Raw genomic sequence first — 121,896 nt, forward strand, 5'->3', positions numbered from 1 at the left:
AGGAGAAAAGAGGCTATGACTCTTCCAGATAGTCTGGGACCAGGAGCTGTTTCAGATATTAAGGAAATCATCAACCTCCCTCATCTGCACCCCCGACCACACACACCACTGGAACCTCTGGACCATCAGCTGGAAGTCTAGTTCCAACATTACTGTCAACCTCTGGAAGTGTAGTTCCACACCACTGGAACCTCCAAATCACCAACTGGAAGTCTAATTCCAGTATTACTGTGAACCCACAGGATAACTCTTCAGATGTGGGATCTTATTTCTCTGTTCTAGAGGACAAGCACCATCCCCTCTTTCTTTTTTCCTTGTCAATAAGCCCATGAGAAGACAGCAAATTACAAGAAGACAATAGAACCATAAATAATGGAGCAGTAGGAGATGCCTTGGCCACATAGCGTAAGAACTCTGTGAGTGTCAGGAGGAAGCATGGCTCAGAGTCTCCAGTTTCCATGTAATTTTCACCAAGCTCGCTATAGCTGAATGGTGGCCCCTGTAAGATACGTAAACTCAGTCCCTGTGAATATGACTTTATTTGCCAAAAGAGTCTTTATAGACACATTATGGTTAAGGATGTGAGTGTAAGACCATCCTGGATTAAGACAGTTCTCAATTTCACTGGCAGGTGTCCTTTTGAAAGAAGCAAGGGGCAGGGCTACAGGATATGGACATGTGAAGACGGGGGCAGAGAATGGTGTTATGCTACCACAAATCAAGGCGTTCCTAGAACCACCAGAAGCTGGAAGAAGCAGAGGAAGGAAACCTTGGTTTCAGACTTCTGGCTTCTAGAACTGTAAGACAATATATTTCTGTCATTTTAAACCACTGAGTTTGTGGTCATTCATTATGAAAACCATGGGACACAAATGCACTCATGAGGAAAACATGATCTATTGGTAGCCAATTTCTGTATTACTAAAACACCCCCACTGTTGTCACAGAAAAACAGGTTTCAGAGTCAGAGAGACCTGGGTTTGAACTGCAGCTCTACGATGTTTCAGCGATGGGCAAGCCATATAGCCCTGTGGTCTCCTTTTGCCTAGAGAAAGGAGAGGGTAAAACCATCCTTCCCAGGGTGTTCCGGAGAGCAGATGTGGTAAGGCCCGGAGTCTGGTTTGTGGCAAGCTTTGATGGCATGTTGGTATACAGCAAGCACTGAAGAAATGCTGGCTTTCTTCGCCCTCCCTCTCAACTTCCTCTTGTCTTCCCCCTGCACAAAATGCTCTGGTGGTTCTTCCCAGAGATCTATAAAATCACATCCAAACTTCACAGAAAACGTGGAAGGCCCTTCACATTTTGCCCACCACTCACCCATTTTCCTCTTGAATCAAATTTCCCTTAATTTTTCTCTAAAAACCTGTACTTTAGGACCTTGTCCTAGGACCAGCCTTCTGCATACCTGATCCTAAATCTTCTGCCCTGCTCCCCACCCATCCTTATTCGACCCTACCCTCCACTTCCCCTGGTCATCCTTCCTGCATCACATCTGTTTCTGTCAGGGCACTGAGCCATCCATATTAAGCCACAGAGCACCAGGATTAGGATGATAAAATGATCTGTTTCCAGGGTCCTTGATTCCACTCACTCCTCCTTCTGTCCCCCACTTCATACCCCCTGACTTGCTTTTCCCCAGCGTTAACTAACTCCCATCACTCTCCCTCTCTACTCCCCACAACTCACTAATACTGTGGTGCAGAATAATGGCAACAGCCTAAAATATTGCCTTCCATAGGGGATTCAAAATCCTAAAACCTAAATAATGAATGTAATGCCTCATCAAATGTGGAAACACAGGGTCTTTCCAACAGCACCCCAGCCACTCTGCCATCCAGGTGTGCCTGCTGTTAGGCAGGTGAGGCAGCCCTCCCCTGCCAACCAACCAGCCCCACTATTGCTGCCTGGCTTATCTGCCTGACTCTGAGATTTGAACACCCCTGGGTCTTGTCTCCCGGACTCCTGGTCTCCTTCCCCAGCCAGCCTTCTTCCTCCTCTTTCTTCCTGTTACTTCATGTTCTAATTGCTCTCAGGGGTGGGGAGCCGGGGGTCATCCATCTTGCTCACTGGGTATTCAATTAGAGCCGACTCAGCGCCCATCTTCTCCCCGCTCCCTCCCTCCCCCAGATGTCGCCCTTCAGGAAGCAATATATAACACCCTCCTTCCACGGCAGTCTACTGGCCACCCGCCATTTCCAACCTGAGTCCCCATTAACTACGCCAAGGCAAATGAATAAATAAATCTCTAAGGAGGGGAAGAAAGAGGAAGAAGTGCTGGTTCAGAGCTAATGAAGGTCACCTCCCAGCCAGGCCTCCCATTCCCCCTTCTATGAATTGGAGCCCAGGACTGGGGAGGAAGCTTCCTCCTCAGACAAGAATCCTGCATGCGTCTTGTTTGCCTGTGCATGTGTGCCCTGGGTCCATTCCAGGAACACAGCATATTATCACAGCTTTGCTGTTAACTGCTTAGCTTAATTTGGTCTGCACACATGATGACGGCTTAGGAGCAGAAAGGCACCGTGCTTCCCATTGAGACAGACGATACCTACTCAGATGACCAGTAAAATAATGCACCATGTTGGTGGCACACTGAAGTCAGTGGTCACTGTGGGCTTGATAGATGGGGCAGTATTACCTTCATGTCAGAGATGGGAAAACTGCCTCACCCAAACTCAGAGATGATGGTGGAGCTCTAGCTACTCGTTCCCATTTCAATTTCCATTAATTGAGAATATTTCCCAGAAAAGGGGACACACACCTCTGTGAATGTTTGGCTTTGTGCCAGGAGGTGCATGAAGCCATAGTATAGATGAGCTACTTCCTGGATGGTCCATTGTACTTGATTATAAGTAATTTGAGACAATTTCATATTAAGAGTGGTAATATTATTGCATTAGATTTATATATTACATAATATATTCATACGCACACATATGAAACAGAAAAAAAAATGCTCATGTTAGCTTTTATGATTAAGCAAAAGACATCAAAGTAATTTTCAGCTTGTTTTCTCTTTAACACTGGTTCCTGGGGGACACTCTCACTCTCCCCTGATTTAGTGACGGCTCTTGATAGGTGCCACTTGAGATGCTCTGTCCACAGCATCCCTGGGTGGATCTGGTTAACTGACTCTAACCCCCAAGGATCTGCCACCTCCTGTAGGATTTGCCATTGAGCCCTCGCAACATGTGTGTAGAATGTTCACCTGGAGCAGACCCAGCTTAAATCTGTTGTCCCTTAGCCACTGTACTTGCTAAAATCTTCACTAAGCCCCTTGTTTATCACCTTGATTCATTATTTTTTATTATTACTATTATTATTATTATTTTGAGACAGAGTCTTGCTCTGTCACCCAGGTTGAAGTGCAGTAGCGTAATCTCGGCTCACTGCAACCTCGGCCTCCTGGGTTCAAGCCATTTTCCTGCCTCAGCCTCCTGAGTAGCTGGAATTATAGGTGTGCTCTACCAAACCCAGCTAAACTTTGTATTCTTAGTAGAGATGGGGCTTCACTATGTTGGCCAGGCTGGTCTTGAACTCCCGACCTCAAGTGATCCACCCATCTTGGCATCCCCAAAGAGCTGGGATTGCAGGCAGGAGCCACCACAAGCAGCCCAATTCAGCACTTTAAACTAGTGCAAGCCACCATCATTTATTCTTGAACTACTGTCAACAGATTCCTGACTTTTATTTATTTTTCACCCTTGCATTTCCCTATCTCCTTTCCATACATTAGCAAGAGCGGTCCTACTAAATTATAAATGGGTGGTTTCACTCCTGAAAATGTCCCATTGCTGTGAGGTAAAAATGAAACTCCTTTATACAGCCTCCAGAGCCCTAGGCGGCCTACCTGTGTCTTTCAAACCAGCCTCAGCTCCTCCTGGCTTCCTCAACCCACTAAACACCAGTGAGTCTGCTCTTCTTATGATGCCTTGAACATGCCAATTCCTCCTGCCACAAGACCTTTGCACAGGTGTGCCCTCTGTCTGGAGACCCCCTCCTACACTCTTTTCATGCCTTCTTTTCATAGTTCACATTTCATATAGCACAACTAAGATGCTACTTCTTTTTTAAAAATGTGGTTTTGACATCATTTTAATAGCACTACTTTCAACTCGCTGAGAAGAAATACAATCTGTACTAGCTATGACATCTAAATTATACACAAATTTTAATAAGGCAGATTTAAAAATATTTAGTGTACAAAAATAACCCTAAAAACAGTGGTTGTGAAACTGTTCCCTGGAGCCCTGCTTCTTTTGAAAAGTCTTCGGAGATCACTCAATTTAAAAGAAGTGCCTTTTTCAATTGTTTTCTTAGATGACCTTTTTAGCACTTACCGTAACGTGTAGTTGTGGGATTATTGTTATTATTAGCAGTAGTTGTTGTTGTCGTTAGGTTATTTAATGCCCAACTTTCTCTCTAGTTTATAAGCTCTTTGAACAAAGACCATGTCTGTTCTGTTCAGCACTGAATATGCAATGATTAGCTTAGCACCTGCCACCTAGAAGGTGCCAAATATTGTTTGGCTTTATGAATGAATGAGTAAATGAATGACCTGTCTATAAATGCCACCTTGGATTTCATGGGTTTAGTCAGTGGGACAGCAGTTCTGATACCTTTTCTATATTACGTATATTTAACCGTGGAAGAACAGCAGTCTATGGATATTTTCTTTGTTTGACTGAGTTTTTTAGGTTATCCAAGCCATCCTGTTAAGCAGGAATTATTAGTGTTCAATTCAGATTTTAAATCAGAAGTAAACATAGCATAAAAATTATGATTGTGGGCTTGAGAGTCAGCTAGATTGGAATAGCAGTCTTGATTGTCACTTACTAGCTGTGTGAGCCAAGCCTCAGTTTTCCTATGCGTAAAGCAGGACTAATAATAGTACCTGAGTTACAGGGTTATTTTGAGCATTAAATTAAACGGTATTCCTAAACTGCTTAGCACAGTATTTGGCCTTCAGTCTGTGGTCAATGAAGGTGTACTATTCTTATTTTTCTTATTAGGCTCAGAGCAGTATCTGCTTTTTCAACCACTGTGCTAGAGACTGCTAACTGCTCGCTAGTATTTACGCTTCTTTCTTTCTTTTAGTTTTATTATCAGCAGCACTATCCCACAATCCTCTCTCAATACACACACACAAATTAGCTGGACACATTCCCACATGGTTATAGACCGTATTTCTCAGGATTTTGCAGAGAGACATGGCCTATGACTCAAAGCTCCTGCCAATAGAATGTAAGAACAGGAGAGGTGCAATTTCCATGTCACTTGACGAAAGGCAATTCCTTTTCTTCACTTCTTATTTGGAAGAAAGACTTGCAGAAGTGGACAGTGCTGGAGGGACTGAGGGAGACACAATGTGAAAGAAACCTAGGCCCCTGTACAACCTCAAGAAGCAAAGCTGCCCTGCTCTTCTGAGCTCCTCACCTCTGGACTGCCATGAAGTAGAGAAAACACTGTCTTTTACAAAAGACCATATTTTCAGGTTGCTTTGCCATCACAAATGCTGCAGTTCATATGGCCTTTTCTTGAGAGTCTAAGGAAAAAAACTGACAGCATCAGTGTTAAAATCACAGTCCTCTAGCTCGAATTCTCTCTCTCACACACTGTGGTGCTAAGGAATGTGATGTGAAAAGTAATGGTTGTTCTCTGTGATGTCAGCTTTGGAAACTGAAAATATGCATCTGCTTTAATATCTCATCCTAAACCCATCAGTCAGATGCTCTATCGTAGCAACTACAAGACTTTGGCCAAGTCACTCTAATTTTTGAGTCTCAGTTTCCATGTCTTTAAGAATGGGTAATGTGGGCCGGGTGCGGTGGCTCACGCCTGTAATCCCAGCACTTTGGGAGGCTGAGGTGGGTGGATCACAAGGTCAAGAGATCGAGACCATCCTGGTCAACATGGTGAAACCCTGTCTCTAATAAAAATATAAAAAAATTAGCTGGGCTTGGTGGCGTGTGCCTGTAATCCCAGCTACTCAGGAGGCTGAGGCAGGAGAATTGCCTGAACCCAGGAGGTGGAGGTTGCAGTGAGCCGAGATCACACCGTTGCACTTCAGCCTGGGTAACAAGAGCGAAACTCCATCTCAATAAATAAATAAATAAATAAATAAATAAATAAATAAATAAAAGAATGGGTAATGTTACAGACCTATGAGTATCATATAAAGGAACAGTAAACTGGAATGTGCCATGCACTGAGGAATGCTGCTGATGCTTTTCACCTCATTCCTTGGTCCCAGTCCTCAGCAACTCAGGGAGTGCACTCAGCATGTATCCCAGCAGGGCTGGGGTGGCCTCGGGTTAGAGGAATAGGCAGATATCTGTCCCTCAGTATGGGAGATCATCTGTGCTTTGCACACTTGGCTTTCTTTTTTAAAATTTTTTTATTATACTTTAAGTTCTGGGCTACATGTGGAGAACGTGTGGGTTTGTTACATAGGTATACACGTGCCATGGTGGTTTGCTGCATCCATTGCCCCGTCATCTACATTAGGTATTTGTCCTAATGCTATCCCAAGCTTTTTCTGATTGTGAGCCTGTGAAGTGGCTCCTAGAACATATTTTCCAGCTAAGGTACAAGATGTTTCCTTGGGAGGTCACCAGAACAGAAGAAATAAAGTCATAGATAAAACAGTCCCTGGACCAGGAACCCAGCCCTAGCCCTGACACTGAGTCTCTCTGCTACCATGGACCTGGCACTTGCCCTCTCCAAACCCGTAATCCGGAAAGTTTCCTTTCTAGCTCTAAAAATCTGTGATTCTAGGTACTGTGAAAAAAACAACATAATGAAGTAAGGGTAAAGGAAATGAAGTGGAAGTCTAATAGAAGGGAATTTATTCATTCATTCATTCATTCTTGCTTTGTATCTTTTAGCAAGATGTCATCATGCTTCTACTAAATGAGAGGTACTGTGGGGATGAGAAAGAAGGGCCTGATCGCTCTCCAGACACAGGAGTGGGGAAAAGGGATCACTATTTGCTGGCACCAAGTAAAGCCCAGCGCTGCCCACTGTGCAGTTAATTCAGGCCAGTGCAGGTAGCCAGACATCAGACTGAGTGCTATCCACAGGTTCCATGGACCCATCCCCATCTTCCAGTGTGACCCTGAAGCAACAGTGGCTGAAATAAGAGTAATAGGACAAATCACCTATGTTTAAAAATAAATGAGGAATACAAACTTCACCATATTGGATTCCAAAGACCACAGAATTGCCATGCCAGAACCGAAAAGGTAAGGCAGCCACATGGACAGGATAGAGCAGGCGTCCCCAAACATTTTACACAGGGGGCCAGTTCACTGTCCCTCAGACCGTTGGAGGGCCGCCACATACTGTGCTCCTCTCACTGACCGCCAATGAAAGAGGTGCCCCTTCCTGAAGTGCGGCGGGGGGCCGGATAAATGGCCTCAGGGGACTGCATGCGGCCCGCAGGCCTTAGTTTGGGGACGCCTGGATAGAGCTTGAACTAGAAATAGGTCATCAGCTCTAGCTCTGATCCAGGCACCTTCCACCTATGAGTCTTAGTTTCCTGTTCTTTAAAGTCTGGGTTAAACTGGATTGTCTCCAAGGCCTCTTCCAGATCTGATGTTACATGATCTGCCCCTGATGTTATTCCAGTAAGTAGTATTCCTTTCTAAAAACAGCAAAACAAAAATTCCCCAAAGGCAAATGCAACACCTTTGTTTCCTTTGCATGGCTGATTAAATTAGTGAGAACCAAGCAGGCTTTCACGGGAGAGTCTGGGAAATTGCCGGATATTTGGGGAAGACTACTGAGGTTAGTGCACAGTTGTCCTTGGCTAGCATGTGTGGTCCCTTAGAGTTTTCTTTGTGTTGAGATTAAGCCTGAAATAGAGACATTCAGCTATGTAGACAACAGGCCTGAGTCTCTCCTTAACCGAAAATGCTTCTCAAGAAAGGCTCTTTTATCACTTGGTATGAGGGAGGTATATTTATTCTTTGACTCATTTTATATATCTCCATTTCATTCTTTGTGGTTGCATAAAGCACACACATCTATTTACACTGCTTCAAGGTGAGTGCAATTATCCCTATTTTATGTATGAGGAAAACAGGACTAACAGACATGAGCTAATTGGCCGAAAGCAGAAAGTTGAAATCCAGGTCTTACTGATTCAAAAGACTGAGCTTTTCCACAAAATCAATGGTTCCCAAGTAATCTATTCTACAGCTAATGCTTGGGACACATATGAATTTGGAGGAACCTTAGGAATCCTTGTATTGCAAAGGAATGGCGGGGCTTCCTGGGCCCAAGGAAGAAGGTGACAAAAAATAAAGATGGAATGTAATAACTGTGCTACATCACATATGACATGCTCCAACCTAGGACACTTAAAATTAGGATGCTAATTTTTAGTCTTGCTTTTCTAGCCCCTTATTTCCGAAAATAACAAATGTTTGCTTTTGTATATTTCACAGGATATGGCAGAGTCTCCTTGAGAAAAACAAAGCAATGATGCTTTACAGGTAAATAGATGCTGAATGAATGAATTTCCACAAGTTATTCATTCTATTTTCATTAATTAATGTTGCTTCATTCATCAGCTGCATTGTCCAATTTACTTTAGCAGACCAGCTGTCATCAACTCCAGAGAGCTTATGAAGGGTTGAGATAATTAGTCTCCATACCCTTAAGGAGAAATGGAGGTACAGTCTTGCTCTCTTGAAGAATTGCACACTAAGAAACCACAAACCAGAATATAAATGAGTTATTGACTGAATATGAAATGATCAGATTGATGCACACTTAAATGCAACTGCATAGATCTAGAAGAGAATGTGTTTTTTAAAGTAGATGAGATGTTTCTTTTAGCATGCTAAAGATGCAGGTCTAATCCGTCTTCTCTCTGAATTCTTCGCAAGATGGAAATTCTGCAGCAGGCCGCCTACCACCCAATGTGCCCAGCAGAGTCAGCTTAAATACAGGAAACACCTGTGGTATATTCTAAGAAGGCCCCTTCCCCTTAAAATAATCTCTTCCCCATTAGCCTCTGGCAATACTTGGCATGCTGCCATTCATTTCTTGTGCTGATAATTTTTTTCTGGAATAGGAGCAACTGACATGACAAGAACTGAGATGGGGCAGTTCTGATACAACTGACAAAGAATTAGCAGTACAGAGCATGAGACCCTGCATAAAGACAGATGTAAGTGAAGACACCCTGTCGGACAACTGCAAGTTTGGCAGCCCATCGAGCCTGCTGTGCTGTCAAGGAAAGAGTAAAGAATGAAGAATTACTTGTGTGCACACATGCATGTATGTGCACAGGCAAGGAGGCTATTTGAGAGAAGTTCCCCAGCTAGGCTGCTCAACGGAGCTTGTAGGAGGGCCATTGTTGCCATCTTTTCTCTGGTCTACTCCGCCTCTGTATTTCCTTTTCCCCCAACTGCTTGTAGAATTTCTTGAAAGCATGTTAAATAGATCTCAGAATTACTGAGCAAACCAGCAAAGCAGCCCCCCACAGCAGGCAGCTTCAAATGATGGCTGGGCTGCCAGTGCCCAGAACAGAAGTCAAGAATCTTTGTTTCCATTCTGGCTCTGCCAGTTGTAAGAAATGTCCTTAGCTCCTCTCCAATTCTGTCATTCAGTGTTTGACCCTCTAAATTCCCTGGGGGCATCACAATTCACCATTTTCCCCCGTGTCTTCAAGTTGTAGACTGAACCAAGTGGGCAGGCTTTTGAGCCGCAGCCAACCAAGGATGTGTAGAGAGCTAGTAAAGGGGGTGTGTGTGAGTGTGTGTGTGTGTGTGTGTGTGTGTGTGTGAGAGAGAGAGAGAGAGAGAGAGACAGAGAGCGAGAGGGAGAACAGGGTGGGGGTAGGGAAAAGAAGCTTAATCTTCATCTTTCATTAATACAGAACGCGAACACTTGTAGATCACCTACTGGTGCTCAGATACTAAGTTAGACAGTGATAGTGCTCAGATACTAAGTCTACTCGGCATCAGATACTAAGTTAGACAGTGATACGTTAAAACAAAAGCTCTGTGAATTTATTTTTAAAATACTCAAGAGTATACATTAGAGGAGCTCACAAGATTATGCAAGTGAAAATGGGATAAGGATGTAGGTGAAGGAACATTACAACAGGTGGTGTGAAACAGGAAAGTTAACCCCAGAAGACAATCTGAAAATGTTGTGTTTGAGGAGGAAGAGAGGGAAAAGGTCACTCTGGGCATAGTTTGGCTCCAAGATTAATTTTCCCTCTAGTAGAATTTGGCTAAGAAAAAAGCAGAGTCCTCCCTGTTCCCCTAAAAATGGGCTGGGATCTTTCCCCGAAGCTCTATTGTGCATTTGGACATTCTCTTACTATATTTATATGGGAAAAAGAGAAAACAATTCACAGCCACCCCCAACCCCAGTTCTTTTTCTTGCTGCTATCCATTTGTCTTTGTTGCTGGCATGTTATTTCACTAGAGAGGAATGTTCTATTTTTGAGGGGTAGAAGACAGTATGTGGGTGGAGGTTATACTAATAAATTTGACATGAAAAAAGGAGAGCACCTCTAACTTCTTCATGGTAAAGGAAAACAAAACCAAGACTCTTGAAACTCACTGTCATCTCAAAGTGACAGGGAGAACGTCAGGAGGGAAGAGAGGTCTTCAGAGGGTCTCTGAGCATGTGCCAGGCAGGACGGAATGCAAAGCAATGCCTTGAATCCCCTATGATGTTATTAGTGCCCTACACTCTCGGGAATTTCCTCGATCTCCTCTACGGCTGGATGTCTCCTTTTACTCAGAATGTGGTACCTACCTCCAGTTCCCCTTGGATGATGCCAATCCCAGCTACCCTGTCGTTTCATACACATTTATTGATTATCTTCTTTTCCAAGAAACTCCAAGTGGGAAGGACTTAAAGATGTGCAAGATTTTCCCTCTTGCATTTGCTAGGACTCATTTGCTAGGGCAGCCATAACGAAATACCACAGACTGTGTGACTTAGACGACAGAAATTTATTTCTCACAATTCTGCAGGGAAGAAGTCAAGCGCAGGGCATCAGCAGGCTTGGTCTCTTCTGAGGCCTCTCTCCTTGGCTTACACATGGCCTCCCTCCCGCTGTGTCCTCACGTGGCCTTTTTTTCTCCATGTGTGTGCCTCCCTCGTGTCTCTCTGTGAGTTCAAATTTCCTCTTCTAATAAAGACACTAGTTAGACTGGATTAGGGACCAGTCTAAGGGCTCATTTTAACTTAGTCACCTCTTTAAAGGCACATTCTCCAAATGCAGTCACTTGTTGAACTACTATGGGTTAGGACTTCAACATATAAATTTTGGGGAGACACAATTCAGCCTAGAACAGCAAGTCGCCTCCCTTTACTGATGATAAAACAGGTATCTTAATAAAAACAGGCAACTCACATGAAAAAAAAAAAAAGCCTCAATCTGTATTGAGGTCAGCAAATTGAACCACAGTTGAAGCACTTTTGGTCACACTAGCTGCTTCCTACAAGTCTGATGACCTGACCTTCCCTCAGATGTATAGGGACACCTCTACAATTCCAGGTTCTGTAGAGGTTTAACATGCAAAGAGAATTCTAGGCAAGGGGAGCAGATGAAGCAAAAGCACAGGCATGGGAAGATCCCAGTGAAAACGCTGTGTGTAAAGTGTGAATTATGAGGGAAGGTTTGGAGATAAAACAGAAAAGGTGGGTTGGATCCAGAGGCTAAATGGCTGGACATGTGTGCTAAGGACCTGGATTTCATCCTACAGGCCTCCAGTGAGTGGCAAGTGGACCTTTCTATAAAGGCAAATGACTGTAGGTGTCTGTGTGAAGAACGGGCCAGAGAAGGCAGAGACTCAGACAGAAACCCCACTTAGGAAATGACTACACAAGTTCGGGCCATTGTGGAACAGTGAGGAAGCCACGGGATCGGGGGTAAGAGGCTGCCGTCTCTGCAAGTCATGGGGCATCCCAAAAAGACTCTGGGCAATGCCCTTTTAATCTTTCAGAACAGACAAATGACAATCAAGTCAGGCTCAAGGGAAGGTCATTGGCCAGACCTTTCTGCAAATGCCAGCGCAATGCCGTTGGTTTCTCTTGTACTTGAACTGAAACCATACTGAGGGAAGAAAGGAATGAAATTAGAAGCTCCCAGAAGATATTTGGGGAATCTCTGTGGCCATGTTAGCTGTAGGATAATTAAATTAATTCTTAGAAAAGTGAGCTATAGCTTCTCTTTCTCATTACAATATTCTTGGAAGACAGACATGTGCCTTCTGCTAACTGTCTGGTGTGTCCAATTCTGAAGGTCAAGGCCAAGTCCTGAAAATGGATGCTGGGGACTGCTCGAGAGGTGAGTCAAGGTGGGTCTCACCCACTGGGATCAGAGGGGGCTTCTCCACAAGTGAGCAACCACCTGTCTTCTACAGATGCCAGAGCAGAGAATGTTCCTATTTCACAAGGACTATTTGACTTGATTTTTTTCTTACAGCTTTTCATTCCCTCACTCAGCACTTGTCAAGTACCTTGTATGTGTTAAGCTGATGATAGGCATTGATGGTACAAAGATGGATATGACCCTGTCCAGCAAAATCTCTTGTTGTCTGGTAGGGACCAGGCAAATATAAATGGATGGGTTAAAGTACTGCATCACAGATACTATGAACCAAAGACTCCAGAGAAAGAGCCATACCTGACTGCCTTTCGTCCTCTGACAGAGGATGCCATGTTGCACGTGGTGTGATCATCTAAGATCCTAGGACCAATTATATGACTCATTGACCTGCATGAGTATCTGAAACTTCAGCTCAAACATTTTACAATAACCAAGCATCCAAAAGATATGGAAACACAGAACGGACAGATAATCTGTTAAATCACTCAAACATCTATTAACTACCTGTTGTGTAACATTTGCTGGATTTGAGCACTGTAAGGGTATAGAAGGGCACATGAAGATCAACAAAGGAGAGGAAAGAGAAGAGTCAGAGAGTTAGCATCTATTGACTGCTAGGCATCATGTTAAGTAGTTCATATATATTTAATTCTAAAAGGAAGGGATTACTATCTCTATTGTGTAAGTGAAGAGGCTGAGGTGACATGAGTTGCTCAAGTTCACCAACAGCAAGAGGTGAGCCATTGCAACGCAAAGCCCATGTCCAAATCCTCACTCCTTGCTGCTCTGGAAAGAGTTCGGGGGGTAAGTTTTTCAAGGAGAGAAAGAGAAGACGGAAAAGCCCTGACAGCAAGTGAAGCAAAAGCCTGGATATCTAAGTGGGAGGAGACACCCACTGCAGATCCCACTTGTCCTCATTTTCCCAGAGGCGTGGGAGCAGAGCACACCCCCACTGCATGTCAGCACGCGGAAAGATGTCCACAGACTGCTGCATTTGTATTTTTACTGTGCCAGCACTGAGGAATTCCGTAGACACATGTTTTGTGCATATATGGGCTGACACTTTTTAGGTGGCTATACATGTTAGGATTATCAAAATAAGCATCTTTTTAAAAGAATGATTTGAAGTTGTACCTTTTCATCATCAGGAATATTCTCAGTAAATGGATGTTAGGTCAGTCACTATTCTGTGTAAGGAATGATGACATTTTTGGATCTTGGCATCAAACCAGGAAGCTTATTTTGGAATAGGATACATAGGACAAAAGACTACAGAAGTCTTATGGTTTCCTCTGGCTAATGTCTGTCAAGTTCATATAAAGTGCCAAGACACTGTGGGAAGAACTTTGTACATGGTTTTACTTCAGCTTCACAGCAAACTCTAAAAGTAGGCAACATGGTTTATCCCCATTTTACAGACAAGAAAATCAAAGATCAGAAAGATCAAGTGACTAGATCAAGGCCAGCTGTTTCTAAACACTTTAACATATTGGCTCATTTAATACTCGTAACACCTATATGAGATAGGTACTATTACTGTCAGCATGCTCTCCATTTTACAGATAAGGAAACAGAAGCACAGAGAAGCCCAAGATCACCTGGCTGGTAAGGCCTTGAGCTGCTCTTTGTACCTGTGTTGGACTTGCCTGCAGAGCCCAGCTCATAACTGCCAGCCTCTCTCATCTCTTTGATAAGCCACAACTCTGCCTTCCTTGATGCTCCTTCAGAGAGAGATATGACTTCCCTCCAGAATGCAGCTTCATCCTCTGGGTGTAAAAAGACCCTTGAGCATGTCCCTTGGGTACTAAAGCAGCTTACTTCCACGGCTTTTTTCAGCTGCTGCTAAAATGCTTTGAAAAGGAACTACTCACTAAATTGGGCTAATTTCAGCGGTGTTTATTTATCATTCTAATGGGTTGGTGCTCTGGGTATAATTACGTACAAGATAAACTATCCAGTGGAGAGAAAAGGAAACTCCTTGCACTCAGAGCCAAGACAGGAAGATGAAACTCTGCCCTGAGACTCATGGGGACCATTTCATTCATTGGTTGTGAGAGACTTCAGGCTTTAAAGACCTCTGCCAATTCCGTCTCTCCCTACCTCCAACACATCTGACCAGTGCAGTCCCCCGGGATTCACTTTCTCCAAATGGAATCTAGAGTTCTTTCAGTGCAGTGTCAGGTTGCATTTGCTTCGACCCAGAAGCCTTTCCATCTTGCCTCTGTCCACGTTCCACTGACACTGAACCTCTGCTCACTCCTGCGGAACCGCTCACTATCAAACCCGATCGATCATTGCATTCTTAGTCTGGCAGCATGGTCTTTTGTATCTAAACACAAGACTTGAAGTTTTGGTCTTTTTCTTTCATTTCTTGCCCTCCAGAAAGTCACCTTGGCCCTTCCCACCACAGGATGATGTCATCCGCTTGGTGGATGGTGAATAATTGCACTGTGCCTGACACACAATATACCTTGAGATCACCTCTTCCCTCCTAATCCTTCTACTGAAGCAATTAAATATTAAGACAATGCAGAGCCCATAACTTTGTGGTGCCTATATTGTAGGCACACTACCAAGAGCCTCACAAATTTTATCCTATTTAATCATCACAGCAATTTATTTCACAGATGAGGAAACGTCGGCTCACAGAAGCAATTACATGCTATTAAAGATCTTGCCCAATTTCTCCAGCTAGCAACCGGCTTAAAAAATGTCGAGATTCGCCAGGTGCGGTGGCTCAAGCCTGTAATCCCAGCACTTCGGGAGGCCGAGGCGGGTGGATCATGAGGTCAAGAGATCGAGACCATCCTGGTCAACATGGTGAAACCCCGTCTCTACTAAAAATACAACAATTAGCTGGGCATGGTGGCGCGTGCCTGTAATCCCAGCTACTCAGGAGGCTGAGGCAGGAGAATTGCCTGAACCCAGGAGGCGGAGGTTGCGGTGAGCCGAGATCGCGCCATTGCACTCCAGCCTGGGTAACAAGAGCGAAACTCCGTCTCAAAAAAAAAAAAAAAAAAAAAAAAGTCGAGATTCAAAACAAGTTTGTTTTATTCCACAGCTTTTGTTTTCCTTTTCTTTCATTTAAAAAAAGAAAAAAGAAATCGTTCTCTGTTCTTTCACATCTATTCGCCCATTTTAGGATAGAGGTCATCCAAGAGCGAGTGTGGAAGGTATTTTGAGAGAGCTGGATGGGGGTATGTGCTAAATTCACTAAGCTTTATTGGAAATTGACTGGACTGCAGCCTAGACTTAGAGATGGGAGACACGTAGCATCATTTGAAATATCCCTTGCTACCTAGGACTTTTGCTTGTGAAGTTAGAGAGTTTGGATAAGATACTTTCTAGAGTGTGATATGGACCTAAGGACAACAAACATGTGAGAAGTAGGAGATAACTAGAGTCAGGACAGGCTGTCTTCGTCTCCAGCCTAATTGGACACCAAAAATATGCAGGGAAAAAAAAATGGGCTACGGAGAACATAAGTTGCTGGCAGTTCAATATTTCCGAAACTCAGGTCTTTGGCAAACCACATAGTGATTTTCCCAGATATGCATAGCTCTGGTTTTACTTAATTAAAGGAATATTTTCTTTTTATTAACAAATTATTAAAGTATAATAGTCATGCAAACAAGTGTCCCAATCATAAATATGTAACTTGGTAAATCTTCAAAAAGTAAAATTCCTGTGTAACTATCACCCAGATCAAGAAATGAATACCAATACCCCAGAAGTCCTTATTCTCCCTCCCTCTAAACACCTCTTTTCTCCTCTTCAAAGGTAATCACTGTTATAACTTTAAAAATCACACACTGGTTTGGCGTCTTATAGAAATTTATTAAAAACGAAATTGTATATATGTATCTTTGTGTGCATATATATACACATACATATATATGTATACTTATTTCTGTTTTGAATACATGTGTATATGTATGTGTATATGTGTGTGTTTATATAGATACACACACACGCACACACACACACACACACACATATATATATATAGTACACCATAGCCTCAAAGTCCTGCCCTTGAAAGATCGTCCTACCTCAACTTCCTGAGTAGCTAGGACTACAGGCATGTGCCACCAAACCTGGCTTTTTGATGTTAGATATTATGTAACCTCTTGTGTCTGGCCTTTTTGTTTCAACATATTGGTACTCAGATTTATCTAAGTTTGTTGCATGCAGCAGTAATTCATTAACTTTCATTTGCTGTAGAGTATTCCATTGTATGAATACACTACAATTTATTTATTCATTCTACAGGTGAGAGCATTTAGATTGTTTTTGAAGTGTTGCTACTACAAATAGTTTTTGCATATTTTTTATGTGGAAGTATAACATTTCTGTTGAGTACATATTTCTGAAGGCATTGCTGTGTCAAAGAAAAATGCATGTTCAGCTTTAATAAACACTGATAAAATCGTTTTCTAAAATGTTGTGCCAATTTGTTTTCACACCAGTAGTGCACGAGAGATCCAGTTGCTCTACATCTTTGCCAACACTTGCTATTGTCAGCCTTTTTACTTTTAGCCATTCTGATTCGGGTGCAAGAGTATCACATTGTAGTTTTAATCTGCATTCCCATTTTGACTATTGAGGTAGAGCACCTTCATATTTTGGTAAGTCTATTTAGTGAAGTGCTGGTTCAAGCCTTTTGCCTGCCCCCGCCCCCTTTTTTGTGCCAGGTCATCTTACTTTTTCCTAATGTATTGGTAGTAGTTATTTAAACGCTCTGGACACAAGCCCTTAGTTGATAACATGTATTGCAAATAGCTTCTTTCACTCTGGGAATTACTCTTTCACTTTCTTAAGGGTAGGTACTTTTATATAAATATTTTTAAGTTAATACAGTCCAGTTTGTCAATTTTTTTATGACTAGTGCTTAAGAAACATTTTCCTATCTCAGGGTCATAAATACATTTTCACAATATGTTCTATGTGCTTTATTATTTTACCTTTTACATTTAGGTTTATCATTCACCTGTAGTTATTTTCTGTATATAGGGTGAGGTAGGGGCAACATTCATATTTTTCCATGTGGGATATATATTTTACTCAACCCACTTTAGTTTTAAAAATATATACTTTCCTCTTTCTCTGCAGAGCCATAAGTGCCCCCCTACTATGCGTTTGCTCTGGGTTCCTTACACTGGTTCATTAGTCTATTAGCCTATTCGTGTGCAAATGCCACAGCTTCAATCAATGTAGCTTCATATTGATTCAGAATATCAGGTAGTGTAAGTCACATAACTTTGATGTTTTACAAGATTGACTTAACTTGGTGGTTTTCAGAATAAATTTAAGAATATAAATTTTAGAATCAACTCATCAATTTCATACCTCAATGCACACACACATACAAAAACTTTCCTGTGATTTTGTCTGGCTTTATACTGAATGAATAAATCAGTCTGGGAAGAACTGACATATTTATGATATTAAAGTATTCCAGTTTATGAACATGTTTTATCTCTTATTTGTCTTCTTTGATTTCTTTAAATAATGCTTTGTACTTTTCCAGGTGGAAGTGCTGCACTTCTTTTATTACACCTATTCTTAGACACAAAATGTTTTTATTCTGTTGAAATGGCATCTTTTTAGCTTTAATTTTCTAGTCATTTGCTGCTAATAAATAAAGCTGATTTCTGTGTGATTACTTTGTATGCAGTGATCTTACTAAATTCACTCTCTAAAAACACATTATTAGGAGATCCTTTTGACAGCTTTATTATATACACAATAATGTTATCCATAATGGCAACTTTACTTCTTCCTTTTCAACCAACTTATCCTATACGTTGGTGCAAAAGTAATTGCGGTTTGTCATTATTTTTTAATTACTTTTGCAGTCACCTAGTATTGTATTTATTTTGCCTTTTCATCCTGACCAAGAGCTCTAGGTTAGCAGATGTCGTTGTCTCGTTACTGTTCTCAAGACAAAAGCTCCCAATACTTCATCATTAAATATTTGCTGTAGGTTCGTAGGTGTTGTGTGGGTGTGGGTATGTGTGTGTGTGTAGATACACTTTATCAGATTTGGGAGATTTGTTTTTAATTTGCTGAGTTTGATAGTTTTATCATAAATGAGAATTAAATTTTACCAAATAATTTTTCTGCATCTGTTAAGATGATCATATGCTTGCTTTCTTTTGTGATCTTCATGTACTGAATTAAACTGGTTCTTTCAGTGTTCAACCAAACTTGTGTTTCTGGAATAAACACAAATTGAACATTATTTTATTCTTTTTGTATCTCAGATTTTGCCTACTAATAATTTAAAAATTTTGCATCTGTATTTGTAAGAGAGAATGATGTGTAATTTTTCTCTTTGTGTAGTATCTTTTACAGGTTTCAGCCTCATAAATAATTTGGAATGTATTCCCTCATTTTATTCCTTCATAGACTGTGTGTAAGACTGATGTTATTTCTTCATTAAATACTTATAAGAATTCATTGGGGAAGTTATCTAGGCTAGGGAATTTATTTCAAGAGGGTTTTAGTTACAGACTCTATTTATTTAAAAGTAATTTGTGTCATTTTTAAGAATTAGTGGTTGTTTTCTAGGAATTTGTACACTTTATATAAATTTTTAAATATAATGACATAATTTTGCTCACAGTGTCCTCCTATATATCTTTATTTAAAGTCTTTAGAACCTATGATTCCCTGTTTTATTCCTATTGTTAATTTGTGCCTTCCATATTTTGCTGATTAGCTTTGGCAAGATTTATTATATTTAATATCAGTTATATTAGTCATTTATAAAGACATTTGAAAAATGTTAAAATTTGTGAATTCCTCTATGGTATGTTTGTTTTCTCTTTCATTAATTTCTGCTCTTCTGTGCAGTATTTTCTTACTTTGTTTTCTTTGCATTCAATAAGTTCTTTATTTGCTAACTTTTTTTGTGTGGTGAGAGGAACAGAGTCTTGCTCTACTGACCAAACTGGAATGCAGTGATGTGATCATTGCTCACTGCAACCTTGAACTCCTGAGTCTAAGCTATCGTCTCACTTCAGCCTCCCAAAGTGCTTATATGACACTGTGCCTGGCCAATTTGCTGACTTCTTGAGATGATATTTAGTTAAATAACTTTTACCGTTTATTTTTTTTCTAATATATATATTTAAGGATATATAGTTTTCTGTAATCATGGCTTTAGCTGTATCTCACAAGTTTTTTTATATCATATTTCATTACCACCCAGTTTGAAATATTATTTACCTTGTAACTCTTTAACTTATGCGTTATGTAAAAGTGTGTTGCTTAATATCCAAACATTTAGGAATTTGATTTCTTAGTTTAACCATAGGCAAATTAAATATTTTGTATGATTTTAAACTGTAGAAAAGTTTTGATACTTGTTTTATGAACCAGTGTGTGGTCAATTCTATTAATTGTCACTTGTGCACTTGAAAATAATTGTTAGGTTCTATATTAGTCAGCTTGGGCTGCCTTAACAAAGTACCATAGACTGGGCAGTTTAAGCAACAGAAATTTGTTTTCTCATGGTTCTGGAGTCTCAAGAGTCTCAGATCAGGATGCCAGTGTGGTCAGGTTTCGGTGAGAGGAGTGTTCTTGTTTCCTCACATAGCCAAGGAAGACCGCAAGAGCAAGAGTGAGAGAGAGGGTGTGAGAGAGAGAGAGTGAGAGACAGAGAGAGAGAGAGAGAGAGAGAGAGAGAGTGAGACTGAGAGAGAGGAGTTCAGCATCTCTGCTGTCTCTTCCTACAAGGGCACTCATCCCATCTCAAGGGCTGTACCCTCCTAAGGTCATCTAACCACTTAGTTCACTTGTTGTTGCTAGAAGAAAATATCAGTCTTGGTAATTTATGTAGACCAGAAGTTAATTTGGTTTAAGATTCTGGAATCTGGGAAATCCAAGAGCAGGCACCAGTAACTAGTGAGGATCATCCCATGGCAGAAGGGCAACACTTAGCAAGCAAGCCCAACTTATCTTTTCATCAGAAATGCATTCCTGTGATGACTATTCCACTCCCAAGATAACAGCAGTAATCCATTCCCAAGGGAGGAGCTCTCATGACCTAACCACCTTTTAAAGGACCCACCTCCCAATACTATTACAATTGCAACTGAATTTCAACATGAGTTTTGGTGGGAAAATTCAAACCACAGCACCTAATTAACTCCCGAAGTCTCATCTCCAAATACGATCACATTGGGTGTTAGGGCTTCAACATATGAATTTGAGGGCACCTTAGTTTAGTCCATAGCAGTGGCAATATTTTAAATATTGATTATGTTGTAGGAATATTTTATAACGTTACTAATTTTTTTCTACTTGATCTATCAGTTACAGAGAAATATGTATTAAAATCTTCCACTATGATTTGGGGTTTGTCTATTCTTGACTATGTGTCTGTTACATCATATATGTAAAATATACACATGTTACTAGGTACATGCATATTTAGATTGTAAGTGTATTGAAACTTATTGTTATTAAATAGTCTTCATTTCTAGTAATGAGACTTGTCTTACTATTGATTTTATCTATTATTAGTATAGTTGTACCACCTTTTTAAATTTATGTTTTAATGGTATGTGTTCTACAAACCTCTTGCCTTCAACCTTTCTTTATGTAATTACCATGTAGTGGTTTCATTAAAAATCCAGTTTGTATGCTTTAATTGAGTTATTTAATTACTTTATTTCTTTATGTTTATTCACTAATGTATAAACAACGAATATACTTGGGCTTAATTCTCTACTACTTTACTATTCGTCTTGCATGTGCTTCATCTGTACCAAGTCCTCTTCTCACTCTTTTCTGGCCTTCTGTGGAATTAATTAATATTTTCTCATCTCTCACATTAGCATCTTAAATAAACATTCTTTTACCATTCATTTCTTGGTTATCATAGAGACTACAACATGCTACCTTGAATTTTTTAGTCTACTATACATCAGTAGTTTTATTACTTCCCAAAGAACGAAAGGTCCTTAGACTCCTTTACCTATTTACAAAGCACTGCCTTTTGTGCTATTTCTGTCATTAACTAGTTCTACAATGTATTTTGTGATTTTATAAAGTTAATATTTATGCACATTTGCCTGATATTTAAACTTTATGTTGCTTTCTGTTGCATTCTTTCACATTTCCATATTTTTATACCAAATCATTTTTCTTATGCAGGAATAACTCTGTAATATTTCCTTTAGTGCACATCTTCCAATAAAAGTTACTTTAAATTTTAATAATCTGAAAACAACTTTATTTCAGATATTTTTAAAGGACATTTTACTGGGGATAAAGAATTTGAAACTAACAGTTATTTTCTTTTGCACTTTGATAGTCTCTCATCTTTTGACATCCACAATTTCTGTTAAAAAGTCTTTAGTCTTTAGTCTTGTTGCAATTGAAAGTAATGTGTCTTTTTTTCTCTAGTATTTTTTTGTTTTTATTTTTGTCTTTATTTTCAGCAGATTGATTGTCATTCATCAGATTTAGTGTGGTTTTCTTTCTATTTATCCTGCTTCAGGCACACTGAGCTTCTTGAATATGTGAGTTAGTATCTTTCATCAATTTTCAAAAATTATTCACATTATCTCTTCACCAATTGCTACTCATTATTCCCTCCCTTATTTCCTGGAATGCTAATTAAATATGTTATTATAACTTTTTTATGCATCATGTGTCTCATATTCTTTTATGCATTTTCCTTTATTTATTCACTCCACATTTCTGTCTGGATATTTTCTATGAATCTGTCTTCTGACCCACTAATCTCTTCAGCTGTATTTAATCTGAATTCTTAAGTTTGTTGTAGGTTTTTAGTTCTAACATTTACATTTAAGTCTTAAATACATTCTTATTCTTCCATAAAATTAATCCTTTTGCTATGTATGTATTGAAAATAATAATTTGTAATTTAAAAGTCTGGGTCTAATAACTTCAATATACAGATGCCCTTGGGTTTTTTTTTATTGTCTGATTTTTTTTGTTTCTCAACTATTTGGACATATTTCCTCATAATTTATTAATGAACAATGGAGATACTGTATGGAGCATTGTACAAATAACTTGAAGCATGGTGCACTCTTTCTTCATCTTTCTTTCATCAGTTAGGCCAAGAAAAAATCATCTTAATCCTATTGATTGAGCAGATTGAAAAGTGGTTTTTCAAATTGCAAAAGTGATTCTATTTTTGGTTCTCTCTTACTCCTAAGAAGTAGCCATTTGATTGTTTGCAGCCAAACAATCAAAATCGAAAGCCCTCCTTCTTCAGTGAATCTTGAACTCCAATTTTTGTCTCCAAAGCCTGCAAAGATTATTAAAAGTTCATCTCTGTTTTTTATCTTCTCAGCTACCACTCACAAATCAGCATATGCCTCAAGAGGAACATGGAGCTGAAGATCAGTTTCACTCCTCTGTACTTCCTTTTTCTCTGGGATATTATCCTTCCTTACTCATGTTGCCATGGATGAATTACTTCAAAAGTATATTTTCCTTTTTACTCACCATTTTCAGATATAAAGAATAGGTTAAAGTGTGTTACAGTGAACAGCCAGCGAACAGATCAGATTCTATCATTTAAATTTCACCATGACTGACTTATTATATATCTCTCCCTCTATCTATCCTTCTGTCCATCTATCAATTAATCTTAGTTTTTGATGAATTTCAAAATAAATTAAGGACATCAGGACATTTCCCTTTCAGTCTTTCAGCCTGCATTTTATTAACTAGTGTTCTATATTATTTTACAAATATTTTTCATTAGACACAAAATTTACATAAAACATTTGCATAAATCTTAAATGAACACAGACTGACAAGGGTATACACTGAATAATCCAAGCCTCTATCATTCCAGGAAGTACCATAGTGCCTCTTTCTCACCATTCCTCACTCCCAGCCCTTCCTCACAGAGGCAACAGGTATTATAATTTTTTGTACAATAGGTTAGGTTTCCCTGTTGTAAAACTTCATAAAAATTGAATCATATAAAATGTATAATTTTTTGTAAGTCTTCTTTAACTCAACACAACATTCCTGAAGTTAATCTATAGTACTCTGTGTATCCACACTTTGTTCCTATTTCATGCTAAGGAATATTCTATTATACAAATACATGACAGCTTGTTTACTCATTCTCCTTTGAGGGATACCTGAGACATTTGTATCCTTTTCACTGTTTCTGATCTTAGGGAAAACGAATTCAACATTTCACTGGTAAATAGTAAGTTAGTTTTATGGCTGCTTTTTATCCGATTGCACCTTTTATCAGATTGTGGATGTTCTTTTGATTCCTGCTGTGTGTGTGTGTATGTGTGTGTTTAGTGTGTGTGTGTGTGTTTATCATGAATAGGTACTGAATATTATCAAATGCTTTTCCTGAATCTATTGAAGAGATTCTACAATTTTTCACCTTTATCCTATCAACAGGGTGAACTACATTGATTGAGTTTCAATGTTAACTGCATTGCTGTGATAAACTCAACTCGGTAAATACATATATATTTCTTTAAATTTTATTCATGATATTCATGAATATTTTGTGATATGGTTTGGTTGTATCTCCTCCCAAATCTTATCTTGAATTTAACTCCCATAATCCCCACGTATGGTAGGAACAACCCAGGGGAGGTAATTGAATCATGGGGGTGGGGTTTTCTCACTCTGTTCTCATGATAGTGAGATCTGATGATTGTATAAAGGGGAGTTCTCCTGCACATGCTCTCATGCCTGCTGCCATGTAAGACACAACTATACTCCTCATCTGACTTTCACCATGATTGTGAGGCCTCCCCAGCCATGTGAAACTGTGAGTTAATTAAACCCCTTTCCTTTATAATGTATCCAGTCTCAGGTATGTCTTTATTAGCAGTGTGAGAACAGACATATACATAATTTCAGCATTTATTTATAAAATATATTGGTCTGCAACTTTCTTTTTTATTTATTTTTCTTAGGAATAGTAATGTCTTTGTCTCTTTGTCAGGTTTCGATATTAGGATTATATTGGCCACATATAATAACATGGGAGTTGTTTCAAGATTGAAACTATTTCTTCCTTAAATTTTTGACAGAATTCAACTGTGAAAACATCTTTTTCTACTGTTTAATTGATGGGAAAGTTTTTGATAATAAATTAATTTTTTTCTAATAGATAAAGGCTATTAAAATTTTCTACTTGATCATGCAAAAGTGTTAGTAAGTTGTATTATTCAAATTATGTTTTAATTTCACCTAAGTTGTCAAATTTACTACATGAAATTTTTCATTCAAGTCCCGTTTTCCTTTTAACCTCTGTAGAATCTGAGGTTTTAGACCTTTTATTGCTAATTTTTTTACCTTTCATATTTGTAGACCACCCTTACTAGAAGACTATCAATTTTGTGGCTGTGTCCAAAGAACAAATTTTTGGCTTTTATCTTCTATTTCATAATTTCTTATCTTTGCTATTTCTTTGATCTACTTGCTTTTCATTTGGTCCATTCTTTTCTATTTATAAGCACTGAAAGCTAAAACTTTTCCTATAGGTACTGCTTTGCCTGGATCACCTAGATTTTTCTCTTCTTTTTTGCGGAGACAGGATCTCACTACGTGGCTCAGGCTGGTCTTGAACTCCAACCCCAAGCAGTCATCCCACCGCAACCTCTCAAAGTTCTGGGATTACAGGCATGAGCTACCATACGGATCCCATAGATTATGATATATTATATTTTCATTATCCTAAAGGTCAAGATATTTTCTAATTTCCTATGTGAATTCTCCTTTCACCTATGCAAAGCCTAAATGTGTTGTTTAATTTCCAATTACTTTGGGGTTTCCAGATCTCCTGTTGTCATTGATATTTAATTTAACTCCATTATAGTCAGAGAATATACTCTGTGTGATTTCCTTCTTTCAACATACTGGGACTTGTTTTATGGCCCAGCATATGGTCTATCTTGGTGAATATACCCAGGGTCCTTGATAGTAATGTGTATGCCACATTTAATTACTATTCTACAAATAGTAATTAAGTCAAGGTGGTCAATAGTGTTGTCTTTATCTTAACAGATATTTTGATTATTTTCTCTACTAACTTCCTAAAGAGAGCCATTAAAATGTCAAGCTTTATTGGAAATTGTCTATTTCTCCTTCCATATCTGTAAGTTTTTGTTCTCTCATATGGTACCAACTGTGGCCTGCTCTCAAGATAAAAAATATTTTTGAAACAACAAAATCATCTTCATACTCCTCCCCGTTTTGAAAAGTCAACTCCCCTCCAGAATCTGCCTGTATTTGTTCACTTTTGGTCCCCAGTATATAGTTCTTGTTTGTAGAAGAGTTGGTCTAGAAGAGTTCACTCAGCCATACTGTAAGTGGGAACTTCAGATGGCTTTTTAAAATATTGTTTCCAGGCTGGGCATGATGGCTCACATCTGTAATCCCAGCACCTTGGGAGGCTAAGGTGGGCAGATTACTTGAACACAGGAGTTCAAGATCAAGCTGGGAAACATGGAAATACAAAAAATTAGCTAGATGTGGTGGCACACACCTGGGGTCCCAGCTATTCAGGAGGCTGAGGTGGCAGGATCATTTGAGCCCAGGAGGGTAAGGCTGAGAGAGCCATGATTGTACCACTGCACTCCAGCCTGGGTGACACAGAGAGACGGTGTCTCAAAAAAAATTTTTCCAGCTTTTTAAGGTGTTTTTGATGGAAGAATTGATATACTACAAATTGGCCTGTATAGCCATAAGTGAAAATCCCTAACAAATGTATTTTTAAAGGAATTTTTGTATCTCCATAGATTTGACAAAACAAATTAAATACAACTATTAAAATGTAAAATGTTTATCTATGTACCACCAAAAATAATTTTCAATAATATCTGTGACAGAAGCATTATGCTTTGGGAAAGTATACACACTTGCTAAAGTGACCAGATCATGATATGTGCTGTTTCATGTTTGGAAGGAATCTTGACCACCACCTATCCAAATCTGAAACCCCTACACAATGGTGTTTCAAAGTGGTCTCATGCCTAAGCTCATCCAGTGACAGAGAACAACTCCACCTGTGGAGGCAAAGGATTCTATTTTTGGAAATTCTGTATGTCAGAACCATCAACATTTTCTTGACTTGAAATCTGCACCCCTATAAATTCCACCCATCAATTCTAGCTTTACTTCTTGGAGTCTTTCAGATTAGTCACATTTTCCATTTACTTCATGACCCTATAGATACCTGGATCTTTTCTACTCCCATTTATTGGATGTTTCTAGGCTCCTGGGATCCATAATGCTAATACTAGATATTAGTGTCACTTTGTTTATGAAAAAGTAATTAGCAGGAAGATACAAGAGCTAGAAATTTATCCAAGGATTTCTTGATAGCTTTATCACAGGAAAAATAAAATTAAAAGTTTTAGGGGCCAGGCACAGTGACTCAGGCCTATAATCCCAGCACTTTGGGAGGCTGAGGCAGGCAGATCACTTGAGGCCAGGGATTTGAATCTAGCTTGGCCAACATAGCCAAACCTCATCTCCACTTAAAAACATAAATAAATACAAAAAATTTTTCAGGCATGGTGGTGCATGCCTCTAATCCTAGCTACTCGGGAGGCTCAGGCGTGAGAATCACCTGAACCCAGGAGGTGGAGGTTGCAGTGAACCAAGATTGTGCCACTGCACTCCAGTGTGGGTGACAGAGTGAGACAAAATGCCAGATATAGGTTATTGGGAGGAAGGCAGCAAACCCATGTATCTATGCAACAATCCTGCATGTTCTTCACATGTACCCCAAAACCTAAAACACAATAATATATATATATGTATTTTTAAAAATAGTTATATCAAAGAAACATTTCCTTAGAAAAATAGATCCTTCCCTTATCTTTAATACAAAGCAAAGATTTTTTAAAAAACAAGAAAGATAGGGAGAAAAAAGATTTTCTCATTTGGGAACCTTATAAGGTCATCTATAATAACATTACTGAAAAAGATATAGAGTTCATCTATTTAATCATGTTTCTTCAGAAAAGACCAACCTTATGTCTTCAGAAATAGGAAAGTAGCAATTACACTTTTAAAGCTGTCTTGTAACCTCAGCTGTGATTAAAATTCTTTCCTGGCTCCTACTAAAACCTTGCCTTCTGCATGTTAATTTTCCCTTGTGCGACCTGTAGTTCACAACAGGAACAATACGAAGGAAATAGTAAAATACGCTGAGATAAGAAAGAGAGGAAAGAAGAAATTGAAGAGAGGGATCGTAAGGAAATAAAACGCTTCCAGAAGGAAAGCCTATTTCTTGGGAGCCGTATGAACAGAGTATACAAACAGCGGCATCCTGGGTGTCAGGTGTGTGGGCTCCACACTCTTACTGATGAGTCTGCTTATCTGCGTGGCCTCTGGCAGGTGTGTTCATTTTCCTGGGTTGTAATGACTTCCTCTGTAAAGTGAGGGGCTTGATTAGGGGAATCTCAGTTACCTCCCAATGACTGCGTGTCATTTGTTCATTGAGTGCACCTGGCAGCTAGTCTCTGTTTTCCAACTTGAGATACGGGGTGTGGACCAATGTTCACACTGGGCACCTCCTTCCGGTTGTGACTTCATTCCCAACTTAACCGCAGACTCCCTGCTAACCGTGAGCAAAATACATTCGTTTTAGTTTATTACTTTCTTATGTCTAGAAGGCTATCTCTAACTTTCTTGTGTACCTCTTTTATTTGCTTTATTTTTAAGGTATCCATACAGTCGGTTAGGGGAGATAAATATGGGTGGAGTTGTTTCATTTGTAAAGTTATTCTTTCTACTCACTCCAAAGGAACTAATTTCTAGCTTTTGGGCTCACTGCTGAAAACTTCCGATGAACATTATTTTATGTAGTGGGAAAAGGAACAGTGGAATTTTCTCATCTTTGTTTGGAGGCAAAGAGGCAGATATGCTGGAGAAGTCAAATGCAAATCTGATGCCCGTGGATAGTATCTTGACAGCAGCTCCAGATTTTAAAATTAAATTCAAAGGCAGGTTTTAAACGCTGACTTGACTTTGGAGTCTGAGCTTTAGGTGACATTTAAGTTTATGTCTGTGTTAAAGGAAGATACATTTGCATGAGTAGACATTTGTGCCTGGATGGGATTCAAATGAAGCGTAGGTAACAGAATATCAATTGCTCATAATGTTCTAATCCAACATCCTGTCTTTTCTAAGCAGGCATTTACAGAGTTAATACTTACTAGAGAATCAAGGCTCAACTTTTTTCTTGTATATCTCGATATTGCAAACCCTGGTAGTTTTAATTAGTGGCCTTTTAATCTCTGGAATGAAGCCAATGGCCTGTTCCCTTGGACAAATTTCTTAACAACCTGGCACTGAGTGGCTTTGTCTAGCCTGCTTGTGGGAGCTCTTGTACCCCAGGCTGTCATAAAGAGTTACACAGGTTATGTCTGCACGAAGGAACCAGCTGAAGAGACAGGTGGGCACTGAAATCAGTTCTTCTTCCATATGCCAAATCAGTGTCCTGACGTGAGCTACATTCACCTAGAAAGGGCTTTTCCCCTAGCACACACAAAAGCCCACGGTTTCACCTGATCCTATCCTACCTTCAGTCTCCATTTCCTTCTTTGTCTCATGCCCTAGGACAACCTGGGGCCCAGGAGGGCTGGTTCTGTGGATATTGCAACCTTCCTACTGCAGGTCTTGACACTGGATTAAGTGACAAGAGACCTGGCTCATGTCTGAGCTCCTCTGTGTGATCTCAGGCAAGCTGCTGTCTCCTCCCATGACTCAGTTTCTTCATAGGTATAAAGAGGAAAATGTCACCTTATCAAAGTTAAGGTGGTGCAGAGGTAACAGACAGTTGGGGTTCAAGACTCTGTTTGCCACCCATTCATTACCTATGTATCCTTGCCCAAGTTATATAAACTCTTTATGCCTCAATTTTCTTAATCTGTAAAGTAAAGCTAATAATGGTACCTACCTATATCTCTTTAGTCCTTACCGAAAAGCCTACAAAGTAAGTGCCATTATTTCTTCCACTTGACATATTTAATAAATTGAAGCCTAGGAGGAGACAAGTGCCTAAGATCACACAGAGGAGCTCAGACAAGAACCAGGTTTCTGACTCTTAGTCTAGTGCCAAAACCAGTGCGTGTTTATATAGATAGATACAGATATGCTGGTATGGATAATACAGATATAGGTATAGCTATTGATATCCGTATGTGCACGTGTGTGTGCTGGTTAATATATATATGTGTATATGTATCTGTATGCACACACGTTTGCATGTGTGTGTATATGTACCTTTATATATGCATATACACACATAAGCACACATTGCTTAAAACAGTGCCTAGCCTATAATACTAAGATTATTAAGTACCTGATGCTTGGTAGGTGCTCAATAAATGCTACCTATTGTTATTATCTGTAGAGAAGGTTTCTACCTCTAACAATCCCTTCGGTGCTGGAAGTTTGTGGTTCAAACAGACTAGAGTCCAGTGTGGTCACCCTTGGCTTCTTCAGCATTATTTGCATTCTGAACTGGGGCCTGAGGACAGCCTGCTCTTAGGGCGCAGGCAGGAGCAGAACTGTTAGTGAATTGATTGTTAATATAGCAAAGCATCTGATGGGTTGGCTGCATGGGGCATGTCAGTCTGCATATGTTTGTGTGTGTTGGAGACAGTGGTATGCAAGCTTATTTGAACTGGAACTCATATTTTCTAGCCCTTCCAAGAACTCTTTCTAATGCTTCATGGGAACACTGGATAGAGGATCTTTAAGGTAAAAACACAGTGGCTAACTCCCTTTCTTCAGTTTTTCTGAACCGCTGAGCAGAGACAGGAATATTTTGAAGGAAATGTGGAGATTAGGATGAACCTTTTTTACGCCCGTTCCGCTTTGTACCTATCAGTGGAAGGTGAGGGCTGGTCTTGGGGGCAGGAAGATAAATGAAGTCACATTTGCAGGATCTCCCAGCCTTAGATTCTGAAGGCAGGTGTCTAGGAGGTGAGTACTCAAGGGAGATTTCATCACCTGTTGCTCTTAGGCAGGCGTCCCCAAACTATGGCCCACGGGCCACATGCGGCCCCCTGAGGCCATTTATCCGGCCCCCCACCACACTTCAGGAAGGGGCACCTCTTTCATTGTTGGTCAGTAAGAGGAGCACAGTATGTGGCGGTCCTCCAATGGTCTGAGGGACAGTGAACTGGCCCCCTGTGTAAAAAGTTTGGGGACGCCTGCTCTTAGGCATGGCTATGGCTAGCCTGGATGGGTCCGAATTAGGAGTAAGGAGACCAGGGTTCCCAACCTGCTTAGTCCCAATTCTTGGGAAGGCTGCACCTTGAGTCACTAGGCATTTACTTCCCAGACATTCCCTGCCCCTTACTACCAGTAAAAGTGGTAAATGGAGGGTGTGGCCAGAAGGCTCTTCTAATCCCTAATGCCACTCCAGGTCCCCTAACAGAGTTAAAGCCTAAAATGACTTCTATACCCAACGGAAGAAATTGTGTGATGGAGACAGTTCTAGCTTTCCAGTTGGTTTTCTAGCCGTGAACCTGTGTCCTGTGTCCTTTCTCCAGCAGGTCAGGGAAAGTGCAAAAAGCAGGCTTTACTCTACATTGGCTGCCCAGTGCTAACGGGTGGGAGCACATCAGCCGTGGGACTCGCTGGAAAACTCACCACATTTTGGATTATAGAGGTCACCCGGCTCTGTCTTGTAATCAGTTGAAGACTTCACTCACAGATGTCACTCTAGGGCTACTGTAAGTAGAAGAAATCAAATAATGCAAAATTTCTAACTGTATTCACATGAGTGTGTTCTTTGTTTTCTTATTTATATTCACAGTCATAAAAGAAAATGAGATTAAGTACCTTTACACACAGAAAAACCAAAGAACCAAAAAGTGTAGTTACTTCCCTGAGCTCACAAAACAGTGACAAGACTGGATCTCCTTTCCCCATCTCCCTGTCTCTAACCCAGGGATGATTCTCTGGATTGTATTGCCTGTCAGAATTTCTCTGTTCTTACAGTGTAAATTTCAGCCCTAAGCTCCACCTACAAGTTGCCATATATTCCAAAGCATTCAAGATGTTCTTTAGCATCCAGACCTTCCCCCAAATGAAGGAAGCCACAGTGAAAACACCACTGGGTTGAGGGGTTGCCAAACAAACCTCAATTCCCATAATTCAATTCTCAGGCCCCAGGTTTCTGCTAAGGCTAACAGATCCACTTCAAAGTTTCTTAGAGTCCACAGTGATCAAAACATCTGTATATTCTGAAACATGCAAATCAACCCTGTTTTTCACCCTCATCTCAACGTTTGGTGGAGGGCTCAAGAGTCAGCTGGCTGGTGAGTGGACACAGCTTAGCAGATGAATGGAAGAATTGAATTCCTCTCAAGATTTGTAGAATTTGATCTGAAATATGAAATGCCAGCGTATGTGATGACAGGGATAGCCTATCAGGTATTTTATTGTCCAAAGATGGAATTAATGGCAATGCTGTATCTATGTCAGACCCAGGTAATAAAACTTTATGGGTTCCTCCCTGTGAAATATTTTGTTTATGTCACATGGGTCTCATCGAATGTTTTTTTCTCTTTTCTTCACTTCCCCTCCCCACCCTTTTCCCTGCCCTCTTTGTCTCCTGTGGCCTATTCCCTTTGGAAATGCATTAGTTACCTAGGAAACCTTAATGTCATTTTTTTATGAGTGGAGTTTGGTGCAGCATAAAGTTAATTTATAGGGTGGTTAGGAATTCATATCACAATTGGTGAAATAGGAGGCTTTATTATGATTTCTATATCCACCTGTGTGGTAGGAATACATACTTTCCCTCTATCATTACGGGTAATTTCTTGAAACATAATTATGAATATGTATGCCATGTCACAAAATGAGTTGATTCACTGTTGTTCAATGCAATTCATTATATAGTTCAATGTAAGCCCTTGAACATAATTAGCAATAGCAACAAACCAATAATATACCCAGGCAATCTGTTAAGAGTTGAAGGATATGGTGGAATTTCCTTTTAAATGATGAGGTGGTTCTGGGTGAGAGGCAGAGAATGAATAAGACGACACTTTGAAATTCTTCAATTCTGTCTTTCATGCACGTTGAGGTCCACGTTAGGAAGCTATATAAATTCTAAATATGTCCACTACTTCGTTCTGCTAATTTCTTGCTATATTTGTCCAAGGGGAAAATATACATCCATAAAATTATATTAATGAAATGTGTATGGGTGGCACACAAATAATAGTACACAGGCCATTCAGAGCCAAGCTTCTTTCTAAAGACAGTCATTCCCCTAGTGGTGTGACGGTGTTTTCAGGGTAAGGACTATCAGATTGGGATTGGTACAAACATTGTGCCAGGCACCGTGCTGAGTGTTTTAAATTCATTAGTTCCTTTGGTCTTCATATTAGTTCTATGAGATTGGTGTTTTCACCAACTCAAGATGGTTCTGAGAAGTTAAGAAACCTGTCCAACAACACATGGACACCGGGTGGAGTAGGCAGAGGGGAAACTGCTTTTCTCAGACACCAAAATCTACTCTGGCAGTGAATTCTAGGTCCTGGTCTGTTACTGTGTTTTTCTTTTACGTGATTCCGAGTTTCCTTAGTTATTAAATGTGGAATGAGGATGTAGGATGATAGGAGTTGATCTCCGATGTCTGTGTTCTGTTTAGAGTACTGGTCCTTGGAGCAAAGCTGTGCTTTCTTAAGATGACAGAAATTTGGGGGAAGACCCGGGCTTGCTGAATACATATAAACAAGCCACTCCGTTTCTGTGGACAACTGGATCCAATTTGAAAGAAAAGAATAAGGTCTCACAGATGACTCCAAGGCATCTGAGAAGAATTGCTACGTGGCTTGACAGCCTGTGTAGCTGTTGGTTAATAATGCTGTTGCCAGTAGATGTATAGTAATGGGTGGGCAGCCAGAAATCTTTCAAGTGCAGAGGCGCCAAGGTAGCATGAAGACGCCTTTCCTGACCCTTAAGCTCCAGTCCCTGAGCAAACACCTTTCGCATTCACTTTTATTGTTTGAAAAACGGAGACTTCCAGACTCCAGTCAGCTCTAGCAGCTGTCTGGGTGGATGGGGGTGGGCAGGACCTCCCCACAGCGCCCTCCAGCAGCAGAAGATGCAACTTGCAAATGCTTTAGGATCAGTGAAAAATGTGGCATTTATCAAAAGAGAGAGAAAGAAAAGCAATGGAAGAGGACAAGCATTCAAGGCTAGCTACCCGATCATGGCGGGGAACATCCAAGCTTGTCTTTGACACGGACAGGGTCCTAGGAGGCCATTCGGTCCAATTCTCTCATTTCCTGGGTCAACATGTCACAATGAATTAACCACATACTGCCACTGCACAGGGCCCCCTCCCTCACCACATGCCGAGCCCCCACCACAGCGCACAGTCCACTGAGCTCACACAGAGGACAGAAGCGCTGTTTTTCATGAGGTAAAGGCAAAATTCAATCCCACGTTCCTGTTTCTGTTCAGTGTTCCAACCACAGAGTGGTGCTATTGCAAAAGATAAGGGTAACCAGAAGGCATGCTCTGGAAATTTGCTTTAGGAAAGAGTTTTAAAGGGGGTTTTCAAAAACAAGATCTGGTTCCTGCTCTCAGAAATCACTTTCAGGAGTCAGGGACTTAGGCTCAGAGACAGCAGGGAGAAAAGAAAGTTCAGCAACCTAAAAATATAGTCGACAGATGGACAGCCAAAGTCATGGCCACGAAGTCAACTTGGAGAGGGGCAATTGCCTAGTGAATCCTAAAAGATCTCATCCTGGATGCTTCCTTAACCAGGGCTGTCTATGCGGCACGAGCTCACAGCCTAGCCAGCTAACTTTCCAGTCCTGATCTTTGCTTTTGCTATCCATACTACTACGGTCTTTCTATAGCAAAGAAAAATCTCTATTTAGAAACACGGATTTACTTAGAAGTCACAATATTCTGCAGCTTAAAAATGGCCCTACATTGTATATAATAATCTTTTTATTCTATCTTTTCAAAAATACACCTTTCTAATTCTTTTTTTCTGCCCACCCTGTTCATTTAGCACCTTGCCACTCTCTTGGAAGCCACTACAGAGACCTGGGGGGTGGTGTCACTCCCTAGTCCTCGGAGGCAAGACATCTTCAGGTCTGAAGTCTAAAGGAAAACAGTAAAGGAAAAGGCAGTTGGCGGCGCTCAAGGGAGATTGTGTGAAAGACGCCCAGAAAAGGGCTAAGGCTCTCCCTTTGGGAAACCAATCGTCTGAGGAAAAGTGCATTTTTCACCCTCTGCTCCGTCGGGGTCTCTCCCTCTTCCTCTCTCCTTCCTTCCGTCCCTCCTCCCCTCTCCCCACAAAGACACAGCACATATTTGGCAAGATTAAGGTGTCACCTCTCATATTACAAGGCCTGTTGATTGCAAGCAAAGACGGACCCACCAGCTCAGGACAAAACCCCCTGGAGCTGGAAACAATACAAACTCTTCCTGGGATCCCCGAAAGTCTGGGCAAAGTGAGGCGGCCAGCCAGTGCAAGTCATCTGCAGAAGAAATCCAAGTCCTAAAGGCACTGCTTGCTGCCTTTTCTTCTTCTTCGTTTCTTCTGATTTTTCAAGTTTGTTTGCCCCCCTTCCCCTCCTCCCTCCAGACTGCCAGGGACCTGGGAGCTGCCTGCAGATCAGTCCGCACAAGTATTTAACCCCTTCCCTGCTGCAGCAGGAGCCAACCACCTCTTTCCTTGCAATCTTCAGGTTCCCGGAGGACCTGGAGCTTGAGAAAAGAACTCCACCAGTGGATCTGAAACTGGGGACTGAATCCCCTCCTTTGACCAGGGCGAGAAGCTGGAGGAGGGGGGCAAGTGCGGGAAGTGGGGGAGGGCAGGGAGGCGGGCCAGATGAGAGGGAGAAAAGCAGAACCCGACAGAGCACGCCCAATCCAAACCTTCATGGTGCTGAGTGTCGGGGTGGAGGGAACGAGTCGGCAGCCTCTTCTGGCCCTGAGGAAGACGTCGACATTTTGGCACGAGGGGAGACACTGAAGGAGGACCCTACCCTTGCGAGGAACCGCAGGAGGTGACGCCCCTGGGCCTCAGCGGGCGCTTCCGGCCGTTTTCGATGTGGCAACCCCCATCAGCCAGGATAATGATGAGGCAGGTACAATCTATCTAGTACGCAGCCCCCAGACTCCTCCTCCCTTCCCACCTCCCCATCAAACCCCCCAGCTTCTCCTTGCGGCCGGTTGGTCCTGAACCGGTGGGTGCAGTTCTGCTGTTTGACCAAAATTTCAAACAATTCCAAGGTATTTGGATTTTTTGAACCTGGGCCCTAACCGAAACATGGAGTGGCTTGCTTGTTAGACACCTCGAACGACAGGGAAGGGAGGAAACGGGATACTCGCTCCCCTCCCCACTCGCGCGTGAGTCAAAAGGTCCTGGCAGGAGATGATGTGAGGAGTGGCTGAAGTGGCCGGGAGGAAGGGATGAGGAGCTTGGATAGAAGGTCCACCAAGCAAGGGATCGGGCAGGGGGCAAGAGGGCAAAACTCCGCTCCAGGGGTCTCGATTTCTCGTTGATCCCTAAGTGCTATTCACCCCCCCCCCCCCCCCCCCCGCTTCTCTCGATGGCAAATGGGCGAAAGCAAGATGACTTAACTTGGTAAATTTAGAGAGAACGGCTCGGAGCAAGTGGGGTCTAACGGGCAGCTAAAATTATCTCCAAATAAGAGATGTTGCCCCCTCCCCCTATCCTTTCTTCCAATGAATCCACCGGTGGGGAAGTGAGCGTCATTACTTTCTGGGCGCCACGAAGAGGTTTGTTGCTCGCCTTTCCTGCTTCTCGCGCTGTCCCTGGGTGCAGACTGGTGGGTGCTGGGCGAGTGATTAACTGCAGGGCCCCATCCTAGTTTGGAAGGAAGGGGTTTAGAAGCTGGAGGCTGGGTGAAATGGGAGGCTGTGATCCATCCCCTTCTCCCTTCCACACTCCAGCTCCCGCAAACAAGAGCGCGCGCACACACAGCCCCTCCCTAGTCCCTCGGACCACCCGCCCCCACACCCTCTACCTTGACCTCCCTTGACCGCCGACACAGCGTCCTGGGCGCGGGTCCCCGGGAGCGGCGAGGTCGCCGGGGAGCGATTGTCCTAGGGCGTGTTCGTGTTGTGGGGTGAGGGGAGGAGTGGCGGGTGGGCTTGGTAGGGGGTGGGGAGAGATCAAGAGCTGGAAGGGTCTAAGGTTTGGAGGAGGAGTTTACGCCTCAGACCTGATCCGCCAGAGAAAAGGGGCAGGAAAAGGTCCTAACGCCTTGTAAAGGAAAAAAGATCAAAAAGAAAAATTTCAAGAAAAAGAACAACTAAGAAAGGCTAAAGACACTAACATGTAACCTGTTAGGGTAAATTTAATGTTTCGTTTTTTTCCTGGATCTCTAAAAAAGAACTCAAGGGTGGGGGTTACTGAAGAATACTACTGATCTGGAAGTTTTTGTGGCTGTTGCTGTTTTGTTTTGTTTTGTTTTGTTTTTCAAGAGGGACTAGGAGAAATGACCCCTTCCCCGCCACGGGTCCCGAAGTGAGGTCCGAGGGGCTCTGGGGCACCGGCGTGCGCGGCGCGGAGCGGGCCGGGCGGGGGCGGGCGGCGCGGCGCGGAAGGGGTTAAGGCGCTGAGCGCGGAGCCATCTGGCCGGGTTGGCTGGTTATAACCGCGCAGATTATGTTCACGGGACTCAGAGTTGAAGCTCGTCTCCCTACCGAACAGCTCCGCGCACCGCCCCGCGACACAGCCCGGCGCAACTACTTTCTTCTCTCTCCTTTCTTTCTGCCTCCCCGTTTTCCCCTGCTGGGTAGTGGCTGCGGCGGGGTGGGGGAGACTCTGAATGACCGAGCTCGCGTCCACCTCTCTCTTCATGTCGACGTCCCTGGAAACGGTCACACGGATGCCATGGTTACTTTTGCCACGGTAAGGGGTGCGGCGGGACGTTGGGTGAACAGGTCTGGGGATGGGGGGCCATGTGGGGAGCGATTTTCCAGTGGACCGGCGCGGGCGCCCCAACTCCGCACCCCGCCCCACCCCCATCGCGCCGCGCTCACTTACTTTCCCGGGCTTGTGCCTTCCCCAAAGTTTGCGCTGGTATCTGCCCAGGCCGAGGCACAACCGCAGCCACCCCCTACACACACAGACACACACACACATGCACACACACACACGCAAACACACACGCGCGCACGCACACACACTCGGACACTTCTCCACCTCTTCTACTCCCCTCTTGTCCCTCCGCTCCCCTAGAAGCCTCCCTCAGTCTGGGAAAGCGATCAGGTTTAAGGGACCTGGATTGGAAAGGGTGGGGAGAGGCGAGGGGAAAGGGGGACGGCAGAAAGGCAGGAAAGAGACGCAACAGACTCAACCATCCACCACCCCAACCAACCCGTCAGCTTCTCGGAGAAAGCTCCCCGGGCATCCTATAACAAAAGTGGGCGGCAGACAGGAACCCCGGGCGGGGAGGTGCGGCCGCAGCTCCCCTGCACACGCCCTGCACCCTGCGGGCCACTGCGCCTGATTCTCAGCTCGCCCCTGCACCTCCGGGGCCGGAGCGTGAGCTGGGGGAGGGGACGCGCAGCTCAGGACCCGGAACGTCGCATTCATTCCAGTTTTGGGAGCTGGGACTCACCGCCCCATGCCGCATACCTGCGTCAGAGTCCCCCGAAAGGTTTCTTTCAGAAAAGACCTCGCGCCGCGGGCTCCTCTTGGCCGGCGCCCACCCGGTGGCCACCCCACCTTGGGCCTTTGCGCAGATGTTGGAGCTCCGTGGCATCCCGCACCTTTGGGACCCCTACAGGGAGCTGCGGCCACCGGGGCCCAGCCATCTCTGGGGATCTCCTCGCGGTTTCCTCGAGCCTGTTCTCTGACGTTCAGCTGTGGCGTGGGAGGCTGGGAAACCCGGGCACCCGCGCAGCCAGCCAGGTCGGAGTTTAAATGTCCCACGACGGACCGAACTGCCCCATTGCCCCAGAGCTTTACTCGGTGGTGGATGCTCCTGATGAAATTTGGGACGCTTGGGAGTTGAAGGTTAGGGAGACGAGGCGCGAAGGCCGAGGGGATGGGCTGGGGGAGTAGGATTCTGCTTGTTGCTGTCGGCTGAAGTCGGTGAGCGTCCAGGAGGCGCTGCTTCTTTGCGGGAGTTTGGCTGCTGTGTGCGTTCATTCGCTGTCTGCGCTTCCGATGCACTGCAATGAGACCCCTGCGTCGAACCGTGTGGGGGCTGTGGATCCTTTTTTCTGGAATCGAGGCTCGGGTGGGATTCCCGGTGGGGGAAACACCGAAAAGATAGTCTGGCGTTGGCCTCTGGCGGCGGGCAGCAGGTTCTGAGTCCGAAAGGAGGCCGCTCCCGGGAGCGCCGGGCTCAGAGCTAGAGAGCTCGGGAGACTGTGCGCCTGTGGACTTGTTTATGTGTGTGAAGAGGTGGGGGCGGGGGCCTGCTGAGAGGGGAGGGGAGCCTGGAAGGAGTGGGTGTTTGTCCTGGAGCCTGATGTTTGTAACTCATCTGAGTATGGAGTGTACTGAGGGAACCTGCTTTTTAATAAAGTGATGCCCGCTCCTACCCCGCAAAACAGCGAGAGCGAGGAAAACATGGAAGCGCTCTGTCCTAAACGTCAGGATGGGAGAAAGTTGTAACATAGAGGGGACTTTTCCAGCGGTCCTGTTTCCACAACACTCAGAAGTTCTCCAGCATACTCAGCCTGCCTCCCGCCTGCCCTCAATTCCTTCCTGACACGTCGCACAAAGAAAGCTGAGAGGTAGAATTTAGATAAAATCCAACCGCCTCTGATTTGGGGGCAAACACAGACTTGGGTATGACGTTGGGAGTTAACGGGGTTGGAAAATAAAGCAGGCTCTGTCCGGTAAACAGTGTTGAAGGAAGGTAGGAAGTCTGGGGTGTTTCCCCTAGGGAGTGTGTGGGATTTTGTGTTGGTGAGACTGGAGTGTAACCGGATTTAGAGGATTTGGTTGTGTGTCAATGGGATCTGCTTACCTATGGAGTGAGACTGTGACCATTGAGTGGTCAGGGAGGGATGGGGATGTTTTTCCAAGGTGCGCGTGTGCGTGTGTGTGTGTGTGTGTGTTTGTGTGCACGCGTGCTTGTAGGGGGAGGTGGCAAAAGAGCTGGAGTCTCATCCCTCTCTGATGCCTGGGAGGTGTGTGTTTCTGGGGAGTCTGTCGGATGGGCATCTGTGCGCTTAGCGGGAGACAAGAGCTTGCAGGAACATAGGTGTAGCTAATGCGAAATCTGTGCCTATGAAGGGTGTCAGAGCAGGAGGAGAGGTGCAGCCTGTTGAAGACAGATGGCTTGTGCATGCCTGCACAAACACATGGAGTGGGTGTGGTGTAGGCGGGTGACTGTGTGTGTGAGCGAAAGGTGGATGCATGTGGAAGGTTGGGCTCCTGAGGATTACCAAAGGGATGTGTGTGGGGGGCGGGGAAAGATTATCTGAGGAGCACAGGGTGTGAACTTTATGAGGGTGCACTGGGAAATTTGGCTGGAATGGCACTGGGACATGTGGGGGTAGAAAAGTGTGAGCTCAAATCCTGTTTATGGAAAGACAAAGCGTTTGTATGGAAGGACACCCACCGGGTAGGGATTGGTGTTTACCTCCCCTCTCCTTCCTCCCCAGAGAGGAGAGAATTGGAAGAGGCTTAGAATGAGGGATGTACATTTAAGGGGAAAAGTCCTTGTGCATTGACACTGGGTGAGAATGAGAAGGGATGTGTGCATAAGACTGAAGTAAGTGGAGGAATACACGATTCGTGCCTAGTGTCAGGAATGCATGTTGCATAATGTTTTGTAATGGGTTTCTTATGTAATGGGGGAATTCACTATCACCAGTTCATATTGATAATCAATTAAAGCTAATGGAGTGCCTACTGGATGCTCAGCCCATTGCTGGGTACTGGGACATGGCACACTGCCCTGGAAAAATTCCTTCTCCAGGCTCAGCTAAATACTGCAATTTTGCCAGAAATAGACCTCAATGCTTGTTGAGGTTTCTTCAAGGTCTATAATTCAGTTTCTAGAGATGTTTATGGATCTTAGGGGCCAAAGGGAAGCTGACTTGAAATATATCTCTGGTTTTGCAAAAAGGGGGGGCATAAAGATAAGGAAGATGTAGACTTTTGTGTGTTGGGAAGGGAGCTGGATGCTGTTGCTGTTTCTTGTAGGGGGTGTGGGCTGGAATTTGAGGGTGCTGCCCTTCAGGTCAGAATGTAGGTCCAGATCCCTTTGAGGATTGAGTTTTTGAGAGTGTGCAGGGCCTCCCTCATAGCTGGAATGAGACTTGATATGTGGAGCTGGAGAATGGTAAAGTCGTGATCAGGGAAGAGATGGATTGAGAGTGTTTGTCCATCTTCGATGTTTTCTGGGCTGAGTGTAAAGCTAACCTGAGTGTGTGTGTGTGCGTGTGTGGGCATGCCCACTTTGGCCTGGACTCATGTAACTGGGAGAAAACTAGCCAGGAGGATAGGACGGGTGGACATTCCGGCTCTTGTGAAGGGGGTGCCACTACGTGCCACACAGGAATTCTGTGTATCTGAGGAAGGATAAAAATGGTCTTGGATACTCGGATGTGCATCTTCAGTGAAAAAAGGTGTATGGAAAAGAAGGGCCCTCAACTTTGGGGAATGAGAGAATGGTGTAGCTGGTCCAGTTCATACCCTCAGATGACTAGCGAGGCAACTGGATAGGAAGAGAGTGAAGGGTGTGCTTTTGTGATGCATAAATGTCTGCCTGTCTGGAACATGACGGGAACCCCATTTGATTAGGTTCTGACCAGCGGAGAGCATATGTGTGAGAGGACTTTATTTGTCTTATGACAGTTTTGAATTCATGAAGTTACAGCTGTTCCATTTTAAGGGTCTACCTTCTTTTTGAGGGGAGAACCCATCTGTGTGAGAGAGTTGATATAGTGCTTGACTATTGGTGAGAAGATCGGGGGCAGATATTTCTGAGGGCAGGGTGTTGAAGCGGAAGACTTTGGATAGGGAATGTCTTAATTCTAGTTCAGTTCTACCACTTGGGAAAAGTGTGACTTGGGTCACATTTTTAACCTCTTTAACTCTCTGTTTCTCTTTTAGTAAAGTGGCAATATAATGACTCAGGGAGGAGGAAAGTCAGCTCCTCTTTTCCCCATCAAAACTTGGTGTGTTCAGTTGTATACAGTTGTACAAAGATGAAATTTAATTAAATATAGGTGCTAGCATGTGTGTAGGTCATTGTGAAAATGGGATCTGGACCTTTTTTCTCTTTACAGGGCAACTTAATCAGAAGTTAAGTCATTATGTCCATAGCGTCTCTACTGTTCACTCACTGTGTAAATAAAACTTTTTAAAACTGCCTCAGTTTACTCATCCAGAAGCTGGAGGTACCCAAGCCTAGATTATAGAGGATGGAAATCTTTAAGATCTTTGAGCTATTCAGAGGAAAAGTAGTCTAAGAATCATTGTTTTCAATGATCAGAGACAGACCTTTATTTTTTAACCTCAGCTATGCAGACCGGAGCACCAAAACAAATGTGACTTGGAGAATAGCAAAAATAATAATTGTCCTTAACATATAGGACCATTTGAATGAAAGAAGAGCAAGCCCAGCCTGCCTGGTCAGAGGAAAGCCTGGGCTTTGGGTCTTTGAAATTATTTGTGGCCAGTGCAGCAAGTTGGGTATAGCCACTTTCCCCAGAGATGAAGATGGAGGCACAGGGGGGCACAGAAACCCACTGAAACCTCCCATTCTTCCCAGAAGTTAACACATGCCGTCAACTCCTGGCTCAGAGTCAGGCTCCCATCCTTGAGTTCAGTGGCCATAAATAGTCAGGAGCTAAGCTATTTCCAAGAGGCACTAAACCAATTCTGTTGCTTTTCTTGGCGAGATTGGGCCAATTAAGTTGATTGGAAGAGGTCACTGCTGATGGGTCTCACATTCCCCAGGCGGGACAGGCCAGCAGAGTTTAATTGCATAACATTTCCCATCTCTGCAGTTCCGCTCCCAGATGTATCAGATGCTCAGGCCTCTCCTCTTCCCCTCCATTCAGGATGCCTGATGGAGCAGGCGGCTTCTGCAGCAAACTTCTCCAGACCATTTCCTGAGCAGTTACAGCACTCCCACCCCAACTAGAGGGAATGTAAATCTGTGCATCGCCTGGAAGTGAGAGAGGGGATGGTGGGTTGACAAAGAAGATCTTTAAAGCCCATCGCCCTGCCCCAAGCCTCACCAGCTGCTGTTTTACTCTTTAATGAGGCAGGCAGTTTCTGACGTTGGGGATGTTGAACTAATGACCATTGCTAGGGTTTTAGATTTAGTTTTATTTAAAATTGAGTTTGTTGGAAAAGGACCAACTCTCCTACTGGAGACAAGCCTAAGCCTTGTGTGGTGCTGCTGATAAGGTCTGTGGATGTACTTTGTGCATGGACAGGAGTGAGAGGAGACTATGGGATGTGAGTACGTGTGTGCTGTGGGACACGTGAGCACAGGAGCTGCCCTGGGTAGGCAGGGGGCATTTGTAGATCTTATGCTATGGATGGCAGGTATCTGGATGCTTGGCTCAGATTGGATTGTCATTGGGTTGCTTCTTACAGGTGGGCCAGCTTGAGAAAAAGTTGGGGACGCCTTCTTTCAGAGCATTCTTATATGGGGATGTTGAACTCTGAAGTATGAGGCCAGTGTAGACATCGCTTCATTCTTGCCTGGATGGATTTCTAACAAGATCGAAGCTGGTCCAAAACAGTCTTTCAGAAGATTCATTTTAGAACCTGTGAGTACACATGTAGATGGCCCCAGAGCCTTAAAGTATTTTTTGTTGTTGCTAATAGTTTTCCATAACTCGGTCTTTTATTTTACCTAAAAATACTGAGAGGCTAGAGGTTGCACACACCCCTCCACATAGTCAGGATGCATTTGCTTTTCGTGTCCTCATCTGTACCATGGCCCTTCTCAAACAGGATTAATTGGGAGCAACTAAGGGCTTCCTGTGGCTCTGGGCATCCTCACAGGACAAACCTCTGACTGACCGAGGTTTCATTGAAGCAGAACAGATTTTGGTGCGAAATTTGGTGTGGTCTGTTGTGATTGCTCACTTTTTTTTAGTAATGTCTCCAGAGAAGAAATTCACTGAGCCTATTTTTTTTTTTTTTTTTTTTTTTTTTTTTTGTGGGTTTGTTCAGTTAGGGATTTTCGGAAGATTTAAGTTTCTGGAACATTCAAGGCCAGAGCTGTTGGAGAAAACAGTAGCCAATAATCTCAAGAGTCCAGGCCAGGGTGACTTTCAGTAGCATGCGGCAGCAGGTAGCTGGCTGACTTGGAGGTGTGGGACCAGGTTCAGTGACTGGGCTCTGTCACTAATTAGCTGCTGTTGTGTGACCCTGGATATTCTCTCTAGGACGTGATTTTGCCAGCTGTAAATGAAGGGCTTGAATTAGAAGATCTCACAGTCCCATTCCAGCTCTGCCACCTTAGAATTCCACAGTAGCCACATCCTCCTACCTAATCAGTGCTAATTGCCTCACTTGTAGTACACCCTGGCACACCCTTAATGAGCTCCTGTTTTTATCTTTGGGTAATGGCTGAGTCAAAGGCAGAAAGGCATGCAAAGAATTTGACAGAGTGTTTCACTTTGGCCAAGAATGCTCTAGACGTTGGCTTAGCCTATACAGGGTGTGCAGAGCTGAAAGGGGTGGGGTTTGGCTTTCTGATAGGCCTGGTGCTAATCATTCAGCTTCCACATGAATGTGTTTCAGTGGCAATGTCTCTGACTAAGACAAGCATCCATCTTTAAGATGATGGATGATGATGATGACAGTTAATATTTGAGTACTTACTGGATGCCAGGCATTATTACATATATTACATGGCATTATCTCAATATTCAAAATAATCTCATTTATAGATGGGGGTACTGAGGTTACGTGAGGTTAAGGGGTGTGCTGATGTTCTTGGCTTTCCAGCCTGAAGCCCATGGCATCCCAAGCCCATCACTTGCCAGTCAGATTCTGTTTTCTATGTTCTGTGATGTCGTCCAGATGGAAGCTGAGTCCATCACCTTCTGCAAAGTTGGTCACCCCATAGGGTAACCTGCTCCCCACCCCTGGAAGCTTCCTTTTCATGTGCAAGACAAATGGTTAGGTTTTTCAGCCACCTGCTGGCAAGCATGTGTCAGATTTGTCTCAGCTTCCATTGGCCCTCCCCCTTTACTTCTTGTGCTGTTGACAATGGAATCTGCCCTTACAGAACACGGGTATTGATTTAAGCCCCAGTTGCCTCCTTGTAAACTCTATAAAATTGGATCTGGACATCTGGTTTTGATCCGCACACCCATGAGAGGTGGTAGGTCCTAGTATTCTTGAGTCCTGGAATTGCACAGAATCAAAGTGAAAAATAATATGAATGAAGAGCATGAGGTCTCTTAGAATTTGGAAGATGGCTTTCTTTGATAGGCTAGGGAACTCACACCATTTAGACTGGGGCCAAAGTTAAGATAGACTTCATGCTGGGAAGTTGCAGGGCAGGGGTTGCGGCTAAAGACTGAGGCCCCCAGGCTGTGTTTGTTACAGAGCAGAGCCACTGTAGAGCCCTCCAGCCAAGGATTTGCCATTGCACGCCACTCTGTGGCAGTACCAGAAGTAGAGAAGCCAAACAGGTTCTTGGGGTCAATGTTGCCCTCTTTGAGGGTTGTGACTAAAGGCTCATTCCTTCTTCCTCCTCTCCCAGTGATGGTGGAAGAGATTTCCCCACCATCACTACCACATATGCATCGTCAAGACAGTTAATGAGAGGTGACTTTGTTCTGTTCCTTACAGGTGTTTGCATGTACAAATAAATGTTGACCACTAACCAAATGCCTATTAGACCGTAGGTACTCACAAATCATGTGTTTACTTTGCCTGAAATAACTTTTCATGTGTAGGGTGACAACTTTTTCCTTTACATGGAGTATATAGCGTTTTGAAAACTGATAGCCGGCAAGCCTTGGTGGCTCATGCCTGTAATCCCAGCACTTTGGGAAGCTGAGGCAGGCAGATCACCTGAGGTTGGGAGTTCGAGACCAGCCTGAGCAACATGGAGAAACCCCATCTCTGCTGAAACTAAAAAATTAGCTGGGCGTGATGGCACATGCCTGTAATCCCAGCTACTCGGGAGGCTGAGGCAGGAGAATCACTTGAACCTGGGAGGGACAGGTTGTGGTGAGCCAAGATTGCACCATTGCACTCCAGCCTGGGCAATAAGAGTGAAACTACATATCAGAAAACAAACAAACAAACAAACAAAACTGATAGCCAGGTTCTTGCAATTTACTTCCCCTTTCCTTCTGTTTCTGGATCTAAGACCGCAGCATTTAAATATATCCTCCTTTGGCTCCAAATGATCCCTTAGGGAGTTTGTTTCAAGTTCTCAGCCTGAGATTAGCTCCAACTCATGTCTAGAGGACGTGTTCCTCATAGTTCATAAGGTACTTCCACTGGGTTCAAGAGGAAGACACAGCTCTAGAAATCACCTGCTTTCCTAAAAGGTGTGTCCCATGGTGAGGAAGAAGCCCAGTCCTTCTAACGCCCACCTAGCTACCTTAGATAGCTTGCCACATTCCTCCTGCAGAGAGCCCAGACTAGCTGTGTGACTTTAAGCAAATCACTTTCCCTCCATGGGCCTCCTTTCTTTTCCTGGAAAAGGGAGGAGTTGGACTCACTAGAGGGTTACAAGGACCCGACCAGTGTGGTAGATCACATCTTCCATGATTCTGCTGCTACCTCGGCCTCACACTGTGGCCCATGCCTGGGGTTTTCAGGTATCCCTGATGGGCTGGAGGACTTATGTGGAGAGATGTGGAGGGGTGGAGGAGGAAATTAAGTTATGTGATGCCAGATAAGTCATTGAACATATGGATGAGTGCATGTTTACGAAGCACTGAAGAAGCAAGCTTGCCAGATTAGTGGCGGATCTTGGATTGGAAGTTGGGAGTACGGGAGAGGTTTATGTGGGATTAAAATTGTCTGTGGGCAGCCGAACTCAATAAGCTAAATCAGAGAGATCTCAAACTATGAGCAGAGAGATCAGACTCCACCTCTAACTCCACCAGAGACTGACTACAATTTTGGGATGGTCCTGAACCACGCTAGGTCTCACGTTCTCATCTGTTAAGAGCTACCAGCTTTGATTATCTCTAAGGTCTTTCTTGACTCATCATTAATTAAATTGTGGGAATTGGGGGCTAGTGGAAAAATCCGGACAAATGCATGGATGGAGGAGGGGATACCTCAAAAAGCCTAAATATAGAGGGAAATGTTCTGTACAAGTGATACGTCTATTTTTTGAATTGGAGATAGCATCAGAGGATATATTCTGTACACATTGTGTTTCAAATGCTCACCCCTCCATCATCACCAATGATATTAAAATCATCCTTCACGTATTTGCTTAAGTTGGGAAGCCTCCCTGCATTTCCCCAGAGAGCCTGGGGCTCCCTTCCCAACCTCCCGATGTTATACCACTCAGCAGCCTGTGTTTAACTTGCATTCCTAGAATATGAACTTCGCAGAGAAAGGGATCTGTTGTTTTCATTTTTGTGGCCCCCAACACTTTGAATAGTGACAGCCACAGGAATGTGTTGAGTGAATGAATTGTCTCTGTGACCACTTGTGACACAGCATGACTGGTCATCGTGAGCTCAGGGTTTGCAGTAGCGATGTGGCAGTGCCAGAAACTGGTCTCAGAGAGGCATGTACCTTGCCAGGGCTTCAAAACTGTGTTACCTTTATCTCCCTTTTGGCCTGTCCCAAGGCTAAAGTCATGAATGCTCAGTGCTTGCTGGCCAGAAAAGGCTGTTACTACTCCCTTTTAGAGACCCTTCTTCCTCATGTCTTAACCTGCACAGTTCCTCTGCAAATTGGGGCTCTTGATCACGGGGAATTGGATGTCATTCCATATGCAGTAGAGTAATCCCCCCTTAGACACTTGGAAAACAACTCAGAACACATGTGTAAAGATTACCCATTAAGCATCCTGTTCGTGGCCATGTGCTAGATGTTGGAGAAGATACAGAGGTGAATGTGGTGATGGTGGCCTCGGGGTCTGAAAACTGATGAAGGAGACAGACAGGTACAGTCATAGTGCCCCAGGGAGAACAAGGGAAGCAAGGAAGATGGAATGCAGGGTTCCCACTTCAGGTGTTGTTTTTTAGTACGAGCCATGATAGAGACTCCTGTTGGTTCAGGAGCAAGCTGGAGGGTCCAGGAATGGTCACCACTTCCACATGACAGTGGTTTTCTTGTCCCGGAATTCCAGTGGCTAGGTGATGGATGCTCAGAGACCATTGTAATGTGAGCCCTTGGTTCTTGTGGGGAAAGTCGGGGAAACATGCATGTTGTATGGGTGTTGGAGCTGGGGGGAGGTGAAGGTGTGTGTGCTTATGGGTATACTTCTCAGAAGTATCCCTGCTCGTGGCATGGTGGGAGTGAGTCCACCTCAGTCCCCTAAGCTGTGCTTCTACCTCCTGCCTGATGACACAGCGTGTATTGTCTCTGTGACCACTTCTGACGCAGCAACAGACTGCCATCTACTGTCCACTTCTGTCCTCGGAGTCCCTCCTGCTCAAGGAGGCATTCATTTTTTTCTCATCCAGACACCAGGAGAAACAGACGTGGCGTCCTATTTAGTAATTTATTTTGGAATTTAGAAGGAATCCTTTAGAAAACAACACATCTGTCAGATGGTTTTAGTCTCTGTTTGCAAAGTATTATCATTAAGGGCCCACTCTGCTGCCACTGAGTCTTGCTGGCCGCTGTGCTAGGTGCCGTGTGGAATACCAAGAGATACAAAGCGAAGTCTTACCTTTAACCGCCTTGCAGTCTACTTGGGAATATGGGGTAGATTTGCAGAGAAGCAGACCGCAGAATGTGACAGTAGATATTTGGTAAGAGGCATCGGGGTGGTAGGGACGACAGAGGTTTGGGGAGTTTGGAGGAAGGAGGAGCCCTTGTGAGCTGGGGGATTTGGGAAAGACAAATGTGGGTCTCGTTTTAGCAACCCCAGTGTTTGGGAAGAGGCTTTGAAGAGCTGGACGATGCTGTGAGACAGGCTGTGAACCAGAAACTCAGGAACCTGGAGGGCCTGAGGTCTAGTCCAGCTTCTGTCAGTCCTGCCCTGGGACCCAAGGCCTTGGGTTCTGTATCCTCAAAGTGAGGCTGTTGGTCTTCTTGTCATGTAAGGGCCCTCCTATCTCTGACCCTGGGAGTGTGCCACTCTTGCACGCAGTGAGAAATGGTTTCCTGGTTTCCCACTTGTCAAGAACAGTAGAGTCAATTGGATCCTGTGAGGGAAGGGTACCTGGAGTCAGGACCCTGTGATGATGCCGCACACAGCAGGAGAGGGAGGATTTCCCCAGAGGAATTTTGGGTGCCGTTAAAATACAAAGTGAGGAAATGTTCCATGCATCCTCTGCATGCTACTCCTCTCCAGAGCTTTCCTGGGCTTACCTTCCAAAAATATATGTGCATGGTGCTTTGAGTCTAAGATAGCTCCCCCAAAAGAAATTGCATTAGTATTCTAGCATTGTTCATAGCTCAAATCTAAGATTCCTTCACACCGGAATTCATTTTGCGATTGTTTTTATGGAGGCTTTCTTTGAGATTTGAGACTTTTTGATGACTGTGGATTAATTAAGATGGGGGAAATATTGTTTTCTGTAACTCATTCACTCCTTGTCTCTTTTTCTCTGTCTTTCTTAGCATTTAAACCACCACCAAGGAAATCTCCAGTGTGTTTACTGCATATTCTTGTCTTTTGATGTGTGTGTGTGCATGACAGAGAGAGAGAGAGAAAAAAAAAAAGAGGGAGAGGGGAGAGAAAGAGAGCACAAGAAATAAAGATATTTTAAACTGTGGTCTATAGCAAGTCTAGGAAATCAAGTTGAATTTGGATTGGGTTACAGGTTGAGAGAACTCATCTCATCACTGTAATCCTGACATTTCCCTTTTACTTTTTGGCTCTTGTCTGAATCAAGAATACATCTTCCCATTCCCAGGTTCTGCGTCTACATCTCCTTTTGGGGCAGCTGTATAAAGTTACTGTCTGTCTACAGCAAGTCTCCTTAGTTCTCTGGGGGACTGTTCGACAGAGGCACAGTCAAGGATAGAGCCATTAGAGAAGGTCAGCTTTTGGACAAAGAGAAAAAAAAATACGTTGGGGAACTAGAGAAAGATGCCAATTGTCGATCATGTGTTTTCCTGTGGTATGCTGATGTCTGTGACTATTAACCACAGAGAGAGAACATGAGCAGGGGCTGGGACAGAGATAAAAGGGAGATTCTCCCCAAGCCAACCCATGTGGAAAGAAAGCAGGAGTCCCCAGCAATAGACATGGAGCCAAACAACCCCGGGAAATAACTAGGAAACTTCCTGGTGACCTGTGATGTATTTTGTAATCACCGGTGAAAGTGGGAGGAGATGGGGTAAAGGTACAGGTAGAGGACGTTCCATGGGAAGAGACCGCAAGGTGAGGGAAAGCAGGGGCTTCAAGAACTGAAAGAAGGCCAGGGAGGGGATGAACAGAGAGCAGCATAGGCTAATGTGGACTGTATGGAGGAGCGGTGGGCGGGGGACAACCAGGAGCTTACTTTTTTGTCCCAGGGCCGTGGGAACTATGGAAGACACTGAGGGCACAACTGAGCTTTTGTTTTGTTTTGTTTGTTTGTTTGTTTGTTTGTTTTCTTTTTTTTTTTCCATATCTTTAGTGTTGTTTTTATTTTATTTTTTTTATTACAGATTTACAAGAAAAAAAACATTGAGGAGCTTTTGTTTTAAAAAAGATCCCTCTGGCTGCAATGTGGTACTTAATAAAGAGTTGTTCAGTGAAGAAACAAATGGTTGATGGTTGGATTGATGGAAGAATTAATGAATGAGCAAACAAATGGTTGAGATGCAAAGGGAACCCAGCAAGGCTGATTTGATCTCTGGTTACTTTGACCAGTACTAGTTCCAGAGGCGATTATCTCAGCCTGGCAGGCCAGGGAGCAATGCATTCATTAGAGTGGCTCTGGGTGAGGACACAAGGATTACAGTATCTGATACTTTAGGGTAGTTGGCAGTGCGGAGGACCTCTGAAACTTTTTCCTTCTGTGCATTTCCATCCTAATTTGATTTCATTCAGGATCAAAAAAAGATGGCTTTTGAAACCACATCCCAGAACATTTGAAACTATGGCAATGACTTCCGCCAGAGAGGGCTGCTTGCGTGGAAGACCTTTTCATAGGCTCATCATGGAATAGGACAGATGGTAAAGTTTCTTGAGCCTATGAAGCGGTCTCAGATTTCTAAACATCTGATCCACCCATAGATGATTCCTGTGGATTAAAGAGAGAGAGAGAGAGAGAGAGAGAGAGAGAGAGAGAGAGAGAGAGAGGAGAGTATGTGTGTGGTGTGTTTAAAGTTAAAAGGCTCCTGAAAATTACCAAGTGCTATCAAACTTTTTTTTTTTTTTTTGGTCAGTAATAGATATCTAGAGAATTTCTTGGGAGGTCACATCATTTAGCATGTATAAGGAAAATGTGTGTGGCAGAGACTCAGACTAACACCCGGCGTGCCATCCAGTTGCTTGGGAGGTGGGAATGTTCCTTGGTAAAGCCAAAGGGAGCCAAAGGGGCCCTCTAGTGTCTCTGCTCTCCCATATCCTGACTATTCCAATCTCACCTTGCCTTTTGGGCCCCTTTAACTTTGGCTGACAGTGGTAGTTGCTCAGGATGTCATTCAGGCCAATTAAATTTGAATGTCTGGAGTTGAGACAGAAGCTCACGAGGTGATTGCGGTGTACAGCCATGTTGAAAAGCACTAGCTGACACTACTAACCTACTCTGCTCTCCTTCCTGCCTTTAAGCAGCTTTGCCATGATAACTGCCCCATCACCACCTCAGTGTGCTGATGAAAACTCACTTAGTTAAGGAAGCTCTACTAAGGATGTTCAACTAATTTGGGCTGAGCCCTCCTATCCCTTGCAAATCCAGCATTTGCCTCAGAAATTGGAGGCTAGTAGGACAGGACAGGTTCTTAGCAGATTCTGAAATGCTTACCATCTCTCATCTGTTGACGGTGGCATTATGGATGAATGACAGGGAACAGCGGGGGGAAAGACCAGCAACCATAGGGCAGTAACAATGTGCAGATACCTCTTGATACATGTCATTGTACTTCCCCGACAACTCAGAAGCAGATTTATTATGCCAGGCTTGCATGTGTCATCTCCTTAGTTCCCCCAACAAGTCACAGAGGCAGACATTATACCAGGCTTGAGTACACAGTTTACATAATGCATTCATGATGCAAAGTGGTTTGTAATCTCTGAATGATCAGATTTCCTACACTGATTCTCCCTGATCATTTGCATATCAGCCAGATACCTTCCTCTAGGGTTAGCTCCAGGCTGCTGATTTCTGGCACTGATGGCTCAATGGGAAGGAAAGCACCTATCTCCTCTCTCTGTTCTGCAGGATTCAGCAATCTTGGGCTGGTCCTTCCAGGATGCCCAACCTGAGGACATGTTTTAACCAACAGGCCTTTGTATTGAGAAAATAGTAGTTCTCTTCCTTGCCACTTCTCTGTTAGAAAGCCATGGCTTCCAGGACAGACGTGAAGTAGAGGTTCAGAGAAGGAAGCTAAAAAAACAAGACCTGAAAAAGTTAAGTTTCCAACCATATATTCCCAAATTGTAAAGTGGACCATATGGAATCATTGTAATCCCTGGGTTTCTCATTTACAACTTTTGCAAAAGATATTACCATGTATTCTGTCAGGCATGCTGGAGCCGGATGTCTAGTACCCATTGCTGAGTGCGTGCTTCAGTCAGAGCTTCGGACTTGGGATTCTCCAGACTGCTGAGTGACCTATGGGTAGTTTAGGAACATAATGCTTGGAGTGAGCCATGCGAGCCTGATGTGAAGACCGGATGGTAGCCTGAGAGAGCAGGCTGGGTAGTGATGCAACCATGTTCTGCAGTGGTGGGCAGGAGGTGGGGACAGGCTTCTTCTGCACCAGACACTACTAAGTGAACTGTACATCACAGAGACAAGCCCTGCTGAGAGCAGTGGAAGCAGAAAAACACAGGCCTATCTCTGTGTCTACCGTGTAAGTAAGTCTCTCTTGGCTATGTCTACCTGCCACCAATTCCCCATCCCACCCCAAATATACAGCGTCACCTTCAGCTGTGGCTTTTGTTTTTTTGATCAAGGGACTGTAATGTTTCTAGGAGAGAGAAGAACAATGAACAGAAGCATTTATGTACGGATACTGGGCAATTTATTGTTTTTCAAAGTCTAATCTAGGACATGCTCATAAGAGACCGTGAATTGAGTAAAAAGTTGACTATAATATGAAGGACTACTAGGCACAATGACTGAAAGAGGAGTTAAGAGTGATCCTTCAATAATTCCCCTATGGGATTCCGCACATTTAAGAAAAAATGTTATTCAGGCTATTTCTGCCTTAGAGCTAAGCATCATTAGAGCGAAATAGAGAACTAACCCTTAAGCAGGAGGACCCAAGTTCTCCTTCCATTTCTGTTAGTCACCATAGGCACAACCTCTCAAAGATTTAGCTTCTTCTTTTATAAAGTGGGATAATAAACCTTACCTACTTAACACAGTTAATGTGGGGTTTCAGATGAGATGATGCATGGGGTCACACTTGGCAAGCTGTAAATTACAAATATATGTTATGGTTTCAACTGATACATTCCCATGTGAATAGCACATTCCTCTGTTTGGAAGATGACTCTTCTCCAAATCAGGCTGGTATAAAGTTCCCTGAGGAGAGACACTGCGAGTACCTAGTTGTTGCCAAAGCATTGATTGTTTCTAGGAAGCTTGAGAAAGCTCTATAAGAAATGGGAAGAAACGTTACAGCCAGGCTTGAAAGAATAGCAATGTATCAGTCTACCTATTTCTAATAATGTCATTTTGGGATAAGAGACTCAGGGTAGCTTCCTGAGGGTCATGAGCATGCACTGCACCGTGAAAATGGTGTCCAGGAATCCTGGGTTTATTTCAGTATAAGTTGCCCACCCCTTCTGCCAACCTAGTCACCTACTTCGCCCCCAGCTGCTCTTGATGAAGTCTCTGCACACACTTGCCTCTGTATCTGTGAAACAGAGCTTCTCCTCTTATATGAGAATAGATTTGGTTGCAAATCTGATAGATTCCCCTACCACGATGTCCCCCACCTTTTCTGTTTACTTCATTTATGAAAACACCCTTGAAACGTCCATAGTCCCATTTTGTAGATACGGTGCTTCATGTCTTTGAGGTTATTAAATCCTCACGCTTCTTTCTGGTTGCTCTTTTCACCTCTTCTTTGGGCTTTGGCTTTTCTATTGGTGGAGTTTGCTGTTTCTTTTCATGGTGCAGGCTTTCCTGAGTTGGATGGTTGTGAGTTCTTACTGCCAGTTCATCTTCTGTGGCAGAGTCTCTGACATGCCTCCAACGTGGCTTCCGGGCTTGGCTTTAGCTTTTCACATGGGCTCTCCTGTCCTGAAGGTTTCCCTTCTTTGAAGGATTTCTTTTAGCTTCTAGCCAGTGAAAGTCTCCCTTCTTATTGTCAAGCCTCAACAGTAATTATTGTATTAACATTGTTTGGGAGTAGGGCTGGAAGGACTTGCTGATGAATGAGTGGTGGAGAGCGAGGGCAAGCAAGGTATAATTGAAGAAGGAGCTTCCTTCCCCAGAAGGAAGCTGTCCCATTGTTCTTGGATTCCTAAGGCCTACCAAAAAGAGCTGACTTACTTACTTTACAGTTTCTGAGAGAACTGTGTGTGCTGTTACTAGGAGCACAAGAGAAAGAAAAATAGTCAGAATGTTCAGTATGCTTCATTTATCTAACGTGAAAAACGAACTCTGCCCAGTGACTTAACAGGCATAAACTCTGTTTCTAAAAAAGCCACTTCTGAGTTCTTGATATGGTAAGGTATTGTGTTCTGTGCTGGAGAGGAATACAGAAAAGCATGGTTCCTCACCTCCAAGAACTTATAGTACATGTAGGGAAATAAGACAACCCAGCCTGAATAACACTCAAGATGGAAATGACTAGGACCATGGAATGCAGCACGCAGAGGGCACTTGGAGTTCTCAGACTTCTGATGGGTGATTGAGGAGAGCCCTGGATCAGTGAAGCATATTTTAAGGGGTGGGGATGGCACAGACAGTACAGGGGTGGAAACGTGTGGAGTGTCTGGGGCTTGACCAGTATTCCTGAAAGGGAGGGAGCGTATACAGAGCATTTAAAGGAGCTCTGTCTCAGGGCAGCTTCCCTCAGCCCCTCCCAGGGCATTGAGGTTTTGGGACAAAGAGTCTACTGCACACCCTCATGGCTTTTCTCCTTTTTTTTCTGCTTCCAGTGTGTTCTTTGAACTTTTTAGAAACTTCCCCAGGGGTCTTCTTGTCTGGTCTTTGTTGAACACTGTGCTCCATCTCATGATAGTCTACGTTTGCAGGTTGTAGTGCTTGAGAGCCAGCCTTCCCAAATGATTTCTCTGAATTTAGCATTTGGTGTGCGTTTTGCTATCTTGCTGCCACCCCAGCCCCAGCAGAGAAAGGACTTACCTGGAGTATGCGCAGGGCTTCAGAGAATACCCTAAGCTTTCTGACTCCCGAGTTTACAGAGCTCTGCCAAACCTGGTCTTCAGAGAGTGAGAAATGTGCTAACCAGCCATGCTCTTCGGTGTCAAAAGCAGACAAATCACTTAGCCCCTCTGAGGTCCGCCAACAGAAAGCTACTGGTTTTTGAAACCCCAGGATAATTCATCTGATTTCAATCCTGCATTTAGTCACTTAAAACATTCTCGCACATGCATTGCTGGCTCACGTACGTACAAATATACACACATCTCTCTTTGTGCCCTTTCCTAGACTCTGATGATTTCTCCCCCTCCAGGGGGCAGGAATCCAAGACTTATAAAACATGACTTCTGGAAAGTTTTTTCTCCTGCTCAGCCAGGGTATCATTTTTTTTTCCACCTTTCCCTGGAGAATCATTGGCCCCTGGCCTAGTGGTTGGGGCAAGGATCAGAGGTACCTTGCTTTCTGGGGTTTGTCCTTAGAGGCTGGGTGAGACTCTGCATCAGGTCTGTAGCCTGGCTCCACTCCGGTACATTAACTAATCTTTTGACTCCCAGATGGTCCAAAATGTGTAGATTTAGAGGAGCAACAGACAGCCCTTCCTCTGGGGCTCTCCAAGAACACAGTTTGATGTCTAGACACCCTTAGAGAAACACGACAGAGGAAATAATGATGGAGCAGCATGGGAACAGGTGAAACCCAGACCTTGTGCCTTGTTAAATTCCATCCTGGAGTGGAGGCAGCAGAAGAGCAGGTATTACCTTTATTAAGTGATAGAAATGATTGGGGATTCCTCTGACTTCTTGTAGGGTTGGATAAACCCCAAAGTAAAGAGAGATTTGCTTTTTGTTTAGCCATTAGGAAACTCAAGACCCTACTACAGTGCTACCAGTTTAACTTTTCCCCATCACATTGCCTCTGCAACTTCGGAATGGTTGCAGACATTTCTTAAAATTTCCCTGCATTGTCACTCAGGCAACAAGAATCCATTTCGCCATTTTCCTCTCAAAATAATGGTCGTGAATAATACTTATGGAACTGGGAACCATGCTCAACCCTCTATATGTGATCTCAGGAATCCTCACAGAACTCGATTAAATAGCGATTTTATTATCTCATTTTTGCAGACAAAGCAACTGAAACTTCCACACATTTTTTTTTACATTGCACCTAAGACCATCTGAGGAACTCTGTTTTACTTGTTTCTCTAATAGATGACCTGTTCTTTCTATGATAATGTAAATTCTGTGAGGACAGGGCCTTTTGGATCCTTGCTTTAGTACTGTTATCTCCAGCATCTGGACTACTACATGAAACCTGGTAGTTACTTAGTAACGGTTTGTCAGATGACCAAGTAACTCACCCAAGGTTAAATGTCTAGGAAGTGGTGGCACCGAGCTTAGGATGACTCTTTTCCGATTCCAGAGTTCAGACAGTCCTAACCACTGTCTCACACTACCTTCTTGTTTATTTTTAAACTATGTTCCTTCTTTCAACCCCTCTCCAGTGCCTTACACCTTCCTGCTGTTATTTTAAGCACAGTCGCAGTGAGCTACTGTACCCCTCTTCAGGGTAGGCTCATCCTACTCTGCCTCCTTACCATGGTCCTTAAATCAGCAGCTATGGTTAATATATTTAGTTCTTTTAATCTAATCTGAAAGGCAAAGCATTTGCTTCCTTAATTCAAGATTTTTGGTTTTCCCTGGATTAAGCTTAAAGTCAAAGAAGTACCACAGAACTGATTGGGGCTGCCAGAAGTACCTCTTTCTTGAACCTAGTCAGTAGGAAGTAGAAAGATAACAGCTAGGGCTTTGGGGGTCATTCCAGAAGTTGTTGTGGCATACAGCATTGTTTCGGATTATGAAGGAAATATCTGTTCTCGCACATGTTCAACATAGAGAGTTAAGAAAATGGGAAAAGAATAAAGAGCAAAACCATGACCAGAAATACCATCAATACCCTTTGACATTCTTTCTCTGTGTATGTATGTCTGTCTTTGTTTCTGTGTCTATATATAGGTTTTTCCTTTATTTTTATTTTTAAATTTTTTATTTTTTTATTTTTAGAGACAGGGTCTTACTTTGTCTTCTAAACTTGTGTGTAGTGGCGTGGCAATCATAGCTCACTGCAACCTGCAACTCCTGGGCTCAAGCGATCCTGCCTCAGCCTCCGGTATAGTTAGAACTACAGGCATGCACCACCATGCCCAGCTAGAGATAGGTTCTCACTATGTTACTCAGGGTGGTCTCAAACTCCTGGCCTGAAGCGATTCTGTCACCTCAGCCTCCCAAAGTGCTGGGATTACAGGTATGAGCTGCCATGCCCAGCTCCTTTCTATAAATAAAGGGCTCATCATACTACCTGAACACTTTATCTGGCATTTTCGTCCCTATCGCGTTGTATGTATCTCCACATGCCTTTAATTATTCTTGCATCAGGTGATTTTTTGCTGCATAATATTCCATCATGTACCACACTCTTTCACCGTTTTGCTTCTGTGCACATTTTCATTTTGGTCACACTTTTTACACTACAGTTACCATCCTTTTATATACATTTGAATACACGTATCTCTCTGGTTATTCTCTCAGAATGGATTTCCAGAAGTTACCTTTCCGAGCTTGAAGATGATAACATTTTAAAGAAAGGTGGTTATTCTTGAAAGCCCTGACAGCTGTGAGTGGGGAGCCGGGGCTGATGGTTACCACAGGATAGCAGAAAGGCTCGCTGGCCAGCCCTCATGTACCCACACATCCTCCCACCTGGGTCAGCCCTGGGAAGAGCACCAAGGATTATGGGAAAGACTGTCACCTCCCTTAGCTACATTAGCTGATCTCCCTTAGCTACATTAGCATATGTGTTTTCTTGTTCTAATTTTCAGATTGTCTCCTCCTATCTTCTCTCCTCACTCCCCACCCCGGCCTTATAGCTAAGTGCATATCTCACATAGAGCAGTGGAAACGAACCTTGGGGCAGGAGCCAGGCTGACTTGGCTTCGAATCCCAGCTCATCACTCACTGGCCAGGTGACCAAGTAAGATCCTATATGTATCCGTCATCCTCAAGTTTCTCATCTGTAAAATGGGCATAATAGTGTAAATACCTTATGGGATTGTATGAGGATTATCTAACTGAACACATGTAAAATGCTTAAAACAAAGCCTGGCCTATAGGAAGCATTTAATATATGGCCTATTAAATTAACTCTGAACAGAATAAATTAATAACAATGACGAACATTTCCGATATCTATTTTCCTATTGTTTTGACTCCCAAAGCCTGTTACAAGCATATTGAGCACTGTGGTGTATGTGTGACGTACTGCAAAGACTTTTTGTCCAGTCCCCGATACCAGCTCTCTCTTCACCTTCAGTGTTTCCTATCCTCCTGCCTCCCCTTCCGTAAGAACACTGCTGTTTTACAGAGTGCAGGCTTTCCTCTGGTTTCCACATCTGCCCACATCTTTCCCATCCCTCTTGCACTCTCTCTCCTTATCAGTTTATTTGTCGCAGTTGGGAAGAACTGGAACCTGGTCAGCTTTTCCCGTTGGCTTATCTGTGCACTGCGTTGTAAAACTCTTCTCTCTGTTGCATAGAAATCTCTTTGATCCGTGTTTACCTGTATTCGCTCTCCCAACAGATGTTTTGGGTAGTGAGAGGATTTTCTTCCCCCATCTGCCTAGTCTCATGCCCCTTCACACTTCTCCTGGTTCAGGATCTTTTCCCCAGCTGACCACAGACGGGGGTCATCTGTCGTGAAGGTCTCCCTGGCCCAGAAGACTAGGAGTGGCCCAGCAACCAAGACTTTCTGAATGGCTTGTTGAGGGGGGAGGAGGGAGGAAGATGTTGGGAAACTGTGTAGGCTACAGTTAGAGTTCCCTGGACAGATTCCAGGAGCTCTTTTGATCCAAAGCCTACATGATTTGGCTTTTGCTCTGTGGCAGGCTAACAAAAAAACCACAACCATTCATTGCCTCTTGTAGACAACAGCATGAGGCCCTTGGCCATGGCAGGTAGCCTAAGACTACCTTGAGAGTTGGGAAGTGTATGAGTCTCCTGGAGCTGCCATAACAAAGCACCACAAACTGGGTGACTTAGCACAACAGAAATGTATTGTCTCACAGTTCTGGAAGCCAGAAGTCCAAGATCAAGGTTGTGGTCAGGGCCGTGTTTCATCTGAAGGCCCTGGGAAGCAGCTGCTCCATGCCTTCTCCTAGCCTCTGGTAATCTCTGGCATTTCTTGGCTTACAGATGCAGCTGTCAGACTCTGTGTCTTCATATGGCTTTCTCCTTCGTCTCACACCATCTTCCTTTGGTGCATGTCTGTATTCAGATGTCCCTTTTTAGGAGGACGCCAGCCCTATTGCATTAAGGTCCACCCTAATGATCTCACTTTAACTTGATCACCTCTGTAAATACCTTATTTCCAAATAAGGTCCCGTTCTGAAGTACTAGTGCATTAGGACTCCAGCATATCTTGGTGGTAGACACAATTCAACCCATAATGGGAGGGAAAGATGTTGGGGACCTGTAACTCCTCCACACGCCCACAGAGTACAGGGTGAGCTGTGTGCTAACACATAGTCAGTTCTCTTTGAGCTGGGGAGGGCTGGGGCAGGGCCCCAATGTGGGGTCTCTGTCCACGCCAGCAACAGTTAACAGCCAAGGAAGAAAGCATCGCATTTTCCTTGGCTCACTTCAGCTTTTGATGTTTTGAGCACGATACCTGCCTGGCTCTTCCAACAATTTGGGAGTCTCTGGGAGCAGTGCAGGGAAAGCAAGGAGGACAGCCAGTAGGGAAAAGGGGGAGTAGATGGAGGGAGTTGGAAAGCAGAGGGCCTGGGAGGACAGAGAGGCCCGGAAGGTACAGTGAGCAGAGAGGCGCATTGGTGGGGAGGCGCAGAGCGCTGCTTGGAAGCCCGGAGTGCTTGTCCTGGCCCTGCCACGAGGCTGCTTCCCTGCGGCCTGGGCACTTCACACCTCCAGCCTCAGTTTCTCTGTAGGTGAGACTGGGTGGTGGATGGGTGCTCTCTGGGATCCCTTCCTGGCCAGAACAGCATTCTCAGCTGGAGCCTAATGTGTGGAGCAAATGGGAGCACTGGACTCCAACCTCCTGCCGCGAGCACAGCCCCTCTTCCTGTGGAAACATCTTCCAGTGGGGCTGCCCTGCCCACAGCGTCACGCGGCCTGCATCTGGTGCCTGCCTGTGCTCTTGAAACAGCCTCCACCGCTCCCCTCCCAGCTCCTGTCTCTCTGCACATGCAAGCGTGCTACTCCTTTTCATGATCCCCGTTAGTATTCTTTGACGGCATACATCTGTCTTCGATCGTTGTCAGCTCTGGGAGGCTTATGCCAAGCTTCTTGAGCACAGCCCACGACTGGCTGGGTTAGGTGCTGTGAGCTGGCCAGGAGGCGGCAGGACGACGCATGCAAGTCAGGGCTGGGGGCAGAAGTGCCTGGGCCTGGTCTCCTCTTGGACTGCAGGAGTCCTGTCCTAACAGGGCCCACGACCCTCATCCATGTGGCATCAGTAACCCCCCCAACACACATACAGCTGCTGTGATGGAAGGGGCCCCAAGTCCTGTTCATGGCCTCCGGGATAGCCCACATGCACCCTCGGCAGTGAGAGGTCACTGTCTATTCCCTGTTTAGATGTGTGCTAGGGACAAGGAGGTGTGGCTCAGAGAAGTTCATGTCCTGCTCAGGGCACACAGCAGCTGACCGGGAACATGCTGCGGACTCCAGCTTGCTGCCTTCCAAGGAGCAGGCTTTGTCCTTCTCTTGGCTAAGGTGCCTTTCATGGATGGTGAGGGAGATGCAGGGAGAGGTGTCAGGAGGGAGGGTCAGTGGTTAGACTCAGGCAGCACAGAGTTTGAGAAAGTAGGACATTCTCTGGCAGGCTGGGGGTCATGATTGCCCACCCCAGCCCAGCTAAACCTCACAGCTGTGTGGGACGCTGAAGAAAAAAGAGAACATGTTTGGGGCAGGAGAGGCCAGTGTTTGCTTCTCTGTGACTTCTTCCTGCAAGTGCACCGGGACCTCCAGTGAACGGTGGGCTGTCAGTTCTCAGCTGGGGTTGAGCTTTCCTTAGCAGGGAAACCTGGGAGGGGATGGTTCTTAGTGGTACAGGATGCACTGCAAGCTTTAAATGCCAGTGGCATCATCCCCTTCCAGTCACCATGGCAACCAGAAACACCTTGACACATTTCCGAATGCCCTTTGGTAGGGCAGTGACAGTCGTTTTGAGAATCACATTGATTAATATGTGGAAAAAAAGGGTGGATGGTAGCCTGCTTTTGTGATTTTTGCAGCGGCCTTTAGCTTCCTTTACTCACCCCAGAAATCAGTGAGACCCTGGGAGCTGTGGACCACTCAGCCCCAGGTGGAGCCCAGCCAAGAGTATTTAATCCATCCCTACTTTTGGGACCGACGGCACCTAACCACCTCGGGCAGGGTGGACCTGGCTCCTGAGAGAGCTCTTGGGGCAGAGGGGAGAAAGGCTCTGCATTCTGTTTGCAGCCCTGATTGTGGGCTCTGGGAGCCCACTTCCACCCCCACCCCCAGCCCCTGGAGCAGGCACTAGGGGTCAGAGCAATGCTGAGTGTCTGGCTCCGGGAGGGGAGGTTTGTGTTAAGATTCCCTCCCACAGCTCAGCACAGATGGGATGACGAGGACCAGATTCTGTTTCTGCGCTCTGGTATTTGCCAAGACTTTTACCAGGCTTCCTGAAACAGACAGGGGAGCAGAGCAAGCTCCTGTAGGTCAAGTGTTTTGGGCCCAAGTTGACCCAGAGTCCCTAAATGACTGCTGCGTAGCTACCATGAGTGTGCCAAGTGGCCTGCAGGGGCAGGTATGGGAGAGGTGCTGAGGGAGGGAGGGGGCCCACAGAGTGGCCTCCCACCTCCACTGCCCACGCACAGGTCCACAGGCTCACAGAGCAGATGCGTTCTGTGCCTGGGTTTGCTCACCCGCAAGAGGAAGAACATAACATCTCGCTCCTTTTGCTGTACAGGTATAAAATGAGAAGCAAGAGAAAACAGGAAGTATTTTGCCTTCCAGAAAGAGCAGCAACTGTATAAAGTCATAGCATACTAGGATTTGAGGCATCAGAAGTTAGAAACTAACTGAATCTTGTCATTGCCAGAAAGTTTCAGGCTTCTGTGACTGGTGGCCACTGGTGCTCCTCTGTTCCTCCGTGCCAGCTCCTACCTTGACACTCTGTTCCTCTTCACCCCTAACTTCTTCAGTGGAGGCTGCATGTCCACGTTTCCTGTTCAGTGCTTAACCCCCTTTCAGTCTGGCTTCCACCATCCCCTTACCACAGACCCTTCTCTGGCTTTGTCTTGCCCGGCCCTTCCATGACATCTTCTTTCGTGAAACTCTCTCTGTCCTTGGTAGGATACCACACGACACATTGGTTTTTGTCCTACCTCTGTGGCTGTTTCTGCACACTTTCCTTAGCTGACTTTTGCTTCTTTATCTGATCTGGGCTCTCCTCTCTCCATACACCCTCCATAGCCAATTCCAAGCATCCCAGATCTCTTATATCTCAAATACACAATTACTTTGTGTTAGCTACAGACCTGTATATCCAGCCAGATATAGATATCCCAAATGTGTTTATAGGCTCATGAAACTCAGTGTGTGCCAAGCTGAACAGGGGCTCCTTTTGTGCCCCAGACCTTCCCAACTCCTGTGATTCTTCTCCATTGTTTTTCACCTTAATAAATGGAACCACCTGCGACTCTAGTATGTGATTCAGTGAGAGATGTGGAAGTCACCTCAGCGTCTCTCGCTCTGTCATCTGCAGATCAGGCAGCCTCCCGGTCATCATCCTTCTAACCTCCATAATGCCTCTGGAGTTTATCCAGGTCTCCTCATTCCCCTGCCACCGCGCTAATCAAAACCACCGTCATCTCTTGCCACCCTCCACACTTTGGAAAGCTAATTGGGTCATTTTTCTACTTGAAACCTTCTAATGGCTCTCCAGTGCCTCTGAGTCCTTGGTTTTCAACACTGTTCACACTCTCTTCACCTCTCTCTCACTCATACCTCATGCACCAGCCATCCTGGGTTTTGCACCTTCTGGCCTCTGAGCACCTGGGTATGTGCTCCCACTATTGCAGCTCTCCTCTTTCCTGCCACCACCCCTTTCTTGCCTGACTGTTAGCACCCTGCAGTGGCCACCTGAGCATGACCACCTCTGGGAGGTTGTCCCTAGTCCTCTGTCGTATGCTGGGCCTCCCCGCCAGACACTCTCATTGCATCCTGCAGCGTTCCCAGCACCCAGCATTTTTTAAAATTGTAGCTCCCGGTTCAACACCTTTCTCAAGAGACTCTGGACTTCTTGAGGGCAGGAACAATTCCCACTTGCTCCTAGCAGCGTTCCGAACCACACCTGACGGTGTCTGGCTTATAATAAGCAGCCAATAAAGGGTTGATGAATGAATGAATGAGTGAAAACAAAAGGTGTTTGCCTAGCAGAAATCTGGAATAAGATCAAAGATCAGAGCTGGGATTAAGGAAAAAAACTTCCTTGGGGTGGCACTATGAATTCCCAGAACACGTGACTAATCCTCATTCACTTTGGCAAACGTTTACTCCATGCCACACAATTAGGCAAAGAGTTGAATGAGGTTTAATCCCTTCCCACAAGGAGCTTATTCCTTCTTTGAAAGTCCTTTAAACAAGCTCCGAAATGATTTTGGCAGGTGGACAAACTGGTCCTCGTTTCTCTGTGACCTGTCAGTAGGGAAAGCAAGCACACACACACACACACACACACACGTGCACACACACACACGTGTATACACACATTGACAGACAACCTTGCTCATTCACATGGGCATGCCCAAACGCTTCATCTATTTTACAGGATGGTAACTCACTCTTTAGTTTATACTCCTGACATGCCATGGAAAATTCCACTTGCCTTAGATGTACGATGGGGCAGGTTTGAGTATAACAACAGAGCCTGGAGCTCACTCTTTGCTGACGGGCTTTCCTTTCTGTCTCCGTTTTTCCCTTGGTGAGCGCTGTGGTTGTGTTCCCCTTCCTCCCAAAGGTAATGCCTGGTTTGGCTCGCTAAAACCCGCTATTTCTGTACTTAGAGCTCATCTTCTCTTCCTCTTCCGGATTCTCAGATGGGATGACGTCAGAGGGTGGAGGCCAACCACACCCTTCCTCTTTGACCCTGATAAAGTTTATTGGAAACCCCTGTACCTAGAGGCAGCCAATTCTTGCCAGCTGAAGAGTGTCTGAGAAGAGAGCTTGGGAAGCTCAAGGCTCAGTTAAAGACACATCTGTCCTTCACTTTCAAAGATGCTGCTGTTACTCCCCTGCTAGGGTGTTACACTGCACTGCCTCCTTCCCCTCACGCTCAAGCAAGAGGCTATTTCCCTGGGGTCTTATGAGCAGATTTCATCTTCTCTTGTGCTGTTTTCTTATTTCAGTTATCTTCAGGGAGGAACATGCGTATTGGATCATTGCCTGGCTGTAAAATTTCGTTTCCATTTCTTTACACCTGCAGTTGCAATACAAGAAAGAAAAGGCCAGAGCTCCGGGGATGTCCTAGATGCAGGTTACCAAGGTGCTGTGGCTATTGCTTCCCAGGAAGGGCCTTGGTCCCAGAGCAGATTTTATCAGCAGGACCTTAGAGGAGCTGTGTTCTTTCAGCTGTTTTCTCTCTGAGGTCTCTGGCCTCCAGTTCTTTCTTCTCCAGCATGTGAGATCTGTGCTCTTGGTCCATGCCTTTAAGTCTGACATTGAAAAAGTGTCTGATTTGCCATTCCAGATGCTCATCCTGATTTGCGATTTGCCCTAAAGGGCCAGCTTGTCCTCTTGCCTTTTCCCTTTTCCTGGTCCCACCTCATCACCCTCCCACTGGGGCTTCACAGAGGCAGCACTAATCTTTTATTTTTTAAAATTAACGGCCTTTAATTTTTAGAACAGTTTTAGGTTCACGGAAAAATTAATGAACTATTACAGTATTACCATAAACTCCTCTTCCTCACAGCCCAGTCTCTTTCATTATTAGCATGTTGCGTTAGTGTGATACATTTGTTGCAATTAATGAGCAAATATTGACCCGTCATTAACTCAAGTCTGTAGCCTACATTAAACGTTCTTCTTTTTGTTAACACAGTTTTATGGGTTATGACAAATGCATAATGTTATGCATCCACCATTGTAGCATGCAGAATAGTTTCACTGCCCTAAAACTCTCCTGTGCTCCACCTACCCACCCCTCCTCCCTCCTCTGTCACCAATCCCCAGCAGCCACCAATCTTTTAACTGTCTAGAGTTTCGCCTTTTCCAGAATGTCATAGTAGTTGGAATCATACAGCGTGAAGTCTTTTCAGACTGGCTCTTTTTATTTAGCAATATGCATTTAAGTTTCTTCCATGGAAACTTTGCTTTCATTCTTTTATCACCACAAGGCCAGTCATCCCAGGACTTTCTCCATCTCTGTCTGTTCCTTTCTGATTCTATGTGTGCCATTGCTTGGTGTAGAATAGGTACCCATTTAATGATCATTCCCTTTCCCCACCTGGGTCACCTTCCCAGGGATAACAAAAATAAAATCAGCTAGGTCAATAGCAAAGCCCCCACCCCAGATTTAACCTCATTCTTCCCTCTTTCCACAAGAAACTGGATCAGAACCAGCAGCTCTGTAAGATTGCATTTCTTTGCCTTAATACCAGGCCCCAGAGAGCATTTGATTCCTTGGCAGAGAGGTATAGGCTTAATTAATTTTTCTTCTTTTTTCTTTGAATGTCTTGGAACACACACAAACACACACATTCACATTTATGCACAATTGGGTGTATGAGAATTTTAATGGCAGGTGGTGTTAGCAGTTCTTTTCTTCCTGATGCAGACCAGGGTTTTTCCATCTGGGCCTTTTAGCAGGACCTATGAATATTGACTTTCTAACCACTTGGATTTGGGTGGAGTGTGCAGAGTGGGAATGGGGGGGAAGGTTCAAGAGAGAACTATACTTATGTATAAATCACATGTGAAGGGAGTTTTGAAGTCATTATTGCTTCAGGATGTGCGAACCATAATTATTTTTTAAGGTCTTGATTTGCCCAATGAGTATTTCCCAGGGTTGCTGCTCCAAGGATGACGTCTGTGCTGTCAGGAGGTCCAGCATAGTCTGATACAAGTTTAATCACTTTAAAGGGGGCCCTGGGTAGGATCTGGTCTCTAGGTTCTCAGCTGTGGTCAGTCCTGCATGCAGCAAAACATCCAGATGACTTAGATGATTAAGACAGCAGACTTAAAGTGAAGAAGGGATATTTTCCCCTTAGTCTTTCCTTTTATTATTATTTTTTAATGGTTAGCTATATGGGGTATTGTTCATTCCCGTGTTCTTTGTGCTCTCCTCAGCTCCCTGCTCAAAACAGGCAGCACTATCCTACCTAAGCACTGAAAGCAATTTCTCAGCTGCCTACTTTGCAACCCTCCAAGCCAAGACCCATCTCCTCACCCCCTCCCACCATGTCCTCATACACCTGCCTCTCCTTGACTTCATTCTTTATGCTCCATCAGCAACAGCCCTCAGTCAATAATGATCATCCCAGGAAAGCATATTCAAGGGTCATATAAATCACGCCCCCTCTGTGTGTTGAGAAGGTTTTCTATCCTCAGAGGAGTTGTCTGGATAACAAGGAAGGTTGAACTGGGACAGCCTACAGGAAGAAGCCCTTAGAAGGGAAAGCTGTGGCCATGAACCATGCTGATCCAAGACCCTTATTTTGGAATAACTATTTAAAAAGAAAAGTAAAGAACTCATAAAACTTGGAAAAGAAAACTAGAGAATGTTGAAAATGTCCAAGGGTTATGTGTATGATGTGTATGGGGACATTTTTAAAGGATGTGATAGGAAACTGGATTTTTGGTAAAATGTTGTCACAGGACAACCTGTTCTTTCACTGAAGTATGTCTTAGTGCAGGGACGACACATAAATACATCACCTGTGCTGCCATTCTTATGTCTTTGCCTACAGCAGACATCACTAATCAATTACAACATTATTTTCCACCGTCATGCCTTTGCCCACAGCAGACATCACTGATCAGTCACAGCACTCTTTCTCATTGAGTTTCAAAGGTTTTGTAATCCTCAACATAGGTCTCTAAGTAGCTATATACCAATTAATTTGATTTAGAACTTGGATAGTAACCAATTCACCATCTCTGGTTTAATGGAAAGAACATTAGGATTAGAGTCAGAATACCTGAATTTAAGCTACTGACCTACTACTTATTAATAGCTAATTTTAATAATGATTCTCTAACCTTAGCTTCCTCCTCTATAGTAATAAATAATGCCTATCACAGAGGCTTGAGGTAAGGATTAAGTAAGATAATTTATAACATGTGAGATAATGTATGTGATGGTTCCTAGAATAGTACCTGGTGCATTGTAAGCACCCAACAAGTGACAACCAAGTGCAAACTTGCAGTGGCACTGGCACATCATGTTACACCCCAGGTATAGAACAATGGAGAGGACTTCATTCTTCTTTTAACATCCTCAGTGAAGGCAGTTAGAGAAATGGAGCTGGACCCTCTAATTCTAACTGACATTAACTTCACATTCTTAAGATGCTTATTAAATCTCTCTTTCCTGAAATAATATAATGCTCCCTTGTTACCCTGGAAGGATGGAGTTAATACCCAGGTGTTATGATGTGATGGGCTTTCTTTAAGCACACACTGCATGCTGAGCCGTGTGCCAAGGCCAGGCCTGCCTCAGCTCTTTGGCTCTCCAGAGCAGCTTCACTGTGACTGAAGAGAGCCAGGGAAGGGGTTTTGGTAGAACTCTTTGTGTAATTCTTTTCAGGATGTTTCTCACTAATGGAGATGACAAAACGGGGGTGATTTGCAGTCAGGAGGACAGGCTTCTTTGGAAGAGGTTTCACTGTAGATTACCTCAATCCAGGGTTGGAAGACGAGAGTACTCTGCAGGGCATCCCAGGGGATGCCTTCTTCAAGACAATGTTAGACTAGCATTGGACCCTGCCTCCAGAATGGTAATGGGTTATTTTCAGAGCAGCAACACCAGGGAACACTTTTTGGGCAAATGAAATCCTTAAAATCATGAATTCATACATTCTGAGATATCAGTGACTTCAAAATGCCTTTCTCAATTATACATATAGTACCTTCTGAATCAACTATCTTTTTCCTGTCCAACTGATCTGCACTGAAAGGGGCAACCTGAATAAATCTCCTCCACCTGCCTTTAAATTCTCTTTGAGTTCTTTGTTTATCCTTCCACTCAAACGTGAACACTTCATAGCAAAGGTTAGCCAGGAGTATTACCTCCTTTCCTCTGGAATGAAAGAGACAGGACCCAGATGGTTCCATCAGATCAAGACTCAGTTTACTTAAATCAATGCCTGGCGATCATCTAAGTGTGTGCTACACAATGAGGGGATATTGATAGGTATAAACAAAATCTCTGCCCTCCCACCACATAGAAACTGTCACGAGAGGTAAACAAATATACAACGGGCAAGGTAAAATGGAAGAGCTACAAAAGAGATCATCAGAATATCGTGGGAGTTTGAAGGTGCCCAATAACAAAAGGCTTCATGGAGGAGGCAGCCTTTGTGGCGTTTGAGATCAGTCTAGCAGCAGGGTTAAAGGTGTATAGGCAGAGACGGTGGGGGTTGGGCGTAGGAGGGACAGACAGAAGGATCCGTAAGATTGAGGATGTGTAGACAAACAGCACTGAAGGGGAAGGGTGAAAATTATTAAGGATGGATTTACGTAAAGGATACGGCCTAAGAAGAAGGATTCTTCTTTATAATGAAATTATAATGAGAATGGCAGCACAGGTGATGTATTTATGTGTCATCCCTGCACCAAGACATACTTCAGTGAAAGAACAGGTTATCCTGTGACAACATTTTACCAAAAATCCAGTTTCCTATCACATCCTTTAAAAATGTCCCCATATACATCATACACATAACCCTTGGACATTTTCAACATTCTCTAGTTTTCTTTTCCAAGTCTTATGAGTTCTTTACATTTCTTTATTTATACAGTTATTCCAAAATAAGGGTCTTGGATCAGCATGGTTCATGGCCACAGCTTTCCCTCCTAAGAGCTTCTTCCTGTAGGCTGTCCCAGTTCAACCTTCTGTTTTAGAGGCAGAAGTCTGGCCCTTAGCAGTACTAAAATGACTTCAGTATGGAATCATTTCAGATATGTTTCAGATAACCACATAAATGGTTCAGCCATCTTTCCATTGTACCACGCTACTGGAATATCAATTTGTTGTGTGAACTTAGACAAGCAGCTGCCTCTCTCTGGGCCTCAGTGTTCATATCTATGAAATTAGGAGGTCGAATTATGATGTTGCATCATAAAGAAAAGGTGATAAAGATAAACCATTTATTTATTTTTATTTTTTAATCATGCCTCTTTGAAATGGGAGTGGGAATAAAATGGTATTTGTTTCCACACGAAAATAAAAGCCAGGGGGCCAATTCTGTACGTGCTTTGCCTGTTTTTCTGCACTGGCTCAGTTTGCTTTACACTGCTGTAACTAACTCCCTGGAAAGAAATGTAGGTAGACAGCATGACTGTTCCTTCCTATCTGAGAGACCCCAACAGATTCTATATTGCAGGACCACCAACTTGGAATTTCAGCTCAGTTAGCAAACACTTTTGACTGGTTCCTGTGCTAGGCTTGTGCTGGGCTTATATGGGGTGGAGATGCCTGCCAATCTAAGGCCGGCAGATAGACGTGGAAGGAGCCGTGGTTTCCAGACCTGATGTTTATCAGAGTCACTGTGGAAGAATTTTTTAGGATACACATAGCCCCCGACTTAACCGATTGGACTTTGAATTTTTCAACTTTATAATGGTGCAAAAGTGATGTGCGTTCAATATGCTTCTCAACTTACAATGGGGCTATGTGAAATCAACACGATTGGTTGAAGACACCGTCAATCAAAAATGCACTTTTGACTTACAGTATTTTCAACTTAGGAGGGGTCATAGGTTGAGGAGCATCTGCACAGATTCCTAAGCTCCATCCCTTGATGATGATGCTCCAGTGAGCCTGGGCGTGGCCTGAGAATCTGCATACTAACTGCTGCAGGTGAGTGCGGTACAGGGCCAAGCTTTGGAACCTCTGATCTAGAGAAGATTTTCTGTCATCACTGCTCAGAGTGACTGTGCTCTCTCTTACTTGCACTTACATGAATTAATATGAACTCAGTATGACATGAGTAAATTATGATTATATGAATCTATTGAGTATCCATGTGCTTGATATAGCTGTTTACATCCCAGGATTGGAGGGCAGAGGTGAAGAACATAAGCCAGACTATGTTAAGGTCTTCACTTTTGAGCACCTGAACAACTGGCAGCCTCATTAGGAAGGCAAGTTATTCACATGTGAAATGACATCATCATCTTCTTCATTCTTCTCTTTAGCATTCATTTAACACTCATATTTTATCACTAGAGACTGAAAAGAGCCCCCTAAGACAGACAGGTCAGCTGTTGTTATCTCTTTTTTCCAGATGTGGAGGCTGAGGCTCAGAGAGGTGAATCCATATGTCCAGGCTCATATCTTCCAGCCTCAGTTCAGGCTTCTCCCCACTTTATGAGAGAAGCATCCCCTTCCTCCCCAGAGCAGTGGGTTCTGGAGCTAGGAGAGGCCATTGTGGGCTGGGTTGATGGGGACAGCTTCAGGGAGAGCCAGATTCAAGGTGATAGAGAGCTCTGGCTACAGCCTGTTGCCAAGAATAGGGCAGCTGACACAGCTTTGATCTGGAATGATTCCTGCTGCTGGGAATGAGGTTTTTTATATCTGGATTCTCAGGTAGTAACACCATGACAACGTGTGTTTGTGTTATTTCATCTGCACAGCATTCACATGCAGCAGAGAGAAGGCAGTTTATTCCCCAGAAGTTTACCAGTGGGAAATTGAAGTTAAAGGTACGACTTTCCTAAATGAAGGGAACTACTATTTATTGGATGCCTCCCATCTGCCAAGCAGTATGCACAGCAGGCATATATCATGAAATGCCTCATTTATTCCTCATAACTGTAGCCTGATTTTACATTTGGCAAACCCGAGGCTTACAGAAATCATGTGGCTCTCACTCAGACCGCTGATGGCCACGCAGGCCTTTGAGCTTATCTGATTTCCAGGCCCCCATCCCCACCACACCATGCTGTCAGGCTCACCTGGTAGAACCGGATCCTCTGAGGCCCAGGCCAGGGATCCTCTTGAGCTGCTCCATCAAGGAAACCATAGCAGTAGCAGCTCCACCAAGGACTTGGCATCTATCTTACCCCAGCATCCATGCCTGTCTAATGGAACCACGAACCAGGAGTAGCTACTCAAGAAACATTTCCACCAGAAATTTCTCCTTTTAGCTCCCCATTGAGCCTCGGAGATCTGATAGGAATTGCTCAAGGCCACTCAAGTTGTAAGTGGTAGAGCTGGGACTAAAGGGCCGGTCCCCCAACTTTCAGCCTCCCTGGTGCCCAATGTGTCCCAGCCTCCCTGAAGACTATCCAGACCAAGACGACCAGAAAAGGAACCTGCAAGGGATCTGTGAGGATCGTGCAGCCCATGGCCTGGTCTTCAGGCCGAGCTGCCTCCAGCCTGTCATCTCACCAGAGCTTTAAATCCATCCTTGGGAGTGGCAAGCTCCATGACTGCTCGGTGTCATTTAGGAACTTCTTCCTAAATGGCTAACCCAGGTCTGTCCACTGCATCCTATAGTGAGGAACACAGTGGTGAGTGCAGCTAATGACATTCTGCTTCCCTGCTGTCTCCAGAGGTAAACTGAGTATAAATGGAACTACAGCATGTCCCATTTTGTACAGTTGAGTTCTAAAACCAGCCTGCAAGGATAATGCTGTAAGAATGTCCTGCCAGCCCCAAGGGTGTCTTTTACAACAAGTTCTTGTTCCCTCGTAATTCTTCTGACAAATTCTTCTTTTGATCCAGACTTTTCTAGCCATCATTTCATTCCAGAAGTGGCATGTGTGTGCAAACACTCATGCTTGAGGGGGAGACACGCAAAGGGGTTAAGAGGGGAAATGGGAGCTCGAAATCTGCTGAAATGTGGTAAAGAAATAGATCCAGAAAGGACCGCCTACTCACCAAAATACTATTTGCTTTTTTTAATTCTTTCCTGGGTAGTCTCCTGTTCAAACTTGAAAATGAAAATTCCTCCACTTCAAGATGAACAGGCAAGAAATGCCGTAGGCTGGGTTTTCCCGGGGGGACTGACAGCCATCTGCCCCGAGACTGACTATCACATCTGAACTCTCTGCACTGTTAATTTTGTTTATGGGAGGGGTGAGGGAGGGGAGGAAGCAACAGGGACCTGCTAACCCTACGAATTCTCCTTCATACCCTTAAAAAGTCAGTTGCTTGCCAAGCTCCCTTTTGGGGCAATGGGAGGGAAATTTCAAGAGCTGGTTTCTGTGATCTTTATCAGACTTCTTCCTCTGTCCTGCCCACAGGTCGGTAATGGGAATGATAGCATTGCGTTAAAAGACAAGTGATTCCCCAGATGTGGACATCGTAGTGCCTGGGAGGAAGACGTCTTTGGGGTGTTGGGTGCTCCTCTCCATGTCTGATTTACCTGTTCTTAGGACATATTCCCTTGGGTGTGTTCTATTATTTAGTTGATTGATTGAGGATTACAAAGTTGTTGTTACAAAAGCAGCAGAAATTTTGAAAGATAAAACAGGTAGAAACTTTTATTTAATTGAGGGCACAAAAGCCAGGTCCAGCTTGAGTGTTAACTGGCCTTGTGACCTGGGCAGTTCCCAGGTACTTTTGAACCACAGTTTCTTCAGCTGTAAAGTGAAAGTTGAGGGTCCCTCTGAGTGCTAAAATCCTGCTTGTCTATAATTATTGTTTTTTAAATGCCACTGTCGTTTCAAAACACGTACATGGGGATCCCCCAGGTGATCCCCCTTGTGCCGTATCTGAGACGTTTAGTAATTCCATTCAATCAGGCTCTGCTTCCTACAGCTGCCACTGGCTTTGACTGGCTCAGGAAGGCGGGATTCTGAATGTGCCAGTTTCTCGTGTTTCTTCTCCAAGGGATTGGCCAAATGCCAGATGCTTCCGCCCCCTCCTCTCACCCCTCCTCACCTGGCTGTGTCTAAAGAGATTCTCTTGATGCATCCTGTTGGACCTGTCCATTAATCTCACCTCTTTCAAACTTACACATGATGAACGTCCATCCTTGAATTCTGGCAAAGATGAGGTGTGTTTCACGGTTCAATTTCCAAATCGGAATGAGTGTATTTCCCAGTTCTGCAGCAAAGCCACACACACACCAGCCCTCCTCCGCTGCCTGTCCTGTTCTCCTCCGTCCCATCAGTGTCTCCCCTGGATTTATCGTTCTGTACCCCTCGGACACCCTTGCAAGTGGAGAGAGAATTATTCTCGTTCCTTTTCCGCAAACTCTGTCCTAAAGCATTGTGCTGCCCCGCTCCCCACCTCCCTACCACGCCTGCCCCTCCGCCCCCCACCGCCACATTTTCCCTCTGATGAGATTTCCTCTCTGAGGAAATATTTTGGTCCTATTCTCTGTTCCCAAACAAATTCCCCAGGTCCTTTAAATCTGTTTTCAATCAACGTAATCACAGTCTGTTCAGGGATATCAACTCTGCCTTGATTTGGTTGTGTGATTCATGCTGCGTCCTCCACCGCTCAGGCTGTCTTACATATACACACTTAAGTGCACACATATATGTGTGTATATATTACATAGGATGCATGGATATGATGTATTGAAAGAGAGAGACGTTTTCTACCGTGCCTGTAATTACTTTTCATCTTCCTCCAAATCAGTATCTTAATGCATATCACCTAAACTGGATTCATTTTGAGAATACTAGGGCCTCTTTTTGCTTTTCAAGAACAGCTATCTAATTCTGGGCCAAAAACTGGTTATCAGTTGAGGGCAGGTAATAGAGCTGTGTCCAGTGAGGGGGCGTTTGCTTCTCCGTCTGATATACTTCTCGCCGGTACCATAACATTTCCGCTTCAGTCTTCATGCCTGTGCTGTTAGGAGTCCTTTCTTGTACTTGAGAGAAAAGATATGAGGCAGCCTAAGGCAGGCTCTGATACAGGCTGTAAAGACAATATGGATGTGAACTGAAAAACAGTAGTTTAGAGCTTAGTGGTAGCATCTCAGTCTATTCACCATACATGAAATCTACCAGCTTGACGCCGAGGCTGGCTTGGTTATGCTGGGTGGGATACGGTGACACAGGAATCTCTTCCGGGGGATAAAGAACATCTCCCGCCACCAGGTGGGTTATCAACACCCATCACTCAGAGGGGAGGGTGGACACCACCTAGAACAGAGAAGGCGACTGGGCGTGGTGGCTCACACCAGTAGTCACAGCATCTTGGGAGGCCGAGGCAGGTGGATTGCTTTAGCCCAGGAGTAAGAGACCAGGCTGGGCAACATGGCAAAACCTCATCTCCATTAAAAATAGAAACATTAGCCTGGCCTGCCGTTGCATGTCTATAGTCCCAGCTACTGGATAGGCTGAGATGGGAGGATCACTTGAGCCCAGGGAGTCGAGGCTGCAGTGACCCCGATCGTGCCATTGAACTCCTGCCTAGGAGACAGAGAACCTGTCTCAAAAAAAAAAAAAAAAAAAAAAAAAAGAAAGAAAGAAAGAAAGAAAGAAAAAGACAGAAGGAGAATTTGCTGAATCCTTGGAAATCTGTAACAGAAAATTCTGGCAAGTTGTGGCTTTTAATTGCCAGAGCTGGGCACTTAAGAGAGAAAAGTGTTTTTGTGAATTCCAAAAATGTAATTGTATTCATCGAACACTGAAGTCAGGAGGAGTCAGACCACAATGACATGAGAGCCGTTTTCCCAAACAGCAGACTAGAAGGGGAGGGCTTGGAGGGGGGGTGGCAGAGCTTAGACACACACTGTGAAGGGAGAGAAGCAGGGGCAGAAACGTGGCCTGCGCAGAGTCCCATGAGAAAGACGGAACTGCACTGGCAGGCATCTTTGGGGGCCCAGGTCACCATGGTGTGGCTGGTGGACAGTCTCCAGGATGCAGTGACTGTCACAGTGCACAGCCTAATGGGGAAAGTTGCACAGCTTCACTTACATACAGTTGACTATGGACGTAAGAATTCATGATGAATCTAGAACTAACCCTGACCAGTAAGGCTAAATGTAGAAAAAATGCAGAAACACTGACCAAGCCTTCCTTGAAGGTCATAGATCTTATGCAATATGTCTCTCTTTCACATTTCAAAATAACAAAAATTTTTGAACTATGCATTTTTTTAACATTAATTTTTTTTTTTTTTTTTTTTTTTTTTTTTGAGTCTTGCTCTGTCTCCCAGGCTGGAGTGCAGTGGTATAATCACTGCAACCTCCGTCTCCCGGTTTCAAGTAATTCTTCTGCCTCAGCTTTCTAAGTAGCTGGGACTATAGGCGTGCACCACCATGCCTGGCTAATTTTTATATTTTTAGTAGAGATGGGATTTCACCATATTGACCAGACTGGTCTCGAACTCCTGACCTCGTGATCTGCCGGCCACTTTGGGATAATTTTAGACTCATGGTATGCATTGTTATTTTAATTACTCACATTTATGATTCAGTAAGATTCCCTGTACTAAAACAAAAAGAGAGGAAAAGGGACTCCGTTTCCCTTTTGCACTGTTACTTTTTCCTGAGCTCGTTTTAAGAGAGACTTCTGGCGTGGAGGTTTGAATGAGAAGTTATAGAATTGGGATTCTTCCCTTTCTCTGACATGAAGACAGGAGTTTTCTCTCATCTCTGCCAAGAGCAGGAAGCTGGATTAACTGCCATAAGCTCCAGGAGGGAGTGTCTAGTACATCCAAGTTTTGCAGCAGGAAAACACCCCCTCACCCTGAAGTTTGATTCCTGAATCCTGTGTTGTGGTCTGAATGCTGGGGCAGAAGTGGGGACATCTGTGTTCCTGGGGCAGTCCGCTTGCAGTCCTGACTGTAACCTGAGTGAGCCATCCATGCAGTTCCTGTTGCTAAGTCTCCCCTGCCACTTCTTCTTCCCATGGCTGCAGGGCGGGGGGCCATGCCCCCCTCTTCATTTCCTGTCCCTGGGTGAACGTGCCCCCTGCCTTCTCCCAGGTCTCTGCTGCGGTGGCTGGAGGAGACTGCCCGTGGCCTCACGTGGGATTCAGCACTGTCTCTCCTTCCCCTCTGCTCGGCCTGCAGAGCTGTAAGACCAGAAGACAGAGCATTCCCCTTACCTATGAAGTCAAATGCACGTGTGCAACATGCCACCCAGCCTGCAGGCTCTCTGCAATAAAATACTGCTCATCAGACGAATGTGTAGCCCAGATGATTTCTGATAAAGTCTATTATTTTGAAATACATACGTATGCCTCTCAGCCACTGATATTCGCAGAAGCTGCGCATGTTGTCAACACCTGCTCTGAGCGCCTTTCCTTCCCACCCTTCCTTTTGGCAATGCAAGTTTCCATTCATTTTCTTCGTTGCTGGTCTCCTGTCTTCTCTCCTACTACTAGATCTTACAATAAACATTTGAATAGTTTATTTGTCCACAGTGTGATTTCTGTTGAGAAGCATAGGCTCACCGGCTTTTGGGTCTCTTCTAGCACTAGAAATTCCTCCGGCTTTTATAGACTGTTTCATGGGCTATTAATGTGGAACAGATGGCCTTTAGAAACAGCAATCCACAGGGGCCCAGAGACCTGGATTCATATTTCTCCTAGCGTCAGCTAGTGAGTGACCTTAGAAATGTCACTCTCCTTGTTGGGCTTCAGTTCCCTTATCTGTCACACAGAAGCACTGTGTGAGTTTGGGAAACCAATACTCTGTCAAAATGTATAAAACAATGCTAAAGCACAGAAGCATGATCCTGTCAGTATCCTGTTCCCTCCAACAATACATCAAAAAAGGGAGCTGATGTTGCAAGATTTTGAGGAGGTAGCTGGATGCACTGGGGCAGGGATTGTGAAGGGACCCAAGCCCTTACCTGGGGCCTCTCAGGAGAGGCACCTTCATTGCTGGCTGTTTATTACAGACATCCCTTTCTGTGCCTGTGCTTTTAGGGGCTCTTCTTTGGAGATAAGAAAAGGGTTCTGGATGGAGGGCAGTGAAGAACAGTGAGAACTTTACTTGAAGAAGTTTGTATAGAGGGGAAGACTTCTGAACAGAGGCTTGGCTTTGCTCACTGGGAGTTTATTTCTGGATCTCTGTAGAGTTCAGGGACAGATCTCCTCAAGGGTATCTGTCTCTCAGAGACAGCAGAAAGTAGAAAGTGAGCTTCAGGCATCCTGGCAGTTTTCTTTCTTGGTGGGTGATAAAAGGGCTCAGAGAGAGAGGAGAATCAAATTTCCCACATGAGGGTCATGGCTGCGAGTTTCAGGCAGAGACGGCTTATGCTCAACATAGAAAGCAGGCCAGGCAGCCCCAAGACCTTCCCCTGCACACCATCCATTTTTACCTGGTTTCATTTTGATAAATGTGCAGTCTGAGATCCTGGTCCAGAAAGCATCGCCTGGCAAGAAATGTATTTGCCCAATGAGAAGGTTGCCATCTTTATGTAATTAGGCTCCATAAAGCTTCATTTTTACATTTATTAATGGGAAGAATTTGACATTTCTACACCCTGACATTACCCTCGTGGAATGGATAAGAGTCTCAAGGCTCGTTGGGTGACAGAAGGGCAGTGGCTGGCGTGACAGGGTGGGAAGGTGTAAGCAGGCAGGTAGTGCACCTGAGCATGTGGGAAACGAACAGAAATCATAGGATGGCAGGTCTAGTTCTAGCTCTGTCACCTACTGGCTGTTTGTCATTGGACAGATTACTTACCCTTCCTGGGGCTCAGTTTTCTGACATTTAAAAAAAAGAAAACATTTATCCTCCTATTGAAATGAACTGGGCTACTATCACGATCAACTCGAAAATACACCAAACAGTATACATGTCAGGAACTGTACGACATTCGGAACCTCCACTGCCACCCTCACTTTCTCCCTCCAGTGGTCACTTATTCTCTGTCCCCCCCCCTTTTTTTTTTTTGACATGGAGTTTCACTCTTGTTACCCAGGCTGGAGTGCAATGGCGCGATCTCGGCTCACCGCAACCTCCGCCCCCTGGGTTCAGGCAAGTCTCCTGCCTCAGCCTCCTGAGTAGCTGGGATTACAGGCACGTGCCACCATGCCCAGCTAATTTTTTGTATTTTTAGTAGAGACAGGGTTTCACCATGTTGACCAGGATGGTCTCGATCTCTTGACCTCGTGATCCACCCGCCTCGGCCTCCCAAAGTGCTGGGATTACAGGCGTGAGCCACCGCGCCGGGCCTTTCTCTGTCCCTTTTTCTGGGTCAGAGCTTCTGTTACTTCAGTCTGGGCCTGCCTCAAGGTGGGGACCTGTGCCGATCTCTCACAATGCCAGGTGACAAGGAGGGTTTTCAAGGCTGGCTTGACTGCCACTGCTGGTCTCTCTTCTCATGCACACCTGCCGTCTCCCACTGGGCTCAGTGTTCCTGGGACGGTGACACTGAGAGGGAAAGCCATGGCAGAGGGAAGTGGCAGGGTCAGAGACCACTGGCTGCCAGGAGTTGGTCTCAGAGCTGGCCTTTCCGCATTGTTCTAGGGAACCAGATATCTACCTTGATGCCTGTGTTAATTTATCCCCAGAGACATTATTCAGTGAATTTCTTAAGAGGAAAAAGAAATCTCCAGCATTACTTTTCTTTGTGCCAGGAGAGCACTTTCTCTGAGTTTTACTTGCAAGCTAGGTATATTCTTGAAAGGCTCCAGCAGCAGAGTTTATGTCTTGTTTCGTTCAAAAACAGCTCCTGGCCTGTCTCTAAATGGTCTTGCTGGAAACATCTCGCCCCACCCTGAGACGTGAACTGAAGCCTCAGACTGCTGTCCTCTCTCTCTGTCACTGTGAGAGACCTAAGTCTCTGTCCTCTTTGACTTTTGCATGCCCAGCCCTTCCCAGATCCTTGTGCATCTCCTAGGGAGTGCATTCTCTCCACGCCACACACATGACTGTGCTACTTGTGCTAGGACTGCATTCGGCACTGGGGCCGCGGAGAGCAACGAAACGTGGGCCCTGCCCTCAGGAACAGGAAATCCAGTAGCATTACACTGAGTTCCCTGACCTGGTAGGAAGCCCTCCCAGGACCTTGTCCACGCCTAGACGTTGCCTTCACAGAGGTGGCTACGGGGCATTTTGGACTTGTCCTAGTTTTTACAAGTCCCCTGGGTGTTAACTCCTACTTTCTTTTATTCGCACATTCTCCAGTCTTACGCATTCTCTAGTATTCTTAAAAATGTCTAATCTAGTGATGATTCTATGTTAGAGCTGTAGGGCCAGGAAGCCTTGCTGTGGGGCAATCATGGTCTAGTACAGGCGTCGGACCGCATGCGGCCCCCTGAGGCCATTTATCCGGCCCCCCACCGCACTTCAGGAAGGGGCACCTCTTTCGTTGGTGGTCAATGAGAGGAGTACAGTTATGTGGCGGCCCTCCAACGGTCTGAGGGACAGTGAACTGGCCCCCTGTGTAAAAAGTTTGGGGACGCCCACTCTAGTAGGTGGAGCATGAGAGAGAGGTGACTCGGGTCCAGAGGGGCTACTGAACTCTGGGCAAGTCCCTTCCCAGAATTCCTAGTGCAGCTGTCCTTCTCCATGGCCCACTGAGCTGCCTTTCTTCTTGTCTCTCCTTCCCAAAGAGAGGCAACCATGCCACTCTGGGCGGTGGGCAAGGGCTGCTGGAACTGAGATTTGTATTTTTCTCTTTGGCATCAGAATCCTTCCTTTCCAGTCACTGACACGCAGTTTTGTGTGAGATCACCCCCGTCATCCATCATCTGCAGGACACCCAGAAACTCCTCCTACCTCCCTCACCCTCGCACACGCATCTTCAGCCCCCTTCTGATTCTCCCTAGTTGGTCTGTTGCTCTTGGCTCTGAATAAATATCTTTAAAGGGTACATGAATCCATCTGGAAACCCTTCGGAGAAGAGTGAGCATGGAATTTATTATCCAAAGTGGGACACTTGAGAGTGAAAGGGCGAGCTGACGATAATAATGCCAGCACAAAAGCATAAATGATCAGGCTTCTTAAGAGCTTCATCCCTTTGATCCAGTGACTTTGTTTCTAGGAATCTTTTATGGAGTATCTACCATGAGCCAGGCACCATCACAGGTGCTGAGGAAATCAAAACACATCAAAAGAGAGCATACAGTTAAGTGGAGCAGACAGGCAAGTAAAAGGCTGGTTGTAAAAGAATGCAGTAAGTGCTGAGAAGTCTTTCTCGGAGACATGGTGGATGAGCAGGGTCAGACAGTCAAATGGTAGTTAGCCAGGGAAGGAAAGGAGAAACAACCTTCCTGGCATAGGCAGTGGTCAGGGGAGTCCTAGCAGGGGTGAGAGTGCACATGGTGTGTTTGGAGAAGCCAGGTCCCTCGCGGAGGCTGGTGTGCATAGGGAGAGGAGGGCCGGCAAGAGATGAGGCTGGCAAGAGAGGTGCCCAGGAACCAGACAATGAAGGGCAGACGATGCTGAGGAATTTTAGCTTGATCTTGGAGGTTATAGAGAAGAACAGATATTTCTCCAGCTGAGGAATGACCCAATTCCATTCCAGTGCGGGGAAGAAATGATAGGGAAGGCTGGGAGAGGGCAAAGTCAGGTCTCAGAAACCATTTAAGAGTCTATTGAAGTCATCCACTCAAGGGATGCAGCATGGGCTATAGAGAAAGGAGGGTGGATTTTGTGAAATAGGAGGAGGCAGAGTCAATTGGAATTATTAAAGATCAACTCAATGTTGGGGGCAGGGAAGAGAGGCAGAAAGCGGACTCAAACATGATCTCTGCTGCTGCCTTTTCCCAAAAGAGAAAATCCGAGAGGCCGGAGGAGGAGCAGGGTCTGGGGGAGAATGGTGACTTCAGCTTTGGATCTATCACCCTTGAGATTCCCTTGCAGTTCAAGTGGAGCTGTCTAGTGGGCCGTGGATGAATATGGGTTTGGAGTGCAGGATGGAGGTCTGTGCCTAGAGGTGTGAGTGTGGATATGTCCACACATCAGCAGGGGGGGATGAGATTGCACAATGACATCCTCAGGTGAGAAGGGAAAGCAGAATGTCGGAGGGAATATGGAAAGAGTGCGAGGGAAGGGCTAGTGGGGTAGGAGGAAGACCAGGAGAGCTGCCGGCTGGAGGAGGGATCAGTGTTTCCAGCGACTCAGAGAGCATGAGGGAGGAGACTCTGCGGCACATCTGCCTGACTCTGAAATGAGGAATGGTATTCTAGGTGGGCTGTTTCTGTAGGGCCCTGGTGCAGGTGGTGGTGATGGCTGTGGGGAATGCTGCTCTCCAGGACAGGGCACGTGGCTGGGATCAGATAGTCATAGTTAGAGGACAACTATTTTATTTTATTTCTCTAATGCTGGCAACATCGGAACATTATCTACAGAGGCAGGAAAACCTTTAAGGAGGGACAGGTTGAAAATATGTCTAGACCGGACACAGTGGCTCACACCTGTAATCCCAGCACTTTGGGAGGCCAAGGTGGGAGGGTTGCTCAAGCCCAGGAGTTCAAGACCAGCCTGTGCAACATAGCAAAACCCCATCTCTGCAAAAAATATAAAAAATTAGCTGGACGTGGTGGCTACTTCAAAGTCCCAGCTACTTCAAAGGCTGAGGTGGGAGGATCACCTGAACCTGGAAGATCAGGACTCCAGTGAGCTGTGATTGTGTCCCTGCATTCTAGCCTGAGTGACAGAATGAGACTCTGCCAAAAAAAAAAAAAAAAAAAAGGAGAAAGAAGAAAAAGAAAGAAAGAAAAAAGAAAGAGGGAGGGAGGGAGGGAAGGAAGGAAAAGACAAGTCGTCTGGGATGGAGGCCCTGATGGAAGAAGGCTTCTGAGGAGATGGATGTGAGGCCCAGAGAGTCAGTATAGGGCCTGTTAGAGAGCGGGTATGATAAGGTGGGCCCTGCAGCTCTGAGGAAATTCTGGTTTTGCTCATAGTAATCGCACTTCCTGGTTGACTCAGACCAGTCCTACCGTGCGGCCATTACCTCAACAAAAGTATTGCTAACACCCCTTTTCACTTTGGAAAGTTTAGGTGATAAAGTCTCTGGTCACCTTAATAGTATACATCTAAGAGCCTTCCCGGCATAGGGAGTAGTCAGGGAGTCCCGGCAGAGGCGAGAGCGCACAATGGTGTGTTTGGAGATTAGTAGGTGGAGTTCGAGGGCTGAGGGAAGTCCTACCTGCAGGGCTCTGTGCAGTAGGAGGCAGGATTTTCTGCAGGAGGCTCCAAGAGGCTTGAGGACATAGGAGCTGCTGTGAGGGGAGGGAAGACCTGACATGGGAACAAGAGCAAATCGTTGCTCTACAGTAAGGGCTGAGCAGACCCTGAGAGCGTCAATCGACATCAGTCAATGCCAGTATAAAAAGAATGTCCAGACCCTTCCATCTGACTACAGTCAGCAGGGATCCCTGCACCAGCAGCCACATGACTTACTTCGCATTGGGGTGAGGGTCACTCGTAGCTCTTACAGTGTTCATAGGCTGTGTTTCTCCCTCTTTAGCAGCCTGCATGTCTGCTGGGAGGATAGATATATAAACTGATCTGAGATTGGGGCTGCACAGGATAGATGTGTCAAGGGGGTAAGGAAGTGGCTGGAGTCCTGGACCATGAGAATAGCACACCCATAGTGAGCTTTGTACATGGAGATACTGCAGCATGCATTATAGGAGTAGAGGATTCCAAATAGTAAATGTGTAACAAGGGGATGTCATCCGGTAAATTGTGGCAAATTAATGTGGTGGAATATTATGTAGCCATCAAGATTTGTTTAGGTAGAATTGTAACATAATGGGAGAATGCCTAGACTATAATAGTAAGTGAAATAAGAAAGTTACGGAATGATGTATATTAAGCGATCTCAACTATAATGCATAGAAAAACTTTTAATGTATTTTTAAAAGGCTGGGTACAAATATTCCATGATGATACCTGTGGGAGCTGATAGATGATATGTTTTTATATTTAAAAACTTTTTTAATATGTTCATCAGATCAGTTTTATAATAAAGAAAAATTGTCTCTCTAGGAAACATTATTTAATGAAAAAAAAATCTTTTAAACATAAAAGAGGGTCTATGTAATCACAGTTTAATTTGGCCTTCTCAGAAAACCATTGTAGGGAGGTTTTATTCTCTAGTTTCCCTGGGAGGATGTGGGGGACAACATAAGCAGCATGGTCTCGTGTTTGAGAACGTGGGTTTTGGTATCAGACATGCCTGGGTTTGAATCCCGGCTCTGCTACTAAGCTGAGCTATGGTATTGCCATGGTGTGATCTCAAGCAGGCTACCCTTATTTATGCAATAGAATAATGCACATCCCCAGTCTCTTCTTTGTAATTCCAAAGCCCAAAAAGCCCTGAAAACCCAGAGTCATTTCTTAAAGTGACAGCAAATTCATTTGGCCGTACAACCTAACCTGAATGAGCTAGTCTTGTTTCACTTAAGTGACTATAATTGTGCAGTGGAAGTATTAACATGTTTCACGGTCAGATGCTGCCCCAGATCTCACAGAGGGTATGAGGTAGCATGTGTGGTTCAGGTACGTTGTGAACCGTAGGATCTGCCTCACAGGGTTATTGCAGAATGAAGTCAAGTTGTGATTGTGGGGTTCTTAGCACTGTTCTTGACAGAGAGTAAGTCCTCACAAAATGAGTTATCACTGTTGATGCAATAATTATTGGTGAGCCTTCACTGAGTACGGAGTGCATGATTTCTGTTTGCCTCTCTTCCTTCTATCCCTTTCTTTATTGGGATGTTTGAGAAGACTGAAGTATCATATATTATGAGAATTTAGGATGGCATTGTTTAGGACACAGGAGTGCAAAAATGGGAACTTCCAGCAGAGAAATTCTTCTGCTTCTTTCCTTATTCCAGATTTCTCGCTTTCTGGGGAATCAGCTGTAGCAGATAATGCACATTAACAGGACACCAGAATATTTGAAGGGCTCATGGAAAAGTAAGCCTTCCTCCCTTGGTGACTGCTTTGGTTTCAAAGTGTATGTGTTCATTATAAAACTGTAATGCATTTACACCATAGTTGCACTACATTTTTTTTTTTTTTTTTTTTTTTTTTTTTTTTTTTTTTTTTGAGACAGAGTTTTGCTCTTGTTACCCAGGCTGGAGTGCAATGGCGTGATCTCAGCTCACTGCAACCTCTGCCTCCTGGGTTCAAGCAATTCTCCTGCCTCAGCCTCCCGAGCAACTGGGACCACAGGTGTGCACCACCACACCCAGCTAATTTTTGTATCCTTAATAGAGACAGGGTTTCACCATGTTGACCAGGATGGTCTCGATCAATTGACCTCGTGATCCACCCGTCTCGGCCTCCCAAAGTGCTGGGATTACAGGCGTGAGCCATCACGCCTGGCCTTGCACTACATTTAAAGATTCACTGTGCTTTAAGCTCAAACTAGCCCAATATCAAATGCGTTTTTAATTGAAAAGTGGTTATTTACTGCTTTCCATAGGAATCCACAGTACGATTTTTTCATTGCAAACACTCCTAGTGTCTTTAAAATATAATTCAATTCACAAAATTGATTTGCATTCCACCTTTCTCAGAAGCCTAAACAGAGTGCAAACTGAGGTTCATGTGTGAGACTACAGTTATTACTTCTCCCTATTTCTTGGAAGCATGCATGCATTATAAATTCTGTTAGCATGGCATCAGCCAACTACATTATTAACATCACCAGGAGGAATTAAAATGTACCATGTTATAGGATCAAAAGTTTCACATTCTGAATCAATGCCAGTATAAAAAGAATGTCCAGACCCTTCCATCTGACTGCAGTCGGCAGGGATCCCCATCCCAGCAGCCACGTGACTCACTTCCAATTGTGGTGAAAGTCACTCACAGCTCTTACAGGCCTGTGGCCCGATAGACCTCCCCATGGGGCAGCATTTGGCCTTTTCATCATCAGCTCAGAATCACAGATCCTCAGGTCTTGAAGGAACTTTTTGGAGTTGCCACTCTTAAACCCAGTTTTACTCTGGTCATTTATACTGCATGTCTAGAAACACCACAGCATTGTTAGCGGCAAACAAACGAATCTCCAAATAAGTGAGTCTAACATTTCATGCATTGGTCCAGTGGCAGAAGAGCTCGTCTGTTGCCTCTTAAGAGGGCTCTAATCTTTTTCTATTTCAGTTCATCAGGTCCTCATTGGCCCCTGCTGTATATGCCCAGTACAATGGCAGGACACATGTTTGCACAATATTGGATTACAATTGATCCTCGGTGTTAATCCGTTCATTAATGCCAAATTGCAGGGTTCCTTGCCAAGGCCGTCAGCATATTCGGAACTTCTGAAGTCAGATACCTCAATTACATTCATTCAGTTGTCTCATTAGCCCCCATGCATCATCCAAACTCATCATCAAACACGTTTTCCTTCGTTATTGTTGTCATTTTCTTAATACCAGTATTGTTGAAAAGGATTGTTTTCAATACAATTTCACCTAACTTGTTTGATCTCCAGAATACAATCCATCTACAAACTAAATAGAGCCAAGATTTGGGGGCTGGAGGGAGGGGATAGTGGGTGAGGCTGGTGAGGCTTCCCTCTGGTTAGAATTAGAGAGAAATGGATGCAGAACTTGGGCCAATAATGGGCCCCTCCATCTCCCTAGTGAAGAGGACATTTTGCACCCAGAGGTGGTTCTGCTTTGGAAATGATCTACTTTGTGTAAACTGGTGCATCACAGATGCTGTTAGAGTATCTAACAGATACTGATAAAGTGTGGTCTGCATTTTGTAGATATGAGGGCTCTCCCTTAGGTTTACAGCTGGATGAAGGAGCTCCCGGCAATCACAGGCATGTGGTCCACCCTGCTGGGCTAGGACTTTGATAATAGAGAAGGCTGTCTTTTAGAAAGACTGTAGGATCAGGAGTCAGGAAGCGGGGATTCTTCTGCTTGTAGTTTTATATCTACCAGTAACGACTTTCAGCTCATCCCTCACCTACTCTATGCCCTGGATTTCTCGGCTTTACAATCGCAATAGCCTCTCTTGATAATGTTTCTAACTCTATCTCTCCCCAAAAAGCTGGAGATAGTGGGATATAAGTTTTAAATTTCAGTCCTTGGCACACAGTAGGTGTTCAATCGCTCATCCTTCCATCCTTCAAGACAGCTGATGGCCCAGCCAAGTATGTCCCAGACAGGTCTCTCCATGTCTTTTTGGAAAGCTTTGATGCCCTCAATCTGGCCCCGAGGGCCTCATGCTTTCCCACTTGCTCCTGCCTCCAGTGTTAGGTCGTGGGCTTGCCTCATACCTGTTTCAAGGCAGCTTCTATTCGATGCCTGGAGCATCCCTGGGAGTCTGAGACCCACAACGACGCCTGTGTTCTCAGGGAAGAGGAACTGTAAGCAGTTCTCAGGCTCCCTTGATCAATTCAAAGTCATTTTCAGCTCTTCCAGTGCAGCACCTCCAGAGTTATCGAATGCCACCTTCTTCCATCTTTTGGGAAACCCATAAAACCTTGCGTGGGGTGGTCCTCTGCGTGCTGTTTTTCAGCATCAAATTCAATCATCAAAAGATGCATCAGGAGGGCGGGGAGGGAGTGGCGCCTGGAGTGGGGGTCAAGCAAGGAAGGCTAGAATATGTTTGCATCCGCAAAGGGAGCATTGGAAGTTAGGGTGGAAAAAATATCCCACCCCACCGGCCTTTATTTACTGCAGTGGATAGCCTCGAGAGGAGGGGGAGCTGGGTGGAAAAGGAAGACAATAGAATGCTGTGTTGCCTTGCTGTAAAAGCTTGCTCTAAGCAAATAACGTGGCAAGCTCAGTCAGAGCCCTGCTCAATTAGCCCCAGTTCTTAGGAGGGTCTCCCTGCAGCTGTTGGCGGCGGGCGGGCTGGAGCAAAGGCAGGCGCACTCTGGGGCACTCGGGAGGTGAACCTGCAGGAATCTTGCATGGGATTGACCAGGGAGGGAGAGCAAAGGACCCTACAACCTGATCCCAGTCTCTGCTTCTTGAACAGAGGGCTACAGAAGGGCTTGGCGGGGCTACTCTGGGGAGAGGCTGTGTGGGGAGACCACGAAGTAGGTGACCAGAAAAGCGAGTGCAAACGTTTCATGCCGAGAGTGACCGACATATGGAACGTGTTATGCGGAAGGGTTACAGGCTGGAGGAGCTCCTAGAGTCTTTCAGGGGGTGGGGTGGGGGAGGGGGAAGGCTTCAGAAACTCAAGGAGGTTTCTAAACAAAAGGAATTTGAGAAGGGTTGGAGAAATAATGAGAAATGCAAACTTGACCCAGAGTTTCTCTTTCTGTCTCACGGCGTCTCCCCTGCCTATCCTCACATGTTTTCAGTTCACGGGGACTCGGGAAGGCCACTGGAACCCTGTGCCTGACTCCATGTGCACCACACTGGGAATATAGGTGGTGGGGTAGGGGCACCCGCAGAGCTGGCTGGCTCCTCTGGGCTGAAGGGGACCCAGAGAGCAAGAGCCCTGCCTGGCTTTAGACCCCTGTGGACGACAGCAGGCTGCTAGCGCCGGGATGGTCTCCAGATGATTTACTCCTGTTCCTGCCCTTGCTGGAGGAGCAATCTGATGCTGGGCCGGGAGTGAAAAGCAGACTTGCCCAGGGACTAACAGTGACCAAAAGGGAGGCGGGGAGCAGACGCAGGCTCTTGATCCCTCTGACATTTGGCTTCTCGCCTTCTCAGCATCCCTCACCCAGCACCCCACGCACACATGCACATACACACACGCAGACACACACACCGCACAGAATAACCCCCCACACACACATACACATGCAGACACACACACCACACACGCACATACACACGCAGCACACACACCACACAGAATAACACCACACACATGCACATACACCTGCAGACACACACCACACACGCACATACACACGCAAACACAGACAACACACAGGTTAATACCACATGCATATACACATGCAGACACACACACCACAAAGACACACACAGAATAACACTACACACATGCACACACACACAGACATACACATACCACACATGGAATAACACCACACACATGCACACACACACAGACATACATGCACCATACACAGAATAACACCAGACACACTTGCACACACAGACACACACCACACACAACACACAGACACACATACAGAATAATGCCATGCACATATGTACACCATGCAGAGACACACTCACACCTAGACATATACACCACATGCATACAGAGACTCTCACACACACACACATGCACATACACAAGCACATATGTACACAGACTTCACACACATGCATACATGTACACAACACACACAGACACACCCACAGGCTTACACAGACACCACACACATGTAGATATGCATACAGCACACACACACCCAGAGACACACAGACGCACTCACAGGCATACATAAACACATACACATACCACACACAGACACATCTATGTCATACACAGACACTACACACATAGAGACAACACACATAGACGTGCACACACACGCACACACACTGCCTGACTTGTTGCCGGACAGATGGGCACTGGCTTGTCACTTGTAGCCCTACTGCTTTAGCCTCTGTTGACCGGGCTGCTGGGCACTGCCCCCCTCTTGGGACAAGGTGCAAGTGGCCTGTGTGATGGCAGCCTGTTCTGAGATCCTCTTCCTGAGCCAGGAGGCGCTGTGTGACACTGAGTGTCCATGTCTTGGTCTTTCCCGTGGTGCTAGGACGGGGCCACCTGCTGTGTCTACAACACCTACATGTTCACTTCCCCGGCAGTAGAAAGAAATGTAGGTTAGTGCAGGGAGGTCACCGGCTTTGGGGACGGTGGCAGGGTGGAGCGTTCTCTAATGTGAATGGAAGTGCACGTGCCCTCTGGATCTGCAGCAATGCTGGCTTCAGAGGGGCCTTCTCTGCCACCTTTCCAATTTTCCCAAGCCAGGTAGAAGAGCACCGCCCAGGGTCTCAGGCTCAGCTGAAACCCCTTATACAAAAAAAGAGACCCCCCCCCTTTCCGCTGTGTGTCCTCCCTTGCTGTCTCACTGTTTCTGTCTCACTCACTCTCTGTGCCTCTCCCCTCTCTTCTCCGTCTCTCTGCCTCCCTCTCTGCTTGTCTGTTTCTCACTCTGTGTCACTCTTTTTTCTCAAACTCTGACTCTGTGTCTCCTTTCTCTGTATCTCTGTCTCTCACTCTCTTTCTCTGTGTGTGTTTTTCTGTTTCCGTCTCCCTGCATCTGTCTGTCTCTCTCAGTTCTGTGTCTCTGCCTCCCTCTCTTCCTACCTCTGTATCTCTGTCTCAGTTTTTCTGTCTTTATGTCTCTGTCTGTTTCTCTCTGGGTCTCTGTATCTCTGTCTCTTTCTCTCCTTGCTCTCTTTGTTCTCTGTCCTTCCATCTCTGTCTCCTTCTCCCTCAGTCTCTCTCTGTCTCATCCTTTCTCTGTCTCAGCCTCTCTCTGCCTCTGTCTCTGTATCTGTGTCTCTGTTTCCCTCTTTCTCAGTCTCTGTCTCTCTCTCTCTCTCTCTCTCTCTCTCTGTCTCTCTCTCACTTTCTCTCTCTCTCTGTCTCTCACTCAGCCACTTAGCTGCAGTCTCCATGAGCATCGGGTGGCTTTGCCTCTCTGCTTGGCCACTTCGCAGTCAGACCCGTGGGGCCTGCAGACCCTCCACTGGCACACACCTTCAGGAGACCAACGGCGTCCGGGCACTCCCATGTTCTTCGGGGTTCCAGCCCTGAGTAGTTGGTGAACAGCAGTAAGCATCCTCCAGGTCCGCTGTAGATTTCTCATCCAGGTACCGAGCCGGGCCCATCTGAGCAAACTTAATGGAATGTCCTCGGTGACATTACAAGATGCCACCCCATCCCCTGTAGTCTATTACTGATGGATATTTAGTTTGATTCCACGTCTTCGCTATTGTGAGTAGTGCTGCAGCGAACATACGTGTGCATATGTGTCTTTATGAGGGAATGATGCATAGTCCTTTGGGTATGTGCCCAGTAATGCGACTGCTAGGTTGAATGGTGTTTCTGTTTTTACGTCTTCAAGGAATCACTTAAGTGTTTGAGGAATCAAATTTGTGTTTTCAAACGTCATGGAGAACACAGGTCTTGAGGATGTGGAGTAGCAGGGAGACCAAGGAGTGAAAAAGCCATCAGGTTGGAGGTGACGTCACCCAGAGTGAGGGCAGGTTTATGGATGGAAAGGAAAACGCTCTGATTCCTGGTGTCCATGAGGAAGGTGGATACCAATAGATGGTGCTACGCAGACACTTGGGAAAGGGAGACGGGAAAGACTCTGCCTCCATGGGTTGCCTCTTGGGCTGAGCGGGGCTGCTGGGGCCCCAGGCCTCTCACATACAGCGCCAGATGTGCTGTGTTGATCAGGCTCACCTGGGACTCCTGTGCCTCCCTCAGGAAGCCCTACTGGTAGATGTGGTCAGGTTTCCCTCCATGTGTCTTAAATACACTGACTGCTCTGTGTGTGGCTGTGGTTGAGCAGCGTAGGGCTGTTCATCTGGAGGGCCAGGCTTGGTTCCTGCTTTTGTACTGATTGGTTGGTTGGTTTTGGGGCAAGTCACTGTCCCGCCCCATAACCTTTCCATTGTGCCACGCTCCTAATAGAGTTGGATGCTAGTTCCTGGCACCCTGGCTTCACAGGGACACAGAGAAACAGAGGACCAGAAAATTAGGCTGATAATAATAATTTCTTCTCCATTTGGCCTGGAGAAGAAATGGCTCAGGGTTGGCACAGGATGATAGAAGCACAGGGTATCTCAGCTAGAAAGAACCTTTGAAATTCTTTAGTTCAAGAATCCTAAACCTAAAATCTGTGGGACACTAGGTTGATTTTTATAGACTCTTTGAATCGCCTTGAAATTTTTTGCGATATTTTTTCTTTATGGGCACATGTGTGGTTTTTTAGCAGAAGGGTTTCTTAGCTTTGGTCACATTGTAAAAGGGCTAACGATCCAAAAACAATTAACTCCCCAGCATCGTGTTATGTGATTCACAACTGAGGGGTCTCCGTAGATGGCGCTTGGAAAGGTGTGGGTCCTTTCGTTCCGTTGTCACCGTGACTGGGGTCACGACTGAGATTTACTAGGTGGGGGCCTGAGTTGCATGTGTGGGGGACAAAACTGAACAATAAAAAACTGTCCTGTTTGAAATCCCAGTGTCACCCCTACGGAGAAACACTGCTCCAGAACTGAGCCCCCAAGATGCACCGTGTTCTCCCATAGCCACAAAGCTCATTACTGGAAGAGTTGGTTTTTATTAACAAATCAAAACAGGGGATGTGCCAAGAGCCTACATTATTCTGTTTCTCATCAACAGCTACAAATATGCTGCAATCTGTGAAAACAAAAAAAATCGGAAATCTGTCCTACCTTCAATGCTCCAGCCATTTTTTAAAATGAATCTTTGGGTTCTTGGTTGTTTTTTCTTACCATGAAATAAGAAAAAAGGAAAGGAATATTTTATATTTGGATAAACTAAAGCATAAATACCAGATCCCACTAGCCCACTATCACACAGATATGCTCTTCAGCTACTGTGAGTTGGTGAGGCAAGCCTTAGACTGGAAATGTCTCCTTTATGTTTAAGAGGATCTGTCTTGAACATCTCTTCCTCCACAAAGAAAGAAACAGTAATACACTAGTGTGCTGCTTGCTACCCAGTTCACTGCAATGAAGTGGCAGGTGCCTTAGACTTGAGTAAATTGGGAGGTATTCTGCAATATTAGCTAAGAGTTATGGCTGTGGGATCACAGAGACAGGGGTTTGTTCCCTGGCTCTGCCTTTCAACCGATGTGTAATCTTGAGAAAAATTACTTAATTCTTCTGAGCCTCAGTTTCCTCTGCTGAAAAGTGGGGGTTCATAATCATGTCCACAAGGATTAACTGAGATATCCATGTGAAGTGTTCCGCACAGTCTAGCATATGGTTAGTCTCAATAAATGTGAGCTGTTATTACAAGCGATTATTATGACTTGTGTCTGTGATTAAAGACAGCCTGGGGTTCAGAGTGTTTGTGCCAAAATTGCTTTCAGAGGACAAGCTCTGGGTTGGTTTTTCAGTCTTGCCCAGCTGCCCAGAGTCACTAGAGTGTTTGGGGTTGGAGTCATAGTGTTTATTAAGTACCTACCACACACTCCAGTTTTGATGGGAGACTGGTTTTCTTCCTGTGCTCAGATCCCCACATCACTAGATGAGTGGGTGAGAAGAGACTCAGAAAAGCACCAGACACATGTTTCTTCTGCCTCAGTTTCCTAGTCCGTAAAAGTATTCAAGTGCATGATAGCAGCCACAGGGAACAGAGAGGAGATACACCTGGAAAAGACAGTCCCAGCTGTCAGTCTTCAGACACCACGGTTTTCTGGAGGAGGGATCCAGACCAGACCACCAATCGATACAGCCGCAGACCACCAGTCAATATACCTCATCCTTATGAAAGGTGGTTGGCTGCATGACAGCAGAGGGGCGTGAGGGGCCGTATTTGACACAGGCCTGATGGCCAAGTCTAGAGGAGTCAGCCTACCATCTGACCACACTTTCCACAGCCAAGTCCTCCAGGGGCCAAACCAGTAGGTTTGGGTTGATCCCGGACTTGCTGCTATGGTTGACGCACGTAAAAAAGGTTTGGCCTTTGCCAAGCCAGCTGTGGTGTTGGTTTGGAAGAGGCCATCAGAGTAAGGATTGAACGGAAGGCATGCTTTGGGATTTCCCTTAGCCTCCAACCCTCAAGAGGAAGTCAGCTTCTTTATTCTGCCATTTTGAGACTCATGCTTATCTGGGTAGATAAAATAAATACTTCCATCATCATTATCATCATCATCATCATCAATTATAATTATTGAAAATCAATTACTGAGCAGCCTGTACCTTGTAATGATATTACTACAGTTGTGTAGCGTTTTGCAGACAATGGATACCCTTGACCATGAACCCAACTCAAACATGTGGGATAAATTTAAAACAAAATCATTGACTTAGGGCAACTCTTCTCTGAGGCTGAAGTTATTTGTTAATACCAGCTGTACCTGCAGCTGTCTATGTGGCTGAAGCAGCTTCCCCTTGTGTGTCTTCATACTTAGACAACGGAGTAACCCAGTCACAGAAAATGACACCAAAATTGGAATGTTTCTGAACATTAAATGACTCAATCATTGGAAAACAGTTTATAATTTTTCAAAATTCAAAAATTTGAAAACAGTTTGACTAGAGCCCATCTTTACTTCACGTAGTTATGTGCGGGGGGCGGGTGTGTGTGTGTATGTGCACGCGCACATGCGTGAGCACAGGCGCACAAACCCATACATGCACACCTGTATGCATAGTGGTGGATAAGTGTGAATTACCAAAACAAATGCTACTAAATGCAAGACAACACCATGATGGCCAGTAGCTGGACTGACTCAGATTTTCTCTGCAGATTGTCCAGATACCAAATACCAACAGAGAGAGTAGCTGTTTTTCCTGTAGATCGCTGATTGCTTCTGGTTTTCCGTGACTTTAGAGCGTGCACGTCAGCGTGTTTTGGGGACCATCTCTGGTCTGCTTTCTGATCTTGGCTGTGTTCCTCAGTTTATGTCTTTTTTGTGCTCCAGAAGACAGGGAGTTTCATGATTGCCACCACTCAAGAGGTGTGCTAAATGAATGAGGTGGAGGACACAGCTAGCAGGGAAGAAGGTGCCGTGGAAACCCACACAGCTTCACTCATGTGAGCTCATTTCTCATTTACTCCTTGTAGCAATTCCAAGTCGCCCCCTCCCTTCATCCCTTTCCAAGCATTTCCCTGCCTTGTTGATTTTGGATCTATCATGCCCCCGGTGAGTTAACCTACATGTTTTCGTTTGAATCTAATCATGCTATTTCCAGGTTGCCAGCCCCCACGGGTACTTCAGCCTAATTGGCCTGTCCTCACTGGTGTCTGCAGCACCTTCCCTTTGAGCGTCATCTGTGCATTTTAATTAATCTGCCACTTTTTCCTCCCTCCTGCTTCCGGATCATTAATAAAGAGATTAAGCAAAACCAGATCAATCCCCAGCAGAGGCTCCACCAGGATCTCTCTCTCCCAGTTCCCAGCCTTGTCATGGGTCAGAAAATCTTCACGTGGCCCCACTGACTAATTTGGAGGCCTCAAGACCTATGTTCAGAACAAAACCAGTGTGAATTAATTATGCCATTAAGATTTGGGGGACAAGCATAGCCAGTCCTTTATATATGGCCTCAGTTTCATATTTTCACCACATTCCTTTCCCCTTTGTCATTCTACTTTAAATCTGTCACTTTCCCACCTCTCTCCCTTTCCACTCCCTGAGCAAGACATTAAGGTTACTGGCAGGATGTGTTCTGAGTCTGCAGCATTAGTCAGAGACCATGTCATAGCAGAAGAAATTCTCCAAAGACTCAGGCCCTTCTGGACACAGCTGGCCAGTGCCCTCTTTGACCCCAGCCAGAGAACGCATTTGCCTCCAGAGGATATGGCTGTACCAGAAATAATGAAGTCTCTTGAATTTGCATATTAAAAATTTGGCAAATTAAAAACCGCTTTCACTTCTGCTCTCATGACTCCTCTCTGAGGAAAGCTAAAGCAGAGCCTTTCTGCTTTCTTTGTAAGTCGCCCAGATTTCCAGTGCTGGTCTCAACCCCAGGATGTGAGATGGTGCACTGAGTATTCTGTCCATTCCAGCCAGGCCTCTGCAGGCACAGGTGATCTGCGCTGGAGGGCGTCAGGCCCAGGAGGGACTAGGGTGGGGGAACTGGATTATGTTTACTTTCGTGAGGGATGCTTTCATAGGGAATATGGGGAGGAGGACATAGGAGTGATGGCCTCAAATCTCTGCAAACTCTGCTTAGAGCTGAGGCTTCTTGGGGAAGGGCAGAGCCTGCTGACGGCAGCCATCCTGGCTCCAGGCTTGGAGCTTAGGCTTCCCCTGGAAGTAAACTCTCTAGAATGTTTGAGAGCAGGGATAGACAGAGACGCAACAGAGTGTCATCATTAATAACACGAGCTCTAGAGCCAGAAAGTGCAAATCCTAGCTCTGTTGCTTGTTAGCTAGTCGTGGAACCCCTTTGTGCCTCAGTTTCCCCATCTAAATGGGAAATATAATAGTACCTACTTCAGGACGGTTATTGCCAGGATTTAAGATTTAGGTAAGCCAGTACCTGGCACTGTGCATTTTTATTCTTGGTGATCTCACCCCTAAGTAGTCTAAAAACTTACTCCATACATGTGCAACAAGAGAGGTCTTTAGGTACATGATCAGGAGGTGCTCCTGTGTAGGGAGGCTGGTGCTGGAGAGGTGAATTGGAACATGAAGGCTGCATGTGGCAGGGCAGACGCAGGTTGCTGGGGGCTCGGATTCTGTGCCACTCTCTACCCTAGCTTCCTCTTCCATGTCAGCTGCTTCTTGAATACCCCCAAACCCTCTGTGTATGCTGTAAACTGAGCCAAAAAGGAGGAATCAGAAATTGCTCTCTTTTGAGTATTTTGAGGGATGGTGAAACCTTGTAGGAATGTTGCTCCAGGGACTGAGAAAACACCATATGTGGGAAAGCATTTCTAAGGGAGGAAAATCGCACATGTACGTCGGTCAGGATCTTGGAAAACTCCGAGCAGGAGAAATGGGCACTGGGGAGAGTGTAGAAAGGGGGTTTACTGAGGTCTTTAACAGGTCTTTTTCTAATTATAGCCAAGAAGAGCCTGGGGACCGTGGCTGACTTCAGAGCCAGGGCCTGTATTTTCTTTGGGAAAAGAAGGCAGAGTTGATTGGCTTCCAAAGCCAGGCTTGGCAAAAGCCCATACAGCCTCTCCAGCCAGCAAGCAGTGCCTTGGGTAGGTCTCGATCGTAGCAGGCACTCATTCAGTAAATAGACGTCAAAACTCTGCAGAGTGTCTAGCCCTGTGCTGGGCATCAAGGATGTGTGGATGGAAAGGACATGGTTTCCGTCGTCAAAGAGGAGACACACCAACAATAATAGCACAATATAACAATTGCTTAAATGGGGCTCTCTGCAGATGGCAGTGACCACTAGAGAAAGAACAGAGACATCCCCCTAAGTAGAAAAACTCACTGCTGTGCCTTGCCTGGATTGAGCTGGCACCGCCTCCCTGTTTCCATTCCTCACTCCTGGGAACTCTCTCACTGGGGACTCCCACTCCGGATCTGGAGTGAGAAATGAAGGTACTGGTGACCAAAAAGTGACCAAAGATCAGAATCCATCTATTCCTGCCCCCAGCGTATTCAGAAACACTGCCTCTCCCTTGCCCGTGGTTGCTTTCGTCATTTTTCTGTTCCCTGGGCTTCCAGTTCATGATATTCTTTTCTTCTCCCACAACCAGTATAAGTGGGCTAAGATCCAAGCCCTCGGGCACCATGACATTGGGGGAAAGCAGTGCGGAGACCGTGTTGGTACGGATTGCTGTGAGCCTCCTCTACAGATGCAGAGGAGGGAGCTCTCCAGACACTTGGCCCCTCGCACGTGTGCATCAAGGGCAGATGTGCCCCATCTCCTGCAGCCACAGGCCATTCAGGTTCATGTTCTATAGCATGTCTAGTGTGCTCACCCTGTGCCTGACACTATGCTAGGTACTTCCATGTGGATTTCATTATTTACCCCTCACAACAACGTTGATGGTGCACAAGCCATGTGGTTTTTGTTGAGCCTGCAAACTAAATGTCCCCTGTCACTCTCTGCCATTGTTTAGCAGTTGGACCTTAGCTCACTTCACCACCACTGCAGGCCTCAGTTTCCTTATCTGTATAAACGAGGTGGTTGTCTACGGTCCTTTCCGTCTGCAAACCTCTGGAAACAGAACGTTTTGGGGCGTTCTGTTAGCAACAGCCTTGGACTTGCTCTCTACGAAAAAAGCTAAAAGTGGATTATTGAAATGGAGTCCACAGGAAGCCTGCAGGGTTTTAAGACAGTCTTCTGAAGCATTTAGAAACACTCACCAGCCTGCAGATGACTTACTCCCACCACTTATTACAAAGTATCATGGCAAGTAAGAAAGAAATGGCCAGGCGCTGGGAGAGCAAGGAGACAGCACGTGCTGCTGTTGGGATCTTGGTGGAGCATTGCAGAAAAGTCAGCTTTGGTACCAGACACTGAAGAATGGGTGAAATTTCAACAGCAGAGACAGTGCACGTGGATCGTGATTTGAGTAGCAGTGAATAGTGAATGGGGTTGGAGCAAGGGGCCTGTGAACCCAATCATCGCACGACAGAAAAGGGAGGTAGGGACCAGAGTACAGGGAATGTCTCTCACTTCCCTGAGGGTCTCTCCATTTCTTTAAACGACATTTAGGTTTTCCTCATCTATAAGATGAAGGAGTAGGATGAAGTGGTCTCTTTATATGGCTTGTCTACTTCTAACACACTTTGGTTCCATATTCCAGCTGTCACCCATAAAGACTCTTACTTTTTCCTCCTCAATCCATCAGCATCAGCCAGCATTCTCCCTCTCAGTTCACTCTGGTCATTACCTCACTAATCTGCACCTTGACTCTTATTTTACCTGGGATTTCGCCTCACTAACCATACTTAATTTATTTCCTTAAGAGTGGATACCCTGTGTATTCTTAGCTTACAGTGGCTGAGCTTTTGGGAGATTTAATATATTGTTTTTCAATAGGCTGTCAGTCTTACATGATTTTATTGCAGCTGTATTCTTTTTGGGGGGGAAGGGAGTGTAATCTTAGTTCCACGTATGCCATATTTTTTGTGTAGTTCAAGTTGCACTTTGCTGGGCCTGTCATATTGAAGGAAATGTCACTCGTACGCAGAATAGGAGGGAGATTCCTTATCCTGTGGGAACCCTTTTCCTAGGATAGTACAATTCCTTAGAGTCATCTCTAAGGGTGAGCGGCAAAGCTAGAATCCCTCTCTTGGCTTTGACTTTGAAGGAATCGGTTGTCCCAAAGACTAGTTCCCATGGAAAAAAGACAGCCTGCTTATCACAGTGGCAGGAGGAGGCCGTGTGAGCAGAGTGCCTCACCGTCGCTGGCCTCTCGGGACAAGCCCGCCAGCGGTATCTCAGACAAGCTGGGAAAGAGGCTCTCTGTGAGTCCTGGGAGCCAGTTAGCGCCGGCAGGCTCAGACCTGGGTGTTGGTTAGCGGGACTGCTTTTCTGTTTCTTGTGTAGGCTTTGTTTATCTCCTCTCTGTCTTCCCTCTGGACTTAGTAAAGCCTTTCCAAAAATACCAAAGGTGAACCAGGGGAAGAGTTTTTATTTTCCATGTTTAGACAGAACTTTAAAGAGGAAACGATGTACCCCCCTGGGAGCCAGTGAGGTGGTAGCGATGGTAATTAAGGAGTGAATAGCTCAAGGCGGTGGACGAATCAGGTACAAGTTAGGATCGCTAACTCAGCGGCCCCTCTCCACCAGGAGCATCTCCTTCCAGTGCTAAGCCTTGGAAGATCTGGGCTTTGCTCTAGTGACGGAGAGACTAGCAATGAAGGTGTCTCGAGATCAGCACTGTAATTCCACCGGGACTCAGCAGGAGCCCAACGTTGAGCTTCTACTATGGCAACAGAATGAGAGCGCTGATGGGTTGAAATGCTATTTAAACAAGGTAATAGTAGAACTGGAAGAAGCGTAACCGCTAAAAGGAACATGTTGTAGCAGAAATGTTAGAAATCTAAAGGAGGAAAGTGAATCAACAATGACTCTTCCATTCTGGGCAAGTCCAGTCCATTTATTTGAGGGGTTTATTCTGCATCTCTGTCTTCTGCAAGTAGTGCTGTGGCCGGGCTATGTTTTGTGGAGAGGGTCCCCGGGGATGCAGCAGATCAGTTGGTGATGCGTGTCCGTCAGAGGGCTCAGCAGAGCACCCTGGAATGCACGCCTTCTCGCAGAGAGGGTAGTGGCCCCACGTGTTCATTTCCAAGGGCAGGAGAACAGACCGCTCCAGCCGTGGCCTGGCCGGGGATGACCCCACCTCTGACACCATAATATGGGGGCAACTGAACCAGTCCTCAGTCTCAGTGCATTCCAGGGGCTGCAGCTAGGGAGCAGTCGAACTCTTTCTTGAGACAACCACAAGGCCACCGCTGCTGCTGCTGAAGGGAAGTTACTCCATGGTTACAATTCTCAGGTTTGAAGTTTTCATGCTTTGCCAAGGTAGAGTGAATGATACGCCTTTACAGGCTCGGGGGATGTTTAAAGAAGCGGTAGGACATCATCCGCCCACAAGCAGAGCCTGCAGGATAAAGCAGACCTCGGATGTAAATGCAATCCATGCAAAGAGCAGAGTCAGCAGACCTAGAGGGCATTCTGCAGTATTTCCCCGGGGTGGGGGAAAGAAATCGCCTCTTCAGAATGTCCAGAGGGGAGCTGCATTGCTCACCCGGGGGTACCCTCTCTCGTGCCCTCGCAGGGATACACAGCCTCAGGTAGCTGGTGTCGGAATAACACAGACTCAGCTGCCACAGGCCTGCTCTTAACACCTGTGTTTCCTTTTCAGATCTTACAGGTGAACAAGGTGATGTCCATCTTGTTTTATGTGATATTCCTCGCTTATCTCCGTGGCATCCAAGGTAACAACATGGATCAAAGGAGTTTGCCGGAAGACTCACTCAATTCCCTGATTATTAAGCTGATCCAGGCAGATATTTTGAAAAACAAGCTCTCCAAGCAGGTGGTGGACGTTAAGGAAAATTACCAGGGCACCCTGCCGAAAGCAGAGGCCCCCCGAGAGCCGGAGCGGGGAGAGCCCACCAAGTCAGAATTCCAGCCAGTGATTGCAATGGACACCGAGCTGCTGCGGCAGCAGAGACGTTACAACTCACCGCGGGTCCTGCTGAGCGAGAGCACTCCCTTGGAGCCCCCGCCCTTGTATCTCATGGAGGATTACGTGGGCAACCCCGTGGTGGCGAACAGAACATCACGGCGGAAACGGTACGCAGAGCATAAGAGTCACCGAGGGGAGTACTCGGTGTGTGACAGTGAGAGTCTGTGGGTGACCGACAAGTCGTCGGCCATCGACATTCGGGGACACCAGGTCACGGTGCTGGGGGAGATCAAAACCGGCAACTCTCCCGTCAAACAATATTTTTATGAAACGCGATGTAAGGAAGCCAGGCCAGTCAAAAACGGTTGCAGGGGCATTGATGATAAACACTGGAACTCTCAGTGCAAAACGTCCCAAACCTACGTCCGAGCACTGACTTCAGAAAACAACAAACTTGTGGGCTGGCGGTGGATACGGATAGACACGTCCTGTGTGTGTGCCTTGTCGAGAAAAATCGGAAGAACATGAATTGGCATCTCTCCCCATATATAAATTATTACTTTAAATTATATGATATGCATGTAGCATATAAATGTTTATATTGTTTTTATATATTATAAGTTGACCTTTATTTATTAAACTTCAGCAACCCTACAGTATATAAGCTTTTTTTTCTCAATAAAATCAGTGTGCTTGCCTTCCCTCAGGCCTCTCCTATCTGTTAAAACTTGTTTTGTGATCTGGCTCCTCAGGAGTCACTCTGTAAAATCTGTGTACACCAGTATTTTGCATTCAGTATTGTCAAGGCCATGACTGTCGTTTTAGTAAACTTGTTAAAATCAGATGATGTCAGAGTTGTGTATAAACACAGTTCTATCCCTCTTCTGGTACATTTAATGTTGGGTTAATTAATTAAAAGAACTGTTCTGGCCTCCACTGAAAGTGATACCCTGTAGCTCTGGCCAGCAAGTTCTGTATCAGATTCTCTGCTGTTAGCTTAGAAAATTAGAATTATGATGTGCTCCAGTGTTATGGTCCTAGAACAATAACAACCACCCTGGCAATTTTCGTTTTGGAAGTTTCTCTCCAGCACATTTGTTATTTTGGGGTTTGGGGTTGTTTATGGGTGTTTTTTTTTTTTTTTTTTTTTTTTGGCTTTGGTTTTTGTTTTGTATTTTGCAAGTGGTTTTCATCTTAGGCACACAGGAGTTGTTTTTTTTTAACTATTTGCAACAGAATAATTGGATGGTTACCCAGAAGCAAACTGAAATGGATCGTGAATAATCTATTATACAGGATAAATTTACCTGTGACCAACTCTCAGCCTGTGGCCACCCCTCCTCATCTGGCAGCTCCTTCTAGAAGTGTGGGCAGAGTTGGAAAGTGTTCGGGCTTTGGAGTCAGATACAGGTTCGAGTTCCAGCTCCTCCCCTGTGAGCTTGTCCGGGTTTTAGAGACTCTCTGAGCCTGTGCTTCCTAGGATCAGAGCCAAACAGGGGTCCTTGCCTATGTCCAGGAATCCTGAAGAGTCAGTTTACAACCCCGGAAACTTTCTAGCACAGAGCAGGTGCTTAAGAATGCTAGTCCTTCACCCATTCCCTCCCAGCCCCCCAAGTTGTAAACTGCCCAAATGGAAGGGACCTTCTTGATGCCTTCTGAGTCCCAGCAGGAGTTCATTACAAGCAAGGGGTCACTGTGGTGATGGTCTCACCTGTCATGCCCAGGCAGGACTGAGGGGACACCAGGGACGTCCGTCCAAGAGTTTGTTGATGCCCATTTCCCACTGGGAAGCAGCTCATCCTCTTGGGGCTGGAACACAAGGGCACTCCTCTCCCCTCTTGGTGGCGATACCGGGTGTCTGCTAATCCAGCACTGCCCTGTTGCCCTGTCCCCTGGCCCACCTGGATTGCCCGGCCTTCATCAGGGCCACGTGTGCTCTTATCTCAAGCAGCCTATGCACCGGCATCTCTTTAGCACACACCTACATGGAATGTGTCCTTTATGGGACATGAACTTTTGAAATAGACTCAGCAAATAGCAGTGGGCTTCGTTAGGAACATCGTCACACTGCACTTGATCCTGGATGCCTCAAATACGGGGGGCAGGAAATAAGGAATTGACCACGTGCCCATCATGGGCCAGGCATGTTCAAACCCTGCCACCATTAGCTGTCACAAATCCTTTGAGGGAGCCAGCATCATCTCCAGTTTACAGGCGAGGAAACTGAGGCCTGTGGGTCCAACTTGTCCATGGTCATTTAGTAAGTAAGTGGCAGCGTGAAGATTGAAATCTGTGTGGCAATGATGGCACAGTCCTGACCCCTCGATACCAGTCGTTGCCTCTCCCACGTAGCAGCATCACATTTCAGAGTGGGTGTTATAGACAGGAAAAGCACAGCCTTCTGCATAAGAACCTTTCGTCCTGTTGTTTCACTGAGCCTTCATCAAGAACACAATAACCCAGCTGACAGGACAAGGAGAGGCTTATGACTGGCCCAAGCCTAGTTATTAGGCGCTCAGCATTTCAAAGTGACCATTTTTCTGGGTTTCTAGTAAGCCCTCCACCCCTAAAACAGCAGGCTGAGGGACACTGCAGCTGGAGGGCGTCTACAGAGCTTGAGTCCCAGTTGTTTAGCCCACACTGCAGGAGCAAGACAGGAACATAAAGGAGGAGTTTCATGGCCCTGGTTAACAGTGAATTCTGGAAAGTTGGAGAAACCTGTTGAGGAGTTGCCGCAAGGGCTACCGCAGCTGCCTGTCATAGGGTCTTTCTTTCTGTCCTCAGACCTACAGTTGAGGAGCCCTTAAGGTCTTCTTCTGGAACTTCTGAACGGTAGAGGGTGGTCTGGTTGATGAGGGAGATGGGCTTCAGTGACAAGGGACCCAGATCCCAGCCTTGCCAGGCACTGACCCGAAAGGCTTGTAGGGCTGAGTCTTGAGCTCTGCCTGGGATGCAAGGAGTTTGCTGGCTTGTCCAGAGCAAGTCTGAAGGAGCGTGCTTCTGGGCAGGTGCAGCTCTGAGAAGAGACCTGGGGATGAGACAAATATTCCCAAAAGGAACTCTGGGCTGCAGGCCATCTGACGGCTCAGGCTCTCCAATTCAGAGGGGCAGGGTAATGCAGCATTACCCAGTTCCATCTCAGTAACTATTCAGATGCTGCCAGAGTCAACGTGTTAGCTTTGGACCCGGGGCCGAGCCTTTTCGAAGCGGATAGAAGGCCTATTTCTATCCAACGTACACATTTGTCCTTGGGCTTGGTCGAAGGTTAAACCCATCTCTGAGATAGGAGAGGCTTGGAGGGCTAGCACCTGGCTCCTGGGAAACTCCACTCTCTCTTTATCTTCCCTTATTTCTTAGTTTCTTGCAGGGGCTTCGTGAAGCAGAGGTGTATTGCAATGTGACGAACTTGAGCACACAGGAGAAAATGGTTTGTGGGCCAACTTTATTGAGAATAGCTGCATGACCTTGAATCACCCCCTTGTCCCAGCTGGGGCTTTCAGCATCATGAGATTCTATTGCAGAGAGGGGCAGAGTCCGGACAGATAATCTTCACTTCCTTAATGAATTCTATGGTGAGAAGCTCTGTTCCCCGCTGATGGGACTCCCTTCTGCTGCATGTGAGTCTCTAAAATTCTCCCCACTTACAGACTGTGACCTTGAGCTTGTAACTTGATCTCTCTGAGCCTTTGTCTGCTTGTCTGTAAAATGGGGATAGTGCCTACTTCGTAAGATTGTTTGGCAATCTAATAAAATCATCCATTTCCTGGCACGTTAGAAGCCTCCTTCAGTGATGATGATGATGACGATGAAGAGCTTTTGCAGGGTTTGCAGGACCCCTCAATCTGGAATTTTGGTGGGACTTTCCAAGCTCTGTGGTGGAGGATTAGTCATAACTAACACGTATTAATCATGGACCTTAAGGGAAGTGGACCTTAGGATGGCATTTGTCCATTTCTTTTCTGCTGGTCTCTTCAACCAAATCACTGGCCCGGTCTTAGTGACAAGGCATTTAATCCACAGTTGATATCCAGGGAAGGTATTTCTTACCCTGCCAAGCAGTGAAACTGAATTTTTTGCCAGAAGTTCTGCCTGCGTGCTTCTCCAAAGCGTGCGTGTGTGAGTGTGAGTGTGAGTGTGAGTGTGAGTGTGCTGCATGTACACCTTGCTTCCTCCCCGCGAATTACAGCACGACTTTGCTCTTGCATTTCCTTTCAGCCTCCGTCTATCTCTCATGTTCAGCAATGCTTCCTCTAGGCTGGTGCTGGTGTTTTACGGTTTGGTATTTCTGAGGACTTTTCTGTTGCTGTTCCCTGTCCTGTGTTGTGTATGAGCACGTGTGTGTTTATCTGTGCTTTACAGTTCATTTAGTCAATGTAAAAATCCTCCACAGAGGCTTGGAGAAGCCATCTGCATTTATTTTGTCGCTTTTGAACATGTGTTCAGGAATGAAGGCTGTGTAGTCAGTTTATGGCTACCTGGAGATTTGTCTGGCTTCACCAGGAAGATGCACCCCCTGCCCAGGCTTCAAATGCTGAAGGTCCCGGGTGCACAAAGCCAATGCCAGGTCCCTGGCGAAGCCTGGCTTTGCCTCACTGAGCTCCCGCTGTGCTCAGCTGCAGCACAGGCTCTGCCTCAGTGAGGGTGCTCTGAAGCCTGGGGGAGCGGCCAACTGTCCACAACAAACACCCCACCCTCCACAACCCTGGACCGAGGGCCTCGCACAGGCTCTGTTCCGCAACCAGGACCAGCCTCAATCCCTGAAGATGGATTGAACTGGAACCATCTCAAGCCTAACCTTCTTTCTCAAAGTCCCCACCCCTAAATCTAAGGAGACTCAAACTCCTTATATGTACGCGTCCTGCTCACATTATAGTAGGCAAGTGGGCTTCTCAAAAAGCACACTTGTTTCACAGCAAGCTGAGAGGCAGATGTCTCTGTGCTGACACAGTCCCCTGGCTTTCTATTAGGCTCAGACGGAGATTGGCCCAGCTTGAATAAGCAGAGCCACAGAACAGGTTAGAAGCACTCTGAGGGACTATGGGTTTGTTTCCCACAATCCTTGGCCTCTGTTTGGTTGCAGGGTATATGGCAGGCCAATGAAACAAACACAGATGTGCCTGTTTTAGGGGCCAGGGATGGGAGGGGCAAGGAAGTGTGCAGAAGGCGAAAAATCCAAGGATGTCAAAACTCTTTTTTCTGCTAGGAACCAGCTACCACCAATAAGTTGGGCTGGGTTGAATTGTTGCAGAGTTTAGTAATGACATTGCCAGGTAAATTATAGACATCTCTGTGGCAAGAAAACGTAAGCATTTATTGGGAAATTGTGAAACACGGCTTAATGAGCTTGATGGTTTTCATGTGAGACATATGAATGGGTGGGCATGCATGCGTGTGCATGTGCATGGCTGCTTTGATATCCTAACCACAGAGGCATTGCATTTTTTTAAGGAAAGGTAATGCCTGCAAAAGAATGCTCCTGAACACAAGGTTAACCTCTAGGAGACTGCACTGGAGGCCAGCTGGGGAGCATATGGAAAATGAACATTCTTGGGGCTTGAAACCAGGCTGATGGGTGGAGGATTTATAGACAGAAAAGGCATCCAGCAGACTCCAAGCAGCCAAAACAGAAGGAGCTGGGTTTGTGGGCTCTCTGATTTGGTGGAAAAGCATTCAAAGCTGGTGCTGGGATTAGGGGTGGAGATGAGATCAGACCAAGGAATAAATAATAATAAGTATTCTTATTGGTGGCTGCTTCCTCCAAGTTAGACACTGTGTACACATCTCCATGGCTACATAGCGACAACCCTGGTAGTTTTAACCCTTGTGTGCAGTTGAAGACTTTGGGCTGAGGACTTTGGCCTGATGTGCAGCTGGTAAGAGGAAATGCACAGATAGGAACCCAAGAGGTCTATATGGCTTGGCAGTACATGCTTTTAACTGTGTGAGTAAGACAGCAGTGGAGAGGATGCTAAGTGCTTCAGCGGGCCCTGCTGGCTGAACTGCAATGGGGTAAAGGGAGTGAGGAGAGTGGCATGTACTTGGCACACAGGGAGAAATAATAGGATCAGTGCAGCAGGGATGCCAACAATTGCTCCACCTAAGGGAGACGTCAGACTCATCGGTAACTGGCTTACTACAGCAGACATTTTCAGTAGGTGGGGGAGGAGGAGTCGGTCTGTGACCCGAAACCCTTCATTCCCCACGCAACACCTGAAGAATCGCTGTGCTGTGGGGAAGGTGGTTGTGCTTCAGCCTAAAGTATAAGGATCAGCGCATCTGGAATCTCACTTGGGGCTTTTGAGATATAAGAGATAGAAGACAGAAATTTCAAATTTGGACAAGATCTTTGAGATCCAGTAATCCATCCTTTCTTACAAGGCAGATTTCTACTTTTATTCACGGATACTTTTTAAACAATTGTCAAATCCCCACTAGGCACCATGCTTTCTTCTCAACTCTGTGGGATTGGCACATGAGAAGCCATCCCTCCTGGAGGAGTAATGAGTAGAAAAGACGGGGCCTTAAGGTATAGACAAGGCGTCCCCAAACTTTCTACACAGGGGGCCAGTTCACTGTCCCTCAGACCGTTGGAGGGCCACCACATACTGTGCTCCTCTCACTGACCACCAGTGAAAGAGGTGCCCCTTCCTGAAGTGCGGCAGGGGGCCGGATAAATGGCCTCAGGGGGCCGCATGTGGCCCGCGGGCCGTAGTTTGGGGACACCTGGTATAGATGCTTAGACAACTCCCACGGCCTGTTGATAAGCACTTCCTCACCAGGCAGCTTGCTCTAATCTGAAACAGCTCTTACTATATGATAGAGAGCCCCTTCCAATGTTAAAGCCAAATCTACAGACAAAATAGCTATAACCAGGCTGTCAACCTAAGCTCAACTAACTAAATGCTCACCTGGGACAGTTAAGGAACACCTCCTTGAGGAGGTGACCTCACAGCTGCCTATTAATGGATGAGCAGAAATTTGGTAGGGAAAGAGAGACTATTCTAGACAGGAATAGCCTGGGGGAAAAGTGAAGAGTGGGAAAAGGGTCTAACATATGCAGAGAAAAGTAAAAAAAGGTTTGAGGTGATGAGGACTTTAGGACTGTGGAAAGGGGGAAGTTGAGACCACGTAATTCAAGGATGAAGGGAACAGCTCTGAAGTTGGATTTGATCATCTGGGGACTCCTAAATTGAGCTTGCCTGAGAATCACCTGGAGGGCTTGTTCAAACTGATTGCTGGGCCCCATCACCTGAGTTTCTGATTCATTAGGTCTGGGGTGGGGCCAGATAATTTGCATTTCTAATAAGTTCCCAGGGATACTGCAGCTGCTACACACTTGGAGAATCACTGATTTATTAAGCAGTGAGGATTCAACAAGGGTTTTTCTGCATTTTTTAAGAAGAAAATTTTGGTGGCAGTATAACTGATGGATGGACTGGGGACAGACCGATCAGACTGATCACAGTGAAGGCCTGAAGAGGAGGCAATAGGAGTGGGAGATATATCAGATTAGAAAAGCATCTTTGAGTTGCAGTCAACAAGATTGGGTAACCAACTGGATGTGGAAAGCGAAAGAGAAAGGCATTAGGAAGATAACTATAGCGTCTCCTGAGGCATGACGGTTTTAAATCACACACAAGAAGACAGCAGACAGCGGATTGGAAGACGGGAACTATGGGTACTGGGTTTGAAGTTCTCAGAGGACATCAAAGTAATGGTATCCAATACACAGTTGGTTATTAAGATAGAAGGATGCTTGAAATTATGAAAAAAAAAAAAAAAAAAACCCTCTTCTTCATTTGGAAAAAATCCAGCATAGATGAGCCTCTCCATGTACAGATGGTTCTAGTCTAAGCTCCGTGGAAGCCCAAATCATAAGCTCGTCAGTGAATCAGGGTGTGGGAATCTGGACTCCCAATGGAGATCTATGGTTCTGGCCTCCATTTCTGAAGGGTTATGTGCTCACCTACTTGATCCCTTTGGAAGATGGGGAAAAAAAGGCATGAAAATTGCTGAGGAGAAAAAAAAAATGACCATTCTGAGACTCGTGCCATCTGCATCTTCATGTAAGTGTCACAGCATGGCTGTAGGCCTTAGCAGCCAGCTTCAGACACCACCATCAGAGACATTTCAGGTTGTATTTTAAAGGAAAAAGTCAGCTACTGGGAAGCTGAGATCTAAAGATTCTTGTCAAAAAAAGAACTTATTGTGATTCCATTTTCTGGGCTAGGACTTTTCTCAGTTGCTAACTTGACTCCTTGAAAGTCTCTTGGTCTGTTAGGAAAAAAGATTTCTCTTTCTTAAGAAAACCCTGAAAGTGGGCAAACACCTTTCTGCTACAGAGCTTTTGGGCATGAGTTCCCTCTGCCCTGAATGCTCTTCTTTTCTGCTAGGCTCTGTTTATCTGATTCCCACCTGTTCAGCCTTCCTTTTTTCTTGGGGGACCTTTCCTGAGGCCTCCTCCTGAATTACTTATGGTCGACCCTTCCTCACGATTTATATGGTCCTATCACATAACACAACTGAAATTACAGCTGTGGGATTATTTGTGTCATTCTTGTTTGCTCTGCCCCATTTGGCTGTCATCTACATGAGTCACTAAGTCATGCTGATTTTAGTCAGAACTTTATCCCAAATGCTGAGCACAATGCCTGTGCCATCAATAGGCACTCAATAATATTTTTTGAACAAATGAGTGAATGAATCCCCTTCATAAATGGGGATTACAACAGGAAGAAGGACTTGGGTCAAGCCCCAGGGAGAATGGATTAGCGAGGAGGGAGGCTGGTTGCTGTTTACTTATTTAGACATCCATGGGGAGTCAGGGCAGGCGAGAGCCTCAGTAGTGTAGCATCATAATGTCTGTTCTATCCAAAGATTGGCGGCCCCATTATTCCATTGGCGAAAAGCTGGGGAAAGGACTCACACTGAAAGAAAACTTTCAAGTGTAGTTAAGGGAAACAAAACACAAGGTCATGAACCGGGACTGTGCTTATAGTTCTTAGATGAAGAACATGATGTCTTGATTGAGCAGTCATTCATCCACTCAGCCATGCCTTCACTCAACTAATTTGTATCAAAACCTGCTATGCACCAGCCCTCTTCACAGGTATTGATTAGTACAATGACAAACATGGGCAGAGGAGCTCATGCCTTAATGGAGTTTACCTTATAAAAGGTATGACAGGGAAAAAAAAAAAAAAAAAGAAAGAAACAAGCAAATGCGTGGATTAAATGATTCAGGTGGTAACTGCCTAGAAGAAATACAATACAGTAAAAGGGTAGAGAATGAGTAAGCGGGCCGGGGGAGGGCGGTGCTGGTGTTGCATGTTGTATATTTTCATATACAATGCTTGCTTCTGTGAAATTTGAGGCATGAAATGTCAGTATGCCTAAGGGAAGTCAAACACATTTCCATAAACTCTGAGCAATTAATGGCTGTTATTAAAGCAGAGGATCTTTAGCCAAAAATCGAAAGCCAAGCTTTGGCAATAGTGCACACAGGGCCCAATCCACAAACCATTTCTCCTGTTCGTCAGCACAAAGTAACACCTTTTATCAGAGACCTTAGACATTACACCACATTCTCCCCATAACAGAGGCGGGCATTACGCATTACGCAGTTTTGCTTCTGTCTCTCCAGAGACTTTTCACCCTGTCAAACCTGTTTCACTCCAGAGGAACAAGATGCAGTTACTCTGTCCTAAAGTCAGGGGTGGGCCCTCTGGTTCCTCTCCAGATGCTGAAAGGCCTGGGGGTTTGGGGGGCGGGGGGAGCAGGCAATGGGCAGGGCCGCTCCCTCTGAATTCCAGTGCCTCTGGCTCTTGCTGGCAATGCCCCAACAAGGAGAGGTTGGGGAGGTTTGCCCAACCCAGGGTTGGGTTTCTGCCTCTGGTACCCCGAGGGAACTTTCTTTTAATCTTAGGCACGCATCAAGAAAACTACCCTTGGGACTTTTCTTTGGACTATAATTGAGTCATTTGTACTCTACAACCCTCCATCAGTTTTTCTTCTTTAAAAGAGGGTATAAAAACATTTCTAATTCAACAAAATGTATCCTGGGAGCCCACGCAGGCTACCTTAACAATGAGTGGCAAGGATGAGAGCTTTGCGATTGTACAGAAGGGGAGTCAACTTTGGGATGTGCTCTGAGAATTCCCCCAAAAGGCCAAGAGAACCACCTCCAAACCCAACCTGCTAAACCAGCTTGACCAGAGAGGTTAGGGAATCCAGCCAAGGACACACAGCTTCCATGGGGGCAGAGCTGGAATGAAAACCAGATCTTCTGTCCTCCAGTCCAGAACTCCCTCTTCTCCTAGATGAAGAACATCATGTCTTGATTGAGCAGTCATTCATCCACTCAGCCACGCCTTCATTCAACTAATTTGTATTGAAATCTGCCAGGCCCCAGCCCTCTTCACAGGTATGGATAAGTACAATGACACACTGCCATATGAGGCACCTTCTACACAAAACTACAGGAGTGCGTGATGTGAGGCGTTTAGACACCTCCCCTGGGCCATCAGAAGAGCTCGTGCAGCTGCCCTGCAGACCTCCCCTGTCTTCTGCTCTGCCCGCCCGTGCCTCTACATTCCCAGGGACTTCTCAGACACCTGGATTTGTGTACACGGAAGGTTTAATTCATGGCTATCAGACCCTCAACCTCTGGAGGAGGTTGCATTGTTAATACATGGAGTAAACATATTGTGATGTTTGTGACGCAGTGGCCAAAGTTAGGCAGACCTAGGTTTGAACCCTAATCCCACCACTGATGATCATGTGACCTGGGGCAGGTTCCTGGGTTTCATTCCTTCTCAAGTTCACTATGAAATGGGGCTAATGATAATACCTACCTCCAGGGGTGATAGCGACATTGTCTGTAGCTAGAACAAGTGGCCCGGGCACCAGCAGACCGTAGTAGGCTATAGCAGGTCCTGGGGCGCCTCCTCTGGCCCTTCAGTGAGAGCTGGATCCTAAGGAATTCCTGAGGTATCCAGGGGAAGGGCCAGGGCAGCCAGGTAGCAGTGGATCACTTCAGGGTTCGGGATAGCAATGATCGCTAACTGGCTCACCTTCCAGCCGGTCTACCTACCACACTCGGGGGTTGTCAGGATGGAGGAGGAACACATAAGGCCATCGGTATAATGCTTGGCATCTAGGAAGTGCTCATCAACATTGGCTTCCTCCCATGGAGACATAGGATCTGTGCCTGAAGCCCCCAGAGGAGGAAATCCTATGGCCCGCTGGCCCCACTGTGCAGACATACGCCATACATTACTGCTCATGATGCTTCCACTTCCAGGGAACTTTCTTGGCTTCTTGCCTAAATTCATTATACTTTAGCCCAAGTCAGTTCAGTGCTTTTGACTTTTAAGTCCAGGCTAAAGCTGGAACTTTTCTTAAATCCTTGCAAAAATACCCTCTGCTCCAAAAATATGGTACCCATGGGGTACCATATTGACTTGACTTCTTTGGGTTTCTTTTACAACAGCTCCCTTGCGTCTGCCCGGGGATCTGGCAGATAGCGGCCTCAGCAGGGTGCAGGCCTGCCCTTACCACTGGGCAGCTTCGCATGCTTTCCGTTGTGTCCTTTCAGTTCAGATTCACGTGGGCCCAGTCTGTGCCAGCCCCTGGTGAAGACTAGGTGAGCTGATTGCCGCTGGACTCTTGTAATTTGCCAATAGCCCACAGACCCCATCAGTCACTGCAGGATAGCAAGAGCTGGGAGAAATGTCATGTAGACAAGCAGGAGACTGGTGCCCAGCCAGTGCCAAGAATGTGCATCCTAGAACCTCAGTCCCACTGCATGACCTCACACAGTCAAGCATCTCTGGGCTACATCCATTTCCTTCTTCCTGGGCACCAACTCTGTGTCAGGCCTTCTCACCCTTCCCCTTGGGCATACAGATTGCAGCCCAGTCTCCCGGAGAGAGAGATACACAAATAGTTGTAATACAATCTGACTGGTGTTTTAATTGCTATTAGGGCACAGATGAGGTATTCTTTGCTTCACCTAAGGAGGGCAGGGAAGGGGAAGTCTTTCTGGAGCTGATGATGTCTGCAAGGAAACCAGAGCTTGGACTTAGTCCTGCAAAAGAGGGGAAGCCTGGGCCATGCGGGAGTGACACGGGAGAGTCGCCTTTCATGGACAGGTCACCATAGGCCCCAGTGACTTGTCTGTCAAGAGGGCTCTGAGCCTCCTCTCTCCACCCTCTGGTGTGCCGTATCATCTGCACTTGCTTGCCTGTGGCCATACCAATCCAGGGCTGCTGAAGACAGGGGAGAAGATACGGCAGCTCCAGTGCAAACCTCGGGTCCTCTGTGACATCTCCTCTGGAGGAAGGACATGTTCAAAGTCAGATGGCAGGGAAAGAGCTGGACCGGCACGCTGCTGCATTGAAAGGCAGGTCTGGAGAAGGTGGGGCAGCCTCATCACTCCTCTCCCTCTTCTGCGTGAGATGCATCGCTCAGAACCACCCTGAGCATTCACTCTTCCCCTTGCCCTGATGGAAGGACCAGATCTGGTCCCTGCCCTTTCTGGTCTCTTGCAGCTGGAAATCCAGATGCTGGATCTTGGTCCCAGGATAATTGAGCTGTTCACATTGCTTCCTCTCCCTCTGATCCTGTCATGCTTCCTCCTGAACTTTTGACACAAACCCTGCTTCGTGTCAACGTGACTGTCAATCCCCATGAAGTAAGTATCTTCCAGGTGGTTCTTGTGGCCTCACTCAGCCTCCAAGCCCCACAGGCCCTGTTCCAGGACAGCAACCGTCACTGGCAACCACACGGCAATTCCTAGGGAGGCTGGTAAGGCAAAACAGGGCTGCTGGCCTTAGGAGCACAAGGTTCCTTGCTGCCCTCTGTGTGCCTTTGGGTTGCACACCCGATGCTGCTGGAGGCAGGATCTCATCCATCCTGCAGGGTCTCTGGCGTAGCTGGCTTTTCTCTCCCCTGATCCGGCTTTTTAAAGGAGCTGAATGAGAACATTCCCACACAGGGATTTTCATCAAAGACCACTTTCACCAGGCCCCACCCCAATGCTTTCAGGAGTTCCCCACTGTCTACATACAGTCTCAGCTTCCTGGCTGAGCATTTAGAGTCCTTGACAAAGTAGCCCTAAGCTCTTTTCTGGCTGTTTCTCCCTCACTGATGCTCAGAGCACCCCAACCCCTGCCTTTCTTCCTATTTCCCACACCTGGCTCACAATTCCTCACTTCCAAGCCTCTGTGTGGGCTGTTCCGCATCCTCATGCCCCCAGGGATCCTTTTCTGACCACAGTCTTTATCCCACACAATTGCTTCTCCTTACTGTGACTCAAGAGTGATGCACACCTATCCAATCCTGAGTTTTGAATGAATGACTTTCCTCCCTTGACAGATAAGGATGCTGGACTTCAGGGAGAGTTGGTAACTTGCCCAAAGCCACAGTTGGGAAACAAGAGCTGACATTCAAATCCAGGCACTGCAGCTTCAAGGCTCGACCCTCAGAGTGCTCTCGCTCTCCATATAGAGCACATTCCCTTTTCCTCAGTAGAGGGAGGGAGCGCTGGATGACACGTGGGCTGTGCTCCCTGACTCTTGCCTGCATGTCTCCCCACACACTCTTCCTCCTCCTGCTCATCCTCCCTTTCTCTGGAGGGAAAGCAGCCTTCTAGGGCTAACTTGCACTGTAACTGGAAGTTGGATCAGTTCCTCCCTCAGGACGAGCTATATAATTTGCAGGGCCCAAAATGCAAATGCAGGCAGAGGTCCCTCATTCATAAATGATGGAGAATTTCAAAATGGTGGCAGCAAACATTAAACCCCAAGCTCAAGGTTCTTCTATGCACAGCACCCAGCGGGGCCTCCCTGGTCCCACACCTATGAAGCAGACGCACCCCTTCCAGAGGCTTCCCCACCTGCACTCACCACCCCTGGCTTTCCTTGTGAAGTCCCAGGGTCAGCAGTGCCTGGCACACAGTAGGCCCCTAATAACGTGTAGAACTGGAAAGATTTCTTGTAGGCAAGAGATTGTAAACTTCAGAATAGGTGATTTTAAGAACAAAAGAGATACCCATATATCTAGGCCTAAATTTTCTGGTGCTTGAAACAAGCAGACAAAAACCATGGACTCCTCTGTCTTAAAAAATACTAGATTGGATACTGTGATGGGCTGAAATCGCATCCCTCCAAAATCAATATGTTGGAGCCCTCCCCGGACTACTCAGAATGTGACTGTATTTGGAGGCAGAGTCTTTAAAGAAGTCATTAAAAGGAGATTGTAAGAGTGGGCCCTAATCCAACATGATTCATGTCTTTACGATAAAAAAGAGGTTAGGACAGAGACAAACGCAGAGAGACATCGATGTGGTGACACACGGAGAAGACGCCATCTGCAAGCCAAGGAGCCTAGAGCAGAGCCTTCCCCCAGGACCCTTAGAAACCAGCCCCGCCAACACCTTCATCTCAGACTGCAGCCTCCAGAATTGCGAGACAGTAAATTCCTGTTGTTTAAGCTCCCAGTCCACAGGGCTTTGTTAAGGCAGCCCCAGCAAATCAGTACAAATACCTAGAGATAAAATAAATCACAACCAGTTACAAACCTCAAAAGCTGATAGACACCACTGAAAAGTCTGGAAATAAGGAAGAATAACATGATATTCATAGTTGCATTAACTTCCTGGCATACGTCTATCGTATTTTACTTCCCATATTTTTGGCTGAATAATCTTCATATGGGACAATACTTTTATACTATTCTTTTCCACAGAGAGACTAGAAAGATAATTCAACTTCTCTTGTAACATGGTTGATCAGATTTTTTTTTCGAAATGGAGAAGACTGAAGTTCACAACTTATCAGTAACATCATGTACATTTTGAGAATTGTTACCAAATTTGGAAAAACCTCTATCAAGTTTCTTTCATAGATTGGCTGACAAATGTCAGGACATTGTCATTATCTGTTAACGCAGTGATTAATCTTAAATGCTCTTTGAATTGCCAACACTCATTAACCAGTCAGTCACCAGTGTCTGCACTGCAGCGTTATGCTATCCTGGTCAATGTTCAAATTTTATGTTGAGTCAGCAAAAGAAGGAAATCTTTTTTCCAATGTAAGCATATGATTCATTCCTTTCCTTTAATTGAATTATATTGTAATTCAAGAGCCTGCTTATTACCTCCACTGGAAATGTATCATAACAATTGGAAACGTACATCTTCCTCTTGATGAATTAATACTTTTAGTATGACCTGAGATTTTTTGTTATAATTTGTTGCTTCATATGAGAATAACTTTAACCTTAGTTCCACAGAACTGTTTAATCCACATAATAACCACGTGAATATGTTGCTAGGATGCCTTGCAGCCTTCGGAAGGGCAGGGGTAAGTGAGGAATCCTGAGGCTGAAGCTCCATTAGCTTTGTGGTAAGCCTGCCCCCGTCAAGGTTGGAGGTGGGGCTCAGAAGAAATGAACCAACAGGTACTTTCACCTATACACACACATGTCGCAGCCAGCAACGCCCACTCTTCAGACCCGTGGTCTCAGGCTACAGCAAAGCTCTGAGAATAAGGTGAAATTATCCACATTGTCTATGTTTGCATGTAGAGAAAGAGAAGCAACTTCCTCAACCCAAGATGAAGTTGTCTCTGGGCAACTAGCCAGCTGGTTCACCAAAACAAGATTTCCTGTGATTTTGTGTGTAAGGTGTTTTTGTTTTTGTTTAAATAAAACAAAATAAAATAAAACAAAATAAAATAAAATAAACACGAAAAGCCAGGGGAAAGCGTGGACGCAGTCCCCCACACCACAAATTATGCAGTCGAGTTTCCCACATTTGGGTAATCACAGGGGTCAGTACATCCAGAGTGCAATGGATAAGCCTCGCCCTGGAAAAACCACCTTCGTGATCATGGTATCTCTCTTGCCAGGTAAATACCGGTGTTTTTGTTTATCTTTTCAGCACTTCGGTTCCAAAGGGTTTATTTTCTGTTATCCATTCCCCACAGAACCTCTGCATTCTGGGATGGAATGCCAGCTGACGGAATCCTTAGAAGTGGGTGAGAGGAATCCCACTGGGCCCCCAGCACGGCCTGAGGCCTTCGTGGGCTTGGCAGTGGTTAAGAGTGTGGGCACCAGAACCAAAGAGCTGGGCTCTGACACTGACGCCCTCCTACCCTAGTCCCGGGACACCCTTACCCCTCCGTTCGTCCCATTCTTCATCAGCAAAACAGAGGAAAAGTGATGAGCGGCACATGGGAATGGTGAATCGAGTCGTTGCAGTTCAAGGGCGTGCACAGGGCCTGGCGCTTCCTGACTGCTCACTACACGAAAGTGAACATGTTTATTAAGGGTTTGATGCAGAGAACTGGAGGAAACTGGGAGGGGAAAGGGCCCTGTCCTTATGCCAGGAACTCCTCCCCTCCCTTCTCCTCCAGGCCTCACTGGGAGCTGCACCCTCTGCTCCTCTGGCCTGGGGAACAGCCATGTGTCTTGGCTCCTGTTTCCCATCAGAGAAGGTTTCCTCTGGCTCCAATTCCTTCCTGGCTGAGTGTACGACGAGGCTTTACCTGCCTCAAAGGTCAGCTAGCAAATACCTAGTGAGTATCTAGACAGACCCTGGGTGCAATTCCTAGGCCTTCCCTGCTAAATCTGGCAAATCTGCCTTGGGGTGTGCCAAATGTCAACCATAAGAAGGACAGATCACACTGCTTCTTCTGAGAAGCCTCTCTAGATTTCACTGCCCTGCTTTGCACTTTGCCCATATCCGGTATCTCCTCTAACCCTGGGCTCAGCTTGTCCAAAAGCTGTTCCCTACTACTATGGCTAGTGTGTTCTCAAATTGTGAGCCAAAAGCAAATGTTCAAAAGCACAACCAGAGATTTATATGGCATAGGGGTGTATTTTCCCAGAAATCTAAAAAAAGATTGTAAAATCATAATTATACCCACATTTTATGCATAATTTTTGCAATATACTAACCATATTTTGAACATATTCATTCATTTCCACTACAATTCAACATGCATTCACTCAACAGATTAGGCACCAGACAGCATTCCAGGTATTCAGAATATATCCCTCGTGGACTGCACAATCTAATAACAGAAGGAGATGGATAATGAAAAGTTCACATCATCGATGTTAGGTGGCGACAAGTGCTATGGGGAGGAAAAGAAGAGAGAAAAAAGTCGAGCTGAAGAGAGGAGATCCAGAATGCAACTTAAAACGAGAGGATCAGGGAAAGCCTCACTGACACACTAAGATTTGAGCAATGGCTTGGAAAGGAGGTGAGGGAGTGAACCGTGTGGAAATCAAGGAAAGGGTGTTCTGGGTACAGGGCCCTAAGGCGGGAACGTGCCTGGCATGCCTTTGAACACAATCAGCTTAATTCTGGTGAGCATCTGATTGTGGCTTCTTTGGTCTTCCATGGGCGTGCCTAAGGACGCCTATCTTTGTCTCATTTATATTAAGTTCATGAGATCTGTGCTTTCTACTCCAGCTTACCACTCATCTTTATAAAACAGTAGGGACAAAATTAAATGATATGTGCAAAATAACCGCACAAACTCTGTGCTGGAGACGCCGGGTGTCTGGTGACGAGGAACCACCGTCGGCTGGCACGCTGCGCCCCCACGTGGAAGCTTGCAAGGTTTGGCCCCCTAGGCATGGAAGTTCCAATGTGGCCCCTGGAAATCAGTCCAGGGGTATCAGGCTTAGCGCCCAAATGTACATGCTGTGCAAAAGGGGGACTTAAGAAGTCAAGGACTTTGCGCTGTGTTAGAGAAGAGCCCGAGGGCAGGGGCGGTGGTACGCTGCTGATGGGGATGTGGACCACACCCTCTCACTTTCCTGCCTGAGCCAGTGAGGAACAAGAGAGCAGACAGTTCACCCAGGCAGCTGTGTGCATGGGGCTGGGTGGTGGGGGTTCTGGGAGGGCGCTGTGCTGCATCGCCTTTGACACAGATGCGGGCTTGCATGCCCTTGGCAAAGGTATTCTGCTCACTGGACGTGTAAGTCTCTCCCCTCCATGACTGTGTTCCGGGCAAGGACCTCCTGAGGCACCCATGCTGCAGTTCCCAGAGGGTTAAGGAAGGCTGCGGGACATGTGGGCGTCTGGGCCGGTGAGCCTGGGAATTGGGGAGGGGGTGTCTGCGAAGGGAAGCCAGTCCACCCCAGTCATAAATGCCATACTCTTAGGGACACGCAGGAGTATTTTATTGTTTCATTGAAAACTGAGCCCCCAGTGCAGCTGTTCTGCCCATGAATTCCAGGGGGCAGGGACGGTGCGGGCAGGCGAATGAGGGGAGGCCAGAGGGAAGTGGGGACAGGGCCCGCTTGTCAAGTCTATGAGATCTTGTTACTGGGGTTTGGGGGAAATTGGATGCGGTTCCAGGGTTCACATCTCTCGCCCCACACACCAGGGCGCTGGCTCCACTTAAGGCCATCGAGACAAAAGGGCCTGCGTGTTTATTCCCTTGTCAGCCCAGCAAATGGTTTCTGAGCCAACTCTGACAGTCTGTTTTCAAATAGGAAGAAGCGTTTTTTGTTTTTTTTTTTTTTTTAAAAAAAAAAAAAAAAAAAACCTCTTTGTTTGGAAAGTAAAACCTGCTATGTGTTAGAGGTGACAAGTGAGGCTGTGCTGCAGACAAGACCCCCTCCCGGGTTGGCTCAGGGGGGCTCTGGCACTAGAATACACCTCCTCAGGTTACACCTGGCCATCGCCTCTTGCAACTTGAAGGGCCGTCTCTCCTAGGATGCCTTCTCTGACCACCCACTGTAGTCACCCGGGCACTCTGTCACTGTCCTGCTATAACCCCTTCCAGGCGGTTCTCTTCACCGGATATTTTTGTGCTTGCTGATGGATGAGCTCTGCTCGTGAAAATGCGAAGTTCCTTGAGAGCAGGGTCTGTGTCTGTTCTTTTGGCTGCAATGTTACCTGCACAGAGAAGAGCGCCCAACCCAGAGGGTGCATTCAGTACATATATTTTATTAGTCTGAATAAATGAATGATGCTTAAGATCTGGCTTGTGCATTTTCTTTGATGAAGAGATGCAGGAAGCACAGCGTGATGGAGCAGAAGGGAGACGGGAGAAGGATCCGGACCAGAAATAAAAAGAAGAAAGAATACCAGTTTCCTTCCCTCAAGGACAACCTGCCCATAGACAAAGCCACTTGAGACCAAAGCCCATGATGGCTGCTCCCAGGCAGCTTGGAGACATGGGAATGGCCTCCCAACATCCCTGACCTTGGTTCTTGATACCTTCATGAATCATATCCCTAATCTGTCTGCTCCTGAAATCCCTTTCTTATTTTTGAAGTGCTTTCCTCCCACCCAGTGAGTGTGACTTGCTCCTTTGCCTTTGGAAAGGGTTGTCATTTTACATTTTAAAAGTCAAAAAGAAAGACTTCCTATCCCTCTGGATTCTCCTGAAGCCAGTGGTAGCTATGTGGCCTTGGGTAGGTCATTTCCTTCTCTGGGGCTCAGTGTTCTGTAAAGGGAGGAGGAGATGGTGCTGGCTGTTGTCCAGGTCCACGCCAGCTCTAAAAGGCTGTGAGCTTCTGATGCCCACCCCCCAGTGACACCCACAAAGGAACTGCCTGCCCCTCCCATGGGACCGCTTGTGGTCAAGCATTCCTGAGAAGGGCAGGAAAAAGGAGGCCTCCTTCCTAGTGCCCAGGGCCCCGTCTGCCTGATCCCTGGGGCCATCCTTCCCTTGGAAGATGCCACTGCAGTGCATTATGAGGACCTTAGATATCAAGAGAGGAAAGGCAGGGCTGTTCCCCAGAGTAAACAGACTACAAAAATGGCACAGTTATTCACTCCTGTGTCCTGGTCCTTTGCATTTTGAGTTCACACTCCTCTCAGCAAGAGCCGGAGCCTATCCCCAAGCTCCTGAAATTCAGATTGGCTCTGTGAGGGCTTTAGCCAAAAGAATGCACTAAAGCCATCAAGGTGTAGGTGTTGAGCCCAGATCTCAAGAGGCCTTGCACACCCTTCTCTCTTTCCTGAACTGCCATGAAGAAATACTGGGGCTAGCCTGTGGGGAGATGAGACACATGGGCAGTACCAGCCTCCCCAGCCAACGCCATTCTATATTAACAGCAGCCAACTGAGCCCCAGACATGTGAATGAGTCTCAGCCAAGCTCAGCCACGATCAGCAGACCTGGCTCAGATCGGAGGAAGAGTGCAGCTAACCCACAGACTCTTGAGTCACGATCACCGGTTGTTTCAGGATGATTTGTTACACAGCAGGGGCTAACTGACAATGCACCCCAGATCTACCCTCCGAGACATCCCACATCTCCCTCAGTTTGCCCTCTTGAGCATCCTTGCACAAGGTCTGCCCTTTCTGCCTCTGTACTGCCTAGTTTGTTTCTTAAAAATACAACTTTCCTCCTGTAAGTTTAGCCCTATGTGCAGAAACGTACAGGCAATCACTTACATTGCCTGTATGAGAGAATTTTATTTTTCAGAATCTCTTAAAAACTCAGTGCCATAAAGTATCAGCATAAAGTATCAGTTACTTGGGCCAGCCGTGGTATTTGAAACCATGCCCCAAAGACCTGGTCTTTTGAATTACATCCCACATGGTACACATCCTGTAGAGGAGCACACACACCACTTCCTGTCTTGGTGTCATGATAGGTTAAGTGGAAATCAAGTGTAGGAATGACCTTTATAGGGCTGGAAGGAGCCTCTGTGGGAGTGCAGACCTGACACCGGAACTAAGCAGGGACAGGAAGCAGAGCCCCCAGGCATGCCCACACTCATAGTTTTGCTCTAAGGATCAACCCTGTTTTCTTGTGCAAGTACTTTACTTTTCTCTAATAAATTAACATTTATTACAAGTCTATTGTAAAACAAGCAGGCACCAGCTAAGCCCAGGAGATGACGAAGATAAATAATGAGTCCCTGCCCTGAGGAACTTACTAGTTCATAATCCTAAAGGTGCAAAATACCGCTACCAGCATATGCCAATAAATCATTAGATTCAAATTTTGTTCTTTCTTCTAAAAGCCAGGAGGTAAAGCCAGATTAACCAATGATCGACAATTAGAAAAATCAATAAGGGGGATGTTTGTATTACTTATGTGTTTTTAGTTCTTCAAGTTTTACTCAAATTGCATTTCTCTTTGCAAATACTATTCATATTCAAGCCAAACTTGATTTCCAGCCCTGTCCCCAACCCCATCCTCCCTGTCTCACCCACCTCTGAACACAATACACCTTCATCCACCTGGTTCTGTGCATGTCTTATTCATGGCAAACCCTGTAGTGTTGCCCCAACAACATACAGAAGCCCGCCAATTCATACCACCTCCACCTCCACCGATCCCAGTGCAAGCTCTCAGCACCTCTCACCTATACTTTTGCAGAACTATTGAGAAGTGGTCTTTTTCTTCTGTCTTCCCCCACCTTCTCTTCTAACCAGCAGTCAGAAGGATCCTGTTCCAACATAAGTCACATTAGGTTCATCCTCAGCTCACAAACCCTCCGTGATCTTTCCATCACGCTTAAAAGAAAAGACCCCAGATGACTTGGCATCTGACCGCCTCTCTAACCCTGCTCTAGTCACATGGGTTGTATTGCTTTTCTTTATGTTCACCAGACATTCCTATCTTAGTGCCTTTGTACTGATGCCTGTTACCCTCCTGACCCAGATCTTTCCACAGACCATTTTTCATGGCATTCCAAGCTTTGCTCATATTTCATCTCTTTAGAAAGCACTTCCTTGACCACCAGAGCTAAAACAGCCACCATCACCACTACCCCACAATAACCTCCACTTTCTATCCCCTTGCCCTGCTCTGTTTCCTGCTGTCACTTAGCATTTGCCACTGCCCTATATTATACCATGGATTTGCTTATTCGCTGACTTGTTGCCATGATGAGGTCCCTCCTGGCAGGGGTCTTGGCTGTCTTGTGTGCTGCCGTAGGTTAAGTATTTAAACAGTACCTTGCTCTTGTCATATATGTGATAAATGCTTGTGGAATAAATGCCTAAGTATTCGCATTTGTGCGCTAATATCTGTAAATATCTTATTTTGTAAAATAACTAAGTGAATGAGCAAGTCTATCCGTGTAGCTCAAAGAACATCACTCTTGAAATGTAGGAAACCAACACTGAATCACATTGCTTCTCTAAGAAAAATAAAATGATTTGGAC

The 121,896-nt window shown here is 45.5% G+C and overlaps 1 protein-coding gene and 1 non-coding gene across 2 annotated transcripts; one reads left to right on the top strand and one right to left on the bottom strand.

Moving 5' to 3' along the window:
- Positions 1 to 37,013: 37,013 nt before the first annotated feature.
- On the top strand, positions 37,014 to 100,445 carry NTF3 (neurotrophin 3). The gene is made up of 2 exons (XM_003942177.4): positions 37,014 to 37,274; positions 99,478 to 100,445. The coding sequence occupies exons 1-2, from the start codon at positions 37,029 to 37,031 to the stop codon at positions 100,270 to 100,272; spliced, it is 1,041 nt and encodes a 346-aa protein (XP_003942226.4). The 5' UTR covers positions 37,014 to 37,028; the 3' UTR covers positions 100,273 to 100,445.
- Positions 100,446 to 115,501: 15,056 nt separating this feature from the next.
- LOC120360787 (U1 spliceosomal RNA) lies at positions 115,502 to 115,663 on the bottom strand. Its single transcript, XR_005577207.1, has one exon. It is a non-coding gene; the product is annotated as a U1 spliceosomal RNA (small nuclear RNA).
- Positions 115,664 to 121,896: the final 6,233 nt, after the last annotated feature.

This window comes from Saimiri boliviensis, chromosome 7, assembly GCF_048565385.1.
Source record: "Saimiri boliviensis isolate mSaiBol1 chromosome 7, mSaiBol1.pri, whole genome shotgun sequence".
NCBI classification, from domain to species: domain Eukaryota; kingdom Metazoa; phylum Chordata; class Mammalia; order Primates; family Cebidae; genus Saimiri; species Saimiri boliviensis.

What these genes read in the sequence shown, in the direction of transcription:
- NTF3 (XM_003942177.4), top strand. Translation starts at nt 37,029, where the DNA reads ATGTTCACGGGACTCAGAGTTGAAGCTCGTCTCCCTACCGAACAGCTC. An exon ending in CCATGGTTACTTTTGCCACG is followed by an intron (nt 37,275 to 99,477) that starts GTAAGGGGTGCG and finishes TTTCCTTTTCAG; the next exon opens with ATCTTACAGGTGAACAAGGT.